This window comes from Siniperca chuatsi, linkage group LG16, assembly GCF_020085105.1.
Source record: "Siniperca chuatsi isolate FFG_IHB_CAS linkage group LG16, ASM2008510v1, whole genome shotgun sequence".
Classification (NCBI taxonomy): Eukaryota; Metazoa; Chordata; class Actinopteri; order Centrarchiformes; family Sinipercidae; genus Siniperca; species Siniperca chuatsi.
In genome coordinates, this window is record NC_058057.1 from 27018940 (window position 1) to 27163118 (window position 144179).

The 144179-nt window shown below is 40.8% G+C and overlaps 7 protein-coding genes and 1 pseudogene across 11 annotated transcripts in view; 4 read left to right on the forward strand and 4 right to left on the reverse strand.

Annotated features, from left to right (window-relative positions):
* LOC122863354 (solute carrier family 35 member D3) overlaps nt 1-392 on the forward strand; it is an 18145-nt gene extending 17753 nt beyond the window's left edge. Inside the window, exon 4 of the mRNA XM_044169767.1 lies at nt 1-392. This exon is cut by the window's left edge and continues 7922 nt beyond it. The gene's annotated coding sequence lies outside the window, so the exon portion shown is untranslated.
* An 18374-nt stretch (nt 393-18766) lies between these two features.
* On the reverse strand, nt 18767-47069 carry LOC122863555. Its single transcript, XM_044170132.1, has 37 exons — nt 47048-47069; nt 46860-46886; nt 44280-44386; nt 44020-44071; nt 43683-43823; nt 43406-43579; nt 42622-42660; nt 41778-41933; nt 41487-41654; nt 41207-41236; nt 40998-41024; nt 39952-40107; nt 39661-39828; nt 39381-39410; nt 39171-39197; nt 38090-38245; nt 37798-37965; nt 37518-37547; nt 37311-37336; nt 36558-36570; nt 36260-36415; nt 34453-34608; nt 30801-30921; nt 29766-29842; nt 29597-29685; nt 29412-29473; nt 25625-25746; nt 25252-25470; nt 24133-24339; nt 23855-23971; nt 23582-23763; nt 22824-22994; nt 21367-22719; nt 21188-21229; nt 20291-20341; nt 20140-20206; nt 18767-19365 (listed from the first exon to the last, which is right to left on the reverse strand). The coding sequence occupies exons 1-37, from the start codon at nt 47052-47054 to the stop codon at nt 19310-19312; spliced, it is 4950 nt and encodes a 1649-aa protein (XP_044026067.1). The 5' UTR covers nt 47055-47069; the 3' UTR covers nt 18767-19309.
* LOC122863364 (adhesion G protein-coupled receptor F5-like) lies at nt 29959-31049 on the reverse strand. The gene is made up of 3 exons (XM_044169785.1): nt 30766-31049; nt 30474-30641; nt 29959-30223 (listed from the first exon to the last, which is right to left on the reverse strand). The coding sequence occupies exons 1-3, from the start codon at nt 30980-30982 to the stop codon at nt 30156-30158; spliced, it is 453 nt and encodes a 150-aa protein (XP_044025720.1). The 5' UTR covers nt 30983-31049; the 3' UTR covers nt 29959-30155.
* Nucleotides 47070-55267: 8198 nt separating the features above from the next.
* On the forward strand, nt 55268-57425 carry LOC122863519 (trace amine-associated receptor 1-like). Its single transcript, XM_044170093.1, has one exon. The coding sequence runs from the start codon at nt 56228-56230 to the stop codon at nt 57227-57229; it is 1002 nt and encodes a 333-aa protein (XP_044026028.1). The 5' UTR covers nt 55268-56227; the 3' UTR covers nt 57230-57425.
* Nucleotides 57426-60975: 3550 nt separating this feature from the next.
* On the forward strand, nt 60976-63437 carry LOC122863518 (annotated as a pseudogene).
* A 3031-nt stretch (nt 63438-66468) lies between these two features.
* LOC122863524 (trace amine-associated receptor 1-like) lies at nt 66469-78823 on the forward strand. 4 transcript variants are annotated; one of them, XM_044170097.1, is made up of 3 exons: nt 66469-67198; nt 67361-68247; nt 78651-78823. In XM_044170097.1, exons 1-3 carry the CDS (start codon nt 67151-67153, stop codon nt 78775-78777), a joined length of 1062 nt encoding a protein of 353 aa, XP_044026032.1. In that variant the 5' UTR covers nt 66469-67150; the 3' UTR covers nt 78778-78823. The 4 variants fall into 4 exon arrangements, with proteins under 4 accessions (XP_044026032.1, XP_044026031.1, XP_044026033.1 ...); XM_044170098.1 differs by lacking the exons at nt 66469-67198; nt 67361-68247 and adding exons at nt 75354-75692; nt 75952-75990 and having other exon boundaries at nt 77751-78823; XM_044170096.1 differs by lacking the exon at nt 78651-78823 and having other exon boundaries at nt 67361-68570.
* A 3572-nt stretch (nt 78824-82395) lies between these two features.
* txlnba (taxilin beta a) lies at nt 82396-94975 on the reverse strand. Of its 2 annotated transcripts, none has more exons than XM_044169736.1 (11): nt 94820-94975; nt 90294-90522; nt 90097-90169; nt 89458-89543; nt 89084-89254; nt 88663-88857; nt 87842-87961; nt 86818-86892; nt 85011-85103; nt 84354-84449; nt 82396-83841 (listed from the first exon to the last, which is right to left on the reverse strand). In XM_044169736.1, exons 2-11 carry the CDS (start codon nt 90510-90512, stop codon nt 82864-82866), a joined length of 2106 nt encoding a protein of 701 aa, XP_044025671.1. In that variant the 5' UTR covers nt 90513-90522; nt 94820-94975; the 3' UTR covers nt 82396-82863. The 2 variants fall into 2 exon arrangements, with proteins under 2 accessions (XP_044025671.1, XP_044025670.1); XM_044169735.1 differs by lacking the exon at nt 86818-86892 and adding an exon at nt 86940-87014.
* Nucleotides 94976-95641: 666 nt separating this feature from the next.
* cited2 (Cbp/p300-interacting transactivator, with Glu/Asp-rich carboxy-terminal domain, 2) lies at nt 95642-98336 on the reverse strand. Its single transcript, XM_044169738.1, has 2 exons — nt 97451-98336; nt 95642-97086 (listed from the first exon to the last, which is right to left on the reverse strand). The coding sequence occupies exon 2, from the start codon at nt 97032-97034 to the stop codon at nt 96405-96407; it is 630 nt and encodes a 209-aa protein (XP_044025673.1). The 5' UTR covers nt 97035-97086; nt 97451-98336; the 3' UTR covers nt 95642-96404.
* Nucleotides 98337-144179: the final 45843 nt, after the last annotated feature.

Genomic DNA, 144179 nt, shown 5'->3' on the forward strand with positions numbered 1-144179 from the left:
CTCAAACATAATTTTGAAGAAGTGAGGGCCGTACAAAATGTCCTCACTCTCAAGGTCTAAAAATTGGTCCTCACAAATAGAGTACAAGAGTACACACACACACAGAGGCACCGTAAAGTGGATATTAAATTATTTCGCGGGGCGTTAACTTGCAGAGGCATACAAGCTACGAAACTCCCAGGTTGGTTTTTATTGGTACGATGATTTTTTTTGTTTTTGTTTATTTATTTGCATGTGAAGTTATTGCCCGTGTTCTGAGTCTGTATTGTTCCTGAGAAGAAAAAAAATGTCTGACTGGTGAAGTGAAAGGACCATCTGCTCTTCAATTTGCATGTTCATTACAAAGTCAATTGAAAATCTTTTTTTTTTTATAAAGAAATCTCTCAGTGGGATATTTATTGTTGTGTTGTTTGTGGGGGGGAAGCCCTGTTTATGGAGGTGTTTCCATCAGGACGATGTTCGCTGCACAAAACACAGACAAAGATTCACTCAGGAGGCACGCAGGGCATGATTCGATTATTACATTTATGATATGGGTCATTAAGTCGGTATGTATAAGCACGTGTGTGTGAAGGTACATGTATTTTTGAGTGTTCTTAGGTCATTGTGTGCATTTGTGTGTGTGTGTGCTAGCGGAGGTGGAAAGAAGAGGAAGTGTTCTTGCTCTATGAAGCTGAATGTTTCATCATCACGGCACAGATCGTTATCATCCTCCAGGGAAAAAAACACTTTTCATTCTGGTTTTCTAGGATCTTTGTTTGGATCACGAGACGCTCTGCTGTTTGCTCTGAGAGAGACACGACTCCTCTCCTCGGCTGCAAACAAAGATTATACTTACAGTTCTTAGGAATCTGTCCAAAGTCAAAACTGATTACCATTCATAACACCCGTGGACAGATTATACAGAAAGGATTGCAGCAGAGACACCAGGATGTCACCCAGTCCCGAAATAGTTCCACCATGTAACTCTAAAATCATAAAATGCTCTGAAAAATGGAAATTTATCTATATACAGTGGTGTGAAAAAGTGTTTGCTCCCTTCCTGATTTCTTATTTTTTTGCATGTTTGTCACATTTAAATGTTTCAGATCATCAAACAAATTTAAATATTAGTCAAAGATAACACAAGTAAACACAAAATGCAGTTTTCAAATGAAGGTTGTTATTATTAAGGGAAAACAAAATCCAAACCTGCATGGCCCTGTGTGAAATAGTGTTTGCCCCCTAAACCTAATAACTGGTTGCTCCACCCTTAGCAGCAACAACTGCAATCAAGTGTTTGCGATAACTTGCAATGAGTCTTTTACAGCGCTGTGGAGGAATTTTGGCCCACTCATCTTTGCAGAATTGTTGTAATTCAGCCACATTGGAGGGTTTTTGAGCATGAACTGCCTTTTTAAGGTCATGCCACAGCATCTCAATAGGATTCAGGTCAGGACTTTGATTAGGCCACTCCAAAGTCTTCATTTTGTTCTTCTTCAGTCATTCAGAGACCCCACAACAACATCCAAAGAACTGCAGGCCTCACTCGCCTCAGTTAAGGTCAGTGTTCATGACTCCACCATAAGAAAGAGACTGGGAAAATACTCTGTGGACCGACGAGACAAAAGTTGAACTTTTCCCCCAAAGTCCTGGAGATCATCAAGATGTTTTCTGGCAAAAATGAGACGAGCCTTAATGTTCTTTTTGCTCAGCAGTGGTTTTCTTCTTGAACTCTGCCATGCAGGGATTTTGTTTTCCCTTAATAATAACAACCTTCATTTAAAAACTGCATTTTGTTTTACTCGTGTTATCTTTGACTAATATTTAAATTTGTTTGATGATCTGAAACATTAAAGTGTTGCAAACATGTAAACTCCGACTGCTGATAAAGACTGTGTGACATGATTGAAAGCACCAGATCAGCTACTAAATGGACCTTGGGGTTGTTTTGTCAACACAGTTTCAAAGGTCAAAGATGAAGTTGAACAGCTAAATAAGAGCATGCTCAGAACGCACCTTTGGCGTGTAGAACCAAAATGTAAACGTGAGTCTATTTTTACTTTTACTTTCAGAACGTTGAAAAGAAAAGCCGAAGCTAAGCTAACATGTAGTGCAGTGTTATTTGATATTGTGAATGAAGAAATCGGGACATAATATAGAGCACATCACTGATTTTCTTTCACTCCTGTTTGAAATCCTTGTGAGTGAGGGCTGCAGCTTCTAGTTTTCTCTGGTACAACCTGCAGCATGCTGGGGTACTACTCTTAGGTAAGAGTTTAAAGGAGGTCTGATGCTGCTGGAGGAGGAGAGGAGGAGGAGGAGGGAGGAATAAAGAGAAAATTGTCCCGCTAAGAGGCACACTCAGCACTTTGCTGCTGGAAAATTTTTCCCGAAAACTGTCCTTGAAATGCTTCAGTAGGCCTGCAGCACACACACACACACCTGCACATAATGGTACAATTTGCAGGTTGTCTGACTGCTGATAACGAGCCATTTGCAGAGAAAGACGTGTCTGAAACTCATTTGTTGGGCTGAAGAGGAGGAGAGTTTGAATGAGAGAATGACAAGAAAACAAGAGGAGGAAGAGAGAGAAACCAGGTGTAGCCAAGTAAAATAGAGAGCGGGAGGACACATTTGACACCCTCCTTTTATCTTTTCAGAGAAATTGAATTTGGCTCAGATTCAGACAGAAACAGCCTCTATTTAGGACATCAGCAGAGCAGGCCGTGATTTCATTTCTGAAGAGGCTTTCGGTCTCATTTCAGGATTAGTTTTTTTGGCTCTGTGCTTACTGTCCTGTAAAGGAGAGGTTTTGCTTCTTCTTGGTGGATTTTAATCAAATGTTATTTATAATAAGAGCAAACATGTTTGAAGCACATATTTACTTGCAGGAAATGTCAGGAAATAAGCATAGAAACCTGGCTTGTATGAGACAGTTGTATCCCCAGAAGATTCTGTGTTTTTTATTTGGGCTTTTCTTGTAACTTTCAAAGGAAACAATGCAGTGTTGAGAAGCTGTGTGTTCTTAGTTTAAGGTTTTTAGAGAAGAAAGTGCTGGAAGCTTAACATTTCTCAACATGAAGCAGAGAAATATCTCACTTCAAACATAATTTCAGTCTCACTGCAACAGGAAAAGGACCTTGAGCACTGTTTGTTTCGGCTGCTTAAAGAAGAATAATGGTGAAATTAATGCAAAGTGGCTTGTAGGGTTTCAAGTTTAGTTGCACATCCGTTGTAAAGAAAACATATTTTTAAATAACGACAGAATAAAGAGAAAGCTGAAAAAATGAACAAACTGTGAAACAGGACAGACACGTCGAGAGAAGCTTATAATAGCACCTTGTCTTGTTGTCAAGATGACAAAAAGAGCCACAAGAGGGGCAACGAAAAACAAACGATATCAAAAGTCAAGCAGGAGGAGAAAAATCCAAAACAAACAAACCAAAAAATGAAGAACAAAAATAATAAAAGTGCACAGTAATGCGAAAAAAGGTCACCAAAACAAATTGTGATTTTTATTTCCTTTTTTTCATCTTATTGTTTAAATCAACTTTTTAAAATCATTTTAACTTAATTAAAAACTTGCAAATCAAAAGCACACGACTGAAATACAGTGGATGTTTCTGAATTCATACAGTGTGAGCAACAATTTGCAAACAAATCTTTTGAGCAACTCATTAATGCAATTAGGTTTGGATGTGAAGTAACTCAAGGAAATAACACTTAGCGATCATTAGATGTTTTGAAGAATTGTAACTTTTTTAAAGTTTAAAGACATTGGTGAGGGAATGGCCAGAATGAAACACAATGAAAATAACATTTGACCTTTTGTAATAATCTGAATAAATATATTTTTAACATGTTTATCTGAAAGTGCTTGTGAATGCACCTTTCTATGAAGAAGAAAAGGTCAATTTGATGGATAAACAAAAGTGTAGAAATGTAAGGGAGCTACCAAACCGGAGCAAACGTAAGTGGCTACCGGAAGGACTGAAAAAAAGAATAGGAGGGCTGCATCCAACAATTTTTGTTACTTTCCAAAACCAACAATAGGAAACAATCTGAAACTGAAGCAGCTAAATGGAATTCAGCCATCATTAATTTTATTGTTTACACCTGCACTTTTCCTGCTGTGACACGTCAAAATGTCGTCTGTGAAAAAGGCCTATCCGACAATGAGGGCCACCTGTGATTGGCCAGGTGTGAAAGTAGTCAGAGTTCATCTCTCAAGCTCTGTTTTTCATTCTTTCATTCATTCATAAATACTAAAAGTGTAACACCATGAATTCGAGGAGAGACTGTCTGGAAGTGTGCTCCATTATTTCGCCCCTGTGACGACGGGCTTTCACCCTGCCTATGAATGTGACAAGTAGACACACCTTTGTCTTTGTTTCAAGCATCCCTTACACCTTTACACCAGGGTAGGCAATTTCTTATGATAACCCACTGCAGCAGGAGCTGAAGAGATGTTTCACACAACTGCCTGGCACACGCAAAGACATCTAATGCCATCACATGCCCTCAATACAGTGTGTTTATTCAGTTTAGTCTAAGTTAAAGTGTAGTTGTATATTTGAACGGAAGACAAGACTAAGAGTCTCCAGTTATTTACGCACAGTGGTGCTCTGAGCATGCTAACATGCTCACAATGACAATGCTAACATGCTGAAGTTAAGCAGGTGATCCTGCTTTGGTTCACCATCTTAGTTTAGTGTGTTAGCATGCTAACATTTGCTTATTAGTGCTAAACACAAAATACAGCTGAGGCTGATAGGAATGTCAATGTTTTGCAGGTATAGGCAAAAGTTATTTTAAAGTTAAATTAATTATTAATGAATTATCATTGATGATGGCGCTAGAAAAGTTAAGGTTTCACTAAAGTGACGACAATTCATCCTGCAGGAGACATGAAGAATATCTGTACAGCATTTCATGGGAATCCATCCGATAGTCATTGAGATATTTCAGGCTGACAGACCGACATTGCCGTCCTTAGAGCCAAGACACTAACATGGCTAAAAAGCAAAAAGTGACAAACAGAAGTCGAAAATACAGCTGCAAAGAAAGACATATCTCTCTATGTGAGAGATAAGGGATAAACATGAAGGTAATAAAGACGTCAGCAAACAGTCAAACAAGCCTTTAATAAAGACCAAATCACGGAATAAGTAAAAGAAAAGGAGATGAAGCAAAAGGTCCTGGTGTGAAGAATGAATTCAGAGAGTGTTAGTGTGAGGATGAGCAGGTGCATTGATGTCTGCAGTACACATGTGTGTGTAAGAAAGTGTGAGAGCTGCTCCCCTCAAACCTCCAGCAGGTGCAGTGAAGTAAAGTACTGATTTGGCAGAGAGCATTCAAAGTCAAAGTTAGGGTGCATCAGCGGTAATGTTTCCCAGCCAGCGAGCTGCAGCAGCACTGTTCACACCGAGTGATTTCACACAGTTAGCAGCTCCAACATGAAGATGTAGGCATTTAGCTGACTCGACTCTCACCCACAGTTTGTTCCAGCGAGCGAGGCAGGGAGAGCAAGCTTCAGACTGTACAAGTCAAACACCAGGAGCCTCTGAGTCTGAAGGAAACACCTCAAACTACTTGTGCAGCTTAATTCAAGCTTCTGTTATTTAGCTGTATGTTTAGTATGTCTCCAAAACATCACAGAGTGGCAAAGCAAACCAACTCCGAAACCAACAGATCCACTGGTATTTAAAACACAAGAGCATTGGCATTTCTGCTGTTTCCAGCTTTACTTTAAAACCGTCATCAGGAGCAGGTAGAGGTGTCAGGAAACAACAGCTAATAAATACCAGGTGTGCCACATACCGTGGTTTGAATCACATGACCTCCTCCAAAACAACGTGTGAGGGTTTTCTGATCTGACGTCCCTGATCAGGACCACATTCTTTGTCAGTTCCCTAAAAAACCGTTAAAAATCACTGTTACAAAAACAAAAGTGTTTTCTGAAATGACCAAGCTATGGTTAAGGTTTGGTCACGTTTAGGCACAAACAGAACTTGGTTAAGTTCGGGGAACGATTCGTAGTCATGGTTAAAAGAAGCCCACGTTGACTATCAGTGGATGATGGAAAGCAAACAGCGGTCTCCCGTGTTAAAGTCCAGTGGTTTGTTGACCCATCCATCCCCCTCCTCCCTCTGTGGACTGTTTCGAGACTGTCCTTCCAAGAAGAATGACAGCATCAGTCGTTTCAGCAAGTTCCCCACGGCCCCTCTAGTGGCCATGGTAATTATGACGGGAGCAAAGGAGGAAGTCAGGTGACATTACTATTATTATTATTATTATAATAAAGTGAAAAAGTAGGGAGGATGTCAGGTGGATGGATAGATCAACAAAACATCAGACTTTAACACAGGAAGCTGCTGTTTGGTTTTGGACAGTCAACGCTGGTTTCTTTCAACTACGGCTGCGATTGTTTGCTAACTTTAACCACATGCTTTTTATGGTAACCATGATGACAAAGCTCCCCTAACCTTAATGAAGTCGTCATTGTAACCCGAACCACAAGGTTTCCCGAACCTTAACAAACTACTTATTTTAACCTCCCAAACTTTTTGTGCCCAAACCTTTAACCAAACCTTAAGCACAGTGTTATTTTTCAGCAGTGATTTGGAAGGCACAGACAGACGTCTGTATTTCTTTCTGAATTTGTTTCTGCAGTCGTTTCCACTGCTTTTTTCTATTATCGCAGTGCGTTTGATGTTGTTCTCGTCATGTGGATGAACAATGGCAGATGTTGAACATTTGCCACTCAGGCGGGAATGACCAAGGTGGCTTTCACACACAGTGATGTCTAATGCATATCCTCTATACTGTACCTCTAAATCAGCACCTCTTGTTCGTTAACCGGGAGTCCTGAGGCTGAGCAGCTAGTGAAAGGTCTGTGACTGAGCACGACTCCTAGCTAATGTTAAAAGACAAAGGAGAGGAAGCCGAAAGCTCTGCCACGTTTTATGAACTACTTCTTACAGTATATGATGGCTAAAATTTAGACAGGCTCGTCAACTCATAGTGACATATTCGGTCTGTAAATGTGGACTTTGAAGGAGGCGGCTTCTGAAAAAGGACACAGCTAAAGTGTCTGACGCTGAAGTGGAAAAATCGTACAGTGGGAGAGATCACGACTGAGCAGCACGTCAGATCGTACTGTACTGAAGGTCTGACAGGCAGAAATTACAACCACAGTCAGCCGTCCGATCAGATCATCATCATTTCAAAGAATAAATTCTGACATCGTAAGAAAAAAATCCCAAACCCAATCTGCTTCTACGCTGCATGACCCTCATACTGCCCCTCGTGTGCCTGTGTGATGTGTAGCAAAGCTCCATACAGATACGTATATATATATATATATATATATATATAAAATGTATGAATGTGTGTCCACAGTTGTGTTCTGTGTTCATTACAGACAGTGATAGTGGAGCAGATAGTGTCTGACACACATCATTGGCTGTGCACTGAGCTGTAAGGAGCTGTAGAGCCAGCGCCATTACACACTGCATCAGTAATGACAGGAACCCCAGATAGCGCGATTCACTAACACAGCAACAGAACGTAGACCCGAATCCAAATAAACCTGACAGTAAGGGGATCAGAGCGCAAACAGACCCAAGACCTTTCATGTGGACCACAGTTGGAAAAACCTTTGCCACTGAACAAAATCCTGGCAGCAGTTACTTTTCTTTAAAAACATAATTGGCCAAACAATTTAGTCGTATATAAACGTAATTTCTAGGAGACACGGCTTCCAAACATGTCCTCACTTTCAGTTTAAAACTTATTCTGGTCCTCACAAAGGCAGAAGTACAAGAAATCCCTCACACACAGCTCCCCTGGTGTGATATGGATTTCCTCTGAAGTGTAGTGGCTGTCAGACAGCAACATGAATCTGACAGAGGTGAATGTGTGTGTCAAGCGAGCTAATCTTTCCGTTTAACACGCTCGTCCACGTCAAACACAACTCTGCCCTCTTCCACGGATCGTGCTGCTGCACAGTAACGTGCAGGATTTAAGAAAGATGAACGTAAAGCACATAAAACTGCTTCTTTGCCGCAAATAGATGAAGCAGAACGCGACAAAACATACAAAACATGAACGAAGCAAAAACAGTTGCTGTTGCTGAGTTTCAGGCAGTTTCGTAAAGTGATGATATTTTGGGCCATTTTCACCTCTTCAGAAGGCTGTTTGAGGGCCTGGAGTTGATTTTATCAGCAGCACATACAGAATGATTTTAATAAACAAGAGGAGCCGTCAGAGAGAAACACCCTGAATCTGTTTCTGTCTGATCTGTGGTGAGCTGTGAGAAAAGAGGGTGAGAGTCGTGCCCAAGCTCATGATTCACGACTGTAATATCATTCAGCTCTTCCCTGTAGATCTAAAATCCTGAACACTACAGACACGCTGGAAGGGTAAATGATCACAGAGATTTACTGTTTTCTTGTCTACATGTTGGTTTAACTCAGTTCTTTGATTGTTTGGCTTGGAGCTCACACAAGCAGTTTATTTGCACAGTGATTCAGTTTCCAACAAGTTGTTCCTAAGTCTTATTTACTGACATACAGTTAAAAGATTTATTCACCTCGTAACGTGCCGAACGTCAGCGGATCAGAATATATCTGCAGCTGCTCCGGTTCAAGATGAGACCAAACGTCAGTTTTTGAGTCACAACAAAGGCCGAAATGTGGCCTGTAACAGACTGGGTGAGCCTTGTTAATGCCTTTTGCTATGTCGTAACGCAGATCGGAAAATGGCGACTACTGCTGGAAAGACGAAAGTCTGAACTTTAGGATGGGCTCAGTTAATAAAATAGTTTTTTTCAAAAATTGTGAATCGCCGCAACCACGAGAGGTCCTTGCGCATACAGTCATAAATGGGCACAAAAATATTATGGGTCCAGTAGTTAGCTGCGGACACACACACACACACACACACACACACTCACCCGACCAAGCGCATGATCCCCTCCAGGCTTCGGCCTGGCAGAGATAATAAAGGTCAGTAAGCAATCCTCGGGGAGGTGATTTGTGGGATGACGTCTTGGGTTTAGTTTCCAAAAAAACAACCCAAAAACATAAAACAACCAACAGTCAACAAGTATTCTGAACACAAACTGCTGACCTGGAACTGTCCCAGCAGCAGAATACTAACTACTCATAGTTCTTTGAAACAAAATCATACACTGAGCATTTTTCTTAAGTCATAAAAATCAAATGGTGGGATTTGGGACAAGTTTGACAAAAAATCATAAACTATTTTCCCCCCGGAGCTCAAAATGACGTCTAGTTTTTTAATATTTCCCTCTGTTGATCAGGTGATCCAAAACAAAATGTCAGCTGTAGGGCGCGTCCTCATCTCTCCGCCTTCAGGTGTTTGTGTATCAGCAGCTGATAGAATCAGGAGCTGATTCACATTCTACTTTGTTGACTTTTTGGATTTGAAGTCTGCAATATTTATAGTATAATAGTTACTGTGTTAACGATGAACATGTTGTCCCATGCACGAAAAACAAGACGTCAGCTCGTCAGTTTAAATTAAACAACAATGACTTGGTGAAGCTGGTTAGTTTAGTATTCAGACCTGTTATGTTTTGATGAATGTATGTGGACTGCCCTTGTCCACATACTTTAGTGTACTTTCAGTCTGGGGCTGTTTCTTTGAGACTGTCCTCCAGAAAAACATGACTTATCTATGGTCTATGACTTGTGTTTTTTCCCTTTGTAACCCTTATGGGAGCGATGTGAGGCAAAGATACTGCGTGAGATGAAACAGACAGGTGCATGCAGGTGTTCTGAAACCAACAGGAAGTTAGTTATTGTAGTTTGGCCCAATGATTTGACCCGCTGGAGCTGCAGCAGTGGCTGTGACACGCGGCTCATGGAGGATACTAAAGGTACTTCCCGGAGTCATAACTCAGTCAAATCTGAACACAGACATAATACACACATTTTATTTTTCAGTGTGACTTACACTTTCCAGCGATGTCATTATCTCCGATGTCCGCTGGGAATAAGCGCAAATAAATCGGCTTAGAAATCATAGGGGAGTGGTGTTTTTGACTTTTCTCTTCCTGTTTCAACATGACAATGCTCCCGTGCACAAAGCCAGGTCCATAAACACCGGATCACCAGCACCAGTGTCGGACCTCACTGATGGTGGCTCTGGTGTCTGAATGGGAGCAGATCCCTGCAGCAGGTTCATCAGCTGCTGGAAAGGCTGAGACCAGCAGAGTGGAGGCTGTTAGAGCAGCACGTTAGTGAACATGGTGTCGCAGTCACATGTTCAAGTGTCCAAGTACTTTGTCCCACATACTCCTGGCTATGTGGTGTAAGTAAAGCTGGTTAGTTTCAGGGACAGAGGATGGTTTGTCAATGAAGGCCTCCAGCAGCAGAAGAGAGAGAGAGAGTGTGTGTGTGTGTGTGTGTAATAATAACTTTGATGCCTGAGTGGATTAAAGAAAGTTCAGCAGGTAGAACATTAACGTCTCTCTCTTCTCTTTCTGTCTGTCAGTATAATTTCACACAACCACATGTTTCAGGCTCATGACAGCGATAACGCAGCTCAGCTTAGTTTAATCACCAGCACACGAGAAAGTTGCCTCCTGCATGGAGGCAGGCATCTTGCATGTTTCCTGCAGAAAGGCAGGCGTGTGTATAAGACTCAGGGCTGCTTTACATTTTCCACCTGCAGTTTCTCTTTGAATACTTACATTGTCAGGTTGTAAAGCTAAAACCCCTCAACGTATCTTTGTTCACATGAGCTGCAGCTGTAACTGCTGCCAAAGTTGACCTTTAGTTTACCTGAATGAGATCGAGAATTTTGCCAGTTTAGGTCAAATACGCTATATTTACGGCATCCATGCATTTTTAAAATGCTGTCTATGACCCTGCACATCAAAAACCAGACTGTTTCAGATATTTTGTGTACCAAATTTGGTTGAGAATAATAAATATGGCCTATACTAATTGATTAATCTTGAACCAAGGAAAAATGACCTTATAACTGGTGGCAGTATTCACGTCAACAACCAATTATTAATTAAAAATGCAAAATGTAATTTAAGTTTGCCTCTAGCTACAGATGGTTGGATGAACATCAACATGATGAACTTAATTTAAGGACAAGATTATTACTTAACTAACCTCTAACATAGTAATCAGGATGTCTCTGCTCAGATCCCTCACAGATCCACACAGACTCATTAAGTCAACTCTTATCTTCTGTCACAAGGTCGAAACACTCGAATCAAATCCCCCTCTCCCATATCTCTGTCCTCTTCTCCTCCTCCCTCTATTACGCTCTTCCTTTGTACTTCTCTCAACTGTTTCCTCTGTTTCTGAACACTGTAATACTCCTCTTTGTTTTTCTTGTTCAAACTGTCGTACTGAAAAACACCTTCCTTTTTTTAAAGTCTCCCGTGTGTGAGAAAGAAATTTCTTCTTATCTCCTCGACTGATTTCTCTTTCCTGTTATTCATGGTGATTCTGAGGCGTCTGGTATATTTTGTTCCAGTCACCTCTGACCCCTGCACTAACTGACTGTAAAGACAGTCATTAACTTTATTTTAATTCCCTTTGGATCAGATCAGCAGCTTAGTGTCTACAATAAAAACCATACCAGTGGCTCTGAATGAACATTTGACCTATTTAAAAACTCAATAATAACCATTTACGTATTGATTAATGCTTGGAAAGCTAAATTATGCTTCTATATTAGTTTTGTTGACAACACATAAGCTACAGTTATTCAGTGTTTAGCCCAAAGGTTTGCTATGATCACTGGAAAATAGCATTTCTTGACAATTAAAATCTCCACTAAATGTCAGAATAACACAAATAAGAATTAACCAAGCAAACGTATTTGGAATCTGATCAAAATATTGCATTAAATGTCAGAAATCTGACTATTAATAAATGACCTATATGGGCACATGTTTCCCTCTTCCAGGCAAACACTGCTAACTGCATGTTGACTTTGATTTGAATCTCACCTAAAGTTTCATTTCTCTTCTGTCATATCACAGTTTCCCCATTTTAAATGAGATTTTTTCCCAAACTTTAAGGACTTCTTGTTCATGTTGGTCATCAGTTGAGTTTCAAAGTTGATATCACATGAAAGTCATGTGATATGATCAAAAGATGCATTATTTTTTAAGAGATCTAAAAAAGAAGCTGGAACCATTTTCTGTTGATGATATCATATGATCTTCATCAGCAGATGGAAATGAGTAGACTGAGTGATAATAATAATAACTTTAGATGTTTACAAAGTGTTTTACATACAGTAAAACCCAAAACAGCAGCAATACAGAAAAAATAAATGTAATATACTATACTATATATACTATACTAACTATACATGTAAGTTCACGTAAAAGCCAGTTTATAAAAGTGTGTTTTTAGAAGGGATTTACAGGCGCCCTAATAGAGAAAGCGCAGTCACCTTTAGTCTTGAGCCTGGACTGTAGAACAACCAAAAGGCAGACGTCATCTGCTGATGAAGATCACGTGATACAATTAAAAGCACTACAACCAGGGGCGTTGTTTCCGCAAAAGCCAAGGTATGGCAATGTGACATGACTTCACAGAAATACTCAGTGACGATGGGATTTGAGAAATATGAACTTACCTAAAACTTCATTTAAAAGCCAAGTACCTTCTACTGCACTCATTCAGGCCTACTGGTCTATGAGGAGGAAATAGACCTCTGATAGGTCCATAATAGGCCCGTCAGTGAATATGAGTGTCAGTGAGTGAACTTGTTTGTTCCTCCATGTTTTTCGACAGTGTGTTATGGAAGCATTTTGCCCAGCCGACTTCAATAAGTGCCTAAGAGACCAAATCTATGGCCTTGGGTCTTAATGTATGCCAAGAAAATATTTCCCACACCATTACACCGCCACCACCATTAGCCTGTAATACAGAAAATGATGGTGGATGATAAATGATGATGAATTATGTTTATATGAAAGCCTATAGAAATGTCCCAGCAGGGCAGCTTTATATGGGATCTGGAACCACCATGAGTGGAATCAAAAATCATGCTATAATTAAAGTTGCTTTAACAAGTCTTACCTTTTTACACTTGGATTCAAACGGTTATTTCTTTAATCAGGTAATCTCAGTGAGCAGCACTGTTCTGCAGAGGTTACTGAAGAATGTTAAAGGCAGACTGTAATCTAGACATGGCATGTGCATGTGCACATGTGATACAAGATTATATCATCTGCATAGAAATGGATAGTGTAAATCTATGTTATGACATCTAAATAAAATAACGGATGACACCAAGGGCTCTTAACTTCTTGTGGCATTTATTGAACTGCCCCTTTAACCTGCTGTTGACACCAGAACCTTCCATCTGTAAACTATTACTTCACATACAGTCGTTCTGGTCTTGCGAAATCTTCACTGACACATTCAGTGTACTGTTACTGTCCAGGAAATTCCTTTCACTACAGTGTAGATTGTAAATAAAAAGGACCAAGCACAGAACCTTGTGGTACCCCCTCAGTTATACCTGTATATTACCTGTATGTACAGCACCTGTGTAGTGTCACTAGTTATTTCAAACATTCATCTATGCAATTCCAATGAAGCACAATTTACAGTATCTACTAAACTTGCACTCACCATGTGTAGCACCGGGCACTGTCATTGTATATACAGTATTTTGAGCATCCTAGTTTCTGGCTAAGATTTTAGTTACTTATGATTTTACCATTTTACTAAGTGTATGTTGTTTGTTTTGGGATTTTCATGTGTGACATGGCTGCTATAACACTGCACCTCATCCCTTTGGGATAAACAAAGTACTCTATGTAATTAGTATTACAATGGTGGTTGATCTGAGACCATCAGTACAAATTGACTGCGTTCTATATATTGCAGCAGATTGACTTAATAATCAATAATTTTTTTTTGCATTGAGTGCTGCAGGTTTGCAGTTAAAAAAAGAGACAAAAGTTAAAAAAGGAAAGGCAAAAACGGGAAAAAAGTTGAAAACTTTGCATTTAACAATAAAGGAACAGAATTTCACTGAATTGATGATAATAAAATGGCATTTGTATTTCACACGTCACCATAGACATAGCAGAGAATCCAGCCATCCAGGTCTTGTTACTGTAGTAACTAGTGTGAGAGAGAGGCTGTGGTCTGTGAGGAGACTGTGTGGGATGTACGCTGTTCACAGCTGGCAAACAGGGTGTGTGTGTGTGTGTGTGTAAAAGAGACTGTGTGTAGGTGATACATTAGTTGCGTGTTGGAGGTTACTGATAATAGTGTCACATTTAAGTTTTAATCCTGCATATTGTGTGTGAGTCTGCCTGCGTGTGTGTGTAGGTGGGTTAGGATATTTGTGTGTGTGTGTGTGTGTGTGTGTGTGTGTGTGTGTGTGTGTGTGGAGTCACGTTTATCTTTGTGTTATGCAGACTGCAGATTGTGTGACATCGCTACCCGCCTGACAGGTTTTCCAGAGTTAGCTGTGTGGTAGTTTAGAGACACACACACACAGATACACAGTTTAAAGTATAAGACTGATGATACTTTTCTATATTTTTCTTATAGTCATCAAATCCCATGAAAAGCCCAAAACAATACAATACAATTAATATATCCTACAGAACTAAAAAGCACTGTGTGTATATAAAGACTGATATATTTTATTCCTCAGTGCCAGAGCTCGTGTTGCTGGCTTTGCGTCTACGTGCTTCGTTATACCTGTCATTCAAGGCTTTGACAGGTAGCGTATCTCCAAAGTGTCATTGGCTTGCTCAATGGCCTCTTTTTCCACTTCCATAGCATCACACATTGCATCCACTCCACTTAGATTTTAGTCATAGAGCTTTGGTAGGTTTTTTTTCAGACAGTTTCCTAAACCTACGCATCTGAAGTTGCCGGGAATCAAGTTGTCGGCTGATTGCCCCCCATGTCCGCTTTCATTGCGTTGTCTTGGTCAGTAATATCTGTTTGTTCTTGGCTGAGGGCCATGCTCTCATTCTCTAAGAACTCCAAAGAGGGGATTGTCTGCTTGTTGCAACTCATGTGTTTTTGTTTACCAGTGTGTATTGTTTATTATGGGCTCTATACACAAAGCTCTAGATAATAACCACCACAGCGCAGTACAATCAGTGCTGAAAATGCACAGTATATTTGAGATTGAGTATAGGTGAAAGTGAAAGTATTTTCACTGATTAAGGCGTGTCAGTATCAGTGACTTTCTTCTTCAACTAGATGATATCATAAAGTACAGGAAGTGACATCACTTTTCACACAGAATGGTGTTTATGCAATGGTCCTGACAGTATTTGTATTGTGGAGCTTAACACTAAGGCTTTAATGACCTGTGGGCTTCTGTAAACCTCTTCAATCCCACTGTTCCCCCCGGCAGGACAGTCATTACAGCTCGTGCTGCACAGCCCAATACTGTTCAGACCCACAGAGCTATATTTTAAAATCTAGTGATCTAGAGATCCCAAAGTTTCCAAAGATACCAAATATGTCAGACTGATTTTTGGGGAAATGTGTCTTAAAGGATGCGCGTGACATCTAGAATATTTCCACTTTATGGAGTGGTGCAGCCATAAAAACATGGAGTCTTTCCGGCCCCTAAGGGGTCTGAGACACTGGGGGCAGTTGCCGGCTTTGTAGTCCAGCCTCGGTGTCGACTCCAGGACAATTAGCAACCGCTGTGTCAAAAGCTAATGGAGAACCTAATAAATAGATTAATAATACATAAGAATAATAAACCACTGCCTCCAAAAAGGCTACGACAGCTACTATTTTCAATAAGAAGTTTATTTGTTTTCTCAATTACATTGTGGTGAGCGACGTGATCGCCGCCTAGAGAATATCACAGGCAACGTTTTTTTTTTCCCAGTGAACGCAAAGGTAGCCTTCGTAGGAGGGAGGAGGTCGGGGTGGATGGCAGGTGGACAGACGGCAGGACTTTGCATCTTGAGTCCTGCGTGTGGTCAAGTTCAGGCAACAAAAGCACTCTGGTGAAGGTCAGGGAAAGGTCAGGGAAAGGTCAGATGGTGGTTTCAGTTATATGTTAATAAAGAGAACATGTTGTGTCTCGTGCTTCATGTCACTGCTGGTTTTTTCTATATTAAGGCCTCGTCACACCCGCTTTTCATTCCAGTAGAATCGCTGCAATTAGTGGATTCACTCACGGGGCAAAGTAAATCCGCAAATGACCTGCAAATTCACAGTGTTTACCAACAGCAAGCCATCTTGACAGTGCTGACCTTTTAAAGGGACGGAGAGGAAGCTATCGTAGCTTATTAGCCATCTACTTTTATTTAACCTCCTTGGTCAGAGTATTAACTGCTCCACAGCAGAGACCTGCAGACAATTATGAGACAGGAGTCGATGGAACAAATACCTCTTTTGAATAAACTGTGTGAACTTTTTGTCTCGTTAGCAACCAGGTAAAGGAGATCTTTATTTTCCCTATTCAATAACTTTTTATTGAATGAAATGCTATGAAATGGTGACCAAAATGTCAGGGGGGAGTAAACAGAACAGTAGAGAGAAAACAGAGAGAATCTCCGGGAGCTATTGTGACTGACTTAATTACCGGTTAGCTCGCCAGTTACAGCACATTTTACGTTCAGGCTCAACATTTCCTCATTTTGTTGATAAAAACGTAACGCATGTATGTGTGAGACCTGCTTGAACTGACCCTTTAAGCAAAGACAGCGTTAATAAAGAGTGAATAGTACACTGTTAGTGTAGAACGGTGGTACTGATTGGCCAATCAAAGTACCAGGTGCATAATTATTATTTGCTGTATGTGTGACTTTATTGAACGGTGGTTAGTGGCCATGGTATAAATCCAGTACTAGTATACTAGCTCCAGGGTGCGCCTTGAACATATATGTATGTTATGTAATTCTCACTTTGCTAAGCTTCAAAATACTGGAATGCTAAGCTAGGTAATGGCTAATAATTTCCTTAGTTTGTTTATTGGTGTCTGAGGGAGAAACGTGGGTGACTAAGGGCTTTCTGGGGGTAACAGAATTTATCAGAATCAGAAATCAGAAATACATTATGACACTTTGACTGAAGCATGGTTTCATAAAGGAGGCCTCAGGCCCTGTGATTATGTTGTTTTGGGTTATGGGGCATAAGATAGAAGTGTCGCAGAAGTCTCTGTTCTTCTTATACTGATACCTTGGGCCGGAGACAGTCTGTTTTTGTCTCATCTATAGATGAGAGCATTGTGTAGGCTGTGCCCTGTGTACACGCTGCCACATTGCTTCTCTGTCGACAGATTTGTTTGTAATAAATCCAACTGGAGCTCGAGTTATTCTTTATTCAAAGGAGGACATCTCTTCAGTTCAAGTTTTTCTTCAACAAACTGGCGTCACGAACAAGGATTCCAACAAAGACAGACACTGGTTAGGCATATAAGAGATTTCCATTTCTTGCCCTGTGTGCCTCTTGACGAAATTGTAAAGAAACTGTATTTTCTGCATTAGACTATAAGGCATCTGATATCAGAATAAGGTCAAAACAAAATGAAACTATAGATTTGGGACCCAGAAAGTAAAACATAAAATCTAGAATAATGCCAGCCTCATCCTTTAAAGGTGATTGTTTTACATGTATATACATACAGTGCATATACATACAGTGCATATACATACAGTTGAAAGGGGGGCTGCATCAAACAGCTGCATACCAAAACTTGATGTTCTTCCATTTATTTCCTTGTCTTTCCCCCACAGTACTGTACACTCTCTCATGGCTTCCCTATTATGTGTTATGTAATAAAGCTGCTTTGGCAGCCTGTAATATACAACCTTAGAATGCTGTGATCCCTGAAAGCCTCCGAACCAATTTACACCACAGTATTACAGTCACTGTACGGCTGCAGAGATGTACGGCAGCTAAACGTATCCTGGAGGTGAGGTTGTTCTGTCAACTGTTTCCTAGGTCACGAATGGATTTTGAATGTCTACATTTTGACTGTTTTCAGTGCAAAATGTCACAACTAGATTTATATAAATATCTGCAAACTAACACATCAAGTTATTAACCAACAATATGGAGGCTGTGTGTGTGTGTGGAAGTTAAATATATACAGTGGTCAGAATGAATCAGAGTAACAGTAATGACAGAGGCACGGACACGACCGTGGTTAGTGTTTCAGTTTCAGTAAGGTGTGCCAGAAATAAATGTGACTGCAAAGTGTGTGTCCAAAACCTTGAGCGTCCAAAACTGCCTTGAACATCAGTGGGAAACCTCTATCATGTGATACAGATGAGATATGAACAACACTGTCTCCATCTAGTGGCTGTAAGCTTGTACTGCATTCTGAACACAATAACAGACAGGTGTAAAACCCTTCACCTGGGGAGGAAAACAGCTCCATCTAGTGGAGTCTTGTTGTACTGTACTGATTTGCACAGAATATTTCAAAATAAAACAGGAAACAAATATAAACCATGACCTGCTGTATTTAATCTCGTCTATTTTTCCTAACATGTAGAACATGTGTAATATCAATGTGTATGTGATATTACTTGCCACTATTCACCGTTACTTGATGTCAGTTTTGAACATTAAAATGCCTAAACACCGTCAGTTATTTATTACTATTCATGCGGCCTCAGAAATATTTCAACCACACCTACATACTGATCATATTGTAAAACCACAGAGCTGTGACTCTGTCTAAGATTTAAAGGCACAGTGCAGCTGTTGCAGGTAGACAAACCTCTTTTAAGGTAGTGCAGATAAAGCAGGAACTGACATACAAGGTTAGATGGGTTTTTGAAAGGGTTTAATTTTAATCACCAAATACGTTTTCATTAATTACAAACATAATCAGTAGAACTGATAAATATGCCAAACACAGACATACACATATACAGACATATTTCTTTGCTAAATAGAAAGTATACACACACACACACAGCAAAGTGCTACAGTATTCACTTTTACAGGACAGATATAAAATCTATCCTCTCCATGTGCTCTTTGTAGAAAATACATAAAAATCTTTCTGTGTTCTGATAAAAAATGGTTAAAAGCAGTTACTACAATACAATTAATACTATACATCCAACATACATTATGTAATACTAATACATATTTTTGCTGGTGTGTATTACATAGTGTTGTTGTGAGGAGTACTTTGATAAAATACAACTTTCTTTTCTAAATAACGAGCCTGACTCTTCTTGGATATTACATTATACTTTAAAGCTCACCTTAATACATTTAACTTGTTATAGCTGCGATGAAGGCAGCAAAAAAAAGGTTTGCTCAGCTGGTTTTCACTCTGACTGCCCAGCTGTCCACACAGATCATGTGAGGATGGAGGAAGATGCACCGGAGCCACTAGATGACATATTGTAACCATCTGAAAAAACAGCAACAAAACAAATTGATTCAGTCTGTAGCAAAACAATTTGTCAACTGATACTAAAACAAGACTAAGAGTCTGCAGCCATGCTAGCGGCTCTGTGAGGTTAGGTCAGCATGCTAACATGATGTTAACATGCTAATGTTTATGCTACATTCTCGCCATGTTGGCAGAATGGGAAGAACAGGAAAAGCTCTCGTTATTAGACCAGACACCAACAAGGAATTTCTTGAAGTAGTTGTAATAGTGTTAATAATGGATTTTATTTAGATGCAATATCGTAGCCGTTAGCAATTCCCGCTAACTCCGATGCAGAATTACAACTCAGAGGTGGCGTGAAAAGGTTTTTCCAAGTGCAAGTAGAGTCTGGGCGATACGATGTGAACAGTGGCATTAGCTGTTAAGCACAGTCATGATCTTAGTTTAGTGTGCATGCTAACATTTGCGAATTAGCACTAACCATACAGTGGCCTACAGCTGTGGCTTATGTCTACTTTTGCAGATATTTAACTGAAGCATTAGACAAAGTGAAATTTTGACCAGATGGTGGCGCTAGATGAAACACCAGGGGAACATCACTTTACATTACACATCAAGACACTCTGGGGAATATCAATGTCTCTGTCAAAATGTTGTGCCAGTCCATCCAGTAAATGTTGAGATTTTTTACTAGATAAGTAAAAATTTCGACCTGCTTAGTGGCATAGGTAAAAAGTTTAGCCTTTGTTTGTTTGTTTGTTTGTTTGTTTCTTTTCTTAATTGTTGTTGTACCTCTTCCTCTTCTCCAGTTCCGGAAAAAGCCCAATCCACTTGGTAACGAGATTCCAACGCTGGTGCTCTAAAACAAGAATAAAATCATGAATCACCACAATATTTGAATCTGCTAACAAAGAAATGACATGATTAAGAAAACTGTCCTTACCCTTGTCCCAGTTCCTGAACTTTTTGACATTATTGCTATTTCTGACCGCACCTGAAAAGTTAATTCTCAAAAATTAGCACTCTGCTTAAACACTCAAACAAGTTTGTTTCAATGAAAACATATTTTTAAAGGGTCAACAAGTATGATTTTATGTAGCTCAAAGAGGTGAACAGTGTTCTGGATTTCAAAGTCATGACTACCACCAATTTACTTTCATTACAGTAGCTCACTGATGGACGACTAAGGATGGCTAGCGACAAGAGCTAATATGTTAGCTGACAAAACAGTAATACCTTTTCATTTTTAAAAGATTACTCATGTTTGTGAAAGGCAACCACAACTAAAAGGTGTTGTTTGACTTGAGTAGGTGGACTTGTGTAGCAGGATTGTTAGCGGATGTACTAAACGCCCTGTTAATGCATTTAGTGAGCAGTTAGAAGCACTGTGTTGGCTAATCAGTTGTATGCAAGCACACATTTCTGATAGATTACTTTGTAACATGAACACTATAATTCTACTACTTCTAAATGATCAAGACAGAGGATAAAACTTCAAAAACTGACTTTCTGAATCCTATAAAATTGATCATAATCAATTTTTTTTAAATGCAGTGCCCCTTTCAACACTAGCTAACGCTGTAAGAATATTTGTTTGAGATATTGAAGTTGCATAATGTCTCTATATCTCAGTAAATCACAGTGGTTGCTGTAATAATGTTATTTGTTTAATTAGTCACGGTCTCTGGAGATTCATCCTGTCTGCTGCTCAGCAGAAAATTCATATATTACACATTAGCAATACAATATTAGAGAAATAACAAATGTGAATTCTACTTCTGAGTGGATCTTTAATTAAGTGAGCCGTTCATTAAAACGTTGAATATTAAGACATACACACCTTTTTGTCCAACAGCGTTCCAAACACCAATATGAAGAAACCCTTTAAAGACAGACAGACAGAGTAGCATCAGCTCAATGACAAAAGGCAAACTCACTATTCAGAATCCGTAGAATAAATGTAGGTACCACAGTATACAGTAATATATAGATCAGTATCACTAACTACTGTATTTGTACCTGCAGCGAATTGAAGAATGCAAATGAAATATGGATTCCTCTATTGTCCGGGTTGGTAAGTGTTCCGACTCCCAGACTCCAAGTTAATCCAAAGAATGGTGTGAGGACAGCCAAACTCCTAGCAATAACCACAAGAACGTGCCTCTCAGCTGTTTGTGCAGTGTCTGTCACTGCCCTCCTCCTCAGCATTTTGTATATCACCACAAGCAGGATTACAAGGTTTATCACCACTATTAACAGCGCAGGGATCACAAATGCCAGTAGAGCTTTGGACTCATTCCAGTTGAGCCAGCAGATCCCACTTTCTCGGATGTACGCTTGTTTGGGTGCAGTTACAGCTATAGTTATGATTGCGATGATGAGAGGTGCCCCGTAGCCTAGAGAGAATCCAATAGCCAACATAGATTTTTTAGACAAACCCCCGTCGAAGACATTGACTGTGCGGTAGAACAGCAGCAAAGCTGAGGCTAACATCCAGAAGAACAGGGCTAGGTAGAAAAAATGGATAAAAAATGTAGCCGCAGAGCATGCTGGTGCATTTGTCTCGTCTGGATCTGAAATGGCTGCCCCGATAATAAACCAAATGTCTGCAATCAGGAGAGACACAGCGATATTAACAATGGAAACATGACGCAAGTAAGATGTGTTGTTCCTTCTTATTTTTTTCCATATGATAGCTTCAATAATGAGGCATATGACCAAGGAAGCCATGGATATGCCAACTCCAACGTAGGTTATATAATCCAGCGCAATGTCATCTGGACTGTTCGGTGACATTAGGATAGAGAACGAAGTCAGGTGGTTGCAGCTGCAGGTGACGGTTTCATTTACGTTGTATACCAACTTGCAGCCATTGTCGTCCCATCCCCCGAGACCATTGAAGAGGCTGAAGTTCCAGAAAACACACAGAGGGTTCTCCAGAGTATTGTTTATAATATCAAATGTGAACGAAACATTATCGATGGTGCCACCGGACTGAACAAGTACGACTCTCCCATTAATGACATGGATGTTTGAACTTTCTGTTCTTGGTGGAAGTACGTTATCCATTGAGTCAAATGTCATCACAGTGATAGTATTATTTTCTCCATCAGACTTTGGTATGTTTATCTCCACTGAAGACTTAAAGACAGCGTTGAAAGTGTCTGTGAATGTAGTTTTGTTCAAGAGAATAGAAGGTGTGTCAATGTCAAAAGAGCCATTTGTAAGGCGACTCGTAAAATTCTCAAGGGACAGCAATAATGTTGAGCTGACACTGCTTCCTGTTACTGAGATGTTTCTGGTGTCATTGGCGTTTAGAATGTCCCATGATGTCCGATTTGTGGTGAGGATGCCTGCAGTTATAAGGATGTTCTAAATTGAAAGGAAAAAAGATATTAGATCATGTGAAATTGTACTGTGAAAGTGTACAGTATGTTGTGTAGGACGTGTAAACCGCAGCAGACTAATTCACATACCTCCATTGAATTTTTGGGTATTGTGATATTTGATGACCTGTTGGCTACATTGTTGAGTATTTTAACAATGGCGTTAATGTTTGCAGGAGATCCAACCACTTCCGTGCTGAAGTTGACAGTGACAGACGCGAGTTCCTCCAAGAATTCTGGCAAAAAATTGATATTCAAGTTCTGTGAGATTTAAAAGAAAAAAAGCAGTTACATTACACAGTATCTCAAAGTTCAAATAAAAGTGACAATGTGTAGGATTTTTATTCACTTATAGCATCTTTAGAAATGATTCTCATAGCGTTATAGAGTTTTTGTTTGTAAAAAATAAAATCTAACACTGTTATTCTACTACATTCATCTGACAGCATGCGTGTTACTTCAGATTTTACACACAAAAAAACATATATTATATATATACCAACCAATTCATTAATATAGATTAAATAAAAGTAGTTCAAATGAGCTCCACCTTTAAGAGATTTTAATTAAATGTAAGTACACTTTGTTGATAATACTACATTTACCTTTGTAAAATTTTGAATGCAGTATTTGCTTCTGCTTTTATACTCACAGTGTGGTATCACTAATAGTTTTACTGAATTAAGATTGAGTGCTTTTTCTACCACTGCCAAGACCAACATTCTCAATTAGAGAAAGGGTGAAAAAAGACACGATGAAGGCTGGAGCTTGCCAAAGGCCCCCAAATCACTAAATCCACCTGTCTATGCCGTCATTTGGTGTCAGAAACAGCTGGAGAACTAGGTCACCTCAGACTGCTTGAGCAGCTCCTGAACCTGCTGAAGGATGCAGTTGTCTTGTTCGTCTTCCCATTTCTTATTTTCCCCACAAACTGCCGTCTTTTCTCCCACATAGTTCGACCTGCAGGGAGCGGAGGCCTTGTCACCAACACTTCCATTACCAAAGACAGGATCATCGACACAATCGGGTGCTAGAGAGGAAGAAATAGTTTTTTTTATCACAGGAAAAAATACCTTGACCTGAATTGTATAAAATGCTGTAATGTCTGGATCAATACTTACCCTTTCTGGAGAACTCCAGTGTTATTGTTTTGCTAAATTCCGGATAGTTCTTCACTCGACAAATGAAGTCCATTTTCGGCTTCTCACAGGTAGTTGGAAAGTTAATCTGATTTGTGCCTATACAAAAAACAACAACTCACCTTGGACATAGAGTATCAATATTCACTCAGTGAAAATACTATAGATGTATACACATTCTCAAATAGTTGTTTGAGAACTACATTTATATGTAAAACATTTCCCAGTAGCTGATTTGCCTATTTTTGTTTCAGGTTTACCGTCAGGAACAAACGCGACCTCATTGCCGGTGTTGTCAGAGCACTGCAGTTGCACTTGCACTTCCTGTCCATCTTGACATATGATCTTTCGTGTTGGTGTCACTTGGATCAAAGGTGTCTTTTTGTGAAGGAATTCTCCGTTGGATTTCTGTCTGAAAACTGATGTTGAGGTCGAACTGGTGTTTTTCAGCTTACATTCATAAAATCCTGAAATTTAAAGGTGATCATCAATTAACGTCAAATCAATGTGAAGCCAGTGTTGCCAAACGAATACAAAAGTATGTGGGATGACATCAACATTAGGTTATAAGGGGGGCATGAACCTAAATCAGCATTCAGGTTGTGATTTAGTGGGAGCAACATTCTTCTACAACTTCCAAACATGTTGTGCTGTAAGCTTTGAGTTAGGAGACTCAAAAAGACTTGAACAGTATCCTGAAATTAAATTGGTTAATTAAAGTGGAGTGCTTTTGTCTTTGTCTCATCTACCTTTAGGTGTTTTGGGTTTTAACAAACACAAGAGAAGGAGTCTGAATTCGATTAGATGGTTAGGTAACAGCCAACTATTTAGTGAATACTGGGGCGTGTCTTTTGGCTTTTCCCCATCATGCCGAATGGAACGCCGACAGGCTGCATATTGAGGCTTCTGTCGTTAGGAAAATCATTTCTCTGCCTCTTCTGTGATGAATTTCAACCTGTTGAATTTTTTTAACCTTCAACTGTTTCAAGTTAAAAGGTAAAAAAGATGCAAAAACTAATGATTACCACTTTAGATATATGAATAATTTCAGCCTTATACTACACTATAGCTGTGTGGAGTAAAGCCATGTCAACATTTCTTTTTACATTTTTGGTCAAATTACATTACCATGACCAGATACTGTACATTATTTGGCATTGGTGTGCCAGGCTAAACAATGGCGATAGTGTAGGTTTGGTTTTGCATTGTAGACAAATTTTGCCCTCAAGACAATCAGAGTTCTGCATTTGCACAGATCAGAGCACAAGGAGAAAAGTCCTAGACAGCACTTGCACTGTAAATGTGTATGATTTGTAAATGTCTCAGAGACAGAAATAAAAAGAATTTCTTGATTGCACCACACTGGATCTATTTCTTACCATCGTCAGTAATGTAATAAGGTGACACAGTTAACGTTGCTCTTCCGTTCTTTTCTGAAAAGCGGTGTTCATTATCTTCTTTGATTGACTTGTCGTTAAGTTTCCACTCTACAGCATAGTTGGTATTAAAATTGACATCATTTGGTGGAGGACCACATGTCACAGTCACACTTTTCCCCAAAAATACTTCAGTTGGTTCAAACTGTAACGCTGTTGAGCCTTTAAAAAAACAGACAAAGGTCAGACAATTATTATTCAAATTGATCAGATATTCTTGACATGACAAACAATGCTTATGTGAATTTTTTTTTTTAAATCACAGAAAATTTTGTGTCTCTCAAAATATATATAAAAAAGTGTAAAACTGTCTTACTGTCAAACAGTATAGGGTATATTGCTGACAGCTGTGCAGATATCCCTGTTTCTACTGCTTTAATTTCTGTGTCTTGAATAAAGGTTGCGGTTACAGTGTAGTCAACGATAGTGCTTCCGGACCTGTAACACAGAATAGAATCCCAATGAAATTGAAATTGAATCCAATCACAAGCAGTTAAATGTAGTCACCTTATATCTGCTCTGGAAACTTGATGTTAATCACCATTAACCAAAAAGTTCTTAGAAAAACACTGTATGGTTACTTGTTTTGTAACCATACAGTTACAAGAAATCAGGAAGGGGGCAAACACTTTTTCACACCACTGTATATTGCACTTTTCAAAAAAAAAGTTTAGATAAAAAAAGTGCTTTACAAAGACATTAAAACGAGATATTACCCAATAAATAATAACCAAGAAGAAAGAAATAAGTAGAATTGATACAGTAATAATGACAAGCGAGGTATGAATTACTAAAACACAGTAAAAACGGTTCAAGAGGTATCAATTCTGAAAAAGTGCACTTTTAAGAGATTTAAAATGAGATGAGATTGATTATATGAGAATGAGATTTAATGGCTGAAGAAGAACAAAATGAAGACTTTGGAGTGGCCTAGTCAAAGTCCTGACCTGAATTCTATTGAGATGCTGTGGCATGATCTTTAAAAAGGCAGTTCATGCTTGAAAACCCTCCAGTGTGGCTGAATTACAACAATTCTGCAAAGATGAGTGAGCCAAAATTCCTCCACAGCGCTGTAAAAGACTCATTGCGAGTTATCGCAAACACTTGATTGCAGTTGTTGCTGTTAAGGGTGGCCCAACCAGTTATTAGGTTTAGAGGGCAATCGCTTTTTCACACAGGGCCATGTAGGTTTGGATTTTGTTTTTCCTTAATAATAACAACCTTCATTTGAAAACTGCATTTTGTGTTTACTTGTGTTATCTTTGACTAATATTTAAATTGGTTTGATGATCTGAAACATTTAAATGTGACAAACATGCAAAAAAATAAGAAATCAGGAAGGGGGCAAGCACTTTTTCACACCACTGTAAATATAGTTCTTGTTGTTGTTATTATTATTATTATTAATTACCCTAATTTGCACTTCAGCTCAGTCAGTGTTGATGACTTTTGCTGATGCTCAATTTGCTGGGCTTGTTAGGGGATATAAACACTTTGGATTTGAACTTGTCTTGGAGTAAGTAAGTGAACAATACTGGGCCAAACATTTTTAAATGGTGCCCATTGACTGTGGGCATATTTAACTTCTGCTTATAAGGCCACTTCAGGCAAGGTCAGTTCGAGGTGAGCCAAAGTACACAGCAGCTTTTTGTAAACTGTATCAACACTGAGATTAATCCAAAAACAAGAAGAAGAGTCTACAGTCATGCTAGCTCTGTGAGGCTGCACAGTGGTGCTTTGAGCTAAATGCTAACTTTAGCATGGTAACCACATCCATGATGCCAACATGCTCACAATGACAATGCTAACAATTCTTTACCATAATCTTAATTCAGCGTCTTAACATTTGCTAATTAGCACTAAACACAAAGTCCAGCTGAGGCTGATGGGCAGAGCTGCCAAGTTTTGAATTTAGTTTGGAGTGAGATTCGGTATCTGTGAAGTTCGAGTAGGCCCACCCCAGGGGACGGGGGTCATCACTCCTCAATCCCCAGGAATTTTGTTTAAAACGTTCAGCAGCCAATTCACAATTTTTAAGCATTGGGACTCTTAGGAGAATCTGGAGGGTTGGCAAGTAGCTACATCTACAAATATTGTATGAAAAGTAAAAAACATATTATTCAAATTTATCCAGAATAACAAACAAACTAGATTTTATAAAACTAGAAAGCCAGCCTAGAAATAGAAGAGAAGGAAAGAGTTCTTAGCTGAACTAACAGATTTTTCTTATTGATTATGTCAGAGGTGCTTTCACACATTTCAGCTGTTTTCCCGTAGCTATCAGGACTCTGAACTCCTCCCTCTAGCCCCCTCCTCACATACTACTGACATGCATTACCATGCACCTAATATCATACACTGGATGGTTGTATGTACTATGTTTCTGTGATGATATGTTGACTATATTTGTGTGTTGTGTCGTGATAATGTGGATTGTCTGCTGTCCATTAATGTGTTTGTGCTGCAGAGTAGCCTATAACATACTGTACCGAACAAATTCCAGCTCTGTCTGTCTGTCTGTTTGTTTGTCACCTTGGCAGTTAAATTAAGCTATTATCCAATGGTACTGTCTGATAAATACATGAAAGGTGTTTTTTGATTTTGGAGCGTGTGTGTGTGTGTACGCTTTGTCAACTAAAGCCACACAAACTGTGCTTTGGGCTCTGGAAAAAAACCTGAAGTTCAGACTTTTAGCATTTAACATATATTTTTCATGAAGAAATGGCTCTGAGGCTTCCTCTTATTTGGCGTGAGATTTGTGAGATAGTTTTGAGAAAGATGAAAGCGTGTTGGCAACCCTGTATAATGTATAAATAACCAAAATGTAAAATAATGTTATATTAGCTACTAGATTTCAGCATTGAGGTACAATTACATTCATGATTTGCATAGGCATACTAACCTAAAAACCTGTTATTGTGAATCTCGACAAAGTTTCAGAATGGACAGATAGAGCGAGAATGACTTCCGGATGGGAGCCGAAACGTCTTGATTCTGAAACCAGTGTCCAGATGACTACGACTGAAACCTTTTCTACGATAGAACACTCCTGGACGAATGAGGGACTACACCGTCTCTGTAACCATAGTAACTCACTGCCTGTGTGCGCACGGTGCCAGAGGAGAGGGAGACGGTGCGCTGCTGCCAGAGAAGCGGCTGCCTGAGGTTACTCTGAGCAGCAAGCATGGGAGTAAATTACAATATAATAGATTTGTGGATATTTCTTGCTTTCCCCCTGATGGTCTGAATAACTCGCTGCTGCTGCGGTGCTGCTGCTGCTGCTGCTGCGCGGCGCTGCTGCTGCTGCGCGGCGCTGCTGCACTGTGTTGCTCTGTCTTGTCTGCCCATGCGATGTCCTCTTTTCTTGCAGTTATCAATTAGCCTATACATTTGTTTTCGCTGCGTGAGAAAATGGACGTGTGGCGTGAGAGCATGTGAAAAGTGTCAATTGTCTCACATCAATGCGTAAGACTTGGCAGCTCTGTATGATGGCAATGTCATTATTATTTGGTATTAAACCAAAGTACTGGGCAAATTGAAATTTTGACCAGAAGATGGTGCTAGAAAAAAGGTTAATGGATCACCAAGTTTATTACAATTTATCCTGAGGGGAATGAATGTCCGTTCTAAATTTCATGGCAATGCAGTAGTTGTTGAGACATTTCATTCAAAACCAAGCCAACCTCATGGTGGCCTTAATGGAAAAGTCAGGGGGGACACCAAAGTCAATAGGATACATCATGTTGGAACCACAAATGTCTGCACAAACCTTCCTTTGAAATCCATCCAACAGTTGTTGAGATATTTCAACCTGGACCAAAGTGGTGGACCGACCGACTGACCAACATTGCCATCTCTAGAGCCATGTTGGCTAAAAATTATTCTGATTTCCATGGTAGCGACTACACCTTTAAAATATCATACTGAGGTGAAGACATCTTTGCTACCACTCTTATGTAAATATTAAATTTAAATATCAAAATGTAATTACCCTCACACTATGCTAATATAGTATGTTACAAACCTGAAAACAACCAAACCGTCAGTAGAAAAGTATATTTAAGATTTAAGAAGTAAAATCAAAAATATAAAGTTTGACTTACCGTAACTTAATTATCTCTGCTTTTTGTAGATTTGTGATGTGCTGCTTACATTGTTTTTGAATCTGTTTGAAAGAGTGACATGGCCTGCTTGTTATCAGTTCTACAATTACATCAGGATCAAATATCACATAAATTGAACATTGTGTCAACATTGTGACAAAGCTGATTTACACATCAAGACTCACAGCGTCATTAGTGTTTTTGTAAACAGAACTTGTTTGGTCATTGAATGAAGGATTAAAATCTATGTCCATGGCAAACGACAAGTTCCTCACTACAACAGAAACATTTGTTATCGCAAAGAATCAATTTCATGAGATACATAACTTCATTCATACATTCTATATGTATTACCCTCTGTTCTTGGTTGGTGGTTGTTGTTGTTGTTGTTGTTGTTGTTGTTGTTGCTGCTGTTGGTAGTATTGCTCCTCCTGTTGTTGTTATTGGTGTTGTTGTTGTTGTTGTTGTTGTTATTGTTGTTATTATTGGTGTTGTTGTTGGTGTTATTGGTGTTGTTGTTGTTGTTGTTGTTGTTGTTATTGTTATTATTGGTGTTGTTTGGTGTTGTTTGTTATTGGTGTTGTTTTTGTTGTTGGTGTTGTTGGTGTTATTGTTTTTGTTGTCGGCATCCCTGTAAAAAAGAAAAAAACCTGGAACACTTGGCATCAATAAATGTTCTTTTAGGTCAATAAATAATTTTTTTTTCAAACCAGCGTCTTTAACCACCACCAACTCCGTTCACCATTATCCATGCAAAACAAAAGCAAGTTTTTTCTCCATACCAGTAGTTGTGTTTAGACATTGAGTGATATCTGTGGAGCAACATTGGAGATGAAATTATTACACCACGTTTTTCTGCTTAGGAAAACAAAATACTTTGAATTATAATCAACATCATTAATAGACGTGACTCTCGTGTTTTAATTATCTGTTAAACAAACCCAAACCATGTTTACGTCAACACATGTAGGACTGTCAGGCAGATACTTCAGATTTTAATTTGCTACCTTTTTGCCAGTAGCACCACTTTTATTGGAACAGCTACAAAACAGCCATGCTTACTTGTGATTGGTTCACAGAACTCTCCGTCTGAAGGAAGTCCATTTATACACCCGCAGGTTTGGCTGGTGGCATTGCTGCACGCACCGAAGCTGTTGCACTTGTCACATGACCAAGCAAACTTCTCCTCACAGTGACACTGCAGTCCTCCAGTGGAGTTTGGATAGCACGCTTTTAAAGACATTTGAAAAAACTTCAAGCCATAGTATACAAGTCAAACACAACTGGATAAATCAACATTAAGTCAGCCATGCAAATGACATAAGGAGACAAATAAGCAAGAAAAAGTTCTTACCTGTGGTGAAATTTAAGCCTATTACTTGTAAAGACTGAGTGATGGTGTAGGGGAGCTGGATACGTCTCAGAGTTTCCCTGAATCGATTAATGAAATCTGAAGGTACACTGATGACTGGTATGCGCAAGTCAAGGACTATATCAAAGTCCACCGGGTCTGTGGAGGAGAGCAGGAGAAAATCCACGACAGAGTCTGTCACCATCACACACAACAACATTCACAGCACTTCTCACTATGTGCAGCCATCATGACTCATGTTGCTCTAAGTGTTGCCTATTTATCAAACTTTTAGCTGACCCTTTGGCTTGAGCTTTACATGGTGTATGAGCTTAGAGGCAAACTAGTGAAATAGCTGTACTGCGGCGGTAACGGATTCCCCAGACTTCAGCTGATCGGGAACAAGCCTGAGAATCAGTTCCCAACCACATAAAAACAATGCCTCCTCTTCAATTAGAATAAAATGCTTCCTCAATAATAAACAATAGCCTCTTAGATAATAAGGAAACTGAAATATTGTTTGTTTTCTTTACTCCCCTTCAAAGTTTCCCCAAATGAAATGGATAAAAGGAAAGGAAATGTGACAAAACGGACAAACACTGGCTCTAGATAGGGCCGTTTGCGTTTTCACGGCCACCGTAGTTTCTCCAACGTGCTTGGAAGGGGAGGTTGAGGTGGTCAAATGGTTGCAATCTGCTATTTCACCACTAGATGCCACTAAATCCTACACACTGCTCCCTTAAGCCCCAAAGAAAGGCGTCGTCACACCAACTGCACCAAGCTGCTCGCAATTATTATTTGGGAGCCAGTCCCCACACCCTGTGCAACAGGTGATCTGAATAACCCCCCAGTTAACTCCGAGGAATTTCTACATTCAGCCAGAACAAAATGGGAAAAGGGAAATGACAGCAAACACCTCAGAATGGGCGACTGCTACAGCGTGGCTACAACAGATACTCCAAGAGCTATGCAGTTTCCCTGATTTTACAGTGCCAGTGCAAATCATCACAAACACACACAGACCTTTATTCTCTACATTTCATGTGTCATACCGTTTGGTGGCGTAGGTGATGGCGGCGCTGTAAAAATAAAAAAAAATAGCAACAAAAATCAGCAGCACTGTTAGTATTATAATACTTTTTGTATTTTAAATGTCTATATATAATATATATAATGTCATATGTTAATAATATTTTCTACAACAACTAAAGAATCTATTCTTCTTTATCCATGCAAAACAAAAGCAAGTTTTTTCTCCATACCAGTAGTTGTGTTTAGACATTGAGTGATATCTGTGGAGCAACATTGGAGATGAAATTATTACACCACGTTTTTCTGCTTAGGAAAACAAAATACTTTGAATTATAATCAATATCATTAATAGACGTGACTCTCTGTTTAACAGATAATTAAAACAAACCCAAACCATGTTTACGTCAACACATGTAGGACTGTCAGGCAGATACTTCAGATTTTAATTTGCTACCTTTTTGCCAATAGCACCACTTTTATTGGAACAGCTACAAAACAGCCATGCTTACTTGTGATTGGTTCACAGAACTCTCCATCTGAAGGAAGTCCATTTATACACCCGCAGGTTTGGCCGGTGGCATTGCTGCACGCACCGAAGCTGTTGCACTTGTCACATGACCAAGCAAACTTCTCCTCACAGTGACACTGCAGTCCTCCAGTGGAGTTTGGATAGCACGCTTTTAAAGACATTTGAAAAACTTCAAGCCATAGTATACAAGTCAAACACTACTGGATAAATCAACATTAAATCAGCCATACAAATGACATAAGGAGACAAATAAGCAAGAAAAAGTTCTTACCTGTGGTGAAATTTAAGCCTATTACTTGTAAAGACTGAGTGATGGTGTAGGGGAGCTGGATACGTCTCAGAGTTTCCTGAATCGATTAATGAAATCTGAAGGTACACTGATGACTGGTATGCGCAAGTCAAGGACTATATCAAAGTCCACCGGGTCTGTGGAGGAGAGCAGGAGAAAATCCACGACAGAGTCTGTCACCATCACACACAACAACATTCACAGCACTTCTCACTATGTGCAGCCATCATGACTCATGTTGCTCTAAGTGTTGCCTATTTATCAAACTTTTAGCTGACCCTTTGGCTTGAGCTTTACATGGTGTATGAGCTTAGAGGCAAACTAGTGAAATAGCTGTACTGCGGTAATGGATTCCCCAGACTTCAGCTGATCGGGAACAAGCCTGAGAATCAGTTCCCAACCACATAAAAACAATGCCTCCTCTTCAATTAGAATAAAATGCTTCCTCAATAATAAACAATAGCCTCTTTGATAATAAGGAAACTGAAATATTGTTTGTTTTCTTTACTCCCCTTCAAAGTTTCCCCAAATGAAATAGATAAAAGGAAATGTGTATAAAGGAGATTTCATGAAAATAAACCAAACACTGGCTCTAGATAGGGCCTTTTGCGTTTTTAGGGCCGTTTGCGTTTTTCACGGCCACCGTAGTTTCTCCAACGTGCTTGGAAGGGGAGGTTGAGGTGGTCAAATGGTTGCAATCTGCTATTTCACCACTAGATGCCACTAAATCCTACACACTGCTCCCTTAAGCCCCAAAGAAAGGGCGTCGTCACACCAACTGCACCAAGCTGCTCGCAATTATTATTTGGGAGCCAGTCCCCACACCCTGTGCAACAGGTGATCTGAATAACCCCCCAGTTAACTCCGAGGAATTTCTACATTCAGCCAGAACAAAATGGGAAAAGGGAAATGACAGCAAACACCTCAGAATGGGCGACTGCTACAGCGTGGCTACAACAGATACTCCAAGAGCTATGCAGTTTCCCTGATTTTACAGTGCCAGTGCAAATCATCACAAACACACACAGACCTTTATTCTCTACATTTCATGTGTCATACCGTTTGGTGGCGTAGGTGATGGCGGCGCTGTAAAAATAAAAAAAAATAGCAACAAAAATCAGCAGCACTGTTAGTATTATAATACTTTTTGTATTTTAAATGTCTATATATAATATATATAATGTCATATGTTAATAATATTTTCTACAACAACTAAAGAATCTATTCTTCTTTATCCATGCAAAACAAAAGCAAGTTTTTTCTCCATACCAGTAGTTGTGTTTAGACATTGAGTGATATCTGTGGAGCAACATTGGAGATGAAATTATTACACCACGTTTTTCTGCTTAGGAAAACAAAATACTTTGAATTATAATCAATATCATTAATAGACGTGACTCTCTGTTTAACAGATAATTAAAACACAACCCAAACCATGTTTACGTCAACACATGTAGGACTGTCAGGCAGATACTTCAGATTTTAATTTGCTACCTTTTTGCCAATAGCACCACTTTTATTGGAACAGCTACAAAACAGCCATGCTTACTTGTGATTGGTTCACAGAACTCTCCATCTGAAGGAAGTCCATTTATACACCCGCAGGTTTGGCTGGTGGCATTGCTGCACGCACCGAAGCTGTTGCACTTGTCACATGACCAAGCAAACTTCTCCTCACAGTGACACTGCAGTCCTCCAGTGGAGTTTGGATAGCACGCTTTTAAAGACATTTGAAAAACTTCAAGCCATAGTATACAAGTCAAACACTACTGGATAAATCAACATTAAATCAGCCATACAAATGACATAAGGAGACAAATAAGCAAGAAAAAGTTCTTACCTGTGGTGAAATTTAAGCCTATTACTTGTAAAGACTGAGTGATGGTGTAGGGGAGCTGGATACGTCTCAGAGTTTCCCTGAATCGATTAATGAAATCTGAAGGTACACTGATGACTGGTATGCGCAAGTCAAGGACTATATCAAAGTCCACCGGGTCTGTGGAGGAGAGCAGGAGAAAATCCACGACAGAGTCTGTCACCATCACACACAACAACATTCACAGCACTTCTCACTATGTGCAGCCATCATGACTCATGTTGCTCTAAGTGTTGCCTATTTATCAAACTTTTTAGCTGACCCTTTGGCTTGAGCTTTACATGGTGTATGAGCTTAGAGGCAAACTAGTGAAATAGCTGTACTGCGGCGGTACGGATTCCCCAGACTTCAGCTGATCGGGAACAAGCCTGAGAATCAGTTCCCAACCACATAAAAACAATGCCTCCTCTTCAATTAGAATAAAATGCTTCCTCAATAATAAACAATAGCCTCTTAGATAATAAGGAAACTGAAATATTGTTTGTTTTCTTTACTCCTTCAAAGTTTCCCCAAATGAAATGGATAAAAGGAAATGTGACAAAACGGACAAACACTGGCTCTAGATAGGGCCGTTTTAGGGCGTTTGCGTTTCACGGCCACCGTAGTTTCTCCAACGTGCTTGGAAGGGGAGGTTGAGGTGGTCAAATGGTTGCAATCTGCTATTTCACCACTAGATGCCACTAAATCCTACACACTGCTCCCTTAAGCCCCAAAGAAAGGGCGTCGTCACACCAACTGCACCAAGCTGCTCGCAATTATTATTTGGGAGCCAGTCCCCACACCCTGTGCAACAGGTGATCTGAATAACCCCCCAGTTAACTCCGAGGAATTTCTACATTCAGCCAGAACAAAATGGGAAAAGGGAAATGACAGCAAACACCTCAGAATGGGCGACTGCTACAGCGTGGCTACAACAGATACTCCAAGAGCTATGCAGTTTCCCTGATTTTACAGTGCCAGTGCAAATCATCACAAACACACACAGACCTTCATTCTCTACATTTCATGTGTCATACCGTTTGGTGGCGTAGGTGATGGCGGCGCTGTAAAAATAAAAAAAAATAGCAACAAAAATCAGCAGCACTGTTAGTATTATAATACTTTTTGTATTTTGTCATATGTTAATAATATTTTCTACAACAACTAAAGAATCTATTCTTCTTTATCCATGCAAAACAAAAGCAAGTTTTTTCTCCATACCAGTAGTTGTGTTTAGACATTGAGTGATATCTGTGGAGCAACATTGGAGATGAAATTATTACACCACGTTTTTCTGCTTAGGAAAACAAAATACTTTGAATTATAATCAACATCATTAATAGACGTGACTCTCTGTTTAACAGATAATTTAAACACAACCCAAACCATGTTTACGTCAACACATGTAGGACTGTCAGGCAGATACTTCAGATTTTAATTTGCTACCTTTTTGCCAATAGCACCACTTTTATTGGAACAGCTACAAAACAGCCATGCTTACTTGTGATTGGTTCACAGAACTCTCCATCTGAAGGAAGTCCATTTATACACCCGCAGGTTTGGCTGGTGGCATTGCTGCACGCACCGAAGCTGTTGCACTTGTCACATGACCAAGCAAACTTCTCCTCACAGTGACACTGCAGTCCTCCAGTGGAGTTTGGATAGCACGCTTTTAAAGACATTTGAAAAACTTCAAGCCATAGTATACAAGTCAAACACTACTGGATAAATCAACATTAAATCAGCCATACAAATGACATAAGGAGACAAATAAGCAAGAAAAAGTTCTTACCTGTGGTGAAATTTAAGCCTATTACTTGTAAAGACTGAGTGATGGTGTAGGGGAGCTGGATACGTCTCAGAGTTTCCCTGAATCGATTAATGAAATCTGAAGGTACACTGATGACTGGTATGCGCAAGTCAAGGACTATATCAAAGTCCACCGGGTCTGTGGAGGAGAGCAGGAGAAAATCCACGACAGAGTCTGTCACCATCACACACAACAACATTCACAGCACTTCTCACTATGTGCAGCCATCATGACTCATGTTGCTCTAAGTGTTGCCTATTTATCAAACTTTTTAGCTGACCCTTTGGCTTGAGCTTTACATGGTGTATGAGCTTAGAGGCAAACTAGTGAAATAGCTGTACTGCGTGCGTGTAATGGATTCCCCAGACTTCAGCTGATCGGGAACAAGCCTGAGAATCAGTTCCCAACCACATAAAAACAATGCCTCCTCTTCAATTAGAATAAAATGCTTCCTCAATAATAAACAATAGCCTCTTAGATAATAAGGAAACTGAAATATTGTTTGTTTTCTTTACTCCCCTTCAAAGTTTCCCCAAATGAAATGGATAAAAGGAAATGTGACAAAACGGACAAACACTGGCTCTAGATAGGGCCGCTTTTGCGTTTTTTTCACGGCCACCGTAGTTTCTCCAACGTGCTTGGAAGGGGAGGTTGAGGTGGTCAAATGGTTGCAATCTGCTATTTCACCACTAGATGCCACTAAATCCTACACACTGCTCCCTTAAGCCCCAAAGAAAGGGCGCGTCACACCAACTGCACCAAGCTGCTCGCAATTATTATTTGGGAGCCAGTCCCCACACCCTGTGCAACAGGTGATCTGAATAACCCCCAGTTAACTCCGAGGAATTTCTACATTCAGCCAGAACAAAATGGGAAAAGGGAAATGACAGCAAACACCTCAGAATGGGCGACTGCTACAGCGTGGCTACAACAGATACTCCAAGAGCTATGCAGTTTCCCTGATTTTACAGTGCCAGTGCAAATCATCACAAACACACACAGACCTTTATTCTCTACATTTCATGTGTCATACCGTTTGGTGGCGAGGTGATGGCGGCGCTGTAAAAATAAAAAAATAGCAACAAAAATCAGCAGCACTGTTAGTATTATAATACTTTTTGTATTTTAAATGTCTATATATAATATATATAATGTCATATGTTAATAATATTTTCTACAACAACTAAAGAATCTATTCTTCTTTATCCATGCAAAACAAAAGCAAGTTTTTTCTCCATACCAGTAGTTGTGTTTAGACATTGAGTGATATCTGTGGAGCAACATTGGAGATGAAATTATTACACCACGTTTTTCTGCTTAGGAAAACAAAATACTTTGAATTATAATCAATATCATTAATAGACGTGACTCTCTGTTTAACAGATAATTAAAACACAACCCAAACCATGTTTACGTCAACACATGTAGGACTGTCAGGCAGATACTTCAGATTTTAATTTGCTACCTTTTTGCCAATAGCACCACTTTTATTGGAACAGCTACAAAACAGCCATGCTTACTTGTGATTGGTTCACAGAACTCTCCATCTGAAGGAAGTCCATTTATACACCCGCAGGTTTGGCTGGTGGCATTGCTGCACGCACCGAAGCTGTTGCACTTGTCACATGACCAAGCAAACTTCTCCTCACAGTGACACTGCAGTCCTCCAGTGGAGTTTGGATAGCACGCTTTTAAAGACATTTGAAAAAACTTCAAGCCATAGTATACAAGTCAAACACTACTGGATAAATCAACATTAAATCAGCCATACAAATGACATAAGGAGACAAATAAGCAAGAAAAAGTTCTTACCTGTGGTGAAATTTAAGCCTATTACTTGTAAAGACTGAGTGATGGTGTAGGGGAGCTGGATACGTCTCAGAGTTTCCCTGAATCGATTAATGAAATCTGAAGGTACACTGATGACTGGTATGCGCAAGTCAAGGACTATATCAAAGTCCACCGGGTCTGTGGAGGAGAGCAGGAGAAAATCCACGACAGAGTCTGTCACCATCACACACAACAACATTCACAGCACTTCTCACTATGTGCAGCCATCATGACTCATGTTGCTCTAAGTGTTGCCTATTTATCAAACTTTTTAGCTGACCCTTTGGCTTGAGCTTTACATGGTGTATGAGCTTAGAGGCAAACTAGTGAAATAGCTGTACTGCGGCGGTACGGATTCCCCAGACTTCAGCTGATCGGGAACAAGCCTGAGAATCAGTTCCCAACCACATAAAAACAATGCCTCCTCTTCAATTAGAATAAAATGCTTCCTCAATAATAAACAATAGCCTCTTAGATAATAAGGAAACTGAAATATTGTTTGTTTTCTTTACTCCCCTTCAAAGTTTCCCCAAATGAAATGGATAAAAGGAAATGTGTATAAAGGAGATTTCATGAAAATAAACCAAACACTGGCTCTAGATAGGGCCTTTTTGCGTTTTAGGGCCGTTTATGTTTTTCACGGCCACCGTAGTTTCTCCAACGTGCTTGGAAGGGGAGGTTGAGGTGGTCAAATGGTTGCAATCTGCTATTTCACCACTAGATGCCACTAAATCCTACACACTGCTCCCTTAAGCCCCAAAGAAAGGGCGTCGTCACACCAACTGCACCAAGCTGCTCGCAATTATTATTTGGGAGCCAGTCCCCACACCCTGTGCAACAGGTGATCTGAATAACCCCCCAGTTAACTCCGAGGAATTTCTACATTCAGCCAGAACAAAATGGGAAAAGGGAAATGACAGCAAACACCTCAGAATGGGCGACTGCTACAGCGTGGCTACAACAGATACTCCAAGAGCTATGCAGTTTCCCTGATTTTACAGTGCCAGTGCAAATCATCACAAACACACACAGACCTTTATTCTCTACATTTCATGTGTCATACCGTTTGGTGGCGTAGGTGATGGCGGCGCTGTAAAAATAAAAAAAAATAGCAACAAAAATCAGCAGCACTGTTAGTATTATAATACTTTTTGTATTTTAAATGTCTATATATAATATATATAATGTCATATGTTAATAATATTTTCTACAACAACTAAAGAATCTATTCTTCTTTATCCATGCAAAACAAAAGCAAGTTTTTTCTCCATACCAGTAGTTGTGTTTAGACATTGAGTGATATCTGTGGAGCAACATTGGAGATGAAATTATTACACCACGTTTTTCTGCTTAGGAAAACAAAATACTTTGAATTATAATCAATATCATTAATAGACGTGACTCTCTGTTTAACAGATAATTAAAACACAACCCAAACCATGTTTACGTCAACACATGTAGGACTGTCAGGCAGATACTTCAGATTTTAATTTGCTACCTTTTTGCCAATAGCACCACTTTTATTGGAACAGCTACAAAACAGCCATGCTTACTTGTGATTGGTTCACAGAACTCTCCATCTGAAGGAAGTCCATTTATACACCCGCAGGTTTGGCTGGTGGCATTGCTGCACGCACCGAAGCTGTTGCACTTGTCACATGACCAAGCAAACTTCTCCTCACAGTGACACTGCAGTCCTCCAGTGGAGTTTGGATAGCACGCTTTTAAAGACATTTGAAAAACTTCAAGCCATAGTATACAAGTCAAACACTACTGGATAAATCAACATTAAATCAGCCATACAAATGACATAAGGAGACAAATAAGCAAGAAAAAGTTCTTACCTGTGGTGAAATTTAAGCCTATTACTTGTAAAGACTGAGTGATGGTGTAGGGGAGCTGGATACGTCTCAGAGTTTCCCTGAATCGATTAATGAAATCTGAAGGTACACTGATGACTGGTATGCGCAAGTCAAGGACTATATCAAAGTCCACCGGGTCTGTGGAGGAGAGCAGGAGAAAATCCACGACAGAGTCTGTCACCATCACACACAACAACATTCACAGCACTTCTCACTATGTGCAGCCATCATGACTCATGTTGCTCTAAGTGTTGCCTATTTATCAAACTTTTTAGCTGACCCTTTGGCTTGAGCTTTACATGGTGTATGAGCTTAGAGGCAAACTAGTGAAATAGCTGTACTGCGGCGGTACGGATTCCCCAGACTTCAGCTGATCGGGAACAAGCCTGAGAATCAGTTCCCAACCACATAAAAACAATGCCTCCTCTTCAATTAGAATAAAATGCTTCCTCAATAATAAACAATAGCCTCTTAGATAATAAGGAAACTGAAATATTGTTTGTTTTCTTTACTCCCCTTCAAAGTTTCCCCAAATGAAATGGATAAAAGGAAATGTGACAAAACGGACAAACACTGGCTCTAGATAGGGCCGTTTGCGTTTTTCACGGCCACCGTAGTTTCTCCAACGTGCTTGGAAGGGGAGGTTGAGGTGGTCAAATGGTTGCAATCTGCTATTTCACCACTAGATGCCACTAAATCCTACACACTGCTCCCTTAAGCCCCAAAGAAAGGGCGTCGTCACACCAACTGCACCAAGCTGCTCGCAATTATTATTTGGGAGCCAGTCCCCACACCCTGTGCAACAGGTGATCTGAATAACCCCCCAGTTAACTCCGAGGAATTTCTACATTCAGCCAGAACAAAATGGGAAAAGGGAAATGACAGCAAACACCTCAGAATGGGCGACTGCTACAGCGTGGCTACAACAGATACTCCAAGAGCTATGCAGTTTCCCTGATTTTACAGTGCCAGTGCAAATCATCACAAACACACACAGACCTTTATTCTCTACATTTCATGTGTCATACCGTTTGGTGGCGTAGGTGATGGCGGCGCTGTAAAAATAAAAAAAAATAGCAACAAAAATCAGCAGCACTGTTAGTATTATAATACTTTTTGTATTTTAAATGTCTATATATAATATATATAATGTCATATGTTAATAATATTTTCTACAACAACTAAAGAATCTATTCTTCTTTATCCATGCAAAACAAAAGCAAGTTTTTCTCCATACCAGTAGTTGTGTTTAGACATTGAATGATATCTGTGGAGCAACATTGGAGATGAAATTATTACACCACGTTTTTCTGCTTAGGAAAACAAAATACTTTGAATTATAATCAATATCATTAATAGACGTGACTCTCTGTTTAACAGATAATTAAAACACAACCCAAACCATGTTTACGTCAACACATGTAGGACTGTCAGGCAGATACTTCAGATATTAATTTGCTACCTTTTTGCCAATAGCACCACTTTTATTGGAACAGCTACAAAACAGCCATGCTTACTTGTGATTGGTTCACAGAACTCTCCATCTGAAGGAAGTCCATTTATACACCCGCAGGTTTGGCCGGTGGCATTGCTGCACGCACCGAAGCTGTTGCACTTGTCACATGACCAAGCAAACTTCTCCTCACAGTGACACTGCAGTCCTCCAGTGGAGTTTGGATAGCACGCTTTTAAAGACATTTGAAAAACTTCAAGCCATAGTATACAAGTCAAACACTACTGGATAAATCAACATTAAATCAGCCATACAAATGACATAAGGAGACAAATAAGCAAGAAAAAGTTCTTACCTGTGGTGAAATTTAAGCCTATTACTTGTAAAGACTGAGTGATGGTGTAGGGGAGCTGGATACGTCTCAGAGTTTCCCTGAATCGATTAATGAAATCTGAAGGTACACTGATGACTGGTATGCGCAAGTCAAGGACTATATCAAAGTCCACCGGGTCTGTGGAGGAGAGCAGGAGAAAATCCACGACAGAGTCTGTCACCATCACACACAACAACATTCACAGCACTTCTCACTATGTGCAGCCATCATGACTCATGTTGCTCTAAGTGTTGCCTATTTATCAAACTTTTTAGCTGACCCTTTGGCTTGAGCTTTACATGGTGTATGAGCTTAGAGGCAAACTAGTGAAATAGCTGTACTGCGGCGTGCACGGATTCCCCAGACTTCAGCTGATCGGGAACAAGCCTGAGAATCAGTTCCCAACCACATAAAAACAATGCCTCCTCTTCAATTAGAATAAAATGCTTCCTCAATAATAAACAATAGCCTCTTAGATAATAAGGAAACTGAAATATTGTTTGTTTTCTTTACTCCCCTTCAAAGTTTCCCCAAATGAAATGGATAAAAGGAAATGTGACAAAACGGACAAACACTGGCTCTAGATAGGGCCGTTTGCGTTTTTCACGGCCACCGTAGTTTCTCCAACGTGCTTGGAAGGGGAGGTTGAGGTGGTCAAATGGTTGCAATCTGCTATTTCACCACTAGATGCCACTAAATCCTACACACTGCTCCCTTAAGCCCCAAAGAAAGGGCGTCGTCACACCAACTGCACCAAGCTGCTCGCAATTATTATTTAGGAGCCAGTCCCCACACCCTGTGCAACAGGTGATCTCATGTGTCATACCGTTTGGTGGCGCAGGTGATGGTAGAAGTGGTGGTGGCGCTGTAAAAATAAAAAAATAGCAACAAAAATCAGCAGCACTTTTAGTATTATAATACTTTTTGTATTTTAAATGTCTATATATAATATATATAATGTCATATGTTAATAATATTTTCTACAACAACTAAAGAATCTACTATCTTCTTTATCCATGCAAAACAAAAGCAAGTTTTTCTCATACCAAGAGAAAGCTTTGAGGACATGAAGCAGAACAGGAAATGTACTTCAGTGGAGGAAGAAGTACTCAGATCTTTTACTAAAGTAAAAGTAGCAATGCCACCAAATTCTCTGCTACAGCAATATGTACTTAAGATATAAAAGTAGGCCTACTCACTATGCAGCAAAAATGGGCTCAGTCAGTGTTAGACAATATTATACTATTGGATTATTATTATTGATTGTAATTTTAGTAATTTTATATACTGTTGGATGGTTAAATGTAATGGTTGCTGTATAACAATGCATTGTATTTTACATGTTCATTCTAGTTATTTTAAAAAATCTTCATCTACAAAGTAACCACACTAAATGTAGTGGAGTAAAGTACAATCACCTCAAATGTGTACTCAAGTACAGTACTTGAGTAAATGTACTTAGTTACTTTCCACCACTGATGTACTACTCAATAATGTTTCACTGATGAACACAGAATCAAACACGTAGTTTAGATGATACACACGTCGGAGTGTGAGGACATGTACTGACTGAGCAATCGTCTCATGTGGTGGTGCTGGGCCTACAGTACCTGGTCCACTGGTGTTCAGCTGGCAGAACTGGCCATCAGCTGGAAGGGCATTAATGCATCCACATGTGTCACCAATGATGGCATCACAGGCTCCATGGTCAATGCAGCTGTTATATGACCAAGCAAAGCTCTGCTCACATCTGCACTGGTATCCAGTCATATTTGATGAACACACTATGTGAAGAAGCAGAACAACACAACAACAAGGTTTAATGACATGTTTACTGGCAGACCTTGGCAAACAGTGGAGCAACAAAATGAAACTACATTCTTGTACCTGTTGTGGCGATAATGCTGGTAATTTCAACAGTGCCGTTGATGAGCAAAGGACTGAATGTGTTCAACAGCGTTCGGAGACGCTCCAGGTCGGAGATACTTATATCAGCTTGGAGTACATAATCAGAGGAATTTAAGGTAGCTGGGAAGACATGAAACAGACATAATCAGATATTGTATGCTTGGTGAAGTGACAGTCCATACTTCAGTGACAAGAGAAGGTTCAGTAGTCTACAGTCAATATGTTTTGCTCTAATGAGCACACAGACATGTAAATAGTTAACAGTATCACTGATACAGTTGATACATTTTGTTAATATTATCAAAATGTGACTCACTCGCTCTTTTCTCTCTGGCATGAATGTGTGATGCGTTTGTACCCATCAATTCCTGGAAAAAAATCAATTTCCATCTGATTAGTTCACTTGTACAGTTTGTCTACACAAAACAATAACTGTAACTAAATACTAATTATACACAAAACTACACTATTGTTAACTACAATAATATATTTCATATGTTTAGCGATGTAGCCAAATCACACCAGTTGGAGGATCTCATGGAATAGCACTACAACCTTGAGTGGTGTTATTCTTACCTCAAAGAATACATTGGGAGACTGTGTGTATCCCTGATTCTCCAGACTGTAGCATATTACCACAAGAACAACCATGTATCCCACTGCCTTTGGTAATGCCATCCTGACTAGAGAGAGTGCAAGCAACACAATGATTTCTCATTACAGTCAGAAGAAATGTATACATTTATTCCTTGTAGGATAACTGATAGTTATCATAAATGCTTGAAACTACAAGGTGTTATGTGAGGTTGTGCTGGTACACAAGCTCTGTTTGAAATGCTACCAGGAAGCCAAAAATTTAAAAAATTTGTACCTTCCTCATAACAGATAAGAAAACTTGTGTTAGTCAAGTTTGAGGACAAGCTATCATGCCATTTTCATAACTTCTGCCAACTTTTTCCATGTATACATGGGCTAAGAACACTCAAGCTGTTTACAGGAAGGGCCAGAGCCGCCTCTGTTTCCTGAGGAGGCTGAGGTCCTTCAACATCTGCCGGACAATGCTGAGGATGTTTTATGAGTCTGTGGCGGCCAGTGCTATCCTGTATGCTGTTGCATGCTGGGGCAGCAGGCTGAGGGTAGCGGACGCCAACAGACTCAACAAACTGATCCGTAAGGCCGGTGGCATTGTGGGGGTGGAGCTGGACTCTCTGTTGGTGGTGTCAGAGAGGAGGACGCTGGGTAAACTACACGCCATCTTGGACGGCGTCTCCCACCCGCTCCATGACGTGCTGGTCAAACAAAGGAGCACCTTCAGCGGAAGACTCATCCCCCCACAATGCACCACAGAGCGCCACAGGAAGTCATTCCTGCCTGTGGCCATCAGACTCTTTAACTCCTCCCTCTAAGTGTCAGTCTGTATGACCCGAAGTCACTAAACTGGACATTGGATTATTAACAACACTGCAATACTTGACATAATTGTGCAATATTCTGTTTAATACTCCAGTGCAATATACTCTTCAGTTTAAAATTCCCTATTTATTGATATTTATTCATACCTCTGTTACTGTTGTGCAATATCCTCCGTCTCATTATAATCTTAATAAGCTACACTTAACTTGACAGTTCATGCACTATTACTTTATACCGTATTGTTATCATCAACCGGTAAACCCACTTTGTACTTCACACTTATTTTATTTTATACTTATACTCACCTGGTACTTAATTTATTTTCTGACCTGTATTATAGTGTATTATATTTGATTTGCTCAGTGCTTCTCTTCCTGTGTGCGCTGACGTGACAGTGAGCTGCTGTAATGAAAGAGTTTCCCCTCGGGGATCAATAAAGTATTTCTGCTTCTGATTTCTGAGCTATGTGTCACAGCCACTGCTGCTGCCTGCAACTGCTGACTGTGTTGGTGAACGGGCCAAATTACAATAACTAACTTTCCTCTTTTTTAAAAACACCTGCATGAACATGTCCCTTTCACCTCACGCAGTATCTTTGCCTCACGTCTCTCAAGAAATACTAAAACCACATGTTGTTTTTACAGTTTAGTCCTTGTGCGGATTAAATAAACAAGATACTGTATATGGTGATAATTAGTGAGCTTAGAGGTGCTGGTAGGTGGATTCTTTTGAACCTTTGGACAGAGCCAGGCTAGCGGTTTCTCCCTGTTCCCAGTATTTATGCTAAGCAAAGGTAACTATCTGCTGGCTCCAGCTTCATTAGCCTACAGCCGAGAGAGTGGTATCAATCTTATCATCGAACTCTCAGGAAGAAAGTATGTGGGCCAATTTTTCTTTCTTTCTCTCTGTATGTGTGTGTTAACATAATGCTGAAGCCTATCGCTACAAAGCAGATTGGCAGCTACAGTAAAGCTTGCGGTATGTGAAGTAACACTGGAAATGTATCACGTTACTGGCCACTAATGCACTGCCTTATCTTTGTCTACAGTACGTTGTATGGAGTTGGTTTCCCAGTCAGAGAGTAAGATTATAGACTTAAGTGGCTAGTTAAACGAGCTTAACTTGTTGACTAACCCTATTTATTGTCCTCTCCCATTTTGTGTATATCCTATTTTAATTTCTTGTGTTTTAATGAAACACACAAAGTGTTAACTTTCAAGACTAAGGCCTACTACTACACATATTTATACCCTGTCTGGCAATTGGCCCAGGAATGAGTGCATTGTTGCTTAACGTTTGACTCCGCTAAACCTAGTTAAATTAAAGTTCTCTTGTTTCCAGTTATTTAAAAGATATTTACAGATTAATCTGAATGTAGTTGGCAAATGGAGTAAACTTTAAGTTTGAAAAGCAAAATGTGAAGTCAGCTTTACGTTTTTAAGCTAGTCCTTGTTTGACTTGCCTCGGCTACATGATGTATTTTTCATGAAAGGATTCTTTCACCGGCCTTCCTAAAAAGTCAAACATGATACCAGGGTTTTCCTTTAATATTCTACATTCAATGGCCATTTAAAAGATAATACAATTTGATCACCTCCACATTCTAACCATAAATAAAAACTGTTTGTTAGCAAATGTCCTGGGAATTTTTTTACCCTCTTATAAAATCTACTCAAAGGGCATACATCTGTAGTATTTATAAAAACATATAAAAATCAATATGTTCTATTTATTGCTCTTTACCTTCAGTGAGGTCCCAGATATTTTCACCTGTTTAGTAAAATGCATTCAATGTAAAATTGGTGTAGTGTTAAATATTATTTTACATGAGTAAAGACTATTGTAGCATACTCCTCTACAGTTTAACTGAAAGCATGATAATGAGAGAAAGATAAGAGTGAAGTTTTAAAATGTTAATAGTATTTGTTTACCTCTCATTGTCTTCTGGCTTCCAAAAAGACCTCTTGTCAGGAGGGAATGATCATTTCACTGTACGTCTCCACATACAGACCAATTATCAACATGCAAGAAAGGACATCAGTCAACTTCCTGGAATATTTTGTCTGAGTCACACACCTGCCTGGCAAGTTAAGTGACCTGATACTTGGCATTACTGTAGATTGCAAGGGTGGATATTTCATGTTATTTTGCCTCAGATCTTCCTGTCTCTGACCCGGGCTGTTTCTGTAATATGATGTGATCTAAAGTTAGACTGCAATTTTTCCAGGTAGCTTTTTTCAATTAGATGTCAAGCACACAAGAGAATAGATGGTACTATAAATAATAATAATAATAATAAAGATAATCATACCTATTATATGCTGCTCTATCTTCTTCTTGCTTGTCTTGTTCCTCTTTCTTTAAGGTCCAAAACCATTTGAGATAGGAACAGCTACTGTTTGAGGCATGGCACTTTTAAAAGCCTTTGGACAGCTGCCAATTTAATTCTGTGTGGAGTTTTTTACATGTACTAATAATTTTTTATTCCAATGTGTAAACAGACTGTAATGTAACTTAAAAAAATGAGACCTTCCTCGACTTTCTCGGTTGCCTATAACAGCCTGTGGACTGATTTCTATGTAAAGGACTGAAGACTGATATTACCTGAACCAAATAACTCCTAGGTTTATATATTCTTATAGGGACTCTGATGTCTGAAGCTAACGTTAGCTGTGAGTTGGTTTAAAAAATGCTGTCTCCAACAGACTTTTGAATCTTTCAAGCTGAGAACCCTGTAAAAGGGTCGTAAAGAGTAACTAAAGAGTGAGGCTAAAGCTGCATGTCCCAGGCAAAAAAAGCATTCACACCAGTTGATGATCCATGTAGAAGACATCTGGATAAAGAAGAAGCATTGTTCTTGTATTGCAGTATAGAGCTTTTTAGTCATAGCATTGTAAGCATGATAAGGAAAAATGTAAGATCATGCGGCTATTTCATTCCATGCATAGCTTACATACTTCGTATTTGCAAACGTTGGCGAGGGGTTCCTGAAGTGTAAACCATCCATCTGTCTTCATACACATTTAAATGTTCGCTTTAAACGTTTTTATGCTTGGATGAAGTGAATAAATCATGACGTAGCCTACATGAAGCATGTTATTTAAACATTTAGATGGAAACTTGACTCATGTGGGTTTCTTTGAACCATGAAGGCAGTCTTTCCCCAACCCTTCACCAAGCAATTTTAGTTTCCTAAACATAACCAGTCTTGGTTATGAGGTGGCGGATCAGAAAATGTATTTAAATATTCAAGTCTCTTCTAGAAGTTAATATTATATAACGTAAAAGATAAATGATACATAAAAGAGGGCAACTTCCCTGTTCCTCAAAGATTAAAACTTTCAGACATCTAGCTCTTCTGGATTCACCCAAATGGTTTACCCTCGACAGCTGATGGAAAACACCTGTGATGTGATCCGGTGTGGATTTACAATTATAAGTGATTAAGAATAACCCAGAACACTGGGCCTTCTTGTTACACATGCTATATGAAAATATACTATTGCACATGTTTACAGTATATATTAATTATCAATCATTTTTTGTGATAAAGCATTCTTGATGCTACGTAGGTTCTAAAGTTGAGCCAACTTTTTTGCTAGATGACCCTCCACCTCAACTGGTCAGTAAAGTATGATGGTGCTTTGAGTGTAACTAGCTGGCATCATTTTAGCTATAGGTTACTTTTCTGTGTTCAACCTGTGGACTATCAAGGTCCACTGACATTCTGGGAACTATCAATTTGACTAACACCATGATGCAAATGGAAGCATTCCATACAGACTGAATCATCATTTTTACACCTAACAAAATGTCTGCCTTGATATTCAGTGACTAAACAGAATGTATTCCCTAGACTATAAGGAGGGCTATTCTCACATTTCTTGTTTGTTCCTTGTTCCTCATTAAAATGGACTCTGTGGGTGTATTATGTCATTATTCACATCATTAAGTGGCCATGAATTTGTTTTGCTCTATTAGTTTTGTTATTACTAGAAAACAATAAGGCCCCAGGTTGAAGAGGTGAGATGATGCAGACAGGAAGATTGTGTGTGTGTGTGTGTGTGTGTGTGTGTGTGTGTGTGTGTGTGCATGCATGTGTGTGTTTGTGACAAAGGTACCCCAGGGACCAACAACCACACCATACATTCACACCTCTAATTGAAGGCTGTTGCATCAACATCTAACTGGAGACATAATTATGAAGACATAAGTGAGTATTTGGATCAACATGCATTAATTAAACTTTTGATTTAAAAAAATGTCATAAGAGCATAAGAGTGCTTTGTATTTTAAACAATGATACTGCTAGCGATACCAATATCAGGAAAAATAAACATTAACAAAAGTAGATAAGGCAAACAAAGCCATAATCTACAAATACTGTTATAGTTTAATACAAATAAAACAAACAGGAATAGAATGAAAAGATTGGTGTTACTGTAAAAACTGTCTGAAGTTCTATTCTGCAAAGTAATTTTAAAAAGGAACTTAGTTTATCCACCTATAGCTTTTCAGGCCTGCTAGAGGTGGAAATCACAAATCACTTTGCTTATGATTATTTTGTTCAGTTCAAAGATTCGTAGTCACTGACTGTGAACTTCCTTAATTTTTCCTTCACCATCATCGTCCAAATGCACATCAGTACACACATCATTAAAGGGAAAATTTGCCATTTTTTATGTGGAAGTCCAGTCAGTGTTGATGGTGAATTTAGTCAATTGAAGCAATAGATTCCTCAGTGAGTGCTACACTGGTATGAAAAAGGGTTTGCCCCCTTCCTGATTTCTTATTTTTTGCATGTTTGTCACACTTAAATGTTTCAGATCATCAAACAAATTTAAATATTAGTCAAAGATAACACAAGTAAACACAAAATGCAGTTTTTAAATTTAGGTTGTTATTATCAAGGGAAAATCCAAACCTACATGGCCCTGTGTGAAAAAGTGATTGCCCCACCCGTTAAAACATAACTTAACTGTGGTTTATCACACCTGAGTTCAATTTCTCTCGCCACACCCAGGCCTGATTACTGCCACACCTGTTGTCAATCAAGAAATCACTTAAATAGGACCTGCCTGACAAAGTGAAGTAGACTAAAAGATCTTCAAAAGCTAGACATCATGCCGAGATCCAAAGAAATTCAGGAACAAATGAGAAAGAAAATAATTGAGATCTATCAGTCTGGAAAACGTTATAAAGCCATTTCTAAAGCTTTGGGACTCCAGCAAACCACAAATATCCACAAATGGCGAAAACATAGAACAGTGATGAACCTTCCCAGGAGTTGCCGAACGACCAAAATTACCTCAAGAGCGCAGCGACGACTCATCCAAGAGGTCAAGACCCCACAACAACATCCAAAGAACTGCAGGCCTCACTTGCCTCAGTTAAGGTCAGTGTTCATGACTCCACCATAAGAAAGAGGCCATTTTTGCCCTGCCATGCAGGGCAAAAATGGCAGAGCTCCAAGAAGAAAACCACTGCTGAGCCAGTTCGTGACCTCAAGCTGAAGCAAACTTGGGTTCTGCAGCGGAACAATGATCCAAAACACCAGCAAATCCACCTCTAAATGGCTGAAGAAGAACAAAATGAAGACTTTGGAGTGGCCTAGTTAAAGTCCTGACCTGAATCCTATTGAGATGCTGTTACATGACCTTAAAAAGGCAGTTCATGCTTGAAAACCCTTCAATGTGGCTCAATTACAACAATTCTGCAAAGATGAGTGGGCCAAAATTCCTCCACAGCGCTGTAAAAGACTCATTGCAAGTTATCGCAAACGCTTGATTTCAGTTGTTGCTGCTAAGGGTGGCCCAACCAGTTATTAGGTTTAGGGGACAATCACTATTTCACACAAGGCAATGTAGGTTTGGATTTTGTTTCCCCTTAATAACAACCTTCATTTAAAAACTGCATTTTGTGTTTACTTGTGTTATCTTTGACTAATATTTTAAGTGTGACAAACTGTACATTGGTACCCACGTGTCCTGGAAAACCTGGACAACAGTTGACCAATGTCCTGGAAAATCTTGTCCTGAAAAATTATTTCAACATCCTCCTATTTTCCATTAGCTGAGAATGAACTAGGCTATTTATCTGAGCTCCCCAAAATGGATAACATTGCCATCTGAAAGGGCTAAGTCACGTTCAGGATGATATTAACAGTCAAATGGTAGTTTATGGACGAGAGTATTTTGAAAAGGCTGCTCTTGGTCATGTTATGGAAATGCTGTGAACACACCCGCAAGTCACATCACATGGTAGCACATGCAGGTTGGATGACATTACACTTTAAAGGTGGGGTATGCGATTCTGAAAAAATCCAATACCATGACAAGTACCATGATATAGAGCAAACGACACAGCAAGTAATGGAACTAACGTTAGCTAGGTTGTGGGTTAGCAAACTGTCGCTACAGTTGCTGCTGCAAAGCTAACAGCCAGAGAGGACGAGACGGTTTCCTAGAGCCAGCGTTACCTGACACACAAATCATGGCTGGGATGGCTGAAATAGTGTTGTGTGGCTTGGTCCGAGCCACTTTGTTTGTTTCCCATTTACAGAGCCAGCTCTGTGTACAAACAAAAGAGTTTTTTTCAGCGCACACACAGAACGGACAGCCACTAACCTGACGAAAAGACATTTATTGGATTTGAATCGTATACCCCACCTTTAAGTGGCGAAACTCAGAATAATGTCAGTTACATTATCCTTCAAATGTAAATATTAGTCACTGCTGGCTGGTAACTGAGGTAGTTCTTGTTCTTGTTTATAGATAAAAGTTGCTTTCTTCCCAACTTGTTTTAAATGGTTGAATAATGTTAAATTGGTTAGCATGTTCGGTTCAGTTGCTAAAGTTGATGCAAACTATGAAACTAAACTAAAAGCAAACTAACAGCTAAGTTGATGTTTAGTTGCTAGCTATTTTTGCCTGTAGGTTTAAGGTTTGTGATCCAATTCTGGCTAGGAGCAATGGTTTAAAATGTGTGTTAGGCATTGTTGAGAGAGTTGGATAATAATGAATGAGAAACCAAGGTCAAAACAATGAATGGGAGCCCAACTGTATGAGTCAAACACTGGCTAAATACTGGCTAACGGTCCTTTTTTTGCTAGCATTGTCTCTTCAAATGCAATGCTGCATTTTTAAAGAGTAACTAAACAAAACCCCAAAGTTTTGGCTGAAGTGCCTCTACTCTGGAAATTAAAAAAATGCCTCTAGAACGTATCAACATGGGAAGTGGTGGGAGGGGGCGCAATGGATATACCTACAACCAGAGCAACGAAACGTGTGACATTATGTAGCGCTGAGCAATGGGACAGTGTTTGGTCCGTTTTAAAGCAGGAAAAAATGGCGGCCTGGTCACAAACTTTCTCGGACATGCAGACTGGACAGGCCCAGACCTACATCCAATCAGAGCAGTGAAACGTGTCATATGTAACTTTTCAAATAGGAGGGGGTGGGGAGTGGGGGGTTGGTGACAAAAGCTGCCACCGTATACGTCACCTGCCTCCAGTTCAGCCAATGGCAAAATTCAATTGCAATAGTCGGGTTTCAACCTGGAGAGTGCAACCGCTATGCATATTTATACCTGAATCCATCAGCAACACTAGTAAATACCCATATACACTGGTTTTCAGCTGAAAAAAGTGGTTTGGGGGTTTAGATTGCAGCCGCCCTTTGCCCCGGTTGGATTGCAGCAGCACCAATCCCTCGTCATTGCTGGATCACAGCCGCCTCCTGCCCCGGTTGGACCGCAGCACGTCGCAGAACCATCTGCTGGGTCGCAGCAGTATCCTCTTTTTCTGCCGTAGTGGCAGGCTCCAGGTTCCCGGACATCACTGGTTCTGCCAGGTCCTCTACCAGTCTCTCCATCGCCGGCTTACTGTCCTGCTGTCCTGTTGGCGGGCCCTGATCTGGTTCTCCGGCCTCCAGAGGGGTCCCGCTTTCGTCACCGGCCTCCAGTGGGGTCCCGCCTTCACTGCCAGTCTCCAGAAGGGTTCCGTCTTCGCCGCCGGCCTCCAGAAGGTCTCAGCCTTTGCCGCAGGTCTCCAGAAGGTCTCAGTCTTCGCCGCTGGTCTCCAGAAGGTCTCGGTCTTCGCCGCCGGTCTCAAGAGGGTCTCAGTGTTTGCCGCCGGTCTCCAGAGGGTCTCAGTGTTTGCCGCCGGTCTTCAGAAGGTCTCAGTGTTCGTTGCAGATCTCCAGAAGCTCTCAGTGTTCGCCGCTGGCCTCCTGTGACTCTCCGTCTTCGCCGCCGGCCTCCTGCGACCTTCCTCCTGTGCCACCGCCATTCCGCGAGGCCTCCAGATGATGTCAATCTTCATCACAGACCTCAGGAGATCAGCTCCGCACCTGTCCAGCCCCTGGGCCATCCACCCGAGGTCCTCAGCTCCGCACATGTCCAGCCCCCAGGCCGTCCGCCCGAGGTCCTCAGCTCCGTACATGTCCAGCCCCATGGGCCGTCCGCCCAAAGTCTCCCACCTGACCCTCCCCTAGGGTATTTAGTCTGTGTCTCTGTCTTTGTTCAGTGTTAGGTCATTGTTGTTATGCATGGTGTGATTACTGCCTTGAATGTTCCTGACCTTTGTGTGTGTCACCGTTTGGTGCACCTTTTGTGGTACCTGGTTCCTGTGCCCAGTTCCCCAGCATTCTTACCATGAGTTTGTATTGGATTCTTTGTCTCCCCTGGACCTTGGCTGGATCCTGGATTTTTGTAATTTGCCTGCTCCCTAGTGAACTGTTTGCCACCTTGGACTCACTCCCCTGCTTCCACCACTGCCAGTCGGTAACCTATCTGCCTTTTGTCTGTTCATTACCTGGCTGCCTACTGGTCTTCCTGTACTTGCCTGTAAACCACATCACCCCCATTAAGCACGATAGCCAGCCGGCTACTTCACCTCTTACCGCTTCCTGGTCATCTGCCTTTGGGTCCACATACCACTACACAGCACAGCATACAACAAATATCTTCTGAAATGAAGAACCAGTAAATCTTTCTTCTACATATGAGTATGGTTTTAAGAAAACAAAAAATCTGAACCTATGCTACTGCCGAAGAAATAAAGTAATCAAAACAGCTTAAACCCACATGTCTTTCCTCACACTGGGAATAACAGAATTTCTGAATATCCAAATAATGAGATGCCTCAGGCCTCCTCAGGGGCGTCTTAGTGGGGGGGAAAATTGGGACTGACTACCCAGGGCCCCAATGGGGGGACGGCCCTCGAAAAGCCTAGAATGAAATTTGTTTGTTGCAATTAAAACTCAATTAAAATTGGCGGAATAAATCGGTTGAGAGACTGAACTTTGTATCCCCCCAAAAATTGTGGAATATCTCTGAGACTCCTCTCACCCTTTACAAAAGGTGCAAAATGGTTTAGTCCGCCCCTGGGATTCATCTCTAAACACGGCTAAACGAGCCATGGCTGCTGATGCTGGAGCACCAACATGCACTGTAGGTCATGTCTTTCCCCAAGAAAGGAAAATCGTGGTACCAAGAACGAAAACAAAGAAAGTTAAGAGAAAGAATGCAAACAGAGAAAACAGCTTTTGACTAATTTCTTTCAAAAGAAAGGTGAGCACAACTAACACAGTTTAAGAATGGTTTAAGCTAATACCAGCAGTTATTTAGATTGAAGGCATTCAGCCAGGAATCTAGCTTGGAGCATATTTGCATCGTATAACATAAATTAGCAAAAGGCCATGCCAATAAAGATGTGGATTTAGAATAGTTTATTATGTATTATGAATGGAGGAGAGCCAAGATGATGTAGGAAGGATGGACTGAGGGTCCATCGGGAGGGATGAAGGGATGGGGGGTGAGGGTCGTGAGACAAGGAGACAATCTTTGTTTGATTGAGAGTTTGGGAAATCCTACATCAGAGCGGAGATGACGAGACAACTCTGGTCGCTCCAGTCCTCTCTGACCAGTCAGTGGTCTGCAGTGTTTTAACTCCACCTTTTAGTATGGCTCAGATTGCTTGGAGCCTCAACAGTGGGGTAACGAAAAAACGGGACGGTATGGAGTGGTTCTGTTCTGTACCATGCACAACTTTTGCCAATGGAAATGCGAAAGTTACCCTTCTAATGTGTAACGAACTGAACTGAACTGGAGTGCTTGTTGGAAACAAGGCTAAAGGAACCTCTTCCCTCTCATCTCGTCTTGTTCGCTGGTCACTGTGGTTATGCAACGCTTGATGGGGCCCCAAGTCCCCCAGTGTCAGGCAGGGTCCCAGGTTGTGGCAGTTTTACCATAGGGGAGCCTTCTGGTGGCACTGTAGAGTTGGCCACTGCTGTATGGGGTAAGGGGGCAGCGTCTCTTCTGGCTGTTGCTGTAAGTAGCGGTGCGCCAGTCGCTGACAACTGATCGGAAGAGGTGGCAGCGTGATATGACGCTACTGGAAGGGCTGAGTGGGTACCTCAGAAAGGCGTGAGGGAGAGATGGCATCATTTACAGCTGTTGGCGTCAGCTTCTGCTTGACTGCTCCTCGGTGTTCTCTCCTCTGTAGCTTTTCTTCGTGCGCACCGATCCGCTGCTCTGCTGACTTGTTGCTTTGAGGCGAGCAATGAGTTTGTCAATCTCTCTAAGCGAAATCATCGTCTCAGATCCCACTTCCGATACCAATCATGGCCAAGGAGCACATTCGTAGTTTGCATTGCATTTGTATACAGTGCAGTATATCTTATATTACTACTAAAAAAAGTTAAAAAGTTACTTTGAAATAGTTCAAACAGACTTAAGGACAAACCTACACAGTTAGTGTCTCTCATATCACATGCAAACATGAATGTAGTGTATCCCATCTGATTGGACAACACACCTTTGAATTAATTATGGTAATTAGGTGGGAGTTGATTATTGAAGTCCTAAGGTTCTGAACAATGCAACAGTGAATGAGGACACACATCAACACTGATGTGTCAGCTAACTTGAGGTGTATGGTATGAAACTTAATGATCTACTTGTCTTTAGTTATTTTAACTTAATGTCTTTGTTCCTTAAGAACATTAATGTTGTTGTGGTTACATATGCTGAAGTAAATGTTCAAGTATTTAAAATGTTTTCTCAATGTAAATGGTTAATAATTGAAAATTGAATTGCAGAAATTGAGAGACATGGAACCAGAAGTGACTGTCAACGGGACTTACACTGTTAATGACATACATCCTTGCTATGAATCAGATAATACACCTTATGTATTTACAAACAACCCTTCCATAATATGTGTGTTATTATATATTTTCCTTGGTGCATTGTCTGTTGTCACAATATGTGGAAACCTTCTTGTAATAATCTCCATCATTTACTTCAAACAGCTCCACTTACCTACTAACTACCTCATCCTGTCTCTGGCTGTGGCTGACCTGCTTGTAGGAGTTTTAGTCTTTCCTTTCAGCATGGCAGTCACTGTAACCTCATGTTGGTATCATACAACTATATTTTGTAAAGTACGAGGAAGCTTTGATGTTACACTGAGCACAGCTTCTATTTTGAATTTATGCTGTATTTCAATTGACAGATATTTTGCAGTATGTCAGCCTCTAGCTTATAAAAGTAAAATAAATGATCGCATTATTGGGATTATGATCCTGGTGAGCTGGGGAGTTTCTGCTCTAATTGGAATTGGCATCATAATTGCAGGTTTTAATCAAGGAAAATGTGGAGAAAGTTGTTTAATTGATGCTCTAATATCAACCACTCTGGCATGTATTTTCTCCTTTTATATCCCGGCAATCATAATGCTCTGTATATACCTGAAAATATTCCTTGTTGCACAAAGACAAGCAAACAGCATCCAGAACACAACCTGTCAGAGCACCAAGTCTGGAGCAACTGTCAGTAAGATGGAAAGAAAGGCCACCAAAACTCTGGCTATAGTCATGGGAGTTTTTCTCTTATGCTGGAGTCCTTACTTTCTTTTTATCATCTTTCAGCCTTTAACATACGATGTAACACCAATTGCTGTGATTGAAACACTTAACTGGCTTGCATTGTCAAATTCAATGCTCAATCCATTAATTTATGCTTTCTTTTACCGCTGGTTCAGATCAGCTTTCAGAATGATCATTTCTGGAAAAATATTTCAAGGTGATTTTGCTAACTCAAAATTGTTTTGATTGTTGATTTGAATGTTCAGATACCATTTTAACTGGAGAATAATGACAGGTTGAAACAATAATGATTAACTTATACCACTATAATATATTTACTATATTCACTGTCTGAGCAAAATTGACTGTATATACACTTGTAGTTCTTATTTAACAATACTAACTGTAAAATAAAAACTGTTTGGCATTAATTTCAACACAATAACACATGCTGATCTGTAAAAGAATGTTTCAGTAAAGCTATTTTACAAAGTAGTTTATTTCACCAGTCTAAATTACTTAGGCAGGGCTTTATGTTGTCCTGTCACTAGAATGGTTTTGCTGAAGCTCGTACTTGACTTTGTACTGGCCAACAGAAAAACATAAAAGATCCCTTCCACACACCTATATTCACAATATTTCAAAATCAAATACCCATATGTTCTTTGAAAGAGTTATTGGTTGCTGTAATCATTCCTGCTCTCTATACTGCCTGGGATGTGGTTTCTACATAGAGCAACTACACTGTAAGTGATGGGGGTCAAAATCCACAGTCCTCTTTTGCTACAAAAAAAGCACTCTAAAGTTCAGCCGAAGCTAAATGTCTTAGTTAGTCAAATCAAGTTGCAATCTTCTAATAGTGATGGGAATTACAGCTCTCTGAAGGGAGCCGGATCTTATGGCTCTGTTCTTTTCTGAGAGCCTCATCGTTCGTTTTTCTTTTTCTTTTTTTTTTAGCGGGTGGGCATTACTAGGTTTATCTGTGAAATAATCACTAGGATAATGATAGGATAAAATTTGGATCAGATTCAAACTTAGACATCCCACCAATATAATTTCATTTTGCATGTGTGGACTAGGTTTAGCAGCACTAAATTATTCGTAAATTACTGCCAGACGTAATGTCAATGATCTGCATTGTAAACATTACACAAAGTGACGCCATATCCCTCTGCTTTCCTCATTTGAATGTACTCTCTGTATGAAATGTGTTATGTAAATAAATTTGCCTTGCCTTGAATGTAATTCATGCAACACTTAATATTAGAAAAACCTTTTAACTTCGCCCAGCTGATGCAGCACCAGCATACTCCGGGACAGTAATCAAGTGGACCCACTATCGTAATGTGTGTTACAGACAGTTTGTGACAGTACTGTTCATGTAAAGAGGAATGGACTTAGGGCAGGCAGTGAAACGGCACTCGGTTCCCTTCCTTCGTACCAAAGAGCAATTGAAAAGAATCGGATCGTTTGCGAACGTAATATCAATATTGTGGTAGTTTAACGTTTTTCATTTCCTCTTTTATCTTGTAGTGTGTTCCTTCCCTTGTGTGTCTTGTGGTTTTACTTCCTGGCTTTGTTTTCCCTCCAGTTTTGATTGTTGGCCCTTCCTTAATTGTTTGCACCTGTGTCTCGTTGTCTCACCTACCCTAGAGTATTTAGTCCGTGTCTCTGTCTTAGTTCGGTGTCAAAGCTGCAGCGCTTTTTGCTATGTCCCGCAAGCCCTGGCTGTGGGACTCCCTTCCTGAGTGGGCCAAGGACTTTGTGTCTGCTCTCGGTTCCCAGCCAGACTCCTGACCCGCCAGTAACCAGCCAGACTCCCGACCCGCCAGTCATCAGCCTGCACCCCGGCCTGCTGGTCTGCAGTCAGCATCTCAGCCTGCTAGCCAGGTAGTACCTCAGGCTGTTGCTGTCTTGGCGCCTTCTGGGAAAACCCCCAGGAGGAAGCGAGGCTCCCACAGTTGCTCGCCTGCTCCACTGCCCAGCTGCTCGCCTGCTCCGCCGCCGCCGCCTCCAGTCCCTGCACCGCGGCGGCCTCCAGTCCCTGCTAGATCGCAGCAGCCATCACTCCCTGCTGGATCGCAGCAGCCATCACTCCACTGCTGGATCGCAGCAGCTCCCTGTCTTCACTGGATCGCAGCAGCCAGCACTCCTTGCTGGATCGCAGCAGCTCCCTGTCTCTTCTGGTCTCTGCTCGATCGCAGCAGCCCCCAGTTCCTGGACTCTTTGCTGGATTGCAGAAGCCCCCAGTTCCTGGACTATTTGCTGGATCGCAGCAGCACCAATCCCTCGTCGCCGCTGGATCGCAGCCGCCTCCTGCCCCGGTTGGATTGCAGCAGCACCAATTCCTCGCCACTGCTGGATCGCAGCCGCCTCCTTCCTTGGTTGGACTGCAGCACGCCGCAGAACCATCTGCTGGGTCGCAGCAGTATCCTCCTTTTCTGCCGGAGTGGCAGGCTCCGGGTTCCCGGACATCACTGGTTCTGCCAGCTCCTCTACCAGTCTCTCCATCGCCGGCTTACTGTCCTGCTGTCCTGTCGCCGGGCCCTGATCTGGTTCTCCGGCCTCCAGAGGGGTCCCGCCTTCGTCACCGGCCTCCAGAGGGGTCCCGCCTTTGTTGCCGGCCTCCAGTGCGGTCCCACCTTTGCCGCCGGTCTCCAGAGGGCCTCAGTCTTTGCCGCCAGTCTCCAGAGGGTCTCAGTGTTCGTTGCCGATCTCCAGAAGCTCTCAGCCCGAGGTCCTCAGCTCTGCACATGCCCAGCCCCCGGGCCGTCCGCCCAAAGTCTCCCAACTGATCCTCCCCTAGGGTATTTAGTCTGTGTCTCTGTCTTTGTTCAGTGTTAGGTCAATGTTGTTATGTATGGTGTGATTACTGCCTTGAGTTTTGTTCCTGTCTTGTGAGTGTTCCTGACCTTTGTGTGTGTCACCGTTTGGTGCACCTTTTGTGGTACCTGGTTCCTGTGCCCAGTTCCCCAGCATTCTTACCATGAGTTTGTATTGGATTCTTTGTCTCCCCTGGACCTTGGCTGGATCCTGGATTTTTGTAATTTGCCTGCTCCCTAGTGAACTGTTTGCCACCTTGGACTCACTCCCCTGCTTCCACCACTGCCAGTCGGTAACCTATCTGCCTTTTGTCTGTTCATTACCTGGCTGCCTACTGGTCTTCCTGTACTTGCCTGTAAACCACATCACCCCCATTAAGCACGATAGCCAGCCGGCTACTTCACCTCTTACCGCTTCCTGGTCATCTGCCTTTGGGTCCACATACCACTACACAGCACAGCATACAACAAATATCTTCTGAAATGAAGAACCAGTAAATCTTTCTTCTACATATGAGTATGGTTTTAAGAAAACAAAAAATCTGAACCTATCCTACTGCCGAAGAAATAAAGTAATCAAAACAGCTTAAAACCACATGTCTTTCCTCACACTGGGAATAACAGAATTTCTGAAAAAATTGTGGAGGATCTCTGAGACTCGTCTCACCCCTTACAAAAGGTGCAACATGGTTTAGTCCGCCCCTGGGATTCATCTCTAAACACAGCTAAACGAGCCATGGCTGCTGATGCTGGAGCACCAACATGCACTGTAGGTCATGTCTTTCCCCAAGAAAGGAAAATCGTGGTACCAAGAACGAAAACAAAGAAAGTTAAGAGAAAGAATGCAAACAGAGAAAACAGCTTTTGACTAATTTCTTTCAAAAGAAAGGTGAGCACAACTAACACAGTTTAAGAATGGTTTAAGCTAATACCAGCAGTTATTTAGATTGAAGGCATTCAGCCAGGAATCTAGCTTGGAGCATATTTGCATTGTATAACATAAATTAGCAAAAGGCCATGCCAATAAAGATGTGGATTTAGAATAGTTTATTATGTATTATGAATGGAGGAGAGCCAAGATGATGTAGGAAGGATGGACTGAGGGTCCATCTGGAGGGATGAAGGGATGGGGGGTGAGGGTCGTGAGACAAGGAGACAATCTTTGTTTGATTGAGAGTTTGGGAAATCCTACATCAGAGCGGAGATGACGAGACAACTCTGGTCGCTCCAGTCCTCTCTGACCAGTCAGTGGTCTGCAGTGTTTTAACTCCACCTTTTAGTATGGCTCAGCTTGCTTGGAGCCTCAACAGTGGGGTAACGAAAAAACGGGACGGTATGGAGTGGTTCTGTTCTGTACCATGCACAACTTTTGCCAATGGAAACGCGAAAGTTACCCTTCTAATGTGTAACGAACTGAACTGAACTGGAGTGCTTGTTGGAAACAAGGCTAAAGGGACCTCTTCCCTCTCATCTCGTCTCGTTCGCCGGTCACTGTGGTTATGCAACGCTTGATGGGGCCCCAAGTCCCCCACTGCCAAGCAGGGTCCCAGGCTGTGGCAGTTTTACCATAGGGGAGCCTTCTGGTGGCACTGTAGAGTTGGTCACTGCTGTATGGGGTAAGGGGGCAGCGTCTCTTCTGGCTGTTGCTGTAAGTAGCGGTGCGCCAGTCGCTGACTTCTGATCGGAAGAGGTGGCAGCGTGATATGACGCTACTGGAAAGGCTGAGTGGGTACCTCAGAAAGGCGTGAGGGAGAGATGGCATCATTTACAGCTGTTGGCGTCAGCTTCTGCTTGACTGCTCCTTGGTCTTCTCTCCTCTGTAGCTTTTCCTCGTGCGCACTGATCCGCTGCTCTGCTGACTTGTTGCTTTGAGGCGAGCAATGAGTTTGTCAATCTCTCTAAGCGAAATCATCGTCTCAGATCCCACTTCCGATACCAATCATGGCCAAGGAGCACATTCGTAGTTTGCATTGCATTTGTATACAGTGCAGTATATCTTATATTAAGTTTCTACTAAAAAAAGTTAAAAAGTTACTTTGAAATAGTTCAAACAGACTTAAGGACAAACCTACACAGTTAGTGTCTCTCATATCACATGCAAACATGAATGGAGTGTATCCCATCTGATTGGACAACACACCTTTGAATTAATTATGGTAATTAGGTGGGAGTTGATTATTGAAGTCCTAAGGTTCTGAACAATGCAACAGTGAATGAGGACACACATCAACACTGATGTGTCAGCTAACTTGAGGTGTATGGTATGAAACTTAATGATCTACTTGTCTTTAGTTATTTTAACTTAATGTCTTTGTTCCTTAAGAACATTAATGTTGTTGTGGTTACATATGCTGAAGTAAATGTTCAAGTATTTAAAATGTTTTCTCAATGTAAATGGTTAATAATTGAAAATTGAATTGCAGGAATCGAGAGACATGGATCCAGAAGTGACTGTCAACGGGACTTACACTGTTAATGACATACATCCTTGCTATGAATCAGATAATACACCTTATGTATTTACAAACAACCCTTCCATAATATGCGTGTTATTATATATTTTCCTTGGTGCATTGTCTGTTGTCACAATATGTGGAAACCTTCTTGTAATAATCTCCATTATTTACTTCAAACAGCTCCACTTACCTACTAACTACCTCATCCTGTCTCTGGCTGTGGCTGACCTGCTTGTAGGAGTTTTAGTCTTTCCTTTCAGCATGGCAGTCACTGTAACCTCATGTTGGTATCATACAACTATATTTTGTAACGTACGAGGAAGCTTTGATGTTACACTGAGCACAGCTTCTATTTTGAATTTATGCTGTATTTCAATTGACAGATATTTTGCAGTATGTCAGCCTCTAGCTTATAAAAGTAAAATAAATGATTGTGTTATTGGGATTATGATCCTGGTGAGCTGGGGAGTTTCTGCTCTAATTGGAATTGGCATCATAATTGCAGGTTTTAATCAAAGAAAATGTGGAGAAAGTTGTTTAATTGATGCTCTAATATTAACCACTCTGGCATGTATTTTCTCCTTTTATATCCCGGCAATCATAATGCTCTGTATATACCTGAAAATATTCCTTGTTGCACAAAGACAAGCAAACAGCATCCAGAACACAACCTGTCAGAGCACCAAGTCTGGAGCAACTGTCAGTAAGATGGAAAGAAAGGCCACCAAAACTCTGGCTATAGTCATGGGAGTTTTTCTCTTATGCTGGAGTCCTTACTTTCTTTTATCATCTTTCAGCCTTTAACATACGATGTAACACCAATTGCTGTGATTGAAACACTTAACTGGCTTGCATTGTCAAATTCAATGCTCAATCCATTAATTTATGCTTTCTTTTACCGCTGGTTCAGATCAGCTTTCAGAATGATCATTTCTGGAAAAATATTTCAAGGTGATTTTGCTAACTCAAAATTGTTTTGATTGTTGATTTGAATGTTCAGATACCATTTTAACTGGAGAATAATGACAGGTTGAAACAATAATGATTAACTTATACCACTATAATATATTTACTATATTCACTGTCTGAGCAAAATTGACTGTATATACACTTGTAGTTCTTATTTAACAATACTAACTGTAAAATAAAAACTGTTTGGCATTAATTTCAACACAATAACACATGCTGATCTGTAAAAGAATGTTTCGTAAAGCTATTTTACAAAGTAGTTTATTTCACCAGTCTAAATTACTTAGGCAGGGCTTTATGTTGTCCTGTCACTAGAATGGTTTTGCTGAAGCTCGTACTTGACTTTGTACTGGCCAACAGAAAAACATAAAAGATCCCTTCCACACACCTATATTCACAATATTTCAAAATCAAATACCCATATGTTCTTTGAAAGAGTTATTGGTTGCTGTGATCATTCCTGCTCTCTATACTGCCTGGGATGTGGTTTCTACATAGAGCAACTACACTGTAAGTGATGGGGGTCAAAATCCACAGTCCTCTTTTGCTACAGAAAAGCACTCTAAAGTTCAGCCGAAGCTAAATGTCTTAGTTAGTCAAATCAAGTTGCTATCTTCTAAAAGTGATGGGAATTACAGCCGGAAGGGAGCCGGATCTTATGGCTCTGTTCTTTTCTGAGAGCCTCATCGTTCGTTTTTCTTTTCTTTTTTTTTTGCGGGTGGGCATTACTAGGTTTATCTGTGAAATAATCACTAGGATAATGATAGGGTAAGATTTGGATCAGATTCAAACTTAGACATCCCACCAATATAATTTCATTTTGCATGTGTGGACTAGGTTTAGCAGCACTAAATTATTCGTAAATTACTGCCAGACGTAATGGATCGCAGCAGCCCCCAGTTCCTGGACTCTTTGCTGGATCGCAGCAGCACCAATCCCTCATCGCCGCTGGATCGCAGCAGCACCAATCCCTCATCGCCGCTGGATCGCAGCCGCCTCCTGCCCCGGTTGGATCGCAGCAGCACCAATCCCTCGTCGCCGCTGGATCGCAGCCGCCTCCTGCCCCGGTTGGATCGCAGCAGCACCAATCCCTCGTCGCCGCTGGATCGCAGCCGCCTCCTGCCCCGGTTGGATCGCAGCCGCCTCCTTCCTTGGTTGGACCGCAGCACGCAGCAGAACCATCTGCTGGGTCGCAGCAGTATCCTCCTTTTCTGCCGGAGTGGCAGGCTCCGGGTTCCCGGACATCACTGGTTCTGCCAGCTCCTCTACCAGTCTCTCCATCGCCGGCTTACTGTCCTGCTGTCCTGTCACCGGGCCCTGATCTGATTCTCCGGCCTCCAGAGGGGTCCCACCTTCGTCACCGGCCTCCAGAGGGGTCCCGCCTTTGTTGCCGGCCTCCAGTGCGGTCTCACCTTTGCCGCCGGTCTCCAGAAGGCCTCAGTCTTTGCCGCCAGTCTCCAGAAGGGTTCTGTCTTCGCCGCCGGTCTCCAGAGGGTCTCGGTCTTCGTTGCCGGTCTCCAGAAGGTCTCAGTCTTCGCCGCCGGTCTCCAGAGGGTCTCAGTCTTCGCCGCCAGTCTCCAGAGGGTCTCAGTGTTCGTTGCCGATCTCCAGAAGCTCTCAGCCTGAGCTCTGCACATGCCCAGCCCCCGGGCCGTCCGCCCAAAGTCTCCCACCTGATCCTCCCCTAGGGTATTTAGTCTGTGTCTCTGTCTTTGTTCAGTGTTAGGTCAATGTTGTTATGTATGGTGCGATTACTGCCTTGAGTTTTGTTCCTGTCTTGTGAGTGTTCCTGACCTTTGTGTGTGTCACCGTTTGGTGCACCTTTTGTGGTACCTGGTTCCTGTGCCCAGTTCCCCAGCATTCTTACCATGAGTTTGTATTGGATTCTTTGTCTCCTTTGGACCTTGGCTGGATCCCGGATTTTTATAATTTGCCTGCTCCCTAGTGAACTGTTGGCCACCTTGGACTCACTCCCCTGCTTCCACCACTGCCAGTCGGTAACCTATCTGCCTTTTGTCTGTTCATTACTTGGCTGCCTACTGGTCTGCCTGTACTTGCCTGTAAACCACATCACCCCCATTAAGCACGATAGCCAGCCGGCTACTTCACCTCTTACCGCTTCCTGGTCATCTGCCTTTGGGTCCACATACCACTACACAGCACAGCATACAACAAATATCTTCTGAAATGAAGAACCAGTAAATCTTTCTTCTACATATGAGTATGGTTTTAAGAAAACAAAAAATCTGAACCTATCCTACTGCCGAAGAAATAAAGTAATCAAAACAGCTTAAAACCACATGTCTTTCCTCACACTGGGAATAACAGAATTTCTGAAAAAATTGTGGAGGATCTCTGAGACTCGTCTCACCCCTTACAAAAGGTGCAACATGGTTTAGTCCGCCCCTGGGATTCATCTCTAAACACAGCTAAACGAGCCATGGCTGCTGATGCTGGAGCACCAACATGCACTGTAGGTCATGTCTTTCCCCAAGAAAGGAAAATCGTGGTACCAAGAACGAAAACAAAGAAAGTTAAGAGAAAGAATGCAAACAGAGAAAACAGCTTTTGACTAATTTCTTTCAAAAGAAAGGTGAGCACAACTAACACAGTTTAAGAATGGTTTAAGCCAATACCAGCAGTTATTTAGATTGAAGGCATTCAGCCAGGAATCTAGCTTGGAGCATATTTGCATCGTATAACATAAATTAGCAAAAGGCCATGCCAATAAAGATGTGGATTTAGAATAGTTTATTATGTATTACGAATGGAGGAGAGCCAAGATGATGTAGGAAGGATGGACTGAGGGTCCATCGGGAGGTATGAGGGATGAAGGGATGGGGGGTGAGGGTCGTGAGACAAGGAGACAATCTTTGTTTGATTGAGAGTTTGGGAAATCCTACATCAGAGCGGAGATGACGAGACAACTCTGGTCACTCCAGTCCTCTCTGACCAGTCAGTGGTCTGCAGTGTTTTAACTCCACCTTTTAGTATGGCTCAGCTTGCTTGGAGCCTCAACAGTGGGGTAACGAAAAAACGGGACGGTATGGAGTGGTTCTGTTCTGTACCATGCACAACTTTTGCCAATGGAAACGCGAAAGTAACCCTTCTAATGTGTAACGAACTGAACTGAACTGGAGTGCTTGTTGGAAACAAGGCTAAAGGGACCTCTTCCTCTCATCTCGCGTCTCGCTCACGGTCACTGTGGTTATGCAACGCTTGATGGGGCCCCAAGTCCCCCAGTGTCAGGCAGGGTCCCAGGTTGTGGCAGTTTTACCATAGGGGAGCCTTCTGGTGGCACTGTAGAGTTGGCCACTGCTGTATGGGGTAAGGGGGCAGCGTCTCTTCTGGCTGTTGCTGTAAGTAGCGGTGCGCCAGTCGCTGACTTCTGATCGGAAGAGGTGGCAGCGTGATATGACGCTACTGGAAGGGCTGAGTGGGTACCTCAGAAAGGCGTGAGGGAGAGATGGCATCATTTACAGCTGTTGGCGTCAGCTTCTGCTTGACTGCTCCTCGATGTTCTCTCCTCTGTAGCTTGTTCTTCGTGCGCACTGATCCGCTGCTCTGCTGACTTGTTGCTTTGAGGCGAGCAATGAGTTTGTCAATCTCTCTAAGCGAAATCATCGTCTCAGATCCCACTTCCGATACCAATCATGGCCAAGGAGCACATTCGTAGTTTGCATTGCATTTGTATACAGTGCAGTATATCTTATATTACTACTAAAAAAAGTTAAAAAGTTACTTTGAAATAGTTCAAACAGACTTAAGGACAAACCTACACAGTTAGTGTCTCTCATATCACATGCAAACATGAATGTAGTGTATCCCATCTGATTGGACAACACACCTTTGAATTAATTATGGTAATTAGGTGGGAGTTGATTATTGAAGTCCTAAGGTTCTGAACAATGCAACAGTGAATGAGGACACACATCAACACTGATGTGTCAGCTAACTTGAGGTGTATGGTATGAAACTTAATGATCTACTTGTCTTTAGTTATTTTAACTTAATGTCTTTGTTCCTTAAGAACATTAATGTTGTTGTGGTTACATATGCTGAAGTAAATGTTCAAGTATTTAAAATGTTTTCTCAATGTAAATGGTTAATAATTGAAAATTGAATTGCAGGAATCGAGAGACATGGATCCAGAAGTGACTGTCAACGGGACTTACACTGTTAATGACATACATCCTTGCTATGAATCAGATAATACACCTTATGTATTTACAAACAACCCTTCCATAATATGTGTGTTATTATATATTTTCCTTGGTGCATTGTCTGTTGTCACAATATGTGGAAACCTTCTTGTAATAATCTCCATCATTTACTTCAAACAGCTCCACTTACCTACTAACTACCTCATCCTGTCTCTGGCTGTGGCTGACCTGCTTGTAGGAGTTTTAGTCTTTCCTTTCAGCATGGCAGTCACTGTAACCTCATGTTGGTATCATACAACTATATTTTGTAAAGTACGAGGAAGCTTTGATGTTACACTGAGCACAGCTTCTATTTTGAATTTATGCTGTATTTCAATTGACAGATATTATGCAGTATGTCAGCCTCTAGCTTATAAAAGTAAAATAAATGATTGTGTTATTGGGATTATGATCCTGGTGAGCTGGGGAGTTTCTGCTCTAATTGGAATTGGCATCATAATTGCAGGTTTTAATCAAGGAAAATGTGGAGAAAGTTGTTTAATTGATGCTCTAATATCAACCACTCTGGCATATATTTTCTCCTTTTATATCCCGGCAATCATAATGCTCTGTATATACCTGAAAATATTCCTTGTTGCACAAAGACAAGCAAACAGCATCCAGAACACAACCTGTCAGAGCACCAAGTCTGGAGCAACTGTCAGTAAGATGGAAAGAAAGGCCACCAAAACTCTGGCTATAGTCATGGGAGTTTTTCTCTTATGCTGGAGTCCTTACTTTCTTTTTATCATCTTTCAGCCTTTAACATACGATGTAACACCAATTGCTGTGATTGAAACACTTAACTGGCTTGCATTGTCAAATTCAATGCTCAATCCATTAATTTATGCTTTCTTTTACCGCTGGTTCAGATCAGCTTTCAGAATGATCATTTCTGGAAAAATATTTCAAGGTGATTTTGCTAACTCAAAATTGTTTTGATTGTTGATTTGAATGTTCAGATACCATTTTAACTGGAGAATAATGACAGGTTGAAACAATAATGATTAACTTATACCACTATAATATATTTACTATATTCACTGTCTGAGCAAAATTGACTGTATATACACTTGTAGTTCTTATTTAACAATACTAACTGTAAAATAAAAACTGTTTGGCATTAATTTCAACACAATAACACATGCTGATCTGTAAAAGAATGTTTCGTAAAGCTATTTTACAAAGTAGTTTATTTCACCAGTCTAAATTACTTAGGCAGGGCTTTATGTTGTCCTGTCACTAGAATGGTTTTGCTGAAGCTCGTACTTGACTTTGTACTGGCCAACAGAAAAACATAAAAGATCCCTTCCACACACCTATATTCACAATATTTCAAAATCAAATACCCATATGTTCTTTGAAAGAGTTATTGGTTGCTGTGATCATTCCTGCTCTCTATACTGCCTGGGATGTGGTTTCTACATAGAGCAACTACACTGTAAGTGATGGGGGTCAAAATCCACAGTCCTCTTTTGCTACAGAAAAGCACTCTAAAGTTCAGCCGAAGCTAAATGTCTTAGTTAGTCAAATCAAGTTGCTATCTTCTAAAAGTGATGGGAATTACAGCCGGAAGGGAGCCGGATCTTATGGCTCTGTTCTTTTCTGAGAGCCTCATCGTTCGTTTTCTTTTTTTTTTTTTTTTAGCGGGTGGGCATTACTAGGTTTATCTGTGAAATAATCACTAGGATAATGATAGGGTAAGATTTGGATCAGATTCAAACTTAGACATCCCACCAATATAATTTCATTTTGCATGTGTGGACTAGGTTTAGCAGCACTAAATTATTAAGTAAATTACTGCCAGACGTAATGTCAATGATCTGCATTGTAAACATTACACAAAGTGACGCCATATCCTCTGCTTTCCTCATTTGAATGTACTCTCTGTATGAAATGTGTTATGTAAATAAATTTGCCTTGCCTTGAATGTAATTCATGCAACACTTAATATTAGAAAACCTTTTAACTTCGCCCAGCTGATGCAGCACCAGCATACTCCAGGACAGTAATCAAGTGGACCCACTATCGTAATGTGTGTTGCAGACAGTTTGTGACAATACTGTTCACGTAAAGAGGAATGGACTTAGGGCAGGCAGTGAATTGAAGCTGTCTTCTGACTCATGCATGACGGCTGTCAATCTTATCTGCATGTGTGCATGTACATGTACTCAATGATCGTGTATAAGCTGGAGACGATGGACATGCATGAGTCAACGGAATTCACTGTGAGTAGTCTATTGCACAGTACGTGCTCGAGACTAGTGCTTGAGCAAGCAGTCAGTGATACAGACTTCCTATGAGTCTGATTGTCATGCACTAGCTCGACTGCTTGCCGAGTTGACAAGATCAGTGCGACTACTATGGCTGGATATGAGCTCGATGATGTACGTGCACAGTCAGTGTACACTATTCACTTGAGTTAGTTGATTGACAATAGCTTAGTCAATATCGATGAAATGATAACTACGATAGTCAGTATCATAATAGTAAGAATTAAGTGATAAGAACAGTATATGACAAGTTGCAATTGAAGTAACAATCCTAGTGTATATTACTTGACATGAATGATTATTATCGAAATGCCAGTACGACATGCAATCGATTATCTGATTCATGTATAGTTAACTATGATAGATAACTGCTTAGATCAACACGTTGTACATACGATTCAATGTAGCATTACAAGTTTGCTAAGATAGTGTATGCAATTAATGCGAATTTAAACATGTGATTAACTATGATTATAACTGCAACTAAATAATAAGCATATAGATTGATGTAATCTATTTGTCAGTTTATCATTTCTGTATTGTAAACTGATGCTTCATGCTACATTACATGATAATTTCATTGTACTGAGCTTAAGTTATCTAGAGTAGCATTAACGCATTATCTAGTATATTTGATGTAGAAGTTGATAATTGATATTAGTCAATATATCGATCTACAATGAAGATATGAATCAATGAATATGAATGACTGGTTAGTCTAATTATTGCTTAATTGTATCAGATTTAGTTATACTCGTATTGTACAATGCTTGATCTTCGACATTGTATACAATATCTTGAATCAGACATTGAGATCACTAGGAAATGTCAATCATGTGAATAGATTGAAGACATGAGTTATGATACATCTATGATATTACATCATAAACTAATTAAACATTATTGTAATCTTATCATATGTCATAGCTTCTGTAATGTCACTTTCAATATTTATAATTATGAATGAGTATTACGCAGAATAATTACTAGATTAAATCAGCTGAATATGATAAGATCTTGCATGATATGTAAAACTTTTGTAATACATCTATCTACAAGATTGATATTCTGTATTTCAATATGACTTTGTATTCTAGTCATGCTAGAGTCTGTCTTAATTTTTACGAATTATCTGCAACATTTATTTTAATCATACTATATGTTCAATTGCTGGTGACATCGTTTACGCACTAATGTTGTTTGTAATGTACACTCATATCAATGTAATCTGTTGTGAATGATCATGCTAGCCTAGTGATGACTTATTAGCAATTGCTTGCAATGACTAATATCCATAGTGCTCGATTTCTTAGGTGACATTAGCTTCATTCTCACCTGAGATCTGTTACTGATGTAGTCTAGTTCAGTGTCATTCAGACTTTACTGAGTCTAAATTACTATTAAAATTAAAATTTTAAATGAAATTAAACTGATACCGTAATCAATTATTATTCTAACATGATAACTATGACTTGTTATAATGGCATCTATAAAAATATAAAATGTAAAATTACTAGCTAATGCATTGATATTTCTTTAGATAGCATTATCGTTAGTACATCACTCTTTCTGATAAGTTGAACTACTTGTTTGCATAGTAGATGTTGGTATAATTAAGATCATGTAATTTTCCTGTTATTAGACTATCCTTCGTTGCTTCATTACATCACATAATGAAGCATTAGTAATTGCAACTTTAATTCTTAAAAATGATAATTACCTTCCTTGATCTATGTACACAAGTCATTTATAGTAGTTAATCACATTTTATTTAATAGTTCATCCTAAGAAATATGTATATATGGAATAAGTATCATTATTTAAATTCCGTTAGTATTCATTATGTTAATAATGAAATTGAATGTCAAATAGATAAGATTTTATCAATACTAATAAGTATAACTTAACACATTAATCTTCGTCTTCTAAGATGTTTTCCTATTTATTATCAATATTGACATTTATTTCACTAGGTTACTATGACCTTTTTCCTTCAAAATTACCACTTTGTTAGCTTCTTGAATCATTCTGGCTTCAAACAAGATTTAACTCAATATGTATATGGCAAACCGAATTTGCAAAATGACCGTGTGTGTAACCTCTTATCAAAATATTACTAGTATAACCTGTCGACCTAATGATATCTTGAGTGTATTGCATTTGTAACTCATTGTGTATTACTGTTAATAGATAATGAATTGTAAAATTTATATTAATATCTCAAATTGTTTTAGAATTGCTACCTTTAAGACTAAATCTAAAAATTTGAAAACTTAATCAATAATCATAATCAGTCATATACAGTTAATAATTGAATGTACTTCTTTAAGAACACAACCTGTCAGAGCACCAAGTCTGGAGCAACTGTCAGTAAGATGGAAAGAAAGGCCACCAAAACTCTGGCTATAGTCATGGGAGTTTTTCTCTTATGCTGGACTCCGTACTTTCTTTTTATCATCTTTCAGCCTTTAACATACGATGTAACACCAATTGCTGTGATTGAAACACTTAACTGGCTTACATTGTCAAATTCAATGCTCAATCCATTAATTTATGCTTTCTTTTACCGCTGGTTCAGATCAGCTTTCAGAATGATCATTTCTGGAAAAATATTTCAAGGTGATTTTGCTAACTCAAAATTGTTTTGATTGTTGATTTGAATGTTCAGATACCATTTTAACTGGAGAATAATGACAGGTTGAAACAATAATGATTAACTTATACCACTATAATATATTTACTATATTCACTGTCTGAGCAAAATTGACTGTATATACACTTGTAGTTCTTATTTAACAATACTAACTGTAAAATAAAAACTGTTTGGCATTAATTTCAACACAATAACACATGCTGATCTGTAAAAGATTGTTTCGTAAAGCTATTTTACAAAGTAGTTTATTTAACCAGTCTAAATTACTTAGGCAGGGCTTTATGTTGTCCTATCACTAGAATGGTTTTGCTGAAGCTCGTACTTGACTTTGTACTGGCCAACAGAAAAACATAAAAGATCCCTTCCACACACCTATATTCACAATATTTCAAAATCAAATACCCATATGTTCCCTCTGTTCTTTTCTGAGAGCCTCATCATTCGTTTTTCTTTTTTTTTTTAAGCGGGTGGGCATTACTAGGTTTATCTGTGAAATAATCACTAGGATAATGATAGGTTAAGATTTGGATCAGAATCAAACTTAGACATCCCACCAATATAATTTCATTTTGCATGTGTGGACTAGGTTTAGCAGCACCAAATTTCTCGTAAATTACTGCCAGACCTAATGTCAATAATCTGCATTGTAAACATTACACAAGGTGACGCCATATCCCTCTGCTTTGTCAGTGAATTTCCTCATTTGAATTTACTCTCTGTATGAAATGTGTTATGTAAATAAATTTGCCTTGCCTTGAATGTAATTCATGCAACACTTAATATTAGAAAAACCTTCACCCAGCTGATGCAGCACCAGCATACTCCAGGACAGTAATCAAGCGGACCCACTATAGTGATGTGAGTTGCAGACAGTTTGTGACAATACTGTTCACGTAAAGAGGAATGGACTTAGGGCAGGCAGTGAAACGGCTGTCACTCAGTTCCCTTCCTTCGTACCAAAGAGCAATTGAAAAGAATCGGATCATTTGCGAACGTAACATCAATATCTTTTGAATTGAGGAACCAGTAAATCTTTCTATTACATATGAGTATGGTTTTAAGAAAACAAAAAATCTGAACCTATCTTACTGCTGAAGAAATAAAGTAATCAAAACAGCTTAAAACCACATCTCTTTCCTCACACTGGGAATAACAGAATTTCTGAATTTCCAAATAAAGAGATGCCTCAGGCCTCCTCAGGGGCGTCTTAGTGGGGGGAAGATTGGGACTGACTACCCAGGGCCCCAATGGGGGGAGGGCCCTTGAAAAGCCTAGAATGAAATTTGTTTGTTGCAATTTTTAATTTCTAAGTAATTAGTGTCATAACTCAATTAAAATTGGCAGAATAAATCGGTTGAGAGACTGAACTTTGTATCCCCCCAAAAATTGTGGAGGATCTCTGAGACTCCTTTCACCCCTTACGAAAGGTGCAAAATGGTTTAGTCCGCCCCTGGGATTCATCTCTAAACACGGCTAAATGAGCCATGGCTGCTGATGCTGGAGCACCAACATGCACTGTAGGTCATGTCTTTCCCCAAGAAAGGAAAATTGTGGTACCAAGAAAGAAAACAAAGAAAGTTAAGAGAAAGAATGCAAACAGAGAGCTTTTGACTAATTTCTTTCAAAAGAAAGGTGAGCACAACTAACACAGTTTAAGAATGGTTTAAGCTAATACCAGCAGTTATTTAGATTGAAGGCATTCAGCCAGGAATCTAGCTTGGAGCATATTTGCATCGTATAACATAAATTAGCAAAAGACCATGCCAATAAAGATGTGGATTAGCATGTGATAGGCGTGACCAAGGTGATAATACACTCTGATAGACTTAGATTAAATCTCAGACCACCATTTCTGTTCAAAGAGGGGTTCTCTTTTTTCACATTTTTCGCCTATCACATGCTAATCAGGCACTTAACAGTGATGAAGTAGATGCAGCCAGAAAACAATAGGCCTGATTACTGATTACTGGGCCATCTTGGAAACTATTAGGTTAGTTTCAGGTGAAACTAGCTATTAACAGATACTCAGGCAGATTCCTTCCTGAGGGCAGGGCTTATGTAACTCAGAGTAGCTTAAATTTCCAGTTCCCGTCCAATTTTTTCACAATTGAGAATGACTTCCGGATGGGAGCCGAAACGTCTTGATTCTGAAAACAGTGTCCAGATGACTACGACTGAAACCTTTTCTACGATAGTTTATTGTGTATTATGAATGGAGGAGAACCAAGATGATGTAAGAAGGATGGACTGAGGGTCCATCGGTGAGGGATGAAGGGCTGAAGGTAGAGGGATGAAGGGATGTGAGGGAAAGGTGAGTGGTGAACAGACGAGGAGAAAAATCGGGGTCATGGCCGGATGGATGGAGGAGTACTGTGATGGACTGGAGCCAGCTGGTAGCGGAAAGACAGGAGGGAACCAGGGGAGTCGAGACTCTGAGTGAGGGAGCCGCCTCTTTGTATGCTCTGATTCAGATAGAGCCCCAAAAAACTTCAAATGGAAAGACATGCATGGGTGTTTCTGATGTCGTACAGATCATTGCAGATGTAGGGATGCTGGAGAAGGCCGGCGGCCAAGAATTTTGATGATGTGGTCAGGGATTACCTGCCTGGAGACTTGGTATGAGTCGAAAGAGGTAGATGGGTTGAGGTAGACCAGACTGTCTTGCTGAATTTGAGGTGATGGATTAGAGTGTCGGACATAGTTGGGTGTAGAGATGGATGTAGTTGAGGCTAGAAGCAGTGAACTCTGAGCTGCATGGAAAGCTGAAGAATGCCAGTGGGAACATGGATTCTAGGACTTTGTGTAAGGAGACAGAAGAGTTCTAATGCAGCAGGCAAGGAGGTCTGAAGTGAGGGGGCGAACGTTTTTGGGAAGAAGTTAATTACTCTGATGCAGACTTGTATGGTAGATGAGGGGGTCAAGGGGAAGGATGAAAGGGGTTGAGGAGAGGGATGAAAGGGGCTGATTGCGTGGGGATAAACAGGGGTCGATTAGAGTCATGATGGCTGGAGTTGTTATGAACATAGGAGGCAGCTGAATCCGGGGGCTGTAAGTTTGGTGTTGAGGTCCGACTGGTTGAAAGTCAGTTGACTGGAAGAGTGGGTTTCTCCCGAAGGCTGGCGATGTTGGATACGGCCTCTGTGTAAGTTCAGTGGTGTCTGACTGGAGCTGCTGGATGGAGAGTAATGGCGATGCATTGCTAAGCGACGTGGATAACAGAGCGCGGGTGGGCTGGCCGCGTAGGTGTGGATGTGATTATGGACGGAGGAGATTCAGAAACCACGGATGGATCACGGTCCGAGGGGCTGAGAACCAGCTCGCAGTCCATGGTGAGGTAAGTGAAGAACTATTTACTATTTCGCGCGTAACATGTATGTCGATAGGGAAGGGAACAGATAGGGTGTGCTTAAATACTTGTGCACGGAAATGGGATGTGTTCAAGACATGGTCTTTGTTCCCGAATCTAGTTATAAAACTTAATTTAGTCAGTATCATAAATTAATCAGCATCATAGCTACAACGTCATGACATTATATCTATCAACATTACCTAGCAAAGTTTAACATCATGAAAAACATGGCCCTCAATTTCAGAAACAGCCACTGAGAGTGGAGCAGCGGCAGGTGAAACAGGTACCGAGGACGTGTGTTTATGAAGTGGCTACTAAAGGTTTTTGCAAGCAATCATTTGACATTGAGGAGTCAACGACCTTGCAGCAAAGACTTTGGAGCGATATTTAGCCCCTTTCCCAGTAAGCTAGCATGACATGTTTGGTATCAACATAAGATCATGGTGATCAATGAGGCAGAGTCTAATTAAAATATAACATATGGTTCTATTTTTCCCTTTGAGATGGTTAAATTATTATGAAATTGGCCTACCAGTAGGCTGCAGTTTAATTTTTGGTCTATTCAAACAAGACCATTTCATTTTAAAGATATATAGTATATCAGCTTACCTTGTTTTTTTCAATGTGTTACTGCCACTGGTGCATTCTGGTCAGATTTAATTATTTTCTTTATAAAAACAAGATTTGATCTTCAAAAAATCTTTTTCAAAAATGAAGAAAAGAATGTTCTCTTAGCCATGATACTCCAAGCAAACCTAATTTAACCATAGTAAAAGTATCACACTAATTGTAGGCTACACTATGTTGACAAAAGAAAATGTGGTGAGATTTCAAACTGTGCAGACTTGAGCACATATCACAGATTATTATTACTTGTTTAAATGTGGTACGAACAAACCCAGGACTTTCACCCAAGGTTTGTGTCCCGTGTGAAACCAAAAGTTAACGTTTTATGTTACGTTACATGTCACGTGACTTATGTGACTTTTGTCACATGATGTCCTACTGCCGAACCAAGTGGTTTTTTCCCTAAACCTAACCACACTTTTAAGTGGCGTTTCTGAAGGCATCTCCTACTAATGCCAAAGGGCACCTTGTGCGTGTTTATACGACGTAAAGGGGTGTGACAAAACGTCGATATTTGACACCCTGGGAATGAGAACACGTTGGGCGTTCCTGGCGGTCCAAAGCTCCTGTATTAGAGGTGTAAACACCAATCCCAGTGCTCCGAGCTCTGGCAAAGTCAGCTAATAGGACGGCTAGCTGCATGGCTAACTAGCTAATGGCAGCTACAGTTAACAGTAGTTAGTGGCTAAAGTAGCTGCTAACAACAAGTAAAGCTATCTGTCCATCAGGACACTAAATCACTGAAAGCTGAGGCAGAGCAGTCGGAGGACATCAGAGGGAAAACCAGAAAAAATTTAACTTTTCTTCACACTTCACACAAAGCACTTTCTGCGAGACATACATAACCTCCAGCTCTAGCTCAGTGATGGAATGACTTGCTTGGTGTTATGTTGTTAATAAACTTAGGAGGATTTTCTTGGCTAGGAGCTTTTTTGTTTTTTGTTTTATTTCCAAGGAGAATTTTCATAGTTATGTGCTTTGTATTTCAAGTGTATACAATATATCTTATTTCAGTCTTATTGGCAAAATGAAATTATCTATTTGAAAAGCTTTTGGAGATTATTAAAATACTTGCAAGCAAACACACACACACACACACACACACACAGACACAGACACAATTGGTGTATAATTACTCATCATTTTGTACCCACATCTGATTGGATTACCAAAGTTTATGTTAATTTAGGCAATGAGATAGGGGTTGATAAATACTGTACCAAGTGCAAAGGTTCTTCACAGTGGCACAGTGGGACACACAACACTGTTCTTGCATGGACTGTATTGAGTATTGAGGTGTTACTAGGTAAGGGAAAAAAGTGAATGGAAAGTCTTCATTGCTTTAGAATATTGCTGTTTTTGTAGTTGTACATACATGCTGAACTAAATATCTTTTAAATGTTCCTAATATTATAGATTATTCTTGCAGAAATCGAGAAGCATGGAACCAGAATTAACCATCAATGGGACTTACACTATCAATGACATACATCCCTGCTATGAATCAGATAATACAACTTACGTATTTACAAGCAACCCTTCCATAACATGTGTGTTATTATATATTTTCCTTGGTTCATTGTCTGTTGTCACAATATGTGGAAACCTTCTTGTAATAATCTCCATAATTTACTTCAAACAGCTCCACATCCCTACTAACTACCTCATCCTGTCTCTGGCTGTGGCTGACCTGCTTGTAGGAGTTTTAGTCTTTCCTTTCAGCATGGCATTCACTGTATCCTCATGTCTGTATCATGAAGATCTATTTTGTAAAATAAGAGATAGCTTTGATGTATCATTATGCACATCTTCTATTCTGAATTTATGCTGTATTTCAATTGACAGATATTATGCAGTATGTCAGCCTCTGACATATAGAACTAAAATAAATGTTCACGTTACTGTGATCATGATCCTGGTGAGCTGGGGTATTTCTGCTCTAATTGGAATTGGCATCATAATTGCAGGATTCAGCCAAGGAACATGTGAAGAAATGTGCTCAGTTGATGTTGTAATGGCAAACACTATGGGACCTGTTTTTTCCTTTTACTTTCCAGCGATTATAATGCTCTGTATTTACCTGAAGATTTTCCTTGTGGCACAAAGACAAGCAAAGAGCATCCAGAACACAACCTGTCAGAGCACCAAGTCTGGAGCAACTGTCAGTAAGATGGAAAGAAAGGCCACCAAAACTCTGGCTATAGTCATGGGAGTTTTTCTTTTATGTTTGACTCCTTACTTTCTTTGTGTCAACTTTCAGCCTTTCGCTTATAATCCCCCACCAGTCCTCGTGATTGAAACACTTAACTGGCTTACATTGTCAAATTCAATGCTCAATCCATTAATTTATGCTTTCTTTTACCGCTGGTTCAGATCAGCTTTCAGAATGATCATTTCTGGAAAAATATTTCAAGGTGATTTTGCTAACTCAAAATTGTTTTGATTGTTTTATGTAGTGCTGAAATCTTGACATGGATGGAGGAATAAAGAGAAACATCTCAACTTTAAAATATATATTTATTTATCTCAATATTGCACTCTGTGCATCACATTTATTTTTATTTAGCCATTATAAACAAATACTAGAAATTAAAAAAACAACACTGTTTTAATGCAGTGTTACAAGATCTTACAAGAACACTTGAACAACAATGAATCAAAGTGGGCAAAAAAAATGCAACAAAAATTTAATCGAAATGAATTAGAGCATAACTTTTTGCAAGGTTTGTTTTGTAGAGCTTTTAGTGATTGATGGTGTGACTATCATACTCAGGACTGCTGGATTACATAGTATACAATATAATCCATGAGGGTTATAATGTTCAGTTTTTGTTGAAACTCTTTCGGACAGGTGTTGCATCATACTGAGAGGTGTTTCTAATATTTTAAGGAGGTTCCTCTTGGCTAGGGGCTTTTTGGTTTATTGGTTTATTGCTAAGGTTCATAGTTATGTGCTTTGTATTTCAAGTACTTTTACACATCAAGTTATTAACCAACAATATAGAGGCTGTGTGTGTTTGGAAGTTAAATATATACAGTGGTCAGAATGAATCAGAGTAACAGTAATGACAGAGGCATGGACACGACCGTGGTTAGTGTTTCAGTTTCAGTAAGGTGTGCCAGCAATAAATGTGACTGCAAAGTGTGTGTCCAAAACCTTGAGCGTCCAAAACTGCCTTGAACATCAGTGGGAAACCTCTATAATGTGATACAGATGAGATATGAACAACACAACCATCTAGTGGCTGTAAGCTTGTACTGCATTCTGAACATAACAGACAGGTGTAAAACTCTTCACCTGGGGAGGAAAGCAGCTCCATCTAGTCATAGAAAAGGTTTCAGTCGTAGTCATCTGGACACTGTTTTCAGAATCAAGACGTTTCGGCTCCCATCCGGAAGTCATTCTCAATTGTGAAAAAATGGAACGGGTACTCAGAAATTTAAGCTACGCTGTGTTACATAAGCCCTGCCCTCAGGAAGGAGTCTACCTGAGTATCTGTTAATAACTAGTTTCACCTGAAACTGACCTAATTGTTTCCATGATGGCCCAGTAATCAGTAATCAGGCCTATTGTTTTCTGGCTGCACCTCCCTCATCACTGTTAAGTACCTGATTAGCATATGATTGGTGTGACCAAGGTGCCAATACACTGTGGTAAACTTTGGGCAGATTGAATCTCAGACCACCATTTCTGTTCAAAGAGGGGTTTTCTTTTTCCCCCAAAACTCAGGTAGACTTTTTCCTGAGGGCAGGGCTTGTGTAACACAGAGTAGCTTAAATTTCTGAGTTCCCGTTCCATTTTTTCACAATTGAGAATGACTTACGGATGGGAGGCGAAACATCTTGATTCTGAAAACAGTGTCCAGATGACTACAACTGAAACCTTTTCTACGATAGAACACTCCTGGACAAATGAGGGACTACACCGAGCTCCATCTAGTGCAGTTTTGTTGGACTGTATCAGAAATATATTTCCAAGCTTTTGACAGTCACCTTACACGAGCACTGAAAGTGTGAAGGCCCCATTGTAATTCAAGGAATCATCATCATCATAATAATCATCGTGGCCTGAGCAGTCCACTTCACGTCCACAGTGACGTGTTTTGCCAAACGAAGTTGATCAACATGAGTTCAGCCTACAGCTGTTAAAAGTTAGACGTTATTGTTAGTCTTCATTGTGAAATAGTTCTACATGTAAAAGAACGTACAATCCCCTCATGATCACTGAACTATATTGGCGACACTAATGTTTCCACATCAAATGTGTTGTTTTCACATACACGTGGTCAGTTAATGTGCCTTTCTGGTAATTGGCGTCGCAATCCACCATTTTAGTGACCGTCTTCCTCTGGTATAATACCTGTAGAGGCCATGAAATGTGTTGAGGCATATGCACATTGTTTCCTCCTCTGTGCACCAACTTGATTATCATCAAATTGAACATACACTGAGAAAACTTGTTATTGGTTGAACTGTGTGTTACTGTGCCATATACCCCATTAACTAGACCATCCATAAGATCCACATTTTTTGTCAACATTACTTGTAATTCCGCTGTAATCTGCCATGAATATATGCCAACAGTTTATGATCCTTCATGGATACCAACTATTAAAATATGTAAATTATTATATTTAGCACATAGCTTGGTCTTCACCCAAAGGTTGTTAAGGTAATCGATTATCTGTTCCAATTCTAAATGTGTTTTGAATAGTTGCTGCATGTAAATTGTATGCAGCAATCCTGGTAGGAGCAGTTAACAATTCACAAAATCACTTCAGGATGACGACAGACTGTTGACAGTCATCTTATTGCCTCATGCTGAATAGCCTTTAGTAAATGACTCTTTCCTGTCTCCGCACCACCTGTAACAAAAACATGGAATGGATCTGGATTTTTCCCTGTTAACTTCTCTAAACACCACTGTCTTATCTGATTAAAAAAACAAAAACAAAAAATAGACAGCTGCGTTTCAAATGTTTCCCGTCTTGGTGGTTTCAGCTGCACATCTACTCCATATGGCAGGAACAATTGCAAAATACTTTGATAAATTATTTTTCTGGACTCTGGACAGAAAAGCGCAGATAACGAACAACTGCAGGTTGTGTTCTAGTTCTTTTAGTAACAAAACCAAAATCATTGTTTAACTTAATCGTGTTCTTAGAATATCGCGTTTTGTTGTTTTGAAAGCAGCATCTTTTGGCTTCTTGTAACACTCCACAAAACTAGTCATGAACATGTCTTCTGTGGTAAGATCATGGTTGAGGCTCTGTGGCGCTGGGCAGCAGACTCCAACACGGGGTACCCCCTGAAAATAGCAAGGTGAGTCCCTTTGAAAGATGGCCACCGGACATCAGGGTAGCTCCTCAACTGGTCCACTGAAGGCTTTGAAGGGGAGCCAGGCGGCGAGCTAGCCGGCTCAGGGGTGGCATGCAAGCCGGAGGCTAACAATCCCAAGGATTGCAGAGTGGGAGGCAGGCCGGGGTGCGTGCTGGAGGCTGGCAGGCTGGAGGCGAGTGGGAATCAGGCCCATTGACAGAGCTGCATCCTTCTGCTCTATACTGGAGGCATTTTGGCAGTAGATCAGAAGGCACTAAATTGCATGTGTCACTGCCTTTGAAATGTAAGAAATGACATGTGCATGTGTAGTCCATATTCAAACTGAAAGTTCAGTCCATCAGTAACTGACTGCCCAGGCGAATTCTCCAACACATAAGTGTGGACGTGCCACTGATCAAGTTGTTGTCCCACAACGACGTGTACAACTTGTCACCTAAAACTAGAACCTTTTGAATGCCTTGAAAACAATTAACACCGTCATTTGGTTGCATTGCTGACCCTTGTCTTAAGTCAACATGACATCTTTGACTGTCTGTATTCACTTTACAAGCGTCAGTGCACCAGACACAGCTTGTACAACCGCCACTGTAGTGACAATCAGAAGCATCATTTGCTACCTTCTTTATATAGACTAATAACTATATTTCTGTTGATGCTCAAGCTAGTAAAAGTTACATTTCAGACAATTAGTTAAAGAAAATAAAATAAAAAAAACACAGAATTTTTTAATTGTCAAAAATTCACTTTATTGGAGTTGTCGCAATGCATTGTGATTCCTAGTTTAAAAGAGACAATGCAATTTTACTGGCATAGACACCAACCAATTGTTTTGTTTTGGCATTTTGCTTTACATAAGGCAAAACCTTTTACTCTTTATGGCACTGCTGTTAACACTAAATATTTCTAATCTCAGTGATTTAGACTTTATTATACTTCAGCCTTTCATTCCTTCTACCAGGCCAAACTAAATGTTCATTTAGACATTCAAACTGTAAAATACAGTTGGTTTATTTGTCCATCCTCATCTGGTAACATTGAATCTTGAGAAAATAACAGTGACAACACAGTTGCACCAGTTGGGACAAACTAAAGATTTTAACCTTTACGAAAGGCGCAAAGGCACAGTATGATTTCAGCTACGCACACACACATTATTCCCAAATAATACCACACACACACCTTCTAAACTTTAGCTAGCATTCTTGCCGTTCCTCTTCTTCTTTTTCTTCGGTGTTTGTTTCTTGGAGGAGTCGGCATTGGAGGAGGCAGTAATTTTAGTTGTGTTTTCGGATGGTGGAGCTGACTCTGACTTTGTTGGCGCTTCTTCTGGAACTTGCACTGGTTCAGCCTGGACCTTCTCGTCTCCCACTGGGACCACTGGTTTAACCTCACCAGCCTCGACCAAGATCTCAGTTTCTGCTGCTTCTGGTTTTGGGTCTGTTGGTTGATCAATCTTGACTTTCTCAGGCTCTGATGTCGGCACTGGTTCAGCAGGTTGCTGCTGGATCTCCTCATCTAGTTTAACGGGTTGCACCTCTTTGTCTTCGACCTGGGTTTGAACTGTTCGTGCTTCTGGTTTTGCGTCTGTTTCAGAAACGTTCTCCACAGGTGTCGGAGCTTCTGGTGTGGACACTGCTGGCTTTGGAACCTCCTCAACTTTATCTGGCTGTGGGAGAACCGATTCTGCTGCCTCTGATTTTACATCTACCATCTGCTCAGGGACTGAAACTACCTCCTCTTTGACCTGAGTTTTGGTTTTGAACTGGACAAACGCAGAAGCCACCGAGTCTTCTTCTGGGCCTAAATCACCATTATCCTCTTCCTCATTGTCGCTGGGTGTGGCCAACAGGGAGGCGGCAAACTCCTGCAGCTTGGCCTGCTCCTCCTTGAGACGGGTCATACCCACCGTTAATACCGGGTCCTCCTCCTGGAGCTCCTGGAGCTCCACAGGGGTCAGCAGGGCAGATTTTACAGCACCCTCTGCGTCAGGGATGTCATCGGGGTTAAAGCTGCCGAAGATCTTTGATGGGAGGTTGGAGTTAGCTTGGCGGACTTCCTTGATCTTGTCATAGAGGACTACCCTCTCTTCCTGTAGGACACGACACAGCTTCTCGAGCTTCTGGATCTTCAGGACGAACAGGTCGTACTCTTTGCTTTTCTCAGTTCTCTGGAACAGAAGGAGGAGGGATGGAGAAAACAGAAGCACAGAAAGTGATGTACAATGAGAATAAAACTAGAAAGTGAGTAAGTAGTGTTTGGTATTTGGCTTTCCAATACGGTAATGCAATTCTCTAATCCTCTCCAAAAACAAACAGGACGTACTGTACTTTCAAAAACTATGCTCTCCATTTCGAAATATTCATAATTTTTTTCAAAGAACTTCCTTTTCTCTGTCTAAATGCATCAATTCACATCATAGATGAAATTTTTATACTTTATATTTTGTGCTATTTAGGATGAATTATTCTGCAAAAGGGCGGTATAAATAATCACTTTGCTGATTTGAATCTTTTTGTTAAGTTCAGTTCAAAGATTCGCCGTCTATGTTGTTCATTCACTTTTTACCTAAGCTAAGTGATCGCATCACTGTTCAAATGTACAAAAGTAAATGAACACATCTGGGGTCTATCAAGACTCAACAAAACCCCCAAAAGGTAAACAGGAATTTCAGCAACATACCTCTTCCATCATGTCAGTCAGAGCCTTGTTGCAGTTCTCAAACCTTGTCTTCCACAGATTTGACTCTTTCTCCATTTTCTTCATCTTGTCTGACATCTAAAAGGGGAAGAGTTTAAAATTACACGTCTAAAAATCCTTTTGTTAACATTTACAAAGTCAGACAAATGGTTGCTGTACAAACTAGAAACATGGATAGGCTCAAAATAAGATCCTAAGATTACAGAATCCCTTTTTTAAGAGTACTAGTGAAGACAACAAGACACTATAAATACACAACTCAGTATCACGGCAGTTTGTGAAATAGTCCCGAAATTTATTCTATAGATATGTGTACATGGACACAAATTGTCCTTTTTTTTATGACACTCAGAGCAACAAAGTCTGCGTATGGAGGAGGTTGGGGTGGATGGATGGGTGAAACACAGGACTTTAGCACTTCAACGTTGATTGTTTTAAGGAAGTATTTATTCTAACCCAAAATGATCTTTTCCCAAACCTAACCAAGCAGTTTTGGTGCCTAAACCTAAATTCCATGTGTCCATGTACACGAATCCTATAGATTAAATGTTGTGTTAACTTTTACATACTTAGATCTCTATAAGGCACCTAACAGCCTCATTCACACCAACAAGGCTTCATACAGCGGCCACCACCTACATTATCCATCTCCTTTTTGAAGCGGACGTAGATTTCGTTGCTTTTGGCCAGTGTTGCCTGAAACTCGTCAAACTTCTGAGCGTAGAGGGCCAGCTGTGGACAGAGGAAGACAACTGGAAAATCAGGTTGGTTTCGGGGAGGACATATCAAAATTTTGAATGCAGGACTTTTACTGAGTAACAGAGTATTTTTACGCTGTGGTATTCCTACTTTTACTTAAGTAAAAGTTCTGAGTAGTTCTTCCACCGCTGTTCTTGTGGCCTGAATTGACTTAATATTAAGTTATTTTTGTGAAATTAAAAGATGCTATACTAATAATGACTGGTGTGATGAATTACATATTGCATCAGTCATTAATTATGAGCCATACACACTGCTAGAGGCCATTAATCATTCACACTTGCATGATTTTGCATTCAGCATCACAAATTAGGGAATCCAAATTAATATTCACTTCAAACTCTCAGGAACACAGCGGTCGTTACAAAAATTAACTTAAAAAATATTTGCAGAAGGAAAGAGAGGAACGTTGCTGCTGGATCGTCTGTAAATCAATATTTAGTCCTAATACAACATTAAAGGGACACTTCACCTCAAAATCAAACATACATATTTCCCCTCTCACCTGTAGAGCTATTTATCCATCTAGATTGCTTTGGCGTGAGTTGCCGAGTTTTGGAGACATCGGCTGTAGAGATGTCTGACTTTATTTGGATCTAATGGGACTGTATTCACAGAGGTGAACAAACGTCAGTTACACGTTGGTTAAACTGGGCTGTAGCTCGAACGTTTGTCTACTGATTCAGAACACTTTTGACCGGTTAACATTCATTATCTGGCTGGGAAAGTACTTAAAATAACTCAAAATTAACTTTCAAGTCCTTGAGTGCAAGTCCAAGTCACATGCCCGAGCAAAATGCAAGTCCAGATGCAAGTCATTCAGATATCTGAATGTTAAAATGACATGTCGTTTGAACATTTTGCCTGGCGAAAACATGAGACTGAAATGTTTTTTCTTTCAAATCTCAAGTCAAATGTCTTTAGGTAGTCAAGTCTCTCAGTCAAGTCTCAGTCCTTCGTTTGCGTCTAACTTGAGTCCTGAGTCTTCAGGTCTAGAACCAACCCTAACACTGAGACTCTGTTTCCTGTTCTTTTATTAACGATGTCCATCTGTAAATGAATAATATGTAGGTTCACATTATATTTGAATTGGAGAGTTCAAAGCTAAGTTTTTGACTTTTGAGCATTTGGATGTGTGAAATACTTTGGTTGGCTTTAGAAATGAATGCTCATACTTCAATCACGAACAGCAGAAAACGTGAGTATTTAGGGTTTTTGAATAAAGAGAGGGATAAAGAGTGTCTGTTATTATTGCTGTTGGATTTTTTTCAGATATCATTTTTCAATGCTTTCAGCACCACAAATGCAATACCATTCACCTCCATTGTATTGAGGTGGATGCAAAAATCTCAGAGACAGATATTTCAAAACCTGAATAAATAAAACCAAAACTATGTCATCTGTACTTTAACATTTCTAATTTTAAGATTGGGATTTAAGGAGGAAAAGTGAGTTTTTAATGCCAGAAATAGTTGTCAAAGAAGTTATCACTGAATCATTAATTGGTATTGATTAATAACCCAGCGATTTATTCCCAGCGGTGTGGAGAAGACTTTGTTTCTGTGTTTAGTAACCATGGTAACATCCATCTCAGTTTTCTAAGATACAAATCTGCCCTGCTGCTGCTACCAGGTGTGTGCTGCCTGTCCTCGTTGTCAGCATGTTAGTTTTGTCAGTGAATATTCACCTGTGTCTGCATGACAGTCCCCTGCTCTCTGAGTGTCTGAGCCTGCAGTTTCCACTCAGCAGCCTGAACCAGTAACTAGTTAGAAGAGAACAGACGGAGACACATTACAGATGTTTCTTTACCTTCTTCTTCATGGCCAGCTCCTGCTCCTTCATAGCGAAGCATTTCTTTGTTTTGTCAATAGCCTCCCTAAGCAACTACGGCAACAGAGACAATACACAGTCAATCTGGGTGGCCTTCATACATTAAGGATGACTAGTGTGTTATTGGTTATAAAATAAGATGAATAGTATAAAATTAATCAAGTTCAAATTATTGCTCTAATTCTTACAAAGTTCACAGTCAATTGAGTTTAAGGCACATTTCTGAAATACAATAAAAACAAATGAAGACAACAAATATCAAATGACATTAAATGGCAGTAGCAGCAGAAAAAGAAAACAAACTGACATTTGAAATCTAATAACAGAAATTGTTGCAAAATAATGTGACACACAGCTGATACACTGTTGCATAACTGATAGTGACAACCTAAATGATATTAAATGATAACTGCTGCATTAAGGCATGTAATGGCACACTGTATTTTGGGTTACAAGATGTCAGTTTATGTCAAACTGATCCAAGAAGAATAATGAAATGTTTAAAAATGAGAAAAAAATCCTCTCAAGGTTATTAGTTTTCAAAAAAACATTTGAAAACATCTCTAAAATGTGGAGGATATAATCTGAACAAAGATTATCGTAGCATCTAACAAGTCTACCAGTCAATCCTCTCTTATAAAATTTATTTATAAGGTACCTGTTATTTTGTCATTTCTGTCAGGATGTACGACCCAGTGCATCTTTATTATTTCCAGAGCAGTCTGGGTGACAGTAACATCCAGCTCAGAGCCAGCACAGCCGCAGTGCAGGATGAGGTCACATGCAGCTCCTGCTATCACTGAATTATTACCGCTAAAAGTCGCTTTGTCCAAACGAGGCGTCTAATAGTTTCCAGGAAGTCTCAGTTTGTTGAAACTCACATATTCTTTCTCTCGCTTGTGTTTCTCCTCGGCTTCGTTCAGCAGAGCGTTGGCCTGCTGCAGTTTGGCCTCAGTCAGTTTGTTCTGCAGGTCGCGCCGCTGGTTGATCTTCTCCAAACTCTGCAGAGAGAGGAAGAGCGCCTTTATTTTCTTTATCGATTAATCTATCGATAATTTTCTTGATTGATTGATTGGTTCATAAAATGTCAGAAAATAGTAAAAAATACTGAACACAATTCCCTAAAGCCCAAGTTAACATATTAAAATCGCTTGTTTTGTTCAGCCAACAATCCAAAATCCAAAATATTCAGTTTATTGTCATGGAAGATACAATACAACCAGCAAATATTCGCATTTGTTTAATCGATTATCAAAATAGTTGCTGATTAATTCAACTAATCCACTAATTGGCTCATTGTTTTAGCTCTAGGATTTAGAGTTTAAAGTTTGCTTATTGTGCATCACTGCTGCTATAGATACTCCAGTATTTAATGCGAATATTGTACACATAGTATTCACTATATTCAGTATTTCAGTACCACATTCTAATAAGGCATACTTATATATATATATAAGTATAACAAACTGTACAGTGTTAAAAGATCATTTATGTGCTGTGTAGTTCGGTAAGCTGATCTTGTTATAAATGTTATTAAGTCATTGATGAAGGGCTCTTCTTCCTCTGAATTATTTAGAAATTGATTCTCTGAAACAGTTTTCCAGAAGGTAAGTGGAAACCCAAAAGTGGCTCTTATTGAAGGCTTATTATGATCTATAAAGACTGAATACTTTGACCTTTGACCTTTACCCCCCCCCCTTACCTCCTCCCTCATCTCGCACTGGTTCATGAGACTCTCCAGTTTGTCAGTCAGGTTGCTGTTTTCGTGGCACAGCTTGTCGTTTCGGGCGCTGTGCTGCTCGATCTGAGCCTGGATTTCAGTCAGCATCATCTGGAAGTGGCTGGTCATCTCCTTCCTCTTCTCCTCATCCTCCCGGCAGCGCTGAAAGGCCTCCTCCTGGAGGGGGGAGGAGGCAGGAGAGGGACAGAGAGGGATGACTGGATGTCAGATTGGCCTGCAGAACGTTTTCTTCCTCGTTTTTAATAAAATTAATTAAATCAGCATTTCAATACAGCTATCATTAGTCTGTCGGTCCCAAATATGTAAAATAACTTACATTAATAACACATTGCTGCACATACAGTAGCTACCCAGACACACACTCCCAGCTGCACCTACATACCCTCAGTGTGTTGTAGTGTCCCTGCAGCTCTCTGCACAGACTCTCCAGTTTGCTACGAGCTGTGACGCTGCTGCGACTCTCCGCCTGCAGCTGCTGCCGCTCATCCAGCACGACGGACAACCTCTGCTGCAGAACACACAGCTTCTTCTCATCACAGCGCCGCAAGGCTGCCTGCACACACACACACACACACACACACACAGGTGGAAGGTGAGAGGCCTGTTTTTGCTGTGTTATGGTTGTAATTATTATACATGATAACTATTATACGAATTGAACGAAAGACACTTAGGCAGTGTCTGAAAGTGAGTGCGTAGTTTTCTGTGTTTTCTCATCATTTTCATTGTAAATGGCTCAAGACAAACAAATCTCACCAGTTCAGCATATTTCCTGAGCAGATCTTCCAGTTTCTTCTCTGGAGAGGAGAGCTTGTTCAGACTCTGCATGATGAGAGAGACCTCTGTGCAGAGACAAACACAAAGAAGTGGAACTGGAAGTTAAAATCAAAAATCAGAAGTAAAAATTTTGCTTTCTTTAAATTCTCTGCTGCGTAAACTGTCCATGTAGCAACTGTCAAGAGAATAAATAACTGCTTGCTATAGAGAATGAAATGTTTTCAGCTTGTTAACTTTATTTATTTATTTAAGCTTTCATATATTGTGATAGACAGGATTTTACTTTTTACAGTAGGCCTACCTGAATCACTGAGTATTTCTCACTTCCTCGCTATATTTGGTATTAGTAACTAGTTGTTTCACTCCATGTACCTGCATAATTACTTTTTTGAGATTATTTTCATGAGAAAATGGATGTTGGTTGTTCAAAATCAAATGCCTAAAATGACCTACAATTGCCAGATGTGCAATACTAAGTCAAAGGAATGTCCCTTTAACCATAATCAAACACTCTTATGAATAGTTTTTGTATCTGTCATTTGTAACAGCTTTGGAGGGCACTGACAAATAATAACATCCTGCTGATAGCATCACTTTTATAGCATCTTGCTGCCTCACCTGTCTCCATGGCAACTGTGACGTCATCTTTTGCCTCCTCCTTCATCTTTTCAGTCTCTGCCTCCACCACACTCTGACACATTCAAAACGATACAGAACTTTGTTTACATGTACATTCCCACACATCAGCAGAAGTTTGAAATTAAATTACATGTTGTTTTTATGTGTAAATCAGTTTGACGTCACCTGACACCTACCTGTTTGTGCAGGAGGCTGGCTGCAGAGCCGTAGGTGCTGATGATGTCCTCCAGCCGTCTGCTGACCTCCTCCATGGGGTCGAAGAAGTCGGAGGAGGAGCTGCAGGCTGCAGGAGGAGCTGCCACCTCACCTTCAGTGTTCTCAGCGTCCGGAGAGGAGGACGCCACATCAGGCTGGGGGGACACCATCACCTCAGCTGCTTTCACTGACGTCTCCATCCTCAGTGTTCTGGGATCGATGGACAGAGAGAGAACATTTATTTAGGAGTCATTCCTCCATGTGTGCAGTCTGAATGTATTTGTTGCTAGCACATAAAGAATTTCATAGACAAACGGGCACAATTTGCAAGCTAAATAAAACATAACTCTAAGACACTGTGAGTGTTTCAAGCTTCAGCAGGTCAAAAGAAAAACGACTTTAATTTGACACTTGTCATACAATTTTGATTGTGGTTTTGCTCAGGTAACTATATCACTACACCTGCTACTAGTTTAGGATGGCTTCTGAAAGGTGGTCATTTGGATCTGGTTCCAAGTTGTTGGTTGGTTGTTTTTATTTGTTTAGATCTGAGTCTAAAAAAATCTATTATTGAATATTTGATGTACTCTTTTTTTTTATAAAAAAGAAATGTACAAAACATTCAGGAAGTCATTTAACTACAAGGCAAATATGTAATATTTAAGGAAGGACGTTCATTTTATTTCTTTAAATCTCAATTGAGTTCAGCTTTCCTTCAGGTTAGTTATTAAATATGTTTTTTGTATATCTTTATTTAAAACTATTTTGTATGTATTGTTTTGGTTGTATTGATTGAAACAATGCATACTGACTGACTGATTAAATACAATGCAATTGAATCCCAACCACACAGCATATACTTTCCAGCACTCATTTAATCCCATTCAGTGACATGAAACATGGTCAAAAAATGTATTCAACCAGTAAACTAATTCCGTGTTATCTTATTATTTAAAAAAATATCTGTCAGCTAAATCCACATTTCGTTTTAATCTTTTAATTCAGCCTAATAAAGCTGTGGGTTTGATGTGACAGATCACAGCAGTGTGTCAACATGTCTGTCATGTTATTACTGGAACATGGATTTAAATGTAGGAAGATGATAAGCCTCTAAACTCCTGCGGCGCCTCCCGCCTCCCAACAGCCTCTCTGATTTTATGTACACAGCTTCTCTGGGTCAAAGTAAGCTCACACATGTTCAAACAACAAATCTGATTGGCTGGTAAAATGGTGTCTATTTTTTTAATCATAGCTACTTTGATATGAGTCCATACAAAGTAAGTTTATGACCAAGGCTCAATCCTTGGTCCTCTTCTATGTAACATTTACATGCTTCCATTAGGCCACATTATACAAAACAATAACATCAACTATTATGCAGAGGACACCCGTGTTTATCTTGCTCTGTCACCGAGCACCTACAGCCCAGAGATTCTCTCTGCAAGTGCATTGATCAAAGACATGAATGAATGTGTGTGAACTTCTCCAGTTAATGCAGACAAAACTGAGAAAATCATCTTTGGTGCAAAAGAAGGAAGATGAAAGGTAGCGCTCATCGCGACTCTGTCTCTGAAAACCAAAACCAAAGTCAGAAATCTTGGCGTAATCTTGGACTCAAGAGTTAAACTTTAACAGTCAAATCAATTACAAAGTCTGCGTTCTACCCTCAGAGGATTCATGTACAGGCAGGACTTGGAGAAGTAATCCATGCTTTAATTTCCAGCAGGTTAGATTACTGTAATGGTCTTCTCTCAGGTCTCCCCAAAAAAATCTTCAAGACAACTTCAGCTCATTCAAAAAGCTGTTGCTAGAGTCCAAACAAAGACCAAGAAAACTGAACACATCACACCAGATCTCTTCACTCGCTTCCAGTGTGTCAGCGAACAGAGTTTGAAGCTTTGCTGCTTGTCTATAAGTCTCTCAATGGACTGTCTTTTACCATGTGAACCCTCTCATATCATCATGTAGAGGGCTGCTAACTGTTACCGGAGTGCAAACTGAACATGGAGAAGTTACTGTGCACCACAGAGCTGGAACAAACCTACAGAGGATATTAGACATGCACTAACTTTGACTACTTTTAAAATCTATGTTGAAATCTTTACTGTTCTGCACTGCCTTTGACTGAACCTTAAGTACCATCTTACCCTCCTATCCTGTATTTATATCTCTGTTCTTAACTTTTTCATTTCTTTTAAAAAGGCTTTTATTTTTGAATTGCCTTTGTGTATGAAATGTGCAATACAAATAAACTTGCCTTGCCTTACCTATGAAGCTATATTCCCCACCAAAGACAAATATAATGACTTTTATATACATGATTATTTGTGCAAACACGATGACTGTACCTTTATTTACACATGAGATAAAGGTTGCTGTATGGAATCATGGCTAGTAAATGTATGTAAGGTGCCAACATTTTAATCAGCACCTAAATATCTTAGTATCTACTGGCCAGATTATGGTCCCCAGAGCATGAATCCTGACAACACTTTAAACCAGATATCTCAAAAACTAATAGCCAGGTTTCCATGAAATTTACTGTAGATATTTCTGAGCCTATAGAGGATGAATCCCAGTGATTTTGGTGACTCCCCTGACCTTTTGTCTAGCACCACTCTATGGCCAAAATGTTAGCTACAAATATCAAAATTATCAAAATTTCCAAATCAAATTCATGCTCCCAAGAAGATAAACCCTTTTCATTTTAGTAATCCAGTGAACTTTTCTCTTGCACCACCTTTGGGAGAAACTTTACATTTTTAGTCCCACTATTGTACATATTATATATTGTATATATTTTTTTATACTGATGACACTTTGGTCACATTCTGCCTCTCGGTCCCTCCCTCCAGCCACATTTCCACTTCCCCAGACTGGCCCCTTCATTACCATTCTCTACCTGTCCACCAGATGGCCTCAGACTTTTTCCACTACTTTTCTCAGTCACCTGACTCTCTCAGTCACCTGCTCACCTGTTTCCACTTTCCCTCATCAGCCCTGCCTGTAGATGTACCATCCCCTTCTACCCAGTCAGTTGCCAGGTTGTCTTTGTTGCTTTGTTTTAATTCCCCCGAGCCTCTGATACCTGCACCCTGTTACCTGGAACCGGTACCTACCTGCCTGCTTGGACTTCTCCCTGCCCCATTCCCGCAATCCCCTGGACTCTGCTGCCTCGCTCTAACCCCTGTGAGCTCTTTCATATCATGGAGTGTAATGATGTTATAGCTTCTAATGGGGCTTTAGACATTTAATCTGGTTTTTCACGTCTGTGTGTGTTTGTCTTTGTGTGAATATTCAGTATCCAGTGTCCAGTGTATCCAGTCGCTGTTTATCCTCTCGGCTCTGTCGCAACATGACTGCTGCCACCGTTATTGTATCTGGTAAGTTAAAATTAGCCGTCTGAGCCAGCCATCCCCCACTTTGTCATACACACACACTCATCAACAAACACACTCCAGACCACACCTGTTATAGTCTCATCTATTCTGAGAGAGTCCAAATATGGTCAACCTGCCACACACACATACTGTATACACACACAGCCTACTATACGAAATGTGGATATTTGTGTGTTTTATGTAAGTCCAGTTACTTTGTTTGTTTACCTGCTTCATGTCATACCCACCCCCAAAATCCTGCTGTAATGACCCCCCCAAAGCAAAATCATGCTCCACCCACTAAGTTGCACAACCAGTCACAGTCCCTCCCCCTGAATTTCAACCAAGTGAAAATAAACAACTTGTCATAATATTTTAACCTGATGAAAATATACTCCAAATGTGTGTTCAAACCCTAAATTCTAACCAGCAGGAGGTGGACAATTTTTTTATTTTTTTTGCTGAAATAGCTAAACATACAATGAGAACGGTAATTAATTCATCACTCAGAAGGTGGAATCAAGAAAAACTGTTGACTGACTGTTACTGTTTGTAAAACCAGGAAATTAATGTTTTTAACCACTAACAGCACAAAAACAGGCAAAAAAAAGGCCCAAAATCTTGAAGTGGCGAAGTTTTTGGTCTCATCATGCCACAATCCACTACATACATCATCAAATTTAGAAAAATATAGTCTTTAAATGCAAGTATTATCATTCCGCTAATATATAACATTATAGTGTGACGCTGAAGTGAGGACAGATTATTTCACAGTGACTTCATGGAATATTTACAGACACTGACAAAGCAATTTATAGTGCCATGGCAGCCATTATGGAATCCTTCCATGTGTTTTTCTTGTCTTAGTACAGTATAGTAATATTATACAGTAAACCAGATTAGTAGAGTAGCATAAAAGTATCCCTAAATCAAATAGCAGGCCATTTTAATGCCTCTAAGGAAGAAAAATGTATTTTTTCCAAACAAATCTCAAGGAAGAAGCACAAAAGTAACAAACAATGACACTTCTGTTGTTGAATTTCAGCTAAAACACATGAATACAAACATGAACAGACAGTTTACTGAAACCAGAGATTTCTAAAGGGGTCGAGAATGAAGAGTCTTACCGGGATCAGTGGAGTGAAGGGGAGGAGGTGAAGAAGTGACAGAGAGAGGCAGAGGAAGGAGAGGAGGAGGAGGAGGAGGAGGGTCCTGCTGTCTGGCCGAACGACAGCTGACACCCAAAATAACCTGAGAGGCTCAGCTCCCACTCTGAGGCTACAGGGCCACATGAGTGTGTTCTGACAGCGAATAAAGGGGGGCGGGCTTTGCTTGAGGAAAGCTTCCTGCCTTCTGAAAAATTCTTGTTTTAATGAGCTGCAGCACAAACTGACCTCATCTTATCTACACTTATATCTGACAAGCTTGCAAAGTATAAACCATGACGGCCCCTCAGGTCCCCTGGCACGAGGCTTTTAGTTGTTCCAAAGTGCAGGACAACAACATTTGATGAGGCAGCGTTTTAGTTTTTAGGCTCTGAGCTGCTGGAACAGCATGAGGAGGATCTGAAAGTGTTTAGCTTTTTAAACCTTTTTAGCTTCAGGTTTTAAAATGGTTTATTGCCTCTCATTTACTTTTTATTGTCTTGTATCTATTTAATTGTTTCATTATCTAACTTTCTCTTTAGTTTATTTGACACAATGAGAGAGAGAACCCCAGGTCACGCACATCTGCAAAATGTCAAGGAGAACACAATAAAGTCCATGACGTGTTTCCATTGTGGTCGTTGCTATAACGACAGCCTTTATGCAGGAGTCCAGGTGCGACTTCATAGTACCGCATCACATCCACACAATAGATACTAGGCATATACTTTACTACTATACTTCAACACTAAAATCACTCCAAATCAAAACATCAAGAAAAAAAAACTAAACATGATATAGTGCTCAGTTCTCTAAAAAGCTGTTTTATTCATCACTGCAGATTAAACATAACAGTCTCAGTAAAGTGATTTTTCACCAAACAATGTACAAAAAACTGAGAGGTTGGAGTCCACAGTAGGCAGCATGCTGAAGGAGCACTGAGAGAATAAGTAAACTGTATAATCCACATCATCTCACAGTATCAGGACTACAGGCCAAACCTGTACTTTTTGCAGCTTAATAAGCTCCACAGAACATATTTACATGTGTACATGTTTGAATGCTGTTGAAAGTAAAATCTCCTTTTGCATTCCACAGTGAGCAGGTAAGGGTTCAGTGTCCTGCGCATGTGCGCCCGATGGCTGCTACAGAGATCAGGTCTGAAACCGGTCTGTTCTATGGGGTCCGTTTGTTTGACTCCATAGGATGTGAAAATCCAGAACATGACCTTTTGAAAATACACAAATAATGTAAACTCAAATGTACAAGTTCTCATTTCAGGTTTTGGTTCTCCTCTTCAAGCTGCATTCAAATATGTTTTTATGACTAAGTATCCAGACCATGTAGCCTAACCTCTGCACAGCTGAGGCAGAAAGTGTGTGACGTAAACTTAAAAACAGTGGGAAACAATTTGACTTCAACAGATGGATGATTTGACCAGAAATATCATCAATGCATCAGAAAGTCGCCGCTCTGGCAGTTCTAAATGAATGTGTACGTTTGTACTTTGAAATGAAAGTCGGTCAGTAACCCCGCAGGCTGCAGGCTGAGGTCACTCTGCCGCAGCTCAGCTCACTCTGGCTTGCTGCTTGCACACAAAGTCCGCCACCAACTCGAACTCGTTGTGTCCGAGCCACAGCTCCGGGAGCTCCTTCACACGGTCCAAACCGAACTCTAGCACCAGACCCATCAGAACCTCCTCGTCCACCAGATCAGAGTCTATTCCGGGGACGTGGTCCTGTTGTGGCGCCGGAGGCCACCCGGGCGCACCGAAGTGCGCCGGGTCGCTGTCGTCTCCAAACCGCTCCGGGTCGCTGTCAGTTTGTGGCTCGTGCATGTGACTCGGATGACGGGACGCGGGTTGCCCGTTACGAAACTGCGTGTTGAGTTTCTGCAGGTGCCTGCTGGCCGACAGCTGTCCCGGGGAAGCCGCGGAGCAGCTGGGGCCTGGAAAGTGGGAATAGATGCGCGCTCCGTGACGCACCACGTTACTGTCAACGTTCCCAATGTTCACATGCGCGCTCCCGACTGAATGCGCAACATCGGCCACTCCAAGGTGCCCCACTGCGAGTCCGTCACGGTCGAGCTGCAGCGGCTGCCGGAGGTGACGCGAGGCTGAGATCTGCCTCATGCCCAGGTTTCTGTGCGCTGGGTCGCGGTAGGCGGCGTGGTTCATCACGGCCATCACGGGCTCCATCAGCTGTTATTCAAGATCTGAGAGCAGACCTGAAGTGACGTTCACTGCCATACTGGGAGAAGGGCACGGTCATTTGTCTTGCTCTCGGGAAACACACAACACACATCAGCAGCCCCATAAAATACCGTCTCTGCTGCAGGAATACAATGCACAACACAGTCCGCCGCAGAATGGATTCACAACACAAGCTGTGTTATATGATATGGGAACCACATAACGCACCATCTAAAATAAAATGACTGCTGTCACGTATTTGTATACATGATACAGACTTGACTAATTTGAAATAGGCTTCACACGCATGCTCACAATAGGCAGTGTCAAATAATTTCAAATCTATGCGCATATGAAGCACAGACAGACAATTTATCATATTTCAAAAATAATTATTTGTCCTGTAAGAAACCGATACCCACCGTCCGAAAACAAAGTTGCCCACGTGTCCTCTAAAAGTCGCATTGCCTTGGAAACGGACAGCGAGTCTTCTTCGTGTGCGCTTTTACGCGCCAGCCTCGCTGCTTCGCTCGCTGCGCACCAGGCAGCTGTCCCTCCAGTCCTCTGAGGCCGGTGTTGTGAAACTAGCCCGCTTCCGACTCCCCCGAGGCGTCTGTTCGATATTACGCATGCGTTTTGATCGCATTTTTTATTTTTTTATTTTTTGAATCCCAAAGAGCTCGAGCTCCGTTTGACGCTCTGACGTCTGGAGATGATGCGTGCAGCCAGCCGGGTGCAGCTTCCCTGATCCGGACCCAGTGAAGAGCGGGGAGGGAGGGGGAGCTTCGCAGTGGACGCCAGTGTGGGAGCAGGATCACCTGGATCAACAGCTTTAAAAGAATGATATGAAGCCAGCAGTGCAGACCTAATAAAACCATTGAGTGGCTGGGCTCAACTCACATTCAGAACACTTAAAGCCACGTTTGGTGCGCAGTTCAAATTCACAAGTAACTATTTCTTGGATGTTTTCTTTGGAGACAGAAAGTGACTCTTGTCCCAGCTGTAGAGACATGGATTTTGTTACATGGGGGTTTTTAAAAGTCCCAGACTTGAGACCGACCTTCAGTCATTATCTCTCCCTCTCTGAGCAGCAGTTACCTTCTTCTCTCCAGTTCAGACTTGATAGCTTCATGTCTGAAGCTGCAATCATTCCCGCACTGCTCCTCCTCCACTGCTCTTCTCTCTCCTTACTCCCGGTACTTCCTCCACCCTTACCTGACTCCCTGCCTGTGTCTCTTGGCATTTCCACAGTGACAGACACAAATAGCTTTAAGAGGAAAACCGTTGAAAAATGCTTCAACTCTCATGAATCCCAAATGGCTGAGTATCCTCACAGTACATCTCACCTGCTGAACTGTGACAGACAGAGACTGTATCACAGACTGGCTGTCGATCGTTTTACTGCAGATGTTCGGGTTAGGGGTTAAGGTTTTCTTGAAGTCGGCTATGTTGTGCTTCTTCTGACCAGGCTGCTGTAACCCACATATTCTCACACTCATATTCCTTCTATAAGCATGTTTTACAGTTGGAGTTGGCACATTGATATAAAACTTTTATATATTGAGCATTTTTCATCAGTGCGTCTCAACAAGCAGCCTGAAATGCTGCGAACAATAACGCTGCTGATAAAACAGGTCTGGTGTTTCTTTCTGTTAACTGGTCTAAATCACTGCTAACATTATATTCAGTTTATTTACAATAAAGACCAAATGTAAATGAAACACATTTAAGACCCCATTCTATCTTATGAGGGATGAATTTATCATGCAGACTCTGAGACTATGTGGACACTGGCTATGCTGGCTGGCTAACATTTGCCACCAGACTAGCTGGATATGGCGGCAACACTCGGCCTTGCTGCCAGTTTTTCCCAGTTGCCACTCTCGGTATTGCAAAGGAAAAATCCCCTACGGCCCAAAAAGCATTTTCCCCATAGACCTCCATTATCAAAGAGACGTCTGTAAAACTAGGCCAGCTCCAACTGGAAACAAGGTCAATTATGACTCTTTCTATTATGAATTTTTAATCCACGGAGGTTTCATGTTTGTAAAACTTTGCCAGAGCCTAGAAAAGTTAAAGTCTGCGGGCGGAGCGGGAACGCTGCAGCGTGCCTGCACAAGCCCCCGGGAACAGTGTGTGTCCGGTGTAGTGGCCGCACAGGGTATCGCAACTTCCGCATTCATCACACGATGCACACAGGCCCGAAAAGCGTTTTCCCCAGACTCAAAAGACTCTGAAAAGAATATGATCCGTTCGGTCCAGTAACGTCTGGATTGATGTTTTTGCCCCAAAAATGGCTTCAAATGATTAATTGATTATCAAAGTAATTGCTGATCATCAACTAAGCGATGAATCGTTGGAGCTCTAATTGATATCTTGCCTAAATCTGTTATTTAACTCAACGCTGCAAACAGGACACGAGAGACTTGACCTATATTTGTTTTGTTAGCCACACTTCATCTAATTAGAGTCCCGGTGAAATCAGAATAAAACCTTGTGATCCCCACGGTGATGTTTGGTCATGGAGCAGCAAGTGTCTTCTTGTTTTAATAGTAAGTTTGGAATCCCCAAACATTATTAAATTTCAGGTGCAGATTAGAGAGCAGCATGGCTCAGTTCACACACTCGCTGTGTTTAGTGAGTTGGTGTCTTTACTGGTATAATTTAAGTGTTAAGCAGCTTAAAATGTGAACATTGTAAAACCACTTCTCCTCCTCTGTCCCTTTCACTTTCTGTCCTTCCTCCCTCTGCCATTACCCCCCCCCTTGCCTCATCTCCCCCTCGTCGCCACGGTAACAGTGATGAAGACGAATGACAAATGCTTGCCGCTGTAACGGAAACTTGCTCGATGATTCATTGGGTCCACCATCATTATCGTCACCCAGCTGGTCAGCTGGAGTGTGTGTGTGTGTGTGTTCTCTGGCCAGCTGCCCTTCTGTACTGCGCTAACATTGCCTGGTGGTAACTTTACCTTTTTTTTCATACATTTGAAATGATTTATGAGAAACTACACGACACACAGACGCTTACATAATGTTTTTTAAGTAAAAATGTTCTTGCAGATATGAACTCTGCAGGCTCGGTTGGTTTTCGTTATTATGCATTAGAGTAGAGAGGATTTAGAATTCTTCTTGACGTACGTCATCGCGGGTTGATTCGTGTCAGAGCTCCAGGAAAGCAGTCATTTTATCACAGGCACTCCCCGTATCGGCACATCCTGAATACTCTATCTTTCTGTCTGTTTAGTTTTTTATCATAATGAGGAAATGTTGTTAATGAGCATATTTGCCAAGTCACAATGTTCATCCAGAACATATCTACAGAATTCAATGACAACATTTTAATTTGTTGTCTTACAATATCTGCTTGTTCATTATGGTTGCTGTATGTGTAGGCACTCAAACAACTTGGTTAAGCTTTGGGAAATATCTGTCTGTCTGTCTGTCACAGGTGGAGGTCTGGAAAATGTTTTGAAAGGAAGTTAAATGTTCCAGTCAGCAGAGAAACATTAAACTGTAAAATCTGAACAATAAATTTAAATAGATTAATGAAAGATGAGATAGAGAGGTGCATATTGTCGGCTAAAAATGATATGCTTTGTCTCTCTAACGTACAGCCTTGCCCGCACACAGATCAGATGGGAGTGTGTGATTCTGGCTAGGCTCCAGGCTCAGTTCTTGGGAAGCAGCTGTGAAGTTTGATGACCAGCAGATGGTTGGGATGCAGGCTCTGCTAGTCCACTAATTTATGCAACTTAAGTACTGTGTGTGCATGCGGTAAAGGCCACCCGAGGTTACGTCTGCATCAAGAAGCATTAGTAATTCCTCCCTCCAGTAATTAGTCCTGTCAGCTGCAATCAAAAGCTCTAATAAGGCCAGAAAACGGCAAGTTGATTATTTGATGGATTGCAATTAAATTCTGTACAGACTTTGGTGATCCCCCTAACTTTTTCCACTAGTGCCACCAACAGGTTAACATTTTTAGTTCGGAGTGAAATGTTTCAACAGCTAGAAAGTGCAAATAATGTGGAAGAAAGTCTATGCATGATTAAATGTGGGCACTGAATAAATTTTAAGTGTAAATTTTACTGTAAGCGCTGTGAAGGCGAAGTATCAGTTGACGTGAAAGTGCTGAAGGGAGTTGAAATTTTTGAAGTGAGAGGAAGTTGTTGTTAAAATTGTGACAACCTGAAACCTAAAGGGTTTGAAGTGTCATTTGAAGTGTAAGCATTAAAAGAAGATGATGTGTCGGTTGAAGTCTAATCACTGAAGGCAGACTTTCAGTTTAATAATAAGAGATGAAAGCTGCAACTGTCAGTTTATGTCAAGTCCATTTTATTTATATATCCCAGTATCACATATCACAAATTTGCCTCAAGGGGCTTTACAGCTTGTTTTTTGTTTTTTTGAAATATTGAAGAGGTAGAGGGTGTGACATCAACTTAAACCTGCATTAACAGATTATTTTTGGCCAATTGTTTTCAGCTGAAACAAGTGAACACAACGTTAACATATCTTCACCTTTTTAAGTTGATATGTTGAACTTATTAGCAATCAGTTGCTTATTTCCACCTCCAGCAGCTACAGAGCGACATGACGCTTCATCAGGAGGCGTGTCAGAGTTACATGCCGCTTCATCAGGAGGCGTGTCAGAGTCACATGACGCTTCATCAGGAGGCGTGTCAGAGTCACATGACGCTTCATCAGGAGGCGTGTCTGTGTCTCCTGATGGACGTCGGTCCGGTCTTCTCTCTGTCAGCTCTGTGTTTGGTCTCCAGCAGCTGCTGAGGGAAACATCTGGCTCTTTAGCAGCTAGATGCTCCGCTATGTTCAGCAGCTGGACTCTGACTGCGTCTGGCTGCTGTCTGCTGCTGAGCAGCTCGAGTTCAGAGGCTTTTTACAGCTTCTTCTCTGAAAACGATGCTCTGAGAGTGAACCAAGGACCTGCAGAATCAGGTGATAATTCTAACGGCGCTCACATTGTCACATTGTTTTCACATCGTCATTTCAAACATTATTATAAACATATTTGATAATAGCCAGTTTAATGTGTGCATTGTGATTACCAATTAATTATGGCCAAAAATAAGAACAAAGTTGTGTAAAACCAGAATGTTCCTTTAATATGTTGCTCTGATACTTTTCTCTAGAAGCTTTCTTTCCTCTTTCTGCATAGAGGCCCCACAAGTAAGCATGTTTATGTCTAAGGGGCAGATACATAACCCTATAATATTCACTCAATGGAAAAATCATTGAATTTACAGCCCAAAGTAATTTGCAGCACTTAGATGAGCTTTTTTTTTCTTTAGAAATACAGTGCAATAAAAATGTTGACATGCAGTTAAACACAACGATGAAAAAATAATACAGATTACAATGAATGTAGCGTTAAACTAGATTAAGTCCAATGGTCCATGGTTACGTGCTTGATTGCCTGAGAAACTGGATTTAAAATGCTCGCAGTTATGATCCAGTTTGAGTTCTGTGTGTAAGGAGTTCCACAAAAAGCCTGTTTCCATTGCAGGAACCCAATGACCTACAAGCTGGAGCTGCCTGTGCTTTTAACTCTGAGGCTTTTGATCACCTGAGCACAGAAAACAGTTTGAAAAAAGTAGATGAGGAAGGTGGGGGGGTTAAATAGTCAGCTGTTACTTCCATGGTTCCAATGTTCTTCTGTGCTTAATGAGAATTCAAGGATGAAATAAGTGTGACAACGTTCAGGTTATTTAATTCCCCAGCTGCGAGGTTTTAGTGTTTTCCAATTTTCAAGTCAATCAATATGCTAATTTGTCAGTGCTCGCCAGCATCAGTAAACGCACAAACACTCAGCTGTAGTAAGAAACAGGAAAGTTACTGCCAGGACAGTGTTTATAACCAACCCCCGTCCTCTTGTCTCTGCAGGAAGTAAGACAGGCAGAGAAAAAGACCTTATGTCATTAATTTGTCTTGAATGTGAATCCATAATGTTAATTGCAACATATATAGTTCATGTGACTCTGCACACTTGTTCATGAACACCATTTATATACAGTAATCGTGAATTAGGCCGCGGTTTGATTTGTTTCTGTTATATTTAGTTTTCCTTCAGGATCAGAGTGGTTTGGTTGTTTCAGACCCTGTTTCAGTAGCTGACTTTCCTTCAGCCTGTTTCCAGACCCCTGAATGGCCAAGCACATCACTGATGATGATCAGCGTTTTAAAATGGCTTGTTGTTGTGTTCATTGGTGTCTGTTTTGGAGAGACAGTCAACCAATCAGAGCTTTGTGGGTGGGATTAAGAATGGGGACGTTATTTTCCCACATAGCTAGTTACCTAGCTGCACCCATGAACACCGGCAGCAGAAAAGTGGTGAGATGTTTGCAGCTGTACAGGCTGAAATAACAACTTTTAGATCGACCTGTTTGTTTGATCAATGTGAAATTGTGAAAAAAGTTCACATTTGGGTCTGTCTCATAGACAGTCCCGGATGTTTCCTACTCAAAAGTTCAAACAAGCGGCTGTGCGCTCTTTTCTCTTGGAAAACAGATGTAATGTTTAAAAACAAATTTCTGATAAAGCATAAATCTCAACGTTGTGCGGCTTGTCCAAGTAGGTTTTCTTAGAGAATGCACTGCCACAGAACACCCGGCCCGAACGGAGCAGGAATGGGTGGAATCAGCTCTCATTCAAAATGTCGCTTTCATTCATCCTTTAGTTCAAACGGGAGCGAATTAAAAAGCAGATGACCTTTGCTATTACTAAAAAAAAAAAAGTTTTAACCACAAGTGGACAGCTCTACTGCTTGATCCCAAAGTCACCTTAAGCGTGAAGAGCTGTATAAAAGTTTATTGTTAAGCCACAGTCACAGTCAGATGTTCCCAATGTTGTAAAGTGTGTCTGCAAATGTGTCCTGAAGCACTGATTCACCACTGACTCGCCTGAAATTAACAAAGCTCCACAGCGCAGATGGTTCGCCTTTGCCAAACAACTCGGAGAGTTTGAAGTCTATCCATCTGTCGTCCACTTTCCCCCTCAGTGTCTCTCATGTCGCACCAACTCCCCACACGGCTTCAACCCTAAAAAAGACACTTTCTTCTTTCCTGACAGAACAGTTTGACACACTGAAGACTGGATGACTGCAGGCTGAACAGAATCACTGCTGAGCTTTCTGAGCTGACGTAGATCTCATTATAGACACTCTTCCCAGTTATGCAATATAGTAAGTAATGAATAAGGTGATTATCATTAGTGTGAATCAGCAGGACGCCTCAGAAGGCCATGGTTTAAAGGGAGAGGTCCTGACTTCCTTATCTTCACACCATGTGTGATATCTAAATAGGTAAATCTCACTACTTATTGCTGTAAAGGTCACATATCTCAGCTGTCCAGCAAAATGACACACATTATAAGGCTTTTCACATGTCTTCATTATATGCACTTCTTTCTTGTAATGTATATTGTGTATTTCCAACATGTCAACTTTTTATGTACAAAGAAAAACTTGGTTGTTTTGAGATTGGAGACAACAGATTTGAGATAATCAAATGGATGTTATGACCTTAAGAAGTAGAAGACATGTCTGAACCCACTGGGAAGCATGAAATCCTTCAAATTATCTGCAAACTTAAAAATCACCAAATTCAGAGAGAAATGGTTTTCACTGGACAGCGCCAATATACAAATGATCTAATTATAGGAAAAATTGGGGGTGGGTTATTTAATATTTAAGTGATATAAAACTGGAAGATACAATTTAATAAGAGAAAGTGAGAGGAGGTAGAAGCAGCCGGTCCTGGTTCCAGGAAGGACGTAAAGGACCAGAGGACAGATGAAGCAACAGCGGCCTCTTATTTTAAGATTTTGCGTACCTTCTTGTAAAACTTGCGTTGACCTGTAGCGTGTAAAGTTGTAACAGCAATACAGTGATACTCATAGTATGTTATGTCCCCGAAACGCTAATTTGAAAAAAAGAACCCAGCAGATGTAAAAGAAACTCAAGGCAATATAAAAAGATAACATACAGAAATAGGATCTTACAGAGAATAAAACTAAATAAAATAGATCAAAATGAAGCTAAAATAATTAAAGAAAAATTAAACAGTAGAATAAAAATCACAGCACAGCTACGGTGCAAGATATGAATAAATAGTCCCATGTCTGACTTGGAGTGGCAAAGTCTTCAGCCCTGATGCAAAAGAACAGAGTTGGAGCAGACGTCCGGCTTTCTGGGAGTTTGTTCCAGATATGTGGAGCATAAAAACCGAACGCTGCCCCTGGACGGTTCATAACGGAGCAGCAGATCAGAAATGTATTTTGGTCCTAAACCATTACTGCGCTTTATAAACTAACTAGTATTTTAAAATCAATTCTTCGACACGCAGGAAGCCAGTGTAAAGATCAGAATCGGCTGCAGCTGTCTGATCTCAGAGCTGCAAAGACAGCGTTCCAGTAGTCGAGCCTACTGACGATAAACACATGGACACGTTCTTCTAAATCCTGCCGAGACATAAATTCTTGATGTATTCTTAAAGAAAGTGGACTGTCATACAAACTCAGTCAAGGCAAAATGAGCCCCTTTCTTGCTTCAAAGTGTCCACAGCGTCATCTGGATGGAGACAAACGTTCTAGTTCTAATAAAAATGATCGCAAGTACTAGTAGTATGAATAGTAGGAGTACCTCCACAGCACCTACAGTATGTAGTATTGTAATCTATTCATCCCATAAGTGTTACAATCAGTGGTGGTGTGACGTGTGTTCTGTCGGTGACCAGTTGGTGGCAGCAGTGAGCCGTCAGTTTGTTTCACTGTCTGATTCAAATTCCTGTGTGGACCCAGAAACTCAGCACAGCCCCATGTTCACCTGCAGAGTGTGTGTGTGTGTGTGTGTGTGTGTGTACTTGCTACATAGTGAGGACTGAAACACGGTTTTTACCTACAGAGGGAGGACATTTTGGCCGGTCCTCACGGTTGGTTTTAAGGGTTAGGTTAGAATTAGGTAGGTGAGGGTTAGGCATTTAGTTTTGATGGTTAGGGTAAGGGGCTAAGGACTGCATTATGACAATGATGGTCCTCACAAAGATAGAAGTACAAGGATGTGTGAGAGAGATTGGCAACACATTCATTTTTGCTCTGTCACTCTGCTTTTCTGTTTGACACACACACACACACACACACACACACACACACACACACACTCTATCTCCACCTTGGTTGTGCAGACTGCCGCAACACACTGTATTTCAATGTGTCTCTCTTACATCTGAACTCTTACACACTCAGATACAACACACACACACACACACACACTCACACGCTGCCTTCATTCAGACCTTTGGACTCAATAGATCTTCAATAGACTTTAATAAGATTAAAGAGTCAAAACTAACAATCACTGTAAAAACCTCCATCGATACCTTGGAGAACCCCGTGTGACTCCCCTGTGGTTGTAATCCCCTGAGAGTGCACTTTTTATAAAGTGTGGTGATAAAGCTGAAATGTTCAAACTAAAAGGCTCAAACAAAAACATCCAGTGAAGGTTCGTGGAAAAACCTCAGTACAACACACGATGGGTTTTTAGAAGTCCATAATGAAGACGTTCCTCAGAGAACCTACTCGGTTCTCCTGCTGGTCACATCTAAAAGCCACTTTTTTTGCACATAATTGTTATCGTCCATAACTTTCATTTTGAGCAAATAGTAAAAGCAAATCAGTGGAAGGTATTTTCATGAGGGACTGATTCTCCGGAGAAGCTGCTTAGCTAACTTTTCACCCAGCATCTTCACCCAGTCGAATGGGAGACTGTTGTTTGAGTCTGGGGTTCGTTTCCCTCAACAATAGTCAACGTTGATTGTTTTAAGGAAGTATTTATTCTAACCCAAACCAAACGGCGTCACCTGAAATGTTTCTCAGCAAGCTTTATTTTGAAAGTCTAACCAGACGTTGCATAGTTATTATGGCTAACTCGACCAAAAAACCCCAAAAAACAAAACGGCGGTGCAGGCACGAAAGATAGCTCCACTTGAAATACATTAGTGTGAAAGTCGTGCTGAGTGTCCCGAAAAAAATGTCTGAGATCTGCCAGCTGAAAGCAGGTAAATATGGAGGACGTGTTCATTAACAGCAGATTAGAAAACAGGGAGACGTCTTATAAAACATGATCAAATAAACTTAGAAAACGTGGAATTAGAAGTAAAGGCCCGTCTCTTGAAAAATGAAAGTCTGGATATCCGTGCAGTTGAGGTAAAGAAACGAACACAAACTCCGTACAGCGCTCCCAGACGATACAGTCTATACTGTGCTTTGCTTCGTGCTGTGCTGCGAGCACCTCTGTGTATCCGGCATGCGATATGGTTGACATATGAAGCGTGTCATTTGATGTACCCCAACTCGTGTGTTTTGGACTTTATCCTGCATGACATGAACATTTCATGTCTTCCTGTGTCGGCACTAAATGTTGCCGGTGACTGTTATTTGTTAGTTATTTAAAAAGACAAACAAAAAAAAAAAAACGGATGGAGAAATCCCACCTGAACTACCGTGAGGGATTCAAGTCGGACCAAAGCAATCAAATATTTCAAACATTTTCTGTGAAAAGTGGAAAGAAACAGCCGTTTTTACTTCCTGCTCAGGTATTGACTGCGCTGCTGCTCTCTGTTAGCTGGGATTAACCCATCAGCACCACTGTGACGAGCTTTCCGAGCGAAAGCACTCTGATCTTGTCTCAAGGTAAAAGTCACTCAGCAGATCCCCATCTAAGCCCTCTGTGATCTTGTTTCAAAATAAAAGCCCCCTGGAGTAAGCGGTGGTTAAAAGGGCCGTCTGATGCTCTCTGTGAGCAGGCTTCATCTGAACTCAATAACCAGGCCTGCTGCGTTCTTCTTCTGTCGCTCTCACGGATTCTCGTCACTCCTGTTTTGTCTTTCATCTTTTCTATCTGACTTTCTCTTTTACTTTTCTTTCATTTGCTCTTTCCTCCTTTTTTCTTTTCATATTTTCTGTGTCTCTCCCCTTCTCCATTTCCTCCTTTCACTTGTCTCTCTGTATTCTTTTATTCCATCGTTTTCATTTTCTTCCTCTTTTTAACCCTGCCTTGCTTCCTCTGTCTTTCTTCTTTCTTTCTATTTTACCTCTTCCTATCTTCCCTTTTTCTTCCTTTCATCCTGTTTCTTTCTTTCCTCTTTCTTCCTTCCTCCATCCTCCTCCCTTCCTGCCCTCTTTCTTACATCCTATTTCCCTCTTTCTTCCTTCCCTTTTCCCTCTTACTTTTAAAAATTATCCTTTTTTCCTTCCTTCTCTATTTCTTGCTTACTTTCCCTCTCTCTATATCCTCCTCCCTCCTTTCCTTCCTTCCTACCTACCTCTATGCTTTTTCCCTTACTTCCTTCCTCCATTTATTCTCTCCTTTTCCCTCCCTCCTTCCTCTCTTCCATGCTTTTACTTTTTTCGTCCATCCTTATCTTTCTATTCTCTGTCACTGCTCTCTCTATACATCTTTACTTTCCTGCATGTCACAAACGGTCTCCCTCTCTTTACTTCTTTGTTTCGTTGCCCTCTACTATCCAACTGGTCCTCTGCCAGCAACTTCCTCTTCTTCCTCCTCTTCCTCCCTACATTATCTTGTGTTTCATCCATAGGAGGGATACTGGAATGGAATGTACTCTGTAATAACACACACTGGATTTCTTTCCTTCTGTAGCTGTGTGATCCTGTGGCGAAAAAGGCCTTTCAGAATTGTTCACCTTTCACTTTGAGCATTAAAACTCGGGGAAATGTGTGGAGATTCTTTCAGGCTGCTGAGGTGATAACATGTTTCTGTCTGCCTTGGACGTTTTGGGGAGTTTCTTCAGACTGCAATCGTCTCGTTCACATTTTCATTTTCTTTGTCTGTTTTCTCATTTTCTTTCTCAGAGTGTCCACAGAAAAATGGCAGCAGGTGTGGATGAGATGTTTGCAGCTGTGCAGGCTGCTGTAAGTCGACTTACAGAAATACCAACTGCACACTACTACTGCAGTTTCCGTGCCGACTGAAACTGATGTCGGCAAGACAAATCGCTCACTACACACTGGTTCGGGCAAAATAACCTCTCCCAAACAAAATTAAAAACCAGCCAAGATGAACATGTTAGCCTGATACTCAGACTGAAGTTTCGTTTCACGTCATAATTCAGTCTGACTGTTTCTCAGGAGATGATGAGGTCAGCTCCTGCTTGTGGGCAGCGCCTGGCAGTTTACCTGTGGAGGACACAGTCAACGTCTTCCTCCTTCCGTGTATTGTCTCCTCTGACTGAGAGCAACAGGATGTTGGCCAGCCTCTTCCACCTCTTCTATGCTAACGTTGTTCAGGGCACAGCACTCGGTGCCGACCTGACCTTCTTGGTGGGCTCTTTACTTGAATCAACCACACATTCAAAATCCAAACTGTTATTCTTTCCCCTTTGCAAAATCTCAAAACTTAATTTGGTGTTTGGTGCATGAAAGACTCCCAGGCTCAATAGTTTATATTTTTCTTGTTGTCTCTTGATTCTTTTCTAGTTAGTCTGACAGGGGAAAGCGTTATGAAATGCAGAGATAGTGATAGAAAAAGGGGAAACCTATTATTCTATTTCTGTGTTTGAATGTCTCTCTCAAACTCCCCTCTTCTCTATTTGTCTATCTCCTTCTCCTGGAGACTAATAAGCACTTGTAGCTATCTATTATCAATTGTGTGTGTGTGTGTGTGTGTGCGTGGCATCTGAATGGGTTGGTTTGCACAAGTGAAGCAGTGCAGATATTTTATGATGAAAGGTACTGCAGCGCAGTAGATTATGAAATAGCATCAGAGCTGCCTTGTAGTAAACACTGAGACAGAGAGAAACAGACAGTGAAGACAGAAAGATGAGAAAACAAGAGAAAAAGACAAGACAAACAGATATTAATCCTAGAAAACACATGGTTACCTTTCGAGAAACATGAGAAATCAATAGAATCTCAACATGTCAAAAAAAACATTACACTAAAAAGGTAAACGACATACTCTACACATCTCCACTGAGCTTACCTCTTATTCTTCGCTGCATCATGTCCGAAGACGCAGGTTTACCAAACGAATCCTCTCCCATTTGTGTACAAAGCACAGTTTCGGTTCCAGTGTTCAAAGGAATTCTTCGCCACGCAGTTCCTCAGTGGATACTCGTCTGCAGCTGGTCTGAAGACTAAGACGCTATTTGACGATCCGAAAGCGCCTCATTTGAAGCTTACGATGCCTTGAGGTGTAGAGGTCGAGATGGTGAATGGGCACGTAGCGAATCCGACTTTCACTCGGTGGACCAGTCTGCTGTCACAATCTAAAAGTTAATGTTTCCCTTTTGAAACCGTAAATATGATCTTTGTCAAAAACATACCCAAGTGTTTTAGTTGCCCAACCTTAACCACAGGATAGCTGTAGTTCATTCACCATAACCACAATCTTATCCATAGCTGCCATGCACAAATACTGAAGAACGTTGGCTTTGAGGAAGGAGATAGATGACCGAGAATCAAACGAGAGGAAATGTAAAGAGACAATGAATGAAAGAGAATTAAGTGAGAAATGTCTAAAACAATTTAGTGAACTTGTTATAGATGAGAGAAGAACATGAGAGAGAGAGAGAAAGACAAGGGCAGACAAACCAAGAGAAAATGAATGACGAGAGAGACGGAGGACACGTCGTCTTCAGAGGGCTGAGCCAGGACCATCTAATCAGCAGTAATACAATTTGACCCATTCAGTGGTTTGATTAAGGAGCCATTAGCAGAAGCAATCAAAGAAAAGCAACAGTGTGGATGTTCCTCCACAGCTCTGCTGACTTCACTTCAGTAATGGATTATTTTAACATGATTTCATCAATAGCCATTTCCAGAAACACGAGTGCGGACGCAATCCAGCACTAGCTGTTCCCTAACCCTGGAACAGTTAGTGCCTTGCTCTACCAAACGGGGAATTGAACCCCTAACCATCGTTCTTCAGTGAGGACTGTGTTTAACAAGAAACGTCATGGCCAGAGGAGAAATGTGCAGCTGAAAAGCACAGAAAACCACCAATCAAAAGGTTCACTTCAATCACTGAATTTCATATTAACAATGGATCAAATGACTGTGTGTAATGTGAAAGGGTCGCTCATAGTGACAAATCCACACAGAAATATCGCCCCACTGTAGTTCCCCTCATCTCTGTTTTGTTTTATAATAGGTTTCCCCTTTTTCTATCACTATCTCTGCATTTCATAACGCTTTCCCCTGTCAGACTAACTAGAAAAGAATCAAGAGACAACAAGAAAAATATAAACTATTGAGCCTGGGAGTCTTTCATGCACCAAACACCAAATTAAGTTTTGAGATTTTGCAAAGGGGAAAGAATAACAGTTTGGATTTTGAATGTGTGGTTGATTCAAGTAAAGAGCCCACCAAGAAGGTCAGGTCGGCACCGAGTGCTGTGCCCTGAACAACGTTAGCATAGAAGAGGTGGAAGAGGCTGGCCAACATCCTGTTGCTCTCAGTCAGAGGAGACAATACACGGAAGGAGGAAGACGTTGACTGTGTCCTCCACAGGTAAACTGCCAGGCGTTGCCCACAAGCAGGAGCTGACCTCATCATCTCCTGAGAAACAGACTGAATTATGACGTGAAACGAAACTTCAGTCTGAGTATCAGGCTAACATGTTCATCTTGGCTGGTTTTTTTTTTTGTTTGGGAGAGGTTATTTTGCCCGAACCAGTGTGTAGTGAGTGATTTGTCTTGCCGACATCAGTTTCAGTCGGCACGGAAACTGCAGTAGTAGTGTGCAGTTGGTATTTCTGTAAGTCGACTTACAGCAGCCTGCACAGCTGCAAACATCTCATCCACACCTGCCGCCATTTTTCTGTGGACACTCTGAGAAAGAAAATGAGAAAACAGACAAAGAAAATGAAAATGTGAACGAGACGATTGCAGTCTGAAGAAACTCCCCAAAACGTCCAAGGCAGACAGAAACATGTTATCACCTCAGCAGCCTGAAAGAATCTCCACACATTTCCCCGAGTTTTAATGCTCAAAGTGAAAGGTGAACAATTCTGAAAGGCCTTTTTCGCCACAGGATCACACAGCTACAGAAGGAAAGAAATCCAGTGTGTGTTATTACAGAGTACATTCCATTCCAGTATCCCTCCTATGGATGAAACACGAGATAATGTAGGGAGGAAGAGGAGGAAGAAGAGGAAGTTGCTGGCAGAGGACCAGTTGGATAGTAGAGGGCAACGAAACAAAGAAGTAAAGAGAGGGAGACCGTTTGTGACATGCAGGAAAGTAAAGATGTATAGAGAGAGCAGTGACAGGGAATAGAAAGATAAGGATGGACGAAAAAAGTAAAAGCATGGAAGAGAGGTAGGAGGGAGGGAAGAGGAGAGAAAAAATGGAGGAAGGAAGTAAGAGGGAAAAAGCATAGAGGTAGGTAGGTAGGAAGGAAAGGAGGGAGGAGGATATAGAGAGAGGGAAAGGTCTAGTGTGGACTCTTTATTGAAAGAGTAACTCTTTGGGCCCTTTGGCTGTCAGCCTGCAGGTCACTGCAGAGTTTTTAATGATATTTCTAAAATAAAATACTTGGCAGAAGTTTTAACAGTAACTGATTTTTGAAGTTTTGGGGATTTTGAAACTGATGAAGTTTTGGAGAGTGTGTACTTTTTGTCGTCTAATCCTCTCACATAAAGACGGCCTGGTGACTCTGTTTTAATTTACTAAGCAGCTGCTTGTCTTTTTTACATTTTATTTTGCATCTTTCTGAATATTTATAGGCTGTTTTATCAGTGGGGATAGGTATAAAGAGACTCTGTCTGCCCATAGTGTTTTAAATCATTTCTATAGGGAAATACTGTAGGGGTAAATTAGTTAGGTGCTTTATCGTTGTGATAGCAGTTATGTGTGTGTGTGTGTGTGTTTTATCACAGGGCAGAAGTTTTAAGACTTGGTCTGTGAGTGTGTGATGTTGGTTAACTGATACCTGCACTTCAGTCAATTCATTACTGAACTCTCAGCCATGGTAGGGTCCTACTGTCACTGATCAGAGCTGGTCGGTTTTCAGCACTTGGCCTGTACTTGTTCCCAGAAGATCCCTGCGCTGTACCTCGACGCGCTTGACGTGACGCTGACCAATGTGTGTTGCCCTTTAGCCTTTCCGTCTTCAGTTATCTCTGTCTACTTTATTTTGACCACTTAAGATACTAAAAACAAACAGTTTTCTGCTAGTTCTGGAACAGAGTTTGTCGGCTGGTTAACTGAGGTAGTTTTAAAAGCACACTAGCATTAACTGGATCAGTTTGATGAAGCTGAATGACTCATCTCATCATCTTTACCGTACTGGAAGTATCCTTTGAACATCTTCAATACTTCGTAGAAAAGGTTTCAGTCGTAGTCATCTGTACACTGTTTTCAGAATCAAGACGTTTCGGCTCCCATCTGGAAGTCATTCTCAATTGTGAAAATGGTCTGAGAACTCAGAAATTTAAACTACTCTGTGTTGCTTAGGCCCCGCCCTCAGGGAGGAGTCTACCTGAGTGTCTGCTGTAACTAGGCAGGGTAAACAGCAGACAACCTTTTCTACGATTGAACACTCCTGGGCAAATGAGGGACTACACCGTCCTGTTTTGAAGGATCTTCAATACTTGCTAATATGAAAATAACGCACCATCTGAAGCACATCTTAATTGGACTGTAATGTTATTCACAGTCCCAGCTCACTGTAAGAACACGTCCTCTGCTATTTTCTTTTGATTCCTTTTGTTTTTAAAAGCAGGCTTAGCTAGTTACTGTTACTTGAAAAAGGGAACAGTACGTAATACATTTTTCTCGAGGCTCATACTGATCACAGAGAAGCAGAATGCGTTAGAAAGAGGAAAGAGAGGAAGAAATAAAGTGCTTCTGTCCCCTGCTGGATCACTTCCCTTCCTTCCCTCTTTATTTCTTCACATCTGTCTCACACCTTTTAATGTAGATTGTGGATGCAGGGCATTGTGCATGTCATGAGGGGGATGAATTCTCTCATTCTTCTTCCCTGCCTCAGAGGCCCCTTTGTCCCACTCCATCACCATGACTTTATTTTCTCCACAAAGCCGAAGTGTTAAATAAATTAGGAGCTGTGGTCTCTTGACAGATGTTAGCCAGCCCCTGGACTGCCGCGCTACAGTAAACCAACCTGTGCCATCTCGACTCCCCCACAGTGACTCATTAAACTTGGTTTATTGGGTTGGATTTACTTAAGCTTGGTATTGATTAGCCATTTAAAGTGGCAGTGGCTTGTGCCACATGACATTTAAAGCACCACTTAGTTTGTATATAAACACAGAATGTGTTTAAGGAGAGCGGCTATTTGACGGACACTCATCAGGTGGACACGATGACGTTGCTTTGCTATGTTAGCAATTTCAACTTGATAAGACCATAATATGTTAAACGTGTTATATTTAAACTGTACACTTTTAAACCTGAATAATGCAGCTTGACAGTGTTGTATATTATTATTATTATTATTATTATTATTAATAATAATAATAAAAATACTCTGCTTGGAGTAATAATTTGTGTCTGATATGGTTTTTATCTCTGCAAAAAAGTTCAATTTGTGTATGGTGTAAAGTTACTCTGAAGTCATCTGTAATCTGTCTGTCTCACTTTGATAAAAACAACACTAACCAACTAATCAGGGTGTAAACATTTTGTTACACAGCAGGTGCAGATCGGAGGTTTATTAAAAAGTACGAGTGCTCACCGTTTTGTGGAGAGGTTTTCAGATTTGGCATAAACAATAGAACAACAAGCCAAAAAGCGCAGCCAGCCTGACAGGCAGACACAGCTTTTTAATTAAACACAATCACATCCAGGCATTCAGGTCTGTCGTAATCCAGACAAACGTCAGCCCAACCTTCCTCCTCATTGTTGTATCTCTCTCTCTCCTGTTAATGGAGTGAATGTGTTCAGCCATTAAAAGTTTTCCATCATTGTGACGGCTTTCTGTCGTCTGGGATCAGAAGTGGCAGGTTTTAATATTAGTGAGGTGGGGGTGAATCCCTTAGCATCTCCACTAACACACATCAACACACAAGCAGAAGATGGAATAAGAGTGTAAAGCTCTGGCAGCAGCTCCGAGAGTCTGAATTATCAGAAATATGAGTGTTGTGCTTATTTTCTTATAAAGCTCCAAGGAGCACAATGTGTCGTGGAAACCTGCTTTGTATTTGAGTTCGCTTCTCATGTCATTCCTGAGCTATCAAGGTGGAATACTACTGGCCTCGTGCTATTGATTTTTACTTGTTTTTTTTCCTGATAATGCAGATATGGCATGAAACATGTCGCTTTGCTCTGGCAGGAAGTGCGATAACAGATTAGGCAGAAACCCAGACACTATTAAAAGTTTCTAAATGTAGAGCATTCACCACATAAATGTGCCACTTATTTTTTTTAAACAATGCTCCACCATACAGATGGATAAATGACTGCTATAGTAATTACAATCTATGTTAGTAACGTCCATCTATGCTAGTTTTGTGTAGCTGATGCATATAGTGGAAGATGATGGTTTAGGGTTGAATCACAGCTCTTGGTCGTTTGTGTATGTTTGTCGCGTGTCTTGACAAATGGTTCTTTTCGAGGGTTTTATCCTTGAATTTTTTTTTTCAAAAATATGGTGTGTAGCTTTGGGTCCTCACAAAGATAGAAATACAAGAACATATACTGTACACACAGGCTCATCTACCCACATGAGAAATTTCATCACCGTGTGTAAACACACACAGTGCCCGGGTCGATGAGATCCATCAGCTGGATCTCTGCAGGTTGCTGTCACACTCGTGTACGTACGCACACACACACACACACACACACACACACACACAGTTACTATTTAATAAGACATCACCTTAACATGACTGTTGTACTTTGTAGTGGCAATTTCTGCGGAATAAAGAAACACTCAAGGCAACCACTCGTCTTTCTGTAGGTTTACTTCAAGCGTCTGCAGACGGACTCACAGCAGCACAAACATACGTCAGTATAATCTGCTCTGAATGAGCACAGGGGGAAAGGAGCATCAGGTATTTACCCAGTCTTCAGGGTCGGCCTCCTCAGCCCGGGGAGACCAGTGTCCCTGAAGTCTGGACACAACAGTCACTAGGATGTTTTGTAGCTCCATGTCCTCTTTGTTTTTTCTCGCTTCTTTCCATTTTCTTCACTTTCCTGTTGCATTTGCTTCTCAGAATCACTCAAATTTCAAGTCCACAGTTTTTTTCATAGTTTTACTTATTTATCAGTGCAAACAATAATATTTTACTATTTGTCTTTTCATTTGCGTTTAGTTATTTATTTGAGGGTGGTGAATTGAGGAGAAAAGATTAGAAAAAGGAAAGAAATACGCAACATGAAACCCGACAAAACACAAAAAACCAACGATGCAGTTTATTTAGAATTTACAGCAAGTCACTCTTACGTATTACATTTTAAAAAAGAAATGAGATTCTGTCCATACAAAATGAACGTAGCCTGCACTTCCTGGGTTACCAGCTCTGCCTGTCAGTAACTTCTGGTCGAATTATTTCGTATTCTGTCAGATTGTCTCAGTTTTCTGTCACTCACAGCCCTCAAATATTCTGCCATCCTGTCCTCTCTGTTCATCATCCCTTATTCCCTTCTTCTTCCTTCCAACTCCACCTAACTTTGTAAAGCATTTTCACCCTCCAACTTTTTCTGTCTAACTCTCTCTGTCTCTTTATATGTGCATGTCTGCTGGTGGAGGCTTACGGCAGCAGGCCAGCTCACATGGTTCTAATAAATAACATAATAATAATAATACATGTTACTTATAGGGTACACAGAGACACTCTACATAAGTTAAAATGGGCATAGAAAGCAACACACTAAAAACATAACACCCGACATTAATCAAATTAAAAGCAGTTCTGAAGAGGAGAGTTTTGATAAGTGACCTGAACATGGACAGGTCGGTGCAGTCTCCAGAGGGAGGGGGCAGCTGTGGAGAGGGCTCTGTCGACCCAGGTCCGGACTCAGTCTGGTTTCTAGTAGACTGCTCAGTATGTCCTTATTTTCTATATTCAAGTAAATATAGTTTAGTCTCTGGCCAAGGAGGACTTCAGTTTTTCAGACCACCGTGTCTCATTTTCTTTTTAGTAATTATCATAAATTGGACATCAGTTGCCACCTTAAAATTCAAGCAAATTAAAGCATTTTACTTGGAAACGATTTTGTTGCCCATAGCATGTCAGTTCAATTAAATACCATGAGAACAATGTTCTTAATTACTTAATAATTAATTCACTGATTAACCTAATCATCTACAAATAGCCTCTTTTGGAATCCCAGCCTAGTCTCATAGTGATGGTAAAGAGTCTGACTTAGCAATTAACTCTTCATCACTCGTAGTAGCAGTCTTAGTAGCAACACTAATCTCCATCCGCTGTCATGTCCTGCTCTGCTTCTTAGCTTTGGTTTTCCTTAGTTTCATGTTTTCTATCGATGTTTCCTGTTTTATTTTGAAATATTCTCCTTGTAGTTTTGCTTCCTGTCTTTGATTGCTTGCCTCGCTTTGATTGGTTTCACCTTTGTCTCGTTGTCTCCCCTCACCGGAGTCTATTTTAGTCGGTGTGTTTCCTTTGTTCAGCGTAGGATCGTTGTACTGTGTGTGAAGCGGTCCAGCTCGTTCTAGTGTTTGTGGATTTACTTCATGGTTTGGTTTATCTGCCTGACTTCTTTGGACTTGACTCTGCCTGCTCCCCGTCGTATCTGTTTGCCTGTGTTGGGACTTATTCCCCGGTTTGACCTCTGCCTTTCCTCACCATTAAAATCCCCGAACTGCACCTGCTCGGCCTCGGTGTCTGCGTTTGGGTTCGGCCCCGTGTGTTCCCCGGTTTCCTGCTTGACTAAACGCAACATCAGCAGGTTTTCCTCAGCGTGTGAAGCGCTGATGTCAGGGCAGCAGAAAACTACAGAGTGACGATGCATGTTAAAGAATTTGGGTGCTATGTCTTCATCAAAACAAATCATTGATCCAGTATCAAGTTCACAAACTTTAAAAGATTTTCAGGGACTGTGGAAAGGCCCTGATGAATATAAAAGTGTGTTATCGCATGTCTCATTCTGGTCTTCACACAGCAAAGGATTACATAATGTTAAAGGAAAAAACCCAAAAACAAACTTGCTTCATATTTTCAGCATTTCAGAATAACTTTGCCTCTCTGCCCTTGAAAGAAAACGTGCAGAGAGCAACAATGAAGATATTTTTGACTCCGTTTGAGTACAGTGAAACTTAGAGCTTGACTTGTAGTCTCTGGACTGTGCAGAACACAAGGAAGGAAGTGCAGTCAGTATTACTACTTCTCAAACACTGTCATCATCCAGGAGGCTCGTTCAGTTTTAGCCCCTGCAGCATAATTACTGTAGCTTAAAGGTCCAAATCATCTGTTACAATGCTGCAGTGTCTCAAATACTCTGTATCATTCTGTTCCAACTCTTCACTGAAGCTATGATTACACTGAGGGAAATATTCAAACCCAAAAATCAGTCTTTATGGCTGAAGGGCTAAACGCAAAGGTCAAACCTGTGCATATTTTCTTTGTAAGCGGCGTCACGACGTGCATCCGAGTCATTAAGACTCTTCCCTACTTCTCAATTTGAGGATTTTCTGCTTTTCTTTGTTTTGTCACTGTAAACTGAGTATCTTTAGGTTTAGGACTGTTGGTCAGACAAAAACAAGACATTTGAATAAGTCAGCTGGGAAATTGTGAAAGGCATTTTAAATTTTTTATAGACTTAAATGCTCAGTTGAAAAGAAATCGACGCATCAATCGCTAATGAAAATTAGTTTTCGGAAATACCATTCTCCAGCATTAATGCACATTAGTGCTCCAGGAAAGCAGCAATTAATAACACTGGCTTCTGGGATCGGCACATCACACGACTACTTCCTGTGCTACTGTACGTCACGTGGTGTGCTCCATGGGTGTCGAATGACACGACATGAGGTGTCTTTATAGAAACCAGACGTGTGGCTGTCTGGAAATCCATCCCTGAGAAGAGACATCGGTCTTGAGATTTAGAAACTGGATGAGGAAATAATGCAGCGGTGAGGTGCCATTAGCATCAGCTCTTGCACAAGTCCTCAGAGGTATAGGGTCAAACAACTAAAATGAAGTTTGAATGAAGACTCGTGAGCAGCTACAGTAAAAGTGATCGTCAATTTACTGTGTATAAACTGATAAATGCACTTGCATAGTTTAATGTCAGAAAACTGAAAAATTCTCATCACGAGTTTCCCAAAGTGACATCTTCATATGTCTCGGTTTGTCTAAAAAGTCCCAAATCCAAAAATATTAAACTTCTCAATGATGTAAAAACAGAAAAAGCTGGAAACCATCGATTATCAAGTGTTGACGATTCTTTGTCAATTGACTAACTGACTTATCTTTGTCATTATACGCTTATCTATTGTATCTTAACTTTTTTCTCCATTAGTGATTATTTTTGCAGAGGCTAAAAGAACAAAACTGAGGCCTTACAAACATTAACAAACTACTTCAGGTATTTTGGCAGGGACAGTGATGAAGAGGCTGAGTGACAGGTGGCTAAATCAGAACAATAGCGAAATATGTGAGCACCACGCAGGGTCGGGATGCAGAGAAAGCTGGTGATTACTGCAGAGGTAAGAAGTGGATGGAGCGGTCGAGGAGAACAACATGGCCGAGGACAAAGGGAAGAATGAGAGCCAAAAATGGCTTAATGGCTCCCAGTCAGGCAGTGACAAAGTGGCCTGAAGGAGTTTATATGCCTTTTAATCCAAACCCTCCAGGCTGTCAACCTGCCCGCTCTGCAGGACACCGACCACGAGCAGAAACACACTATCTGAACGGTTCAAAGAGGGGACCATTAACTACGAAGCCGACAACAGAACAGCACTTTGGCTTTGTCATGAACACTGTAGCAGAGAAACACACACACACACAAACTAAATGAAAAATCCACCCTGAACTCGCTGAACTCATTGCAACCTCAGTACCCTTTCTGCTAGAGATTACGTTATATACTTTAGAGAAAACGTATTTTTAACATAAAGAGGAAACATTTATAATGAATCTGCAAAGCTTTAAAATGCTGATACTGAACCCATCTGCAAAACGTTGACTCACAGTATTTCATTTTGTTTTCCCTACAATATCCACTCATAGCAACAACTAAAGCATGGTTTAAGTCTCACAGCACCTGGTTAAGGTTTGGGAAAGATCACGGTCTCTTTAAACACTGAAAAAATCAAAAGTGACTTGCAGCAACATTTCTTGGTCATTTATTTAATGCTTATATTTATTGGGACAAGTATAGAGCGTGCACCAATGCCACACACCGCAGCGTTTATAAGCTAATCTACAATGGCCACCGCTAGATGGGCCTTTAAAATACACGAAGCTCCTTACAGTTCCTCAGACGCACCCTGAGATACTGAGCCAGAAGCCCTGAGAGGTACCGCTGAGCACTCCTCAGGTTATTTAGGCATTCACTAAATGTTTTAATAAACGACCACGACCTTTTCCTAACCTTATCCAAAGAGCTTTTGTTGCCTAAACCTAACCACACGCAGCGTTCGGGCTGTGAACCACAATCTCCTGTGTCAAAGTCCTGAGTTTTGTGCAGCCACCATTCAGCTCGCAGAGACTAACTTAATCCTGGCAGCAATGCTGTTTCTGTATAAACAGCATTTCTAGGAGGCAGGGTTGATTGGATCTTTGGTCCTGTTGGTTTCTCTTATTTTCACCACTCATTCTACGAATTCCATCCAATTTAAGTTTGGTGTATAACACATTTGGACGGGTTGACTCTTGAACGCATTACGCAGTTGCAACCAAGTTTAGACCACGAGTGTGCAGATGAACTCAGTGGTGCTATAGCAACATGATAGATTTAAATATCTGCGGTCATGAGTCAATTCATCCTTGTTAAATTCACAGACAGGAATTCTGTATTCTCCAGAAATCATCTGAACATCAGCTAATTAGAATGATTGTTGCTGTGTTTGGTTCAGATGCATTTGTATTCAAATTAATTCAAGTCATTATGAGCATTATGTGTTATGTTTTCATGTCCCAGTGAGGGTAAATCAGACCATGAGCAGAGAACCTGTTAACTTAACTCACAATTGATTGACAGCTCATGGTTTATCTGTGTTTTAGAGGAACACATACATACATACATACATACATACATACATACAAATAAATAACAGATTTTAAAAGACACCACAAATGTGTTTGTGGTGGCCTGAGTCCTGTCTGCCCTGCAGTGTTTCCTATGCTGACTCTCGATCAGCTGGACGAGACACAGCTGTGCGCTTCAGTCTGTCTTCTGCTCCACCAGCTGGAGGCACTTTGATCAAAAAGGTCTCAAACAAAATCAATCAAAGATCTCAGAGTCCTCCACAGTTGGATGCCTCTTGATTGTGGAAGCCAAAGTGCTCAAACATGATTGAGTTTCTCTGTAACAGTAATATTAACGAGTGAATTTCCTCTCCTGTTGACTGCTGGGAGACTCTTACTGTTGCATCATTGAGCCGAATCTTTCTTTGCTGTTAGTATGAGTGCCAAAACCATAACTGACAATAACTTTTCAAAACCTGACTTTGCAGAGTAACTATACTAGTAGTAAGTATTTTACAACAAAGACTTTTATAAAAACAAATCGTGAGCTTGTCCAATATGGAAGTAATTCCTACGATACTGCGCTATTGATTGGCATCTCTTGTGTTTAATGGGAGAAAACTGGTGCAAAGAAAACCAGTTAAGCCTGTATAAGGTAAAAAACACATACACAGTGCTAGCAGAGAGAAAGACCTGTTGTGGTGTTTGGTTTCGAGAGTTGTGGCATCTGTGGAAGGAGGACAAGATGAAGATTTATCCGTCTGTCAGTCTGTTATTCCCTTTGTTTGGCCTGGTCTCATATATCATTTAAGTGAATATGATTTCTTAAAATGTAAAACTGGGCTTCATGCATAAAAAGTGAGAGAAGAGACGATTTCCAAACCATGAAAGGATCGAGTGGAAGAAACCTGACCTGCATAAGGAAGTTTCTCCAATATTTATTTAATCTCTTGGCATGGAAGAAACTAACGTAACCAAAGTTTATGTTGAATCTGAGCTAGTTGTTTTTCATGACTTAACGAAGTAATTGGGTATCTGAGTGTTAATAAATTACTGATGTTAAAATGTTACACGTTGTACTTTTTAAAACATGAATACGTGAAGAAAATCAACTGATCTTTTGTTTGTCCCAAGTATGTGGTAAATATTGTGGTAACAACAGTTAAAACGTGAGCTGCAGATGTAGACACAGTGTAGGTAAAGTACACTATAGCTGCAGTCCTGTTCTGAAAAGCAGAAAAGAGGAAACTGTAGTCATCTGACTTGTCAGAAATAAAAGCAAGTACAGGTTTTACAGAGTCCTACTGAGTTTAAACATGTCTTTCCTTTAGACAGAAGGCCTGAGGGCTTGTCTCGTTGATACTTTAATGATCCCAGAGGGAAACTATGGTTACAGCACTTTGCTTCAAGTCAGAAAGGCAGATCTTCCACATGATTTCCTGTTCCTTTGTTACACTCTATGAAATGAAACCCGCCTGTGTTTTTTTGTAAAGGCAAAGGCCATTCTTACACCTTGTCTCCACCGGCCATGTAGCAACAGCATGTCAGCACGGTTTTGGCAGATACATAATCACTGTAGTTACGCCACTAAGTCCTAAGAAAATAGTCTTGAAGCATAAATATACTTCAGATTAGAATTTAAAAAGCAAGCTGTTATGTGTCCTGTGAAGACAGCTGTTTTGATTAAAACTGAATTGTGTGAAAGACACTTGACTGAAAAATGGGACTGAAATGCATCTGGTGTAGACGATGCAGAACTCTTGATTATCTTTTTTGTGCAAACCTGTCTTTTTTGAATGAACATCTGCAAAGTCGAAAAATGGTCACACTGAGCGTGTCAGGAAAACATGCAGCATCGACGTATGCCATCTGTTTTCCTATCTGCTTGTGGCAACTAAAGTATGTTTGAGGTTTTCATTTTTTGGTTCTGTTTAGGCAACTCAAAGCACTTGGTCAAGGTTAGAGAAACATTGCCATCTTGTTTAATTCAACGATGACATGAGACAGGAACTATTTACTTTCTTAACACTTAACCAAAACCACTGCAGTATCTTTTCCTAAACTAAACCAAAGTCTTTTAGTGGCCTAAGCCTCACTACATTGATGGAAGCGTCCCTGCCAAACCAGTGGTGTCATTCTACAGGTTTTACACTCTCCATCAACCACAAGCGCGGACCAGGTCAATAATTCACGACGCACCCATGCTTAGTGGTATTTTAATCACTTTAATTGGTGAAGATGTACGCACATCGACCATTTACCTGCCTGTTTCACTTTCATTATACATTCTTCTACTAGCAGGCAATCTAGTTGCATGGAAAAAATACCATCTCATTAAAATTATGGCAGCGATGCCAGAAAAGCAGAATAAAGATTGATGTCTCATTCTTAACATAGCTCATCCACTACAGTTTGCATGTATGAAGGCCTTCCCTTTTACTTGATTAAACTCCCTTTACAACAGGCACATGTTCCATCTGCTGTCTCTAATTTGATTGGTGTGCACTGTCAATACACATTTACACAGAAAAGATCCACTGTTGTTACTTTGATTAAATCTTGTGCAACCAACACCGGGCCTCTGCAACATAACCTTGACAAACTTTTCTCTTTAAATCACTGACATCAAGGCAAGATTGGAGGATGCCCAGGATGCGTTTTCTCAACTCCATCACAACTTTTGGTGATTTAAAGTGTGGTGTACTGGAGAAGAGTTGTGCAATGTGTTTTAATTTTGATGGACTAACAAGAACATCACCTATACAGAAAACCAAAAATAAGTTCAGTCAGCACCACTCAGTCAAAGAAAACTTTTATTTGTTCTGCATTAAGTTAGATTTGGTGGTATGGCTCTGTTCTGGGACCTCCCTGCCCTTCCACGCGCAGCAGCAAGACCCCCAAAACGACCACACCAGGCAAACCTGCCTGGCCTTCAACACGCTTACATGGAAGTGCCAGCAGGAGGAGCGAGCTGAGCACTTAGGTAGAAAGCCAACTGACAGAAATAGCATGCAGCGAGGCCAGTTGAATCTACATGGATTGTTAGTTGAGGTGACAAGCTAGTGAGTTAATAAGAAAGCCCAGCAGTTTCTCAAAGCGTCATTGTATGAGCCACAAATCGAAGGGCACTCATTGCTTTTGAGCATCAAGGATGGCTTGAGCCTCAGGTGGGAGATAACGTTCGTAGGCGCATGACGACCATAGCCTTGAGCGTAGAGACAGGAGCTACGGATGCTGCAGCTCCTATGCAGAGAGAATGAGCAGTGTAGCGCTTGAGTTTAATCTGGCACAGTTTGAATGAATGGGGGGCAGGTCAGGCTGTGGCGCTGCCTCTGGTACGATCATCATCAGTGAAATAAGGCAGAGGCGACTGCGTTGGCTTGGCCATGTGCTTTGAATCGAGGCAGACTGCATCCCAAAGGTTGCAATGAAATCAACCTGGAAGACCAAAAATGACCCAGCCTACAACTGAAATGGACGAGCTCGCCAAGATTAACTAAACTTGGAGGGAGGCTCAACAAGTTGCCTTATGTAACAATAGAGAGTCCATTGTGGCCTTATGTGGGATAGTGGACAAAGAGACGTAAGTAAGTTACATCACTGACACCACTCAGGACCATCATTCTCATCGATTCTCTTTCCATGTCTGCTATTCAAAGGGTCTGGCAAAAGTAGGACATAAAGAATCACCTTTATAATTGTACAACCGGTTGACATGTGGCCGTGGAGATATGAAGTGGTATCTGACATTTATTGGTATTTGAGACAACACCTTTCCCTTACCTTAACTAAGTATTATAGCTGCAAAACCTTAACCGTATGATAAAAATGAGAAGATCATCAAAGTCATTTGGATACATCATCTGGGAACCATGAATGTCTGAACCACATTTTGCACCAATCAATCCAGTCGATGTTGAGATATTTCACTAGATAACTAAAATCTTTGACCGGCTGGTGGCGCCACAGGAAAAGTCAGGAGGATTCATCCTCTGGGGGCCATGAATGTCTGTACAAAATCTCTCAGCAATAATAATTGTTGAGATATTTCAGTCTGGACCAAAGTGGTGGACAGGCCGGTTGCCATCCCTAGAGCCATGCGGCTAGCATGGCTAAAGACTGTAACTGTGAATTCTGCCTCCAGAAGACTCGCAATCTTATTAAACACTTTTTAAATTGCATTAGCATTGAAATTCAAAAACACTGCCATTGTAGGTAATCTTGGGTGTTGCAGAATGTTCTGTCTGGTGATAGGGCTACATCAAAACTGGTCACTTGTCTTCTAATCCACCTGTGAGTTCGTCATCACTAGACATGAAGTGAACTGGGTTTATTCTGGGTCTCTATAGAAACATGAAGTAATCCAAAGTAATATAATTTTGAGACTTTTACAATAAGAATCTGACTGAATTCAAATGAAGAGGATGGAGGAATTACTAAAGATCTTATTGGTTATTGTCATTATTAAAAGGTTGATAATTGGTGGAACATGTTCAACCTGTTCCCATAGTGCCGTTAGTTGTGCAGCAGTGAAAAATAAAACACAGGATAAAAACACAATGCATATGAACACATCATAGACACAACACAAAATAGAAAACAAAAAATAGATAACACAAGTTAGAACAATTTTAAAAACAATTTGACCGTATAGTGAATGATTGAATATCCTGTGTTAAATGTGATATTTTGACCAAAGGGTGTATGGGTGCATGAATGCTCTAAAAAACGTCATGACAATCTGTCGGTTAGATTTGGGCATTTCTTGTGTGAACATTTTGGTGTAAGGGAGGTGTTAAAGGAAAGGTCAGAGGGTTACCGGAACTATTAAGATTCATTCTCTGGTGAACGTGAATATCTGCAGAGGTCTTCATGGCAATCCAACTCTTAGTTTTCAAGATATCTTGTCAAAAGGTTCACCAAAATCATTACAAATCATCTTCTCGGGACCATGAACATCCACAGCTAACTTCATGTAAATCCTGATTTCCAACACTTTATGCAGAGATGCAATGCAACATCACCTAGCAAGGCGCTACGTTGGCCAAACAAATGTGTGCAAGCATACCTTCTTGGTAGATTACCTTGTAATGTGAGCACAGTATTTTTACTGTTCTACATTTCTGGTGTCTGATAAGACTTCAAACGCATTAATCTGTTACTCAAACTGGACTTCCTGGGGCCCGTTTCACAAAAGCTTTGCAAGAACTGCTCATATGCAGATCACAAATGGCAGCACTTTCACAGAACAGTAGCACTTGCAAATAGCAGATAAACTTGTCCCACAGGGCTTTTGCATGGTAAAGCAGGGACACAAGTATCATTTTGTAGAGTTCTGTTTTCACTTTGACTTTAATGGGTCTTTTTCTGTTGATTAAGTCACATTAAGTCTGATTCAATGCTGTAAAACAACAAAACCTGAAAACTTCTAAGGGGGGTGAATACTTTTTTATTTAGGCACTGTAGTTTTTGTGAAGTGTGATAAATCTGATAAAGAAAAATTCTAATAAGTCTGGAAATTATGATAGAAGTCTAATGTTTGATCCATTGTAATGTATAAAGAAATGTTCCCATGTCTTTTCTGATCTGCAGGCTTGTTGATCAGTGGAAGCTGTTGGTGTTTTAAACATCCAAAAGCTACTTTTGATTGTGTTTACGACATTTCACTCTTAACATGTTCTGTTAGAGTGTAAATGCATTGTAAATACTTGCCTGTTATTAATCGCATATTAGAACTGAGCCTTCCACGCTGAGTATGTAGGTCATAATGGATTTACACAACCAAATGTACTAATTAATTAAAAAAAAATTAATTCTTGGGGGAATAACACTCAAATTCGTTACAAATCACTACTTATGTAACCTCTAAAGTGCCTTAGTGTTCATTTTCAGCATCAATTTCCCCACTAATTTTCCCTGTGCATACATTAAGTGGTATAATCAAAGTGCGGCACTTTATTTAGCTTCGTTTTTGCTTGCCCCCCTGTGTCTGTCGGTCTGAGATAAAAGGCACGAGCGTCATGATGCACGCAGCCTGCAGAGACAGCATTCGTTAATGTTAGAGTAAGTTAATCTATGGTAATGATGGATCAAACCATGGCTCGGGGCTTTTAATTTGTACAAATTGGAGGGGAGAAGGAGAGGAGAGGATGGTGATGGAGGAGGTTCGGGGTTAGCAGGCAGAGACATGAATTAAGGGAGGTGTGTTTCATTTTATTTCTTTCCATCTCTCAGCAGTCTTGTCTTGTTTTTGGCGAGTTAATAGCCTTGAGGGATACTTCAGCCAGTTAGCTGTTTGACAGCAGTTATGGGGAATTTGACCCTCAAAGTGTTTTGAAGCCAAAGCACTTTTTGTTCAAATTATGAAAATGGATTCTGCTCGCTCTTCTGCCGGGACGCCGAGCTGATTTATTCTTAATTCATTCACTGAGTCAGGATATTATAAATGTTGCAGAGCAGAAACATATATTGTGGTCAGATGGATGAGCTGCTTCCTCATGCTCATCTTTCAGCATCGAGCTGTATTTTACTAACAAATAGATTTGGTCATTGTAGAGTAGCAGGATTTATAGTTTGTTTAGAAACTGAAAAGCTTATTTTCTTTTTATCCAGGAGATGCAGAGAATTTCAAGTAGTTGTTTAGATGCAAGATTGCATCAAGATTTACAAGATTTTGTTGTCATTTCAAGGTTTTTTTGGCCTCTAAGAACACATCCGGTCCAGCTTGGTTGTGCAGTATGTTGAAGTAAACTGTTCATCAAAATGTTGTAACTTAAAACTACATGAATTGAGTTTTTTGGCCAACAGCCGACGAGCCTGTAGCCCTGTCACATTACGTTAGAATTGTCATGGCTAAAAAAATAAAAATTAATTAGTGAATAGAAAATAGCAGATTTGATTCCTACTTGTTTTTAGCCTTGCTAGCGGCATAGCATGGTTGATCCACCACTTTGATCCAGATTGAAATATCTCAAAAACTATTACATGTATTGCCATAAAATCTTCTACCGACATTTATGATCCCCAAAGTGTGAAACATAGTGATTTTAGTGATCCTCTGACTTGTTCTCTAGCGCCACCATGAGGTTGACATTTGTGGTTTTGAAATGTCTCAAACTATTGGATGGATTTGCTTGAAATTTAGTTCAGACATTCATGTTCCCCTCAGAATTAACTGTAATCACTTTTTTTTTGATCCGCTCACTTTTCATCTAGCGCCATCATCAGGTCAAACTTTTAATTTGTTCAATACTTGCAAAACCTGAAAAGCTAATAACATTGCAAATAGCAAATGTTAGCATGGCAACACATCGGATGATAAACAATGTAAATATAATACCTGCTAAACATCTGCATATTAGCATTGTATTGTGAGCATGTTAGCATGCTGATGTTAGCAGTACAGTAGTACAGCCACAGAGCCGCTAGCGTGGCTGTAGACCCCGACACAGTTCGGCTCACAGGACAGGGGTATGGCATCATTGTCTGGGACTGTCTCGGGTGGTTCCCATAGAAAAGCTCAGTGAGGCGGGTGTGTGCTTGCTCTTTATCAGAGGTGGGGAAGTTAACCTCACATACGTACATCTGCCAAACCAAGCAGTTAGTCCTCAACCTTGAACCCTTTGCTCTTGTAAAACGAAAAGACACTGCTTGAAAACATGTCTGATGAAGCACAAATCTCACCTTTGTGTGGCTCATCAAAATGTATTTTCCAGTGTGATGTCTTCTTTACCCTTTTTCTGGTACACCTAGCCAAAATGGGCTTACTGCCCCCTGTGGCCTATGGAGAAAAAAATCCCATCAAGTACATTTGGTGAACTGCAGTTGTAGTAGGAGTTGTATTTCCTCCGTCAGCCTCGGGGCTGAGAACATTCTGGTCACACTCTAAAACAAGCTTGAACAAGCTTTACAAAGGTGAGTTTTATGCTTTATCAGGAGTGTGTTCCAACCAAATGTTTCAGTTTACTAAAGAAAAGGCTTCCACTAAGTGGTTGGTTTGGTAAATGTCAGCTTAACTTCCTAAGTGTAGTACGCAGCTGCTTCTCTAAAGCTTTCCAACCGCTGGGACTGTCTCCCTCACAGAGACAGGAGGGACCGTCCCAAACAGGGCCAAGGATTTGTCTAAAGGTGCTTTCAGACAGCGAGCGGCTGCTGCCGCCTTCATTGTTTTTAATGTGAAGACAACGGCAGCTGTTGTTCCTGTACGATACTCCTACTTGTATAGTTTGTCATTTCATTTCAAATCTCAGGAATATAAAAGTGTTTTGAATCATGAGCAGACTGTTTTTCATTTGCTCAAAACAATTTTCTTTGGTTCATGTAACATACGCGTATAAATCACAGAGGGTCCATGTAAAAAAATATTTTCCAAATAGTCTGATAAGCTTAAAATACTGTATTTGTGAATCCTTAACAGAGTTGATTTCACATAACACTGATGTCAACAGGACTGTGTGTGTTTTATGTGTTTCAGCTTAGACTGGATGGAAAACTGTGAGCTCTTCCTTTAAATATCAACACAGGTTTTAAAATGTACCTGTGGTGCCACGCGACATCTTAAACCGGGAAGTAACAACAAAACTAACACGTTTGCACTAAGTGTTTGCACTCCCAGGCTGTACCTACAACACTGAAACAGCATTTTCCATAGTGGAAGCATATTTGTGACTTAGTAACTGTGTTAAAGAAATATATAAAAGAAGTATATTTCTACCCGTTTGCAATGTATTTTAGGTTTTTCTTATGTGCTATGTCAAAGTACAATTTTAATTTGTTAGCTAGCTAACTGGATAAATAAAGATGTTTCAACAAATTCAAACTAACACATTTTTAGTAGGAAATTAATTGGAACGCACCTGCCGTAGCCTGATCCTAAACTACACTGTAGAATGGATGCTGTTCGGTTCATTTGTGGTGCTTCTGTGAAAACCTCAGGCAGATGCATTTTATTGCCTTACTGTTATTCATGACTTTCTGATGATTACTCATAATTATCACTCCATTCTGCATTCACAAAGATAACAGCACTAACAACAGCCTAGTTCGCTGAGGGTGGGCAGGAAATCTCGTATGGTGACCACGCTGCCAGATACGGGGGAGAAAGAACACTTTTTGGGAGTAACAAAAAAATAGACGAATTGAAAGAATGGAGATAAATCCTGTTTGTCTGCAGCTGGTGGTGGTGACGCGCCGCATTTGGCTCCAATCCGCCAACAAAATACAAAAGAAGAAAGTGATCAGCCAAATCAGTAGCTAATCTAATTAGCCCCGGCGATGTAGCCTCCGCCGACTTCTCAGTAGTCTTAATTTTGTTCTTCACGCTGTGCCATAGCCAGAGGGCTACCTGCGGTGTCAGTCTGAGGCGTCGGCCAATGACCAGGCTGCTTTATTCGACGGCTTGACTAACACTGCTATTTTTAGGCTCTGCTGCAAGCTGATCAAAAAAGGCTCACGCTGACGTAAAGACACATTAATGTGAGAACAAGCCAGGTGTCAACAAGAGTTCACACTATTTTTAACTGTTTAGGAGGATAGGCAGGTGCTAACAGCGCTGAACACGGGAGTTACGTGTTGAGACTCGGTTGGGTTTGGGTTTGTAGCTGCACATGTAGAATCTCTGCTGTGCAACAGGTTTCCTCAGGAAAGACCTGATAACATTCACAAGACTTCTAATAACACTTAATACATTTTTCAGTTTAATATCTGTCAGCACTTATCATGCATGATAATGACTTTTACTCCATAAAAAGTCGACTTATCATTATTATGTGAGATACCTAAATGAAATGGTAACAACTTGAATCCATCACATTTAAAGGATAATGGCTGGTTTGTCACGGTGACGTCCTGCAGTTTGCTCCACTCTGCCTCTCGCCGTGACGACAAGGGTAAAACAGCAATAAGAGCTGGACACACACACACACACACACACACACACACACACACACACCCATAATGGACCATAAGACAAAACCAAATCACCTCTCGGAGAGAAAGACACAACTGAGACACAAACAGAAAAGTCTTAACAGGTACAAGACATCCACCTCTACGTGTTTCCTGCCCAACTGGTGTCTATTAATTTTTATTATGTTGCACTGTCTGTCAGAGGAGGTCTGTATTGTGTCATAAAAGCTTGTTATGAAGTTCTTTTTGGGCCCCAGGAGGTCCAGTGGCTGCGGAGACTTCAGCTAACGAGAGTCCTGATGAAGACGGGAAGACGAGGAACATGCAAATTGAATAAAAGGGGGGAAAAAAGAGACACAGCTCTGCTGGCTGATCTGTCACTGTCTCATTAAATGCTGTGTGTGTTTGAGTGTGTGTGCGTGGACACTCGCTGCACTGCCTCTTATTACAACTCATCAAGATTCAATCATTTATTGCCATATCAACCGCAGTTGATTTGTTTCGGTGTGCTCAACAACAAGAACACATAAAACATATAATCACACAACAAGGAGCCACAATTACAATACAGTAACATTACGATAAATACAATAGTGCGGCTCATGTCCTTAAAGTGACAAGCATTGCGCACGTGTCTGTGTGTGTGTGCGTGTGTGTTTGCCGCCGGCCGACCTCTGTCATTACAGCTTATCAACCAGCTGTCAGTCACTCAGCAGAAAGCCACCTAACACAGTGTGTATGTCTGCTGTGTAGTGTACATGAGAGAGGGAGGGAGGGAGAGCAGCAACCCTGTCCCATAGAAGGAAAGTTGTTATATTCCAAATGGAGCAGAAAATACATTTTTGCAAGAAATGTAATGCTGCTCAGACCAGGTTTTCTATCAACGTAACGAGGAAACATTGAGCATTTCAGTAAATATGTACAATTTGTATAATTGACTAATACTGTATCTATTATAATTCAATCTTTTTTGGTTATGTTTAGGCTCGCAACACTTGGTCAAAAGGGGAACTCCACTAATTTTTGACATCAGCGTGTGTGTTTCCAGGTGTTGGGTAGAAGGCTACTGCTGCAGATGTAGAAACGTAGTATAAAGCCATTAGAGTCTCCAGAAGTCTGATAAATGTCGGCGTCGGTCGGGGCTGAAGGCTACAAGTTTGAAAGTGAAACAAATGTGTTGGTGTGGAGTCAGAAGTGAGCTGACCAGACCTCTGCAGCTGCTGCTGGCTCATCTGAGTTAAACAAATTAAAGTGCATTTTAGTACAAAATTCCCTCTTTGTGTCATCATCCCTGCTTCATGGCTCACTGTCTGCTGAAGCACAAAGAGGGAATTTCACACCAGAAAGACTGTAACTTTGGAAGACACCCACTTCATTTGTCTAACTCAGACAGCTGAAGCCTCAGAATAACTTCAGAATGAATTTCAACCAAGAGCTCTTTCAACGTACTTATGGGGAAAGTGTTAAGATTCACTTAATGTGAACCTGTCCTTTAACATTTAACCCAAACCTTAGCCGAAGTGCTTTGGTAGCCTAAACTTAACCACACGTGGGCTTTACAGTCATTTTTCCCTCAAGGAAACAGTATTTGCAGTTGAGTCTGTTAAACACCAGCTTGTAGGAAACGTTTTGTAGAAAAGGTTTCAGTCGTAGTCGTCTGGACGCTGTTTTCAGAATCAAGATGTTTCGGTTCCCATCCAGAAGTCATTCACAATTGTGAAAATGGTCTGAGAACTCAGAAATTTAAGCTACTCTGTGTTGCTTAAGCCCCGCCCCCAGGGAGGAGTCTACCTGAGTGTCTGCTGTTTGATCTACAGCTTTCTTTCTCTATTTTTTTGGTGATAAATTCATGTATGGAAATTTACTATTTCACATTTGAAAAAACATGTAATTCACATGTGCTTTTGTTGGAATGTATCATTTCTTTGCACCACTCTGGAAAACATTGACATTGTCACTCATTGAGGTAATGTTTGAGAATTTAATATTATTAACAACGACCACGTAGAACCCTACCTTGTTCGTTCCGTATGTTCAGTATAGATGTGTAATACTTTCCATTTTCTTCCACTTGTCTGCATTTCATCTTTGGAGCCTTCTGGTATTCGTTGATCCTGGCCCCACGTTAAGGTGTAGGCTTTGTGTGTGTGTGTGTGTGTGAGAACTGGAGCTGCACATTGCACTGTAAGAGGATTCAATAATCGTGGAATGAATTGTGGAATCGAGGGACAGACAACATAATAAAATCATCATTAATATCAATAATCAATACCAATCACATCTACTTTGCTGAGTTTTTTCTTCTGTGATGAAGCTGCGATTGATGAAACTCAACACTTCCTACAGATGACGAAGGGGAGGGATTATGCCCTGTGAGCCACTGGGAGCGTTCAGTGTCAAACATCTGTGCAGGAAGTGTTGCTTAACAAAAAGCGACTGGAAAAAAATGGCTTTTATCATCTGGACAACAGTGATGTCGTAACAAATTACAATTTCAAAGTGTCCACACCTCTGACACCTGATGTCTGTTTAATATCTCCAGAGGCTTCGGGTGGGTTGGGTAGGTCGGGATTGTGATGTTGCCTTGTACTTCAAGGGTGCAGAGGCAAAGGTATGTCCATAGTTTTTTGGGGGTCTAGAATTGCTGGATTTTCAAGGCAAATAACTACTGCTGCAGTTCAAGTACAGACTGGGACCAGGACCAACAGATAGTGTTTACTGTTTAATTTACTAACTGAAAAACATTTGTTGGCTTCAGTGTTAAAATCCTAGTAATTGCATTTTGAAAGCTGCACTGATTCCTTGAATTCATAAGTTGCTTTATTTCTTTATTACAGTTCTGATGTTATCAGAGAATCTTCCTTCAGATTCTTCAGTGAATCAATGAGATAATGGTGTACAGTAGTTACAGCTACTTGTGTAGGCACAGCCCAAATAGCTTGCTAGCAGCTAGCCATCAGTAAAGCAACCTTTGTTTCACCTGTCTTAGCTGGGATGTGACTCGCAGTGCTTTACATGCCCTCTGTGGAGACGGCGTCATCACGGAAACAGCTGAAACTATCTGCCAGCCTGAAGGAGCATGCGGCCCCTCTGTCCTGAGGTCAGGATGGCAGCTGTACCCAGTGCATCAGCTAATTCATTCCTAACGCCGTTCCTCTGTCATTCGCCCCGTGACCCGGAAATCAATTGAGGTCCACCGTCATCAAGCATGTTCTAGTCACTTAAATGTGCCTCAGAGGGGAGAGGAGGCTTTGAGAGGAGACTGCAGCGAGGAACCACTGTGGAAACAGCGGCATTATTGCTTAATTGTAATATTAATAGCACTACTAGCTCTACTGTAGACCGGGCAAACTACCCGCGGGATCCAGAACCATTTACACTCCGTCACTTCATGCGTCTTGGGCAGATCAGAGAGCTACAGCTAGTGTAAATGCATCCCAGAAACTGGAAGCTCTGTGGAAGCAGTCTCTATAATAGAGTCTGAGTGGCTCTGAAATTAGCCGTCATTCTCCCTGTTGCTTGAATTAGGGTGAAAAGCAGCTCCAGTGATTTCAACACGGATCAGACCGAAGGTTCGTTTATCTGATCCCAGTTAAAACTTTGAATGATCTGTGTGGATGAGAGATTCTCTGAGATCTTCCTGGAACGTTTTTACAACCATCTGCAATTTGATTGACTGTTTTTGCAGCTGTGACTTGCTCCTCGACTTTGTGCACCAACAAAAGAATTTGAAATATGGGCTTCGTTTCTTAGTTATTAATACACTAACCCAAAGGTTGTCAAACTGTGAGGCGCCCCTCCCCGGGGAAAACAACGGGAAGTTCGTTACTGTAGTTCGGCCGCTTGACTTGGCCCGCTGATCAGCTGCGGTGGCTGTTACAGTTACGCTACTTTAAAACCTCCCGATTGCCTCAGTTTGCGTCAGAATCGTACTCGTCAATCTGAACACACAGACGAGATACACATAGTTCTAGATTCAGCACGATAGCTACCAAATAGAAGTAAGACAAAGAACAAGTGGGACAAAATATATTCACACATTTTTTCATGTTGCATTAGAAATATTTTTTGAAGCTCAGAATGGAATCAACATGGACGAGGGTCTGGGTGGTGGGGTGTTCGGGGGCGGGGATGTTTCCATTTTGTCTGAGGGGGGCCCACAGTGTCAGACTCCTGCACTAATCTAACCTTCAAGTCTTCATGATAGAGAACTGAGACTTAACCCTGTATTTATATTTCAGAAATCACAAAATAAAATCTATAAAATATGCAAGACTGAAATATAATTTTAGTCACCGGATAAATTCTTTTCCAGGAGCACTGAGAAAACACTAGCTTAGATTTATGTTCAATTATAGTGTCTTTTTTTTATTAGAATAATAAAATTATACATTGTCACCTGAAAATCACAATGTAAATTTCTCTCCACCACCTTAACCTCCAGAGATTTGAACCAGCTGGTCAGCAGTCTGTCGCTCCTGCTTCCACCACCATCACAACTCCAGCCAGCTCCTAGTGCTCATTCTGTGGCCTGCTCGGTTCACTCTGCCTTATACGAGCTGTGCCTGTCCTTTCAGATCCAGCCACTCCCTCCTGCCCTCCAGTGACCCCCTTCCCGCCATTCTCATCACCTGAGCTTCATGCCCACCTAACTCACCTGCTCCCCATTTCCCTAATCAGCCTCGTAACATACATATCGGCCCATCTCCACTCACCGCCTGCCAGATTGTCTGGTTTGCAGCCGCCCTGGCTTTGCAGCCTTTGTTCTGCCTGATTCGTGGTTTGATGATTCTGTCTGCCTACCTGGTTTTGACCCTTGCCTGTTTCCTGATTTGAGTAAACACGAACTTTTATCTCACGCTGTCCGCCTGTGAGTCATGCATATGGGTTCAAGCTTGCTGTGTTTCTGAGCTGTTACATTACATGAACTGGATTCATTATATCAACAGAATAAAAAAGCTCAAATTAATAGAACTATAATGTCACTCTGATGGGGAGGATCCAGTTAATGTCCCAAGACTAAGAGACATCTGATTAGATTAGAAAAGATCTTGATTTTTATTGGTCCTGAGGGAAATTAGTTCTTCTCCATTAAGAGACAGCGGTTGGCAACAGGAAATGCACCAACACCAAAAGAAGAGTGTGGGCTACTCTGATGGATACGTGTAAAACAAATAATGCACTGCTTCTTTAGACTGTAAGGATTCAAGAATTGTGAAGAATAGGTACATAGGCTGCACTACATACCTCCCACCACTAGGAGCTCCCAACAGCATTTCATTAATTTCGTTGCAAAGATCTTGATTGGTGCCTCCGTTTAGCCACACTAGCAGCTTGGCTCTAGGGACGGCAGTGCTGGTCAGTCAGTCCACCAATCCGTCCAATAGTTGTCGAGATATTTCAGTCTGGACCAGACGTTCATGTTGCCCTCAGGACGAATTGTAACAACTTTAATGATCCTCTGACTTTTCATCTAGCGCCATCATCAGGTCAACATGTGAATGTGTTCATGCTAATTAGCTGATGTTAGCATGCTATCACGCTAAACTAAGATGGTGAGCTGCAGTAACCAAGCACAGGAAAAACTGGAAATTATTTACATTTTTAACAAATGTTGACCGCACCCCCCGACACTCGGCTAGTGAACGTGCACATTCAACGTGTACCTTTTCCAGACTTCAGACAGACAGGTGTACAGACACACCAGCAGCTTCAGACAGACAGGTGCAGCTGCTTCAGACAGACAGGTGTACAGACACACCAGCAGCTTCAGACACACAGGTGTACAGACACACCGGCAGCTTCAGACAGACAGGTGCAGCTGCTTCAGACAGACAGGTGTACAGACACACCGGCAGCTTCAGACAGACAGGTGCAGCTGCTTCAGACAGACAGGTGTACAGACACACCAGCAGCTTCAGACAGACAGGTGCAGCTGCTTCAGACAGACAGGTGCAGCTGCTTCAGACAGACAGGTGTACAGACACACAGGTGCAGCTGCTTCAGACAGACAGGTGCAGCAGCTTCAGACAGACAGGTGTACAGACACACCGGCAGCTTCAGACAGACAGGTGTACAGACACACCAGCAGCTTCAGACAGACAGGTGCAGCTGCTTCAGACAGACAGGTGTACAGACACACCGGCAGCTACAGACACACAGGTGCAGCAGCTTCAGACAGACAGGTGTACAGACACACAGGTGCAGCAGCTTCAGACAGACAGGTGTACAGACACACAGGTGCAGCTGCTTCAGACAGACAGGTGCAGCTGCTTCAGACAGACAGGTGTACAGACACACAGGTGTAGCTGCTTCAGACAGACAGGTGCAGCAGCTTCAGACAGACAGGTGTACAGACAGACAGGTGCAGCAGCTTCAGACAGACAGGTGTACAGACAGACAGGTGTAGCTGCTTCAGACAGACAGGTGCAGCAGCTTCAGACAGACAGGTGTACAGACAGACAGGTGCAGCTGCTTCAGACAGACAGGTGTACAGACAGACAGGTGCAGCAGCTTCAGACAGACAGGTGTACTTAAGTATAAGTAAAAATACAGATTTTTCAAAATACAAGTACCCACAAAAAACGAGTTAACAAGAGTAAGGTAAGACCGACAGAGATGGTTCAGCCAGTTCCTCCACTTGTTCAGTCAGTTTGATTGAATGGTCACATGATTTCTAGAGGCAAATGTAATTGTCATTAATCTGTAAAAGTGTGTCTGTGGCAGGGAAAGCTGCTAACATCCCAGCTGGCTGTGTTTGTTCCCCCCCCCACACTCCTCTTCACTGCAGCTCATCCTTTCTCTAATCATTTAGCTCTTAAACGGGCTTAGTTGTACAAATGTCGCACAAATCGGAACATTTCCGAGCAGCACTGAATATTTCAGTCCTCAGTTCGTTGTCAGCTGGCCCTCCCTGCTGTTTGGGTTTCTGTGCTGACCACCTGCCAGCCTCATCTGTTACATCCACAGGAAGGAAAAGAAACATGTGGAACAGGTCACGAAATATAAAACACTGGTAATTGCTGCTTATTGGCAACACAACAAGAAGAAGCCATCTTTTAATCAAATAATCACCGATGTCATGTATCAAATGTCTGGATGACAGCTTCTCAAATGTGAGGATGTTACAGTAGTTACAGTTCTCCAGTTATCATCAGAACCTTGTCAGTCAGAAAACAGTCAAAGATGATGGATATTTTCCTGAAATTAATCTAAAAATGAATCTTAATTGTACCCAAGTGCATCTGAATATGTGCCCTCTTGTAATAAGTTATTTGGCAGCTCAGTAAATAATGAGAAAATGATGAAATATTGGGATTTTATATCGGTCATATTTTGTCCTAACAGTGTGTGTGTTTTATCACGTTTATGATTGTCCCGTCCTGATAGCCTGTAGATAACAGAACTGACCATCTTCCAAACTCATCCTGAATATTCTTAAATATGGTCGATATGAAGCAGGGAGACAGCTGACTTTCTCACCACTGCAGTGGGGAATATCTCCTTTTATAAATCAGCCCAGCCGCTCAGTTTAACTGCTGCTCACTTGGCAGAATAAAGACTGTTTTCACACGACATTAATTTTTTGTCATCTTTTATTTTCTGTGGGGTGGAAGTATCAGGACGTACAGTCTGAACCAGCCAGAGTGTCCTGTTGTACCCCCACCAGGCTGTCTGAAGACTAACTGATGGAGACATTATACAGGACAGAAGGTCCAGTGGAGCGAGCCTCCATTTTAACAGCAAGAGTCAAGGTTTGGAACGTACAACAGCTAATTTAAGACCATTAACATCTTTGTTTCCTGTCAAGAGTGTCCGTGAGTGTCCTCCTCACACATTTTCAGTGTGAACCAGGGGCCACATGCCCTCGTGACTATGATCTTAAAAAGTCCATCCCATGAAAAGAAACAGCCAACAATGAATATATCTACTAACAAGTACTGTGCGTGTATCCAAAGCCGGATTTATATATTCCTCTTTGCCATAGACAGTGTTGGGCAGTAACGCATTACTTAGGAACGTGTAACAGTAATGGGATTACTTAATGGGAGTTAGATGGCGGGTTAATGTCAGGAGACGTGCTAGCGTGCTGCAGAGGCTGGAAGTGAGGGGAGGCAGTTAGCCTTTCCTAAAAGAGGAGAAAGGAGACTCCAGGTAAATCTAGAGTTGTCATTTTCACATGTTGTGTGTTCTTAGCTGGCTTGCTAATGTTAGCCACGGGTACGCCTTCATTCAGGAGTCGCCTAGTTTCGGAGTTGAAGGGTGTGAAACCGGCTTCTGAGCTCGGGTCTTCTGGAGAGCTGCGTGCAGTCTCTGGGGCTAGCTGCTGGATGCTCAGTTAACACTATTAACTCTATTAAAGGCACCTTTGACGGAGCTGGGCTGACAGACACGAAAATAAAGTAACAATGTAACGCGTTACTTTTGTGACTCTTTCAGTGAGTAATGTGTAATGAGTAATTGATTGCGGTGACTTGCCCAGCACTGGCCACAGTCATATGAATAATTTTTGGAATCGTCATTTGCAACAGTTTTGATAAGCACTGACAAACGATGTCTTCCTGCTGATAGGCACGTCACATCAGAAACCTCATTTGGGTTGTTTGGAAAGAAAAGGAGAAATTCTTCATGTAGTAGTGCAGTCTGGTGGACTTGTTGGCAAAAAATGTCAAATTGCCATGCTTCACACACATTTGATATGAGATCTGGGTCAAACAGGAAAAATCTGATAATGTGATAAAAGCTGTGAAAACTACATTGATGGAAACCTGTTAGAAAATGCATGAAATTAGCTAAACTCCAGACATTACAACCAGGTGAGAATATGGAAGGGTTACGGACCGAATGTACGAATGAAGGTCCCCACAAATCTATTGATCCCAGCAGTGTTGTGTGCATCTACTTTTTGAGCTATTGTAGGTCTGACTCACACACGGTCTCAGAGAAACCTCTATATCTGCTGCTTCTCATCTCCCACTTACCACTTTATCAGTATTTGTTGTGTGTTTTCATTAGTTCATCAGCAGGCATCATTTTCACACAGCAACAGAGGAGCGTCCCTCTCGTCTCTGCCCGGCCTTCACATCAATCTTCTCTCCATTACACTCAGATTGAGGTCAACCTGTCCGCAGGCTCGGCGGTGGACTCCCAGGCGGACCGGCTGCCTCGTTTTCTCATTGGTGTCGTGTCTCAGTGTGCGGTCGTCACGCTCGGTGAGGTCATCACCACCATTATCAGCTTCAAATTGAGATTCATATAGTGGTTCATGTCATAAAAATAATGAACAATTTCAAAACCACAGCTTCACACAACACAGAAAATAAACTCACTGAAGAAACAACATTAAATCAACAAGCAGCTGATCTTGGACTCATCATTATGCACAGGTTACATCTGACGTGCACTTAACACTGATATACAAAGAGTTATTAAAGGGGAACTCCACCGATTTTACACATCAAAGTGTGTTTCCAGGTGTTGGGGAGTACTACTGCACATGTGGTAGAAGCAGTATAAAGCCTTCAGTGTCTCAGAGGGAGCTGTGTGAAGTCTGCTAAATGTCCTCAAGTGATGTCACTCGAGTCGGCGTCGGTCGGGGCTGAAGACTACAAGTTTGAAGATGAAACAAACGTGTTGGTGTGGAGTCAGAAAGCAGTGAGCTCAGCAGACCTCTACATTAGCCGCTACTAGCATAACACACCTGAATCTCTGACAGAACTGTCAAGTTGCATTGTGGGTAATGTAGGCAACAGGTGTTAACAAGGAAGATGAGATCTCTGGTTCTGCTGCATCGATTTTGATCCTTTTTTCTTTTTAAACTGTCCATCGTGAGTGCAGTGCTAAATGATAAACCAAGTACACTTTTAAATATACTTTAAACATATAAAAGTTTTGATGTATACATTATTAATGTACTAGACATAAAACAGACAGCCAAGTGGCTGCGAAATCTTCTAAATTTGTGACAAAAATAGTGAGAGACAGTCTGGGTATACATGAGAAGATGCCCTTTTCTTGCAATGTTAAGAAATCACATTCAAAATCCAGAAATGGGTCACTTGTTCCTTGGAATTGGCCATAACTTTCCAAAACTCTTCATGCTGCACTAATCAGTATTTTAATACTAACAACGGAAAAAATATGAAATGTGAAAGGAGTTGCTCATAGTGACATCTGCAACTCTCTGGAGCTTTTTTGCACCTCTCATCTGATGCCACTGCTGCTTGGAGTTATTGTTATTATGGAGTATCTTGAGTGTGCCATGCTTTTTTAAAAAGCTTTGAACTGATCCAGACGCTCGATGCTTCTTCGACAGTCGTCCAAAGAGCAACTGAAGAGAAACCAATCAGCAGAGCAGCTCCTGGAAGATTGTTCTTGACCTCTTGGTTACTTGACAACAAAGACAGAAGTCCATTTGTACAGCAGCAGGCTTCAGTCTTTGTCAGTATTAGAATTGACACTCAGGACCTGGAGTGTGTGCACTGACCAGCCTCTGCTCTGTCCACATTTTGTCTTTATCTCAGCTGTCCGGTTTTCCTGGAATAAAACGAGGCGGCTCGGGCCAGGTGATGTTCTTTTACAGCCCTGGTTCAGGTTTCATCACACGGCTCTGTTCTGTTGTTTAACTAGTCGTGTCTCGAGGGCCTGTTTTAGAGAAAATGTCAGTGCAGTAATTCTCAAAGTGCTAAAGCAGATGTCTAATAAACAGCCCGCCGGAGTCATCTTTTCTATCAAAGGTGCTTTAAAGGCCCACGGTCCTGATCATCATGAGACTGTGAAGGGGAGTTTTGACTTTATGAAACAGCTTTTCAAGACTTTTTTTACATTTTTACTGGACTGAATGTTTCAAATTGTTCTTTTTTCCCCGGCATTTCTGCTTTATTAGACAGTCGCAGTAGAGAGAGACAGCAAAGATGGGCAGAGAGAGGGGATGACATTCAGCAAAGGGCCCAGGGCCGGATTCGAACCCGCGCCGCTGCGGTAAGGACTCAGCCTTGATACATGGTACGCGCTCAAGGTGAGAACTAAATTCTGACAAGTCTTTCTGAGTGCGTCACCTGACCTGTGTTGTGAATTGTTTTGGTTTAACCCTGTACTGCATACCGTTGCCCTCAGCCAATTCAGTTCAGTTCAATTTTATTTATATAGCACCAATTCATAACAGATGTTATCTCAGCCCACAGAAAAATGGCTCCATTTTTTTATTTTTTATTCCTACACAGACGATATGTCTGTAAACAATGCAATGGTGCAGGAGTGGGTATGGGGGTCGGGTGTGATGCAGTGGAAGGGAAGATAAATTTCACTCTTTTGCATGTTTAAAGAGTGACAAGTTTGATCATTGAAACATTATCAGAGAGCCTCAATCTTCCAAAATATAGGAAGTGTGTGTGCTGTGAAAAAGGTCTAATCTTATTTCTTCACAAAGTTTGGTGACCTCGCATAATTTCCAGCATAGATTCACCAGCTTAAACCTAAGCAGAGGTCTAATTAACGAGAACAACTGACATCACCTGCGCAGGTGTGTAGGGCCTCTTTTCCACAGGCAGAGCTCGCCCCCTAGGCTATTTATCAACGTCAACATGCTAACATTGCTAAAATACTTCTTAAAACCTAAAACACACCATTTGGTTTATGGAGCTTGTTGGGACTAGGACACAGCATGTTTGGAAGAAGACATATTATAAAAAGTTAGAGAGGCCCGCTCAGCTTCCTGTCCAGCTAACGGCACAGGGAACGGCCCATCAGCACATCCTGACTACTGTAACTTGACTACTTGTCAAATGACACGACGCTTCACGACGCAGCCGGTGCGTGTTGGTCTTTTTTTTTCTTTCTAATTGTAACTTATCACTCATAATGAATGTAAGTTTACTTTAGCAGTTTATCACAAAATAACTCAAATGGTCTGTCAAGTACTCAAATTAGAAGACAAGATATGCTGTTTATAACTGCCCTCCAGGACGACACATAAGCATTTTCTGTTACAAAGCACCATTTTCTGATCTGACACCATTATAGTTAAGGTTTGGTTAGGTTTAGGCAGATAATGGTTTGCGTTTAAATAACTATTTGGCTAAGGTTAGGGACCAATCGTGGTCATGGTTAAAAGAAACCAACGCTGATCGTCAGTGGGAAACAGGAAGCAAACAGTCAACTCCAATGTCAAAGTCAGACATTTTGTTGACCCATCCATCCACCCACCCTGACCCCCTCACTCTGCACACTTTGTCGCTCTATAACAACATCACAGTATATCCTCCTTTGCTCCTGCTGGAGAGGCATGAGTGTGTTATTTTATCACAGTGTTTTAGAAAAGTAACTGCAGATTCAGTCACTTTTTGTTTCAACAATTACATTTCAAAAAATCCTGGACAAATCTGTTCAACTGTACAGCCAATAATAATCTGCAGTAGCTTTTGTCAGCACAGAGGATCATTTCAAGGCAGATGTTTAACAGGAAACTGATATTTTTGTTAACATCTGCACCGGTTGGGTGCACTGATGTAAAGAGATACACCTGAATGAGACACTTTAAAACTTCATTTCCCCCTGTACATCCTTAATACCCATATATGCTTCTGTAGGATTTAAAATTGGGGCTTTAATCTTGAGCACACCAGCAGGAACAAAAGATAAGGAAATCAAAATCCGTGAATAGATGAAGATGATAGCGGGTAGTACAAGTTGTTGTGAAAAAAGGTCAAATGGCGTTAGAAGCAGTTCGCAGCAACCAAAGCGGCAGAGGTGACGTGGTTCACCGATGCTGCTGTTTGTAGCAGAATTCATTCTGTTAAAACAAGCTTTAAAAGAGAGAAAAGCTTCAGCTCTGAGCTACAAATGATGCTGAAATGATTATTTCTGGTGCTCTTATCACCAACAAATGCGTCAGGTAGATTCCTTGTTGAGTATTCTGTTTTCTGAATGAAGTTTACATCGTGGAGGCTGAGCGAGGGGAATGTGAATGGAAGGAGATGTTTTACATGTTTGGTTTAAATATAGTGAATTGATCTGCCTTTGAAACTACCCCATTAAACATGTTCTGGGCTTTTATGTCCATATTTTAAGCTAGATTGCTATCTACTACTGTAATTG

Coding starts and splice junctions, on each gene's coding strand:
- LOC122863555 (XM_044170132.1), bottom strand. Junction 22,720..22,823: donor TACCCAAAAATTCAATGGAG/GTATGTGAATTA, acceptor CTTTCAATTTAG/AACATCCTTATAACTGCAGG. Junction 21,230..21,366: donor CATTCTTCAATTCGCTGCAG/GTACAAATACAG, acceptor CTGTCTTTAAAG/GGTTTCTTCATATTGGTGTT.
- LOC122863364 (XM_044169785.1), bottom strand. CDS start 30,982: ATGTTGTTGTGTGTGATGGTGACAGACTCTGTCGTGGATTTTCTCCTG. Junction 30,642..30,765: donor AGGCTTAAATTTCACCACAG/GTAAGAACTTTT, acceptor TGTCTTTAAAAG/CGTGCTATCCAAACTCCACT. Junction 30,224..30,473: donor GTTCTGTGAACCAATCACAA/GTAAGCATGGCT, acceptor GTTGCTCCACAG/ATATCACTCAATGTCTAAAC.
- txlnba (XM_044169736.1), bottom strand. CDS start 90,512: ATGGAGACGTCAGTGAAAGCAGCTGAGGTGATGGTGTCCCCCCAGCCT. Junction 89,544..90,096: donor CACAGTTGCCATGGAGACAG/GTGAGGCAGCAA, acceptor GTCTCTGCACAG/AGGTCTCTCTCATCATGCAG. Junction 88,858..89,083: donor GACACTACAACACACTGAGG/GTATGTAGGTGC, acceptor TCCCCCCTCCAG/GAGGAGGCCTTTCAGCGCTG.
- LOC122863524 (XM_044170097.1), top strand. CDS start 67,151: ATGAGGACACACATCAACACTGATGTGTCAGCTAACTTGAGGTGTATG. Junction 67,199..67,360: donor CAGCTAACTTGAGGTGTATG/GTATGAAACTTA, acceptor ATTGAATTGCAG/GAATCGAGAGACATGGATCC. Junction 68,248..78,650: donor GAAACACTTAACTGGCTTGC/ATTGTCAAATTC, acceptor TAACTGGCTTAC/ATTGTCAAATTCAATGCTCA.
- cited2 (XM_044169738.1), bottom strand. CDS start 97,034: ATGGAGCCCGTGATGGCCGTGATGAACCACGCCGCCTACCGCGACCCA.
- LOC122863519 (XM_044170093.1), top strand. CDS start 56,228: ATGGAACCAGAAGTGACTGTCAACGGGACTTACACTGTTAATGACATA.